We start from the raw sequence: 107,571 nt of genomic DNA on the forward strand, positions 1-107,571 counted from the left end.
CCTGAACATTTAAAACGTTTGACAGAAGTTTAGTTTAGTAGGCTATCTGGCTGTGAGTATGTTTAAGTGAAGCTAGCCTGATTTAGCATGAAGTTAGCATGATTTAGCATAAAGCTAGCATGATGCTAGCATGATTAGCATGAAGCTAGCATGTTGCTAGCATGATTAGCATGAAGCTAGCATGATGTTAGCATGAAGCTAGCATGATGTTAGCATGACTAGCATGAAGCTAGCATTATTAGCATGAAGTTAGCATAATGCTAGCATGATTAGCATGAAGCTAACATAATGCTAGCATGATTAGCATGAAACTAGCGTGATATTAGCATGATTAGCATGAAGCTAGCGTGATGTTAGCATGATTAGCATGAAGCTAGCGTGATGTTAGCATGATTAGCATGAATTTAGCATGTTGTTAACATGATTAGCATGATGCTAACATGATTAGCATGAAGCTATCATGATGCTAGCATGATTAGCATGAAGCTAGCATGTTGTTAGCATGATTAGCATTAAGCTAGCATGAAGCTAGCATGATTAGCATGAAGCTAGCATTATGCTAGCATGATTAGCATGAAGCTAGCATGAAGCTAGCATGATGCTAACATGATTAGCATGAAGCTAACATGATGCTAGCATGATTAGCATGAAGCTAGCATGATGCTAACATGATTAGCATGAAGCTAGCATGATGCTAGCATGATTAGCATGAAGTTAACATGATGTTAACATGATTAGCATGAAGCTAGCATGATGTTAGCATGATTAGCATGAAGCTAGCATGATGTTAATATGATTAGCATGAATCTAGCATAATGCTAGCATGATTAGCATGAAGCTAGCATGATGTTAGCATGATTAGCATGAAGCTAGCATGATGCTAGCATGATTAGCATTAAGCTAGCATGATGTTAGCATGATTAACATGAAGCTAGAATGTTGCTAGCATGATTAACATGAAGTTAGCATGATTTTAGCATGATTAGCATGATGTTAGCATGATTAGCATGAAGCTAGCATGATACTAGCATGATTAGCATGAAGCTAGCATGATGCTAGCATGATTAGCATGAAGCTAGCATGATGCTAGCATGATTAGCATGAAGCTAGCATGATGCTAGCATGATTAGCATGAAGCTAGCATGTTGCTAGCATGATTAGTATGAAGCTAGCATGATGCTAGCATCATTAGCATAAAGCTAGCATGATGGTAGCATGATTAGCATGAAGTTAGCATGAAGCTAGCATGATGCTAGCATGATTAGCATAAAGCTAGCATGATGCTAGCATGATTAGCATCAAGTTAGCATGAAGCTAGCATGATGTTAACATGAATTAGCATGAAGTTAGCATGATGCTAACATGAATTAGCATGAAGCTAGCATGATGCTAACATGAATTAGCATGAAGCTAACATGATGCTAACATGAATTAGCATGAAGCTAGCATGATGTTAGCATGAAGCTAGCATGATTAGCATGAAGCTAGCATGATGCTAGCATGATTAGCATGAAGCTAGCATGATGCTAGCATGATTATCATGAAGCTAGCATGATGCTAGCATGATTAACATGAAGCTAGCATGTTGCTAGCATGATTAGCATGAAGCTAGCATGATGCTAGCATCATTAGCATAAAGCTAGCATGATGGTAGCATGATTAACATGAAGTTAGCATGAAGCTAGCATGAAGCTAGCATGATGCTAGCATGATTAGCATAAAGCTAGCATGATGCTAGCATGATTAGCATGAAGTTAGCATGAATTAGCATGAAGCTAGCATGATGTTAACATGAATTAGCATGAAGCTAGCATGATGCTAACATGAATTAGCATGAAGCTAACATGATGCTAACATGAATTAGCATGAAGCTAGCATGATGTTAGCATGATTAGCATGAAGCTAGCATGAATTAGCATGAAGCTAGTATGACTTAGCATGAAGCTAGCATGAAGCTAACAGGACCCAAAGACCCAACCCCCATGTCTCTATGATGTTCGGATCCAGAGATATAAGGCTTTGTTTATTATGTTGCTAGGGTGCTCATATTTGGTTGCTAGGGGCGTGGCTTAATACCTCAATAAGAATCCAAAGGGACTGATTGGATGTCTGAGTAAAATAAGCCCACCCCCAAGTCTCTGTGACACTGTGATGCAAAGATATCCATCTGGGCATTTTATAATGGCAGTCTATGGGAGATGTTGCTAGGGTGCCCAAAATGGTTGCTAGGGGCGTGGCTTAATAGCTCTGGGGTGATCCTAAGAGACTGATTGGATGACTGAGTAAAATGAGCCCACCCCCATGTCTCTACGACACTCTAAAGTGAAGATATTCCATCTGGGACGCTTTTATTCCCTTATATGGGCATGTTCCCTGCCCCATTATAAGTCAATGGGGAAATTTGGGTGGCCCTTACGCCCCAGGGGTGAAACTTACACCCCAATGTGATGTATGTTCTTACAGAGCCTGCCAGCCTCTTCAAATGTGGTAACCCAGAAGTTTCTACAAATTTCTCGCTCGCAGCAATGACCCGTCAAAGTTTGTCGCAATGTTAAGTCAATGGAAAATTTGGGGTGTTTGAGTGCCCCGTTTAGGAATTCGGTAGGTCCCATCAGTTAGAAAAGATATAGCATAAATCTACGTACCAGTCTTAAAAGTTTTGTAAAATTTTGTGGGTGTAGCTTGAAAGCTCTAGGAGGAGTTACAGTTAGAAAAAGTGTGGACCAGAATAATAATAATAATAATAATAATAATAATAAGCTTAGATCGAAGAACAGTATGTTGGCTTTGTCAAGCCAACATAATAATGGTGCCCCTCAAACAAAGTAAACAATACCAGTATCTTGTCTCTTGTCAGACCTGATTCGTCTCTTTTTTCTTTGCTGGCCTTCCATGAATGATCTTGATGAATCAAGAATTCATGACATAAAAATATATTACTAATACATATTATCAAGATTGACTGCATGCAGGCAAGACAAATAAAAATAAAAACATCACCAATTGTAAATGTCACCATCATTATTTTCAGAAAGGGATGAATACTGGGGGGGGGGGGTAGCATACCTTGGTGGGAACATCTCCAGCAACAGGGCAGACCACCATCTTCTGGTACTTTTTATCAAAACAAATAAAAATGCTAACTTAGTCTTTTAATATGGTTGGTAAATCCACCTCGCAAATGTCAAATGTTCCCTCCATAGTGATATAGAGAGCATACTGCAACATAAATGAAGTATTAATTATTGCACGTGGGCTAAATTCTGACATTACATCTGCAGAAACAAAAGAACCAATTACTCCTACCATTAGTGTGAAGACTCCACAGCTACATGACATTTCTTGTCGAGGAACATTCTAGACATAGGTACAAATGTTTGTACAGTACAATGTATGAATTAAGGATTTGAAACCACACAACCATCTCAAATTAGTGAAGGCTTTAAATTAAAATAAATAAAGACTGGTAAAAACATTTTGTTGTGTAAAATACAACATACCTCAAGATCCTCAGTGAAGAATTCGGTCCATGGCCCAGGACAGAGATTCTGAGCAAATTTTCTGGCAAAACAAGTTCACACAGCTAAACAGGGTTTTGAAGAACTACCCTGCACAACTGCTTTTGACAGACAAGGAAATTTAAAACAAAAATATAAAGGCTGGATTAAGGGGAACTGTCCAACCTTTACTTTTCCAATGACTTTCTTCTCATTGCAAATATGCACAATATTTTGATAAATACATTGTTTTGTTACACGTAAAGTGAAAATTTAGTAAAAATTTTTTTAAACAAAGCACTCGAACCAAAACCTGTATATGGCAATGTAAGTGCCATCACCAAAACCTGGGCTTCTCAGTGAATTGAGAAAATACAATTGACTCAATTTTGGCTTCATGATCTGAAAGATTTTATCATGTGTTAAGTTGTTACAGAATGCAAAATATCAAGAAATAACATGTACAAAGTGAAATAAGCTACATTTTGCAACAACTGGTAGGTTAAAGGAGCATTTCACCCATAGAAACATTAATCTTTTTTGAAAGTGTGTTATATTTGTAGGTGAAATTTGACATTCATTTAGAATTTGGTGCCTATTTGATTGAGAAAATGGGTGTTTGTACTGTAGTCTCACTCCCTCAACAAAGATATTGGACTTCCTGCTTTCAATGATGCAAAATGATGATTTTTACATCATTGAAAGAAGGAAGTGCAACACTTAAATCTGTATTTCTCCTGTCTCTGCGGCAACTGAGAAAAATATGCACAACCATTCAAAAACATGACTGGGGTTCTAACTATGCAAAGCTTAATGCAAATGGGTGAAGTGTCCCTTTAAAGTAATGTAACATCTAAGCAGAGTCACACAGCATCCAGTGTCCTGGCACCCAAGATTGAAAGACCACAGCATCCTTGCTGCATAATTTCAGGCTATATGTATAGTGAAAATATATTACACAAAAAGTCACTTAATGTTTAAGCAGGTCTGGAATGTCTTTCAATGTGTTACATACATTAAGTCATACATACCGGTAAGCTGTCCAGGGGATGTGCACAATTAGGAGGTAACCATGTAACAATGACATGGCTGTTCACTGGATGGATGTCCACATTCTAGAAACAAAAAGGGAAAACGTAAGTTTTGAGTATTTTATCAAAAATGTCTTTATTTCTGCTCTTTAAACCTGTGAGAGTGCAATCTGTTGCAGAACACAGAAGCAGGAATTCAGCACCTGTGGGAAGGGGGTGGAAATGAAATTCTACTTTCATGGTTTTATTGTTTATCGTTTAATATCTTTTATGCCAGCGTTTCTTACATTTCCTTCAACCTCAGAAAGTTCTGTCAGAGTTGTGAAGTCTTTCTGTTTTATTACTGTTGAGCCCACATATGCCACTTCATCATCCTTACTTACTGCAAGAGCTTGAGTCACCTGTCATGAGAATAGAAATGTTCAATTATTGACAATCAACATGTTATTAGTCCTCCTAATCTATCCATCTTTCTTATAGACCTGGCATTGCACACAATGAATATTGCTGGCTCTGTGACAAATTACTTATGTTCCTCTATTGTAAGTTGCTTGAAAGTCTATAAAAGTCTGATCAATTCATAAATGCAAGTTTAAATAAAAATCTAAAATGTAATCATAATGGAGGACTGCAGTTACATTACCAGTTTACGCTGTGATTGAGTCATTGGCTTGCTCCAGCAAGCTTTAGTAGGTCTGATCATGTGTAGTCTGGTCCTTTGAATCTCTACTACATACTGAGGACTAAATCTAATGCTAATTTCTTTAAAGGGACACTTCACCCATTTGCACAAAGCTTTGTATAGTTAGAACCCCAATCATGTTTTTGAACCGTCATGCATAATTTTCTCAGTTGCCGCTGAGACAGGAGAAATACAGATTTCGGTGTTGCACTTCCTTCTTTCAATGATGTAAAAATCATCATTTTGCATCATTGAAAGAAGGAAGTGAAATATGTTTGTTGAGGGGGTGAGACTACAAACATCCCTTTTCTCTGTCAAATAGGCACCAAATTCTGAATGTATGTTACATTTCGACTTCAAATATGACACACTTTCAATTAAGATTAATGTTTCTATGGGTGAAATGCTCCTTTAACCTCAAAGCCCATCGGATGAGTCGGCTTGTGGTTTTGTTAGATGACATTACCCATTGAAGATCAGAGTGATCAGTCACTACGGTGAATAGTCTGTACTCCAGGTAATATTGCAATTCCTTCTCAGTAACAGAAAAATTCATCTCAGCCTTGGTTAGGGTTCTGCTTGCATAAGCGATGACAACTTCTCTGCCTTGCTCTTTTCTTTGCGCTAAAACAGCACCAAGGCCGATGTCACTGGCATCAGTGTAAACCTTGAAGGGAAGCTGCAAATCTGGATGACCAAGTATAGGTGGTGAGACATCTCAAAAAGCTTCTCAAAAGCTTCCTGGCATTGATCTGACCACTGAAATGTATTACCTTTCCTCTTCAGGGCATTCATGGGTTCGGCGATTTGTGAAAAATTCAGAGCAAACCAGTGGTACCATCCGGCCAATCCAAGAAACCGTTGTACTTTTTTGAGGTTGGTGGGTACTGGGTAAGACTGGATGCAACCTAATCAGCACTGAACTGATTTACAAAGTCAGCCCAATTAGCCTTGAAATGAACAAGGGATCAGTCTACTTGCTTTGGTCTTGAACAAGACATGGGTTTCCATTTAATCCATCAATGCTTCCTTAGTATGCTGCAATAAGCTTCCCCTTAACTTGTCAAATGATCAGGTTGTTGAAAACACTATGAGAACACCTGCCAAAGTGCTTAAAACAACTTTAAAGAAAACTTGAAAAACTCATGAAAGAATCAATCTACTTGTTTTGTGAAGATAAGAGAAATTGCATGCAAGACGCCTGCCATGAAAACATTGGAGAACAAAACGAAGGGTAGAAGTTACCATGTTCAACTTGCCCATGCCCACTGAACCTACCGGGATTCGAAGCACGGGTCTACCGCGGCCTAACTTGTTGAACTCTTTGTCAATAAAGTTAATGAAATAACAAAAGAAGAAGAGAAAATCACCCACTGCTCCTGACTAAGTAAATTCTGTAACTTCGTAGAAAAAGATGAATCCATATTTACTTTTAAATGAATTCCTTTTTTTGGTTGCCAAAAATCATTTGTCTTGAGCTCTGCTATTTAAAGTAATTTTAAGGTTTGTCGAGGAGCTTCGATTTTCTGAACAGCTTTAAGAAAGTTAGTGCAGTTAACAATAGATGTTTTGGTTCATTAACAGAAAGTAAATTAGATGTGAGAAATAAACAGGTTTAAAATTCACCCTTACATTATTATTACACCTAGTAATCCATGCAGTCAGGAATATTTATCTAATGTAGGCTAATGTGAGGAAGGCTGTATCAGCGATCATAAGATTCATTCATGTATCGTTTTCTTTCGTTGACTAGCATTGGCCACCCGATTAAAAAAAAGGATTCATGCGCCACTGCCAATGGCATTGCCAAGGGTCTACCATCCAGGTATTAACCAGGCCGAAGCCCACTTAGCATCAGAGATCGGACGTTACCTGCCGTACTCAGGGTGGTTTGGACATAAACAAAGGTCTTTGTGGACACCAGGCCCTTTGACAAATCTTCGTCAGCTGAGCCCAGCCACGTACTGGCCATGGGTGCCCCGCGGGCTTGTGGGCCAGTGGGCATGCTGAAAGTGATTATATCTAAATATAGTGTTGTGTCAGTCGATCTTCATATCTTTGCGTAGTTCACCAGAAAAAATAATCTTATGCAAGCTGACAGCCTGACATGTAAACAAGCGTGTTGATTTCGTGACGTGTGCATGTCACACTGGCCAATCAGAATAAGGGTATTATAGGCAGAATGCGCAGACTTCATGCGCAGATTGTTCGGCGTATGGCGTCATTTCACGGCAAAAACAAAAAAAAAACCTGCAGAGCCAGCGCTGTTCAACAACAATTTATTTAAACCTGCTGACAAAATCTTAAAAAGTCTCTGAACGTTATAAAGCAAGAAATGGAAAAAGGGTAAGCTGGAAGCGTGTACAGTAAATGTCTTTCTGAGGACTGAATAAAGTCTAAGATTTGTATTTCCTTTTCTGTTTGCACTGTTTATTAACACCAAACCCAACATCTTGTTTTTATTCTTGAAGTGATGTAGTAGGCTACTGTATGATTATTAGATGGACTGCACCGCCGCCTTGAACTTGAAATCGCGCTGCGAGTCATACCCACCGATAGCGTCAGTTCACAGCTAGAGCTTAAAGTCCCAACAGAATCATTGAGGCTGAGGAGAGCTAGAATCCTTCAATGCCTTGTTTACTATGAATTTGGCCTTAGCTCTGGTATGGGGTCTCTTGATGGGGCTGACTTGTGCAAAGGAGCAGTGGGATGCACGCAGCCTAGGCTGCTTCAATGGTCTCAGCATCACCAAGCCTTGTGAGGCATGTGAAATGATAGAGAATTTGTTATCCTCTGGCAACATCTTTCCACCCACATTCTTTCTTAGCTTTCTTAGATCGGAACTCTCATGTTGTTCATCTAGAAAGGGAAAGACAAAAACAAAACAGTAAGTGCGATGATAAGATTGGATATGGCATCAGAGATGTATTGAAGAAAAAAAATGCTAAACTTACTCAGAGGTAGAAGCTGATCAGGATGGTGAGGGGGGCTGCTGGGCTCCAGCTGGTCGAAGGACTGCTGTGATGTTGTAGAGGAGTCCTGAGGCATTGGGGACATCGGCGAAGCATTGTCCTCACTGGCCTCAGAAACCTCACTACCACACCGACGTTTTAGGGCACTAAAGCGCTGTGTGACTTTCTGTAGGGATGCTGCAAGGGTGCTCAACTGTTTGTTGAGGTCATCTACCTCTGATTTTAGCTGGAGTTTTTTACGTCGGCAGCTCTCAAGACAGCACAGCTCCTCTTCTGCCATATGAACTTCTGGCAGGTCCTCTGCCTTGACATTATCGTGCTTGGCATTATCGTCCTTGATATTACCGTCCGTGGCATTATCGTCATTGACATTATCGTCCTCCAGATCTAAGGTGGACTTCATTGGGGTCCTGGGATTTGATGCACGGAGGGCAGCTAGCTGAGCCATTATGTTTTTCTTTTTGAACTCCATCACAATGTTTCGCCGAGCCTTCTGTGACAGTTTGCGATGGGTCTTTAAATGACGGTCCAGCCTCGTAGTGTCTTTGCCACACCCAAGGACAGGGCAGCATCCTACACGGAAGCTGACCCTACCAGAGTCAAGGGCCAACAGGAGCCTCCTTTCCTCAACATTGATAATTTGGTGTGTCACCCTCAGATGTTGGCTGAGTCGAGCAAATTCTTCCAGGCAAATCGGGCACTGTTGAAATTCCATCTCAGGACTTGAGTGTAGAAGTGGCCACAAAAGAGGGGATCAGAGAGCACTGGACTAGCTAAAGTCAGATCCTGTAGAAATAACAGCATATTAATACTATATATATATATATATATCTCCAGCTTATTTTTGAACGCAGAAGTGACATATTTTCTTTTCTGTGCAAACTTCTGTTTTAAAGGCCAGACGAATGAAAACAATGTTGTGGGAGCACGCACAAAACATGATTAAAACAGTTATGGTACATATTTAATACAGCTGCCATGTATAATCCATACACCTTATGAAGATATATTTAATTATTTTGTGTTGTTGTGTTGACGGGTCTTCGATATAAATGCAACTATAAATGGCATACCAGTACCAGTTAAGTGGGAAAGTCAGTCAAATGTTTGAACCTAAAAAGTCCAAGAATTCATGTTTTACCTTTTAGTTTTGTTTGGCATGAGCTGATACCTTCATATCCAAACAATAGGTTAATAGAAACCATAGCTGCCAGTGTAACTCTTTTTGCTATAGTACAGTGTTTCTCAACCCTGGTCCTCAAGGACCCCCTTCCAGAATGTTTTAGATGTCTCCTTAATTAACACACCTGATTTAAATTATTAGCTTGATGAGACATTCTGGGAAGAGGCTGATGAGTTGGTTCAGGTGTTTTAAATAAGGAGACATCTAAAACTTTCTGGAAGGGGGTCCTTGAGGACCAGGGTTGAGAAACACTGCTATAGTAGACTTAAGGAATTGTTCCTCCAAAAAATAAAATTCCAATTGACCTCCACAGTAGGAAAAACAAATAAATACTATAAAAGTATACAACTTTAGGATGAGTACATGATGACAGAAGTTTCATTTTTGGGGTTGAACTATCACTTAAAAAGGAGAGGAGAAATATTATTTCATGAAAGAGCCTCATTTGATTATTAAACACTATAAATATCAGATCAAACAAAAGATTAGGATCTTAACAGAACTGTTTATTATATTATTTAATGAACGGAGTAAAACTTGTTTTCTTTGCCAAGATGACAGTAAGAGTGACAGATGATGTCTATGATCGTGTACCTGTACATGCTTAAATTGAATTTGATTAAAAAAATGCTGTTTGTTAACTGTCAATGAACACATTAGATGCATGGGTTGTGTTTACATAAATTGTGTTGAAACAGTGTAATGTTTCATAAAATATAAGTTACTAATTGTCTTTTTTCAATCATTCAATTATCAAAAACACTTAGAAATATGTTGCTCGTAAAGTGTTTGGTTAATCGGTAAACATGCATGTGTGCACATGACCACTCCACCTCATGCTGAACCAGAAAACACAAATTACAAATGTTAAGAGATTAATGTTTTAAGTTAATTGAGCAATACTGTGTCTAAAAATCACAAGAGCACAATTGCTTATGTTAATATTATTAAAACCTAACAAGCAATTTATGGATAATATTGAATTTTGGGTGCATGTTATTATTTTGTAGGCATTTGTAATTTTGTTCAGACACTTTATTTTAATTAATGAATTTAAACATTAGTTTAAACTGGAAATGAAATTGAATAAGTTGCAGTCAAAGCAAAATTTTTGTCCCTTTATGCGTTCCATGGTCAGGTCTAACATTATTGATAGTTTTAACTTAATACAAATTGCATGAGTAATCTAAGTTTGCATCTTATAATGACTTTTACAAGAATAACTTGAGGTTGAATTTTTCGAAATAAACCCCAGATGATGTATTTTGGGGAGGGGGGGGTGTCTGCACAATATAAAACTCACACTCTCTTCTTTTTGTCAACTCACTGTCTTTTTGTGTACAAAGTCTACCAACAAAATCTGTTACTGCACTATGAGTATTCCCAGGAACAAAGACAATAAATGACAGACAAAATATCCTACTAAAAATACAAACCCCTAGATCATGTGGATTGTGCTGCATGTACCTGTGTATGGGACGACGGCTCTATCATTTCCAGAGAGCTCACGTGTAAATACTGTGACGACTTCTTCTTTTAGTTAAATGGTGTTTGGTTAACCAGCTATTGGTGCTTTACCTCCACCTATTGTAATGGAGTATTAAGCGTTGTGGAAGAAACCCATATTTAAATGTATTTGTGCTATTTTACAGAATTGTTCCTTTAAGAAAGCTTAACACAGTTTTATAAACACTCATTTAACATGCTCTCTGTAACGATATTAAGTACATGCATGCAGCATCTTTGAATATGGGTTATGATAACTGCAGTCTTTCTTTTTCATCTGCACAGATAATGTCAGGCAAATGACAATTTAAAACAACAATATATTCAATCAAATTCAAACTGGTGCACAGAAAATATTGTTTACTATGAAAGATTTGTTACTGTCATACTCTCTTTGTTTCACTGACATGGAACTGATACAAAGTATAAGCATTTTTACAAATTTTGATATCTTTTGACCACTAGGTGGCACTGGCCCCAAACTTGACAGGTACTGTACTGGATTGTGGTATTTCTGGATTGTGCTACAAAGGTTTAAAACAGCTGACGTCCAAAATTGCCAAACAACCCTGCTACAAAAACAATAGACCCCATCACAGAAATTCTATTGGTTTTATTGGGAATTTTATTGGTTCTAATGGAATATGGTTTTAATGGTAAAAGCTAATGGTTCCTATTGGTATTTTAATGGAAACCATTAGAATTGTAATGGTTTTATTGTTTTTTTTTCATATTTTAAGGTAAAGTATTCAAACGTTATAAGCCCTCATTACCTTTTTAGGGCCAGTAGGTTGCGCTGTGGCAAAACTCATTTCGATGAATGCCAATTTGTGGTATCTCTGTGACATATGAGCTCTAACTGTCCAGACACTTTTAGGCCAGAAAACTTAGAAAATTCTCCCAAATATAATAGGATTGCAGAACTTTGTACTTGGAGCTCTCATAACAGTCTATTCTATATTTTATAATTTATTCTTGTTTTCCTTTTCCCCTTATTTCCATACTGGTTTTAAAACTGTTGTCAAATGAATTTTCTGTAAAGCTTGTTTGCACAATGCAAGTTTGTAAAATTAGCTATTTAGAATTTTTCAGATCTAAAAGTTGACACTGCAAAAGAATAAATGAACCAATTGTATTTGGTATTTGATAATATAAAGAAAATTAGATCTCAGACACTTTTACAATAGTTTATTTAGCGGAGTACATTGAATGGTCAGATGTAGAAAGATGCTTCACACAGATCTTACCACAAACATACTTGACTTTTAACTCTATAATCCTTATACTTTAAATGTGTGTTCATGCACAAACATTTACCTCTCACATCACTAATACAGCAAAACAATAAAATACAACCACACATATATCAACCACTCAGTACTTAACAAAGACTTAAAAACTTTATTGATATGCTTCCTTATAAGCGGAAAAACTGGTCATTGACAGGGAAGCGTTTTCTTTTAATTGACGAGTTAACTTGTCAATGACAGGGAAAGAGTCTCCATAAACAAGACTGACATTTGCAGAAGTCAAAAAAAGTGAAGAAATCTTGACCATTTTCTATAATATTTAATAAGGAACCAAATTGTTTCATTTATAGATGCATAACATTATTAACAGGGTTCCAGTTATATAAATATTATGGCTATCTAATAATTTAAGGACATTTTAAAACTGTAATTTTTTGACACAGTATAATGTAGTAAATACAGTTATGCTATACTCTAAAATGTCAGCTAGATATTTCGTACTGTCTCTGTTCATTGTTCTAAAACAAAAGTGATCATAAATTGTGTATCATGATTTCATTCTTGTCAAAGGACATGATGGTCCACTGTATAGCTCCTCAATTAATCACGGTTTGGCCACAAGACTTTTACAATTTGTTCAATTTTTTAATACCAATATTTTAAAATGTAACAGTAGTTACAGCAGTAGTTCACTGTTTTGAGAGACTTTTCTATGGTAACATTGTGGCCTGTTGCGCGAACCCAGCACAATAAAGGCCCCATTGCACTTACTCATCACTTTAAACAATATGTCAAATGAATATATTACATGTTAAAAGCACAATATGTCATTTTCGCTGCAGCTTGATGACTTGTGAGGAGCGCTGATTGATGACAGTTGTAGTCTTTGACTTCATTGCAGATTGGAAATCAATCCAAGACTCAAGTCACGTTTATGAATGATGTATTGAATTAGAGATTTATAATTATTTTGTTCATAATCCAACAGAGTGGCTCGATTACTGTTAGACGTGATCAATATTATGATCTCATATGCCAATGGGCTTTATGCACACTCTCTTCTGCATTCAAAGCCAGTCAGCTTTATGGCATTTTCACTTGCTTCAAGATATACCTAGGTTTAAGGTTAACCATTTGAGTTGAATTATTCAAACACTGTGTCATACATCAACAATCAAGAAGGAAAAAGCCTTCAAGCAATATGTTTTAAGCTAAATACACAAGCATGAAGGTAAGATACTGCAGCAATGTAACTTAGGGTGTTTTCACACCTGATTCGTCTGAGCCCTCCAAACAAACCAAGTGATCTCAGACCCCCCTAAAAGGACCCAAAAGCGAACCGAACTCAGACCACGTCTGGAGGTGTTCTGAGTAAGGTTCGCTTTTGGGTTCTTTTGTGGTTCGATTTCTTTTTGATATGTGAAATCAATGAGGTCCCGGCCCGGTTCGCGTATGGTTTTGACATTGTATCAAAATAAACTGCTGCACAGAAAGCTGGGGTCTGAGTTCTTATGAAGTTGTGATGTGAACAAGAAAAGGTCTGAGATCACTTCAGTTCTGAAGAGGACTAAAAAAAGAACTGGGTCCTCTTTTGAGTTCATTATATTGTGAACACCAAAAGGACTGAGGTCACATTCGGCTAGTTCCTTTTCTGTTTCACTTTAAGTCAACTGGGTTTGGTTCTTTTAAAATGAACTATATGTGAAAACACCCTTAGTTTAACGTTAGCATTCTCTCGGCTGTCTATTATTATATGTCAATCGCATACAATTTTCATAATGCTATTGAAATGAACAGAGTCAAAACGTTTTTTAAAACAAATTCAAACATTTTTGAAAACATTTAGGATAATGTAATTATACATGTGAACAAAATATTTAACACTGTGCTAGTAGGTTTTGAATAGTTTTGAATTTCTTCCATATTGTGCCTTTAATTGGCTTCTAAGATCTTTTGGAGACTGAGATGCATCCAAGTATATAAAGAATTAAAGTTATATAAAGTTAAATCTCAATTATCATCTTTTATCAGACATTATTTTTATATATTATGGTTGACTCTTTATAATCTTTTACTTGTCATTATTCCATTTACATATTTGGCAGACGCTTTTAACCAAAAAGACTTAAAGTGCATTACAAGGTAAAGTCTGAAAATCGTATCGGTGGAAAACATTTATATTGGTGCGTTTCTATTTTTTAAATATTTAGGAGTTATGAGATTTTATTTGGTTTTATCCTCTGTTAAATGTTAGTCATTGTGATACTATAAAAATGTACCGTAAAACATAATGTCCTTAATCAAAAAAAAAAAAAAAAGTGTTGCTGTATGCTGTTAATAAAGTTTTTAAGTCCTCATATTTACGTATAATTTATTTTACAGAGAAATTTGCATATCTACTTTTTACCATGTTGAATGTTATTGGATGTTCACACTAAATAAAACACACTAAAACATACACCAAAAAGCCTTTTATGTGCATGTGCATGAAGAGTAACCATTGATTCAGGGTTTAAACTGAGCTGAGAGAGAAAGTTGACCAACATCACACAACAAAACTGGTTGGATTTGTCAACTCAAACCTTACTCTGCAACTCTGAGTTTGTTCAACGCATGCAACAGGCCACAGATGAGAAGGCTTACAGCACACAACACCTCTCAAAAACACACTTAGAGATTTAAAGGTCACGAATGCATTTACAAACACTCTTGGAGAGAAGGGCTGAGACAAGGATCCACGCAGCAGGGTAAATTGATGATATCAAGTGTGGTGAGCTCACTCATCGAATCGACCTTCCAGGATGCTCACAAAGGAAAAGGGGAAAAACTTGAAGCCCAGTCCTGTGTAAAATTTATTCTGGAACTCCACCCTGGATGACAGGAAAACAGGACAAAAGAATGCAACGTCAGAGAAGTGATGAAAGGAACATTTCATTTAAAAAACACCTGTAGGTTACTAGCATGTTTGTTTACTCATTCCTGTATGTGTTGTGCGTAAACAAACTCAGAAAAATCTAACAAATACTGAAGCAGTATTCCCATCAATCAACTTTTGTGCAACTAGTGGCATTCAACAGAATTGCAATAATAAGGATTGTTCCTGACATATACAATCAGTTTTTTTTGTTATTTGCCTCTCTCATAGCTGATGGAGAGTATATAGTGGGGTGAAAATATATTAATTATTTTTACAAGGAGAAACCATATCGGAAGGTTTGCTTTTTTTACAAACAATGTAAAATTGGCAAATGGTTGTTTTCAACCTGTTTGGATTTATTCTACAATAACATTCGGTTAGATGTACTTGATCCCACTTACTAGACTTTTTCCCATTTTATTCTTCACAAAAACAATGCTATTAGACATAAACATATAGGAGTACACTAGCTTAAGATCACTTTAATACATGCATTAATTAAAAAAAGTTTTATTTTGTTTTAAAGTCATGTCAACACTAGATTTTACAGTAATGGTTGCATATAAAGTGTCACGTAAGAATTAGCTTTGCTATGTACCTGTATGTGTGTTATAGCAACTACTATATGCCAGAATAAAGATATCTAGTATTAGAAATCCTCACTAAGACGTGATTATTGTCTTTGTGTGTCTCACCAATGCAGTCGCAGAGCATGCAGAAACGCAGATAATCCTTCCATGATCAGTAAGATGCACACTGTCAATGTGGCAAATGCAGAGAAAATGATTGACAGGCCAAAGAATCCACCCCCACTCCGAGAGGAAAGCCCAAGATGCATCACCATACCCCACAGCACCTCGGACAACTCTGACAGAGAGAAACATAGACAGACATGATTAAAATTAAACAAACCTGTGAGTATTGTGAGGATATTCACAGTACGTGTTTGTGTTTTTACTCACGAGCATGAGCCAAACTAAGAGCCCAGAGCCGCAGGTACGAAGCTGTGTTGGAGATGCAGCCTAAACAGTACTCTATAGTGTGAATGGCCTGATTAACGGCAACGTCTGCAAAGTTAAACTACAGAAAAGAGAAAATAAAGGAAAACACTTAAAGGAACAATCAGAATGTTGAACTATAGGATCCAGTTAAGTGGAACTTCAACTGACTTTCCATCATAATATTTTCATGCTGTTTAAGTCATTAGTGTTGTGAACAATAGAGCTCTCTTCCTGATCAGTCAGGTCATGTGCAGTGCATATTGGTTTTGTAAAGTTTGGCTTGGCAGGACCTCAGTGAATTCTTTTGTTCAGAGTGGTGCTTGACTGAGTTACCATCATGGAAAGCCTGACGTAACGTTCTCATTGTTTTACAGCAGAAGTGTGTTGCAGGATATCATCTAAACCAGAGGGAATATACTGTAGAAAACTTGTGTGTATGGTCATTGTGCGTATTCAATCCTGTTCCCACAAAACTACTAAAAGACTGCAAGATGGTGATAGAGAGGCAAAGGTTACAGATTGCAGCTTTCAACATTGGACAATGAAGGTATCTCAGGAGACAGGAAGTAAACCTAACATTGCCTTGATGCATTCATGTCTTGATGTGCTGCCTTCGAAGGCATTTAAGAGCTTTCAGACGCAGCCAATGATGACTAGATAATCACAGGTAGGTGTGATTGATCAGGGTTGGAGCTAAGCTCTCCAGGGCACTGGCCCACCAGGGTAGGATTTGAGGAATCCTGCTTTATTATGTAAACACATAATAAACTTTTCTGTAAAGAGGACCAAGTAACATTTACGGAAAGCAACAAGAGGCAGAAACAACGCCGTAAGGTGCGTGCCGTAGTGAGGACGCGCGTGTCATCGCAACCAGAAGTTAAGGTTTCGCTCTTTGAAAAAGGGATTTAAATGCAGATTCAACATTTATGTTAAATGGGGATTTTGTTGTAAACAACAAACTAGAGTCTGTATTTGTATGAAAAATAATAATAATAACAACAATAAAAATAATGATGATAAATTAAAATACTTCTCTTACCGGTTCTTCCTCTGAATGCTTGAAAAGTAGAGAGCAGAATTTTATAAATCAGAAGATGAAAACTTTTCTAATTATACAATTTTAAAAATAACTGGCAGAATTTTTAATCCATAAAATGAGAAAAGTCATTATTGATCAGTAAGATAAGTTAAAGAAATGTAAGGTTACATTTAATTGCAGTCTGTTAACAACACAACTATCATCAAAAACAGTATTTTCTAATGGTATAAAATGCTTTAATACATGAAAAAACGCACAAATGTTAGGAAAGTGAAATTGTATCAGTATTTTTTCTGGATGTAAATGATTTGGATATTCTGTCTATGTGCACAATACTTGCTCACAACAAGGAATTGAAGCCATATGTGTGGATTTTACCACAAACTTTCACCTCGGTTATAACTCATCATTTTACACATTCGTAAGCATAAATTGTAGTGTGATTTACTTCATTCTATGTTTTTTCAATGGTAATAAATAATTGCTGTGTCAAACTGAGTTTCAAAACTACATCGCATTCCAAGTGTATTACAGTCAGTCACTTATTTGTTGAATTGTCTGTTTCCATCAAATCTAAAACAGGTACACATCAATAACAGTGAAGCTACAAACATTATTTAAAAAATATATACACCCTAAAAATGACTGGGTTATTTTTGACCCATAATGGGTAAATATTGGACAGAACACATGCTGGGTTTAAAATGACCCAATGATGAGTTGATGTTGTACAACCATGCGGTATAATAACCCAGAAGTTGAATTACTGTAAAACAACCCAGCATTGGGTCAATTTTAACCCAGCGGTGTGTTCTGTCCAATATTAACCCATTATAGGTCAAAAATAACCCAGACATTTTTAGAGGGTAATGATAGAAATGTGTACAGTAAGCCTAAAAAAACAAAATCTATTTGCACCTGCAAAAATGAACAGTTTTTTAAATGCTTTTTAAGATCTAGAAAGCAGGGCCTATTTTTGCCTGATGACAATATTTTACAGTGTACATTGCACAATTTTTCCATCAATGACAAAAGGGGCATAGTGCTTAGTTAAAAAATGAATGTCAGAATGCAAAAAAGTAAATGGTAATACAATTTCTATGAAGTAAACTTAATGACAAATTTTTTAGTTTACTGGGCTAATCTCACAAGAAGTCGTGAGATGATTTGGATATTGAAATATATCATGATTATTTTTTCTCTTTTATCTGCAGAGCAGATGACATTAAACAGACGGTTGAGAGTAATGTCAAAAGTTAAGAGAGAGGATGAAACTATTTAGCACATTCCAGAGATGGGTATGTTTGGAGTGAGTGAGTCAGAGAGCTCACAGGCTCTCACTGAGAGGTTTCTCATATGTTTACATTTCTGAAATCACTGTAGCCTGACAAATCCCTATCGTTTTATTAATCCTAGTCTTCCACAGCAGGAAATACAGTGGCTCACTTTATACCGACTATTTATTTCCCACAAAACACTAATCTAAAAGCACTTGTTTCAATAGATTACAAGTTCAGCTTCATATGAACCTCATTTTTAATTCTGAACTTATTTGCTTATATATGCATTCATGGTGCATTCATGGCAAGAACCGGTTAATCTACTGTACATACAAATTGAAGAATGACAATTTGGCACCCCCTGCTTGCTGTGTTTGGTTGGCCATACTTAGGATTTTAGACTTAAGACATAACTACAGACCAGAATATCGTAGTCTTGAAGGTGGATAAAAGTCATTGTAAAACTTTACAATATTGTGCATGCGTAATGTACCTCATCTCCTTCCTCTGAGTGCTGCGAGAGCTGGTCATGGTCTATGATCTCCGCCTCGTCCTCAGTAGGCCCGTTTCCAACCCGGACGCCACCAAACTTCTGTGTGCCCTGTTGGGTGAGTCCGGTGGGTGAGCTGGTGCCTGTCTGCTCTAAAGTTTCTAGATTCTCAGCAGGTCTTGCTTCCCTCATCTGGGACTAAATACAAACAAGGTCTGTGTGGCTATCAGCACGCCATGAACTGCCTGAATGACGTGAGTGGTTTTGGCTTTTTGGGGCACCTACCAAAGCTGCAGGACAGACGCTAGATATATATATGTGTTCCTCACTGGAATCTGTGTCTGCACAACATCTAATAGTTCAGCACTAAAGGTTACATAATTTTACAAGAATCAACACATCATTCCCAACCATAAGTGGGCTCACAGTACAGGATTTTACCCTCCAGAGAATCCTAGAGAAAATTGGGTCATGGACCTCAAACGGTTCTGATAGTCAGCTCAGATCATAGTGTAATGGGTAACGTTTACAGATCAAATCTTACACATACCGATGTCCTCACAAGCAGAACGATCATATCAAGCATGTTTAATATTTCATATTTTAAATCAGGATAATTTTATCATTACTTTCACAATAGCCAATGAGAGAGGGAGGTAAATGACAGACCTTTAGAAAAAGCAATCACAAAATAAGCTGCTGTACAGGTCTGGTCAGGGGGGGGCATTCGCGGGCAGTGCCCCCCCAAACAGGTTGTTGTGCCCCCCTAAAAAGTTTTTTATTAATTTAATATATATCAAGAATAATTAAAATAAATTAAACATTGAATGTTTCGTGACTTGTAATGTAATCAAATGAGGAAAATATAGTTGATATATGTTTTCTTTAATTAAAATAGACCAGTTTCTCTGATTGGATGTATTGCCGCGTCTCACCCGTCTTACGTCTTTAGCATATTTGTGACTTGATACTAGCAATGTGTTTTTTCGCGGCATTTTATGGATCGTGTAAAATATGGATATTAGAACATTTAGAACGAACCAGCACCGCCTGCTTCATCTTCATGCAAACACAGACTGGCTCAAACTCAGAGATTAGAGGTTGAGGTGGAATTTACAAATCTACAGGATACTGTTTTAAGGAAGTTTAATGTTCGTACACGCCGTCTTCAGCTATTTTAAAGGTAAGTTAGCGTTGTTTTAAATTACGTAAGCTTAAATGTGAAGTGTGGCTATAGACCATTAACAGCATTAAGACGTGATTATGGTAAAGTGGCTTTTTTCAAGCCAGGACGCGGTGTGCGCTGCGCTATGAAACCCATTCATTTCAATGGCTTGCGCCGCGCGAGGGCGGTTTTTTGTTGCGTAGAGCAAAGCGCGAGCGCAGTAGAGCTCAGCTTGCGCTCACGCTGCGGTCGAAGTTCAATAGTTTTGCGCATAGTTTGTGGTCTTTGCACTTTATACGGGAAATGAGCTGACAGTCTGTACCAGTTGTATGAGTGTGTGCTTTCACTGTATTTGTTGTTTAATGTCTTGTTTTTGCAAGTTATTGTTGCTATTGCGTGCCCCCCCCGTTGGAAGCCAAATGCCCCCCTGTTAGTTATGGTCTGGCGCCGGCTCTGGGTCTGGTAGACAGCAGAGATGAAGAAACTGCTTGTGGACGTAAAGAAATAACACAAAATAAGGCGTCCGTGAAAATGTATCATGACTGTTGCCTCAAAAAGAGAAGGAGGAGAAATGGCCTCTATGTATGCACTAGATATGTGTTAAAAATGCTAGTGTACTAGATAAAGAATGTAAACATTAAAAATAATAATGAACATGTCACAATCTCCATTTGTTTACATCCACATTCCTGTGGAGTGCTCGCTCTGGCACTTTATATCTTGTAGCGTGTGATGAGCCATTCTAATCTCGTAAGAATGTTTAAGATTAAAAAAAGAAACGGTCAAGATTCAACAAATGTATCTCTACAGTAAGCACAAAATATGAGAAAACAATGTATAGGTCTAGTCACAAGAACGTACGTTAGCATTGCAATGCAGTGTTTCCCACAGAATTTTGACACAATAGGCTAATTAATAAAGCTGTTTTTGTTGTCAAACTAATTGACAAACAATCAATTGCATTGAACTGGTAAAGATCTGATTTATAACCACAACACTTTTTTGAACTAATCCATTCATAAGTCAGCTGTGTGCTGGTGGGGCAGTACTGGTTTCTACTTTCTACTGATACCAAAGGTGCAGGATAGACTGTATTGAAATACCAAATTGTTGCTAGAGTTGATACTATGTGATTTTTTTAACTAGCAACTGGTTTGTGCCGGCCCACAGGTGTATGTGTGTGTTATTGTTAACTTTATGTCGAATTGAGCTATTTTTTAATTATAAGATCTGTGGCACTATTTATCTGCATAATAATGTTTCAGAGCCGATCCCCTCTATACGCAGGCTAAGCGCGACCCCCTTGTTCTTAACTTCATGCAGCGTTGCACAGACCAGCTGACGAGTGACATCATTGTGTAGCAAGAGCCATTAGAAATTATAACAAGCAGTCTGATCTCACAATACTTTAATTCTAGTTGTCAGTCCATCTAAGCAGCTCCTCATGCCGTTGACGTGCCTATCGACATGCATCTTCATACGGATTTGGTTTAAAGCTATCCGCCCGGAGCAGGAAAGGGAAGCCCCGTGAAGGTGAAGTAAAAGATTTAGAACACATTAATGTTTTAAATTCCTGTTTAGTTATGACTAACCATGCAATGGATTTATAACAAACACTGCAGTCCAAATCCCTAGATTCAGTTTTAGTCCAGTGTGTTTTGTTAGCAACGCTTGTACACATTAATAATCAAAATCTTTCATACGTTTTAAAATTTTTTACATTTATTCATGCAAGATGTTGTCTGACTCTTGTTAGCATTTTAAAACAATGCACATTAGGTCTAATGTCTGCATATTTAGAGAATTATTGATGTATTTTGGTTTGTTTATCTTAGTTTTAAAACAAATCTTTTGAGTTGTTTGTTATAGTTTATCTGACAGCTATTTTGGTTTTATCTTATTTGTTTCCCTGATGTTCTAACTCTCTAATAAATTTGGCAGTAGATCTTGTTTTCTAAGTACTAATGTAACAGATTAAGGGATTTTCAGAAAACATGTTTCAATGTTATAATTAGGAAGTATTCTGTCACGGTACTGTACATGTGGCAAAATGTACAGCTGTTAGATAATATGTGTTTTAGTTAACATTTCATTTATAGCTACATTTAAGCAGAGACAGTGAGTGAGGACGACAGGCCCCCCACACAAAGTTGCTTAGGGCCCCCAGAAGGCCTAGCCTAGTCCGCCCTCCTACATGCTTCCGCTTCATTTACATTTCACTTCAATACTACACAGCTGTGTAGAGTTTCGTTTTCTCCTGCAAAAATCTGCAGGACCAATCAGCGAACAGATGGGGGTGGCTAAGAACGATGACGTTGAGGTCTGGCGTCAGTCTGAGTTGTAGTTCAGTAATGGCAGCGGAGAAAGACGTGAGAAAAGCTATTCGGTCCGTTGTTGCAAAACTGCCGAATATACAGAAGTTAAAGCTGGAGCAAGAACAATGTTTGCTAAGTTTTGTTGGTCTGATTATTCAGACTTGTTGTTTCCGGCCGGTTTCGACGTATGACATACGTCACGACCAAACGTTAGCGATTGGTTATGGCAGATTCAGAGTGACTCTGGGCAGATCCAATAGTTTTAAACTTCAACAGAGGACCCTCCTTAACGGAAGTAACGCTTTGCAATGGAGCGTGGCCAGACTCTCTGTACAAATGAAACAAATGTACGAGAGTCTGGTTGGACTAGGCTACAGAAGGCCAGGATCGGCTCTGAAAGTTTTTGTCTACTATGGAAGTCAATGGTGCCCCAGACTTGCTTGAACAAACATTCTTCAAAATATCTTAATTGTTGTTCAGCAGAACAAAGAAATGTATACAAGTTTGGAACATCTTGAGTGTGATTAGGTGATAACTGAATTTTAAATCTATCCCTAACTATTGAAATACCTCAACAGATTAAATACTCTCAGTACTGAAACTGCCCTAAAAATACAACACAAATGGTCTATTCCTATTACCGTATTTTCCGGACTATAAGTCATACTTTTTTTCATAGTTTGTTTGGTCCTGCGACTTATGGTCAGGTGCGACTTATATGTCAAAATTAATTCATACTGACTAACATGAACCAAAGGAAAACATTACTGTCTACAGCCACGAGAGGGCGCTATATGTTGCTCCTGTAGCTTACCCCTGAAAAAAACTGTTAACTGAAACATTAACTCAGACAACGGAGAAAGACTTAACAAAAAATGCCCCCCAAAAGAATAATAATTTTCTAAATAAAGCGACTTATAGTCCAGTGCGACTTATATATATATTTTTCCTCTTCATGATGCTTTTTTGACTGATACGACTTATAGTCCGGAAAATACAGTAGTTTTCACCTCCTTCAAATTCTTCCAGCATGGTAGGTGCCCCAGTGGGCCAGAGCAAAGCTACTGTAGTACTGTATCTCCCCCTTTACCACGGTTGTACTGTATGCCTACCTAACAGATGAAAAATCACAGCATGCAGTTTTACTGTAAATGTGGGCAAAAAAGAGAAAGGTGTTCTGCTTGGCTTTGTCCCATGGCGTGCTGTTGCACAACATCGATCCCCATCTGGAACACCACATAACTTCAAGGGATACTTCACCGATTTAGCATTCAGCTTTGTATCTGTAGAAACCCGGCAGTATTACTGAATGACCATGTTTCCCTCCCTCATTTCCCCCTGAGAGGAGAGATATCTGCATTTTGGTTCTGCAAAAAAGTCCTCCGATGATGCAAAAATCGTCATATTACATCATCGGAGGACTTTTTTGCAGAACCAAAATGCAGATATCTCTCCTCTCAGGGGGAAATGAGGGAGGGAAACATGGTCATTCAGTAATACTGCCGGGTTTCTACAGATACAAAGCTGAATGCTAAATCGGTGAAGTATCCCTTTCATGACCCAAGTAAATATAGTATTTCTTTTTCATGTCAGATTATTTGTGCAACCTTTTAATGTTGTACTGTATTTGTCATAGATTCAACTTGCCGTTAAAGTAATGTGGCTCACACAAACATGAAAAGATAAGAAAGAAAGAGAGTTGTTAAACATACCAAGTGTTTCTTCCACAGGTGCTGATGGCGCAGGACCATAGTCTTCACCACCAGCATACATGGTACACATGCAAGAGCTATCACCACCAACAGACACTGAATCCCTACCTACAGACAGATAGACAGATGTCATTTATTAAAGACATAATTCAAAGGATATACACTTAAAGCTGTATAATTTATGTATAATGAATCCTATGCGTTGATTTGTTGTAATCTGTTAAACTGACATTTAATAAATGTGTGCGTGTGTGTTACCTGTCCTCTATACAGGGGTTTGTTGGTGGGGTCACTGTAGTTGAATAGACACATATTGATAAATGCAATGAGCAGACTGGGAGCATCCTTGGAAGTCGCTGCATCGTAAGCTGTCCATTTATAAAGGATAAGTAGTATCAAATAACCAAAAAGACTGCTCATGAACACGATCTCTGGAATGAAACCCAGGAAAATGTTCAGAGGCTTCTTAAAGTACCTGTGGGACACAAGGATGAAAATCACTATCGGTGAAAAGTTACAGATTTACAAGCTTTGTAGTTTTTGGGGTTTTATTCTTACACTTACAGGTGATTGAAGAGGGAAAGTGTGACTCCAAACAGCATGTGAATGACACCCAGGATTACAGACATCTTCATTTTAAACGAGTTGAGGAACGTCAGCTTATTTGTGGCAATATTCCAGATCTAGATCAGATGTACAATCATAGGACAGCATTAATGAGTAGTAGTTTTCAACTTTACACCTACATACACAGTGTTGGGGTAGTTGCTCAAAAAATGTAATTAGTTACTAGTTACTAGTTACTTCTTTAAATTGTAATGAGATTACTTTACTAGTTACTGCATTTGAAAAGTAACTTCACTACTTATTACTTTACTTTCCTTTTTCTTAATTTACCACATAGATACATGGACATGGTTTAGGCGGGTCGGCTGATGATGAGTGACTCCTTTAAATCAGGGGTAAAGATAACAACCATGCATTAGGAAAATTAATAATTGCTTTATTTAGGCTATAGTATATTTTCTATAGACATGTAAAACCATATTTTGGCGGATTGTTTTTTACTTTCATTGTTTTTACTAGGTTGCCTGCCCATTTAGTCTTAATAATTAATGGAACCTAAACGAACTTGGCTTGCTGTTCTCGAAGGCAGCTCGAATCTTGGTCGGGTTCGAGACCCAATTCCAAGTAACAGAAGAGAAGAAAAATGCAGTGAAGCAGGAGAGATGCCAGAAGAATTGTGGCTGGGCGCAGAGGCACGGAGACTCACCATGATTAATGATGATTGACAAGTTTAGGTTCCTTTCAAACCTACGTTAAAAGTGTAGCCGTTTAAATATTATTAGCCTAATAGTTTATTTTGATCATGGTGCTACGATCGATGGATAATTCTGAAGTTGTTTAAAGAAGAATAAAATAATTACTTTTCAGTCACTTGCGCTGTCACACATTTGAACGTCTCCGCATATGTACATCATTGCGACGTACATTTGAAAATGATTCATAAAGTCATACCTCCGCAATTCTTTGATCGATTGTGTTTTAGAAGTATTGTATGCTCAAACTCTAATGACAGCAATGTGATCGCTGATGCGCTGGTAGAGAGGCGGAGAAAAAGAGAGAAAGCGCGGCTCTGTTCAAAAGTGGAAATGATTGATGTTATGTGAAGTCGGCTCTTACAGTACAAAATACCCGATTAAGCTATTACGTGGCTATTATACACACTTTTTCGGGACGTTCTTGCGACCCGGTGGCAACAAAGCTCATCGCGTTGTCAGCAGTTGAAAGACACCTGTCGTGTGGGCATAGTGTGCATTTCACACGAATATTTTTGTCCTTTCGAGCAATAAGCTGAAAGTAATGTAAATATCGCCCCAGTGGCCGAAACCCTCCGTCTTCATTTCCCGCTCTCCTTTGCACCAGCAGCTATGTCAAAATCAATCTCTATGGCAACAGCACACGTACAGGCACACGCATGCACGCACCACTTAAACAGACAGAACTTTACACCCAGGCAAACACTGCTTGGGTAACGCAGGAAAGCGCGTTCCTATAGTCTAGTAAAGTAGTGTAGTTACCAATATTATTAGTGTAATGCGTTACTTTACTTCGTCACCCAAAAAAGTAATATAGTTACTGTAATCCGTTACTTTGTAACTCGTTTCCCCCAACACTGTACATACATACTGTTCAATTCACTGAGGTCTTCTCAGGTCCAAAGAAATCTACCACATTACGTTTTACCCAAACCTGATGTGCATAAATAATTTTTTTAAAAGAAAAACCCGACTCGAGACAAACCTGAGAAAATTAGACAAGAGTAGGACCCGACCCAGTGGCAATATTTTCTAACCCGTCTGTACATGAATGTAAAGGCATCTACGTGTGTGCAGTCTGCAGCCTTCATGAAAGATACCCAGAAAAAAACCCTGGTGGCCTCGCAACCAATTAGGCTGCCCCATTTATTTGTATGTGCATTCAGAATTGACTCACAGGTCTGGCTTAATGAAAATTAACCTACCACCAGCCACACGATGTCGCAAGCGCTCTTGGCAAACAGAGGAAGGCTTGGTGCACACATGCAAGATAGTTTGGGTCTTTTAGGGTCCGTTCGGCAAAAACACAGTCATCTTAAATTACCCCGAGTCCCAATGCAGCTAACTTTTTACCCAACCCATGTCCGAGGCACATGTAAAACTTTTAGACCTTAGATTTTCAGATCTAGGTGGACCCGTGAAGACCTCTAAAGCATGCTGTGAAAGTGACAAGCTTGTCAAGTATGCAACACATACTCGAAATGTGACCTCTGCATTTAACCCATCCCAGTGAGTAGTGAACACATGCACTGCAAGTTGTGAACACAAACACACAAACATCCGAGGCAGTGGGCAGCTATCTCAGTTATGCCCGGGGAGCAATTAGGGTAAGGCGCCTTGCTCAAGGGCACCACAGTCACAACCCGTCGACTTGAACCGGCAACTCTCAGGTTATCTAACCACTAGGCTACAACTGCCCATGTGTGGTCATTCTCTAATCGTCTTCATCGTGCTGTGTGTTTTTAGTATTTCTAAAAAAAGAGTGAAAAGTGTGAAAAAGTGTGGCCTAGTTAATTTTCAACTGACTATACTGCATATGCATTTTTAGGAGGAGAATATTTAAATGATTCATGCAATGCAATTTGATTTGCACATGTGAAATTACTGGTATTTGCCCAAAAGCCTGTCTTAGACCGTTTTGCTTTTGAAATGACTGCTGTTGCTGCTAGGGGGGGAGGCATCGGAGAGATCAGAGGGGCGTGGTACAAGGGTTTTCCCCACATATATCAATTTATTTGGGTAACCTATTCCTTTAAAATATTGTTTGCCAAGCCACATTATTTTTTTATTTGCTGGAGGAAATAAAAGAGGAGCCAGTATACCAGGAGTCACACAATACCAGGTCTTTCAACACTTCTATGTAAACTTTTATGCTGATGATCTGAATCAAGTGTGTTAGACAAGTCATACGTGGGATGGTGGATGAGACACTCGCCTTTGGTGTGAGAGACCCGGGTTCGAATTCACTGTGACGCACCATTGTGTCCCTGAGCAAAACACTTAACCCCTAGTTGCTCCAGAGGCGTGCGACCTCTGACATATATAGCAATTCTATGTCGCTTTGGATAAAAGTGTCAGCTAAATGAATAAGTCAACTTAAATTTTTAATTCTTTCAGTTTTTTCAGTGTATTAAGGCTTTGTTAGCTGGGAATGAGCTGTTGCGCCTGTGTTATTTAATCTGTGCTTTTTTAGCCACAGATATTTCCACTCACATCTGAGCTTTTTTAGAATTTCGCGGCAATTTGCCGTGTTTAGTAAAGCTGGCCCTTCTGCAAAATCTGTTACAACATCATATTTGTACAACATATACTGAACCTCTTATAAAGAACAGATTCATGTAGATTCTCTAACCCCTGCTGGATATCATTCTAACCTCTGAAGTTTGTGACACATGAAAAACATGTCATTTCTTATATGAAAATACACTTACAGTAACTGCTTACAGTACATGTGCCAAATGTGCTGTGTCTCAGTTTGTTTTGTAATGTATGTAAGCCATTGGTTTTCAATCTTGTCCCAGGGGGCCCCCTGCTCTGAATAATTTTGTATGTCTCCCTTAAGCACACCAAAAGATTTTTTAAATCTTATCAGATTTTCAAAATGTAAGAGAACACAAACTTATTTCAGCGGCCCCAACGTATTTCAGAGCAGATTCAGACGCTCTTAACACACCTTTGAACCGCAAGAAAATCTAATAAGATAATCGGTTCAAGCACATAGACAATCAGGACATTACCTAGGATTGTCATAATGGGGAAAATCTGTCCAAATTCTGCCAGATTATCTTGTAATGTGTACCTTAACTGACACACCCAGTTCTGTTCATGGATCTCTCCCTTAATGAGCTGATGATCTGAATCAAGTGTGTTAGACAAGTCATACGTGCAAAATGTGGAGAGCAGTGGGTCCCCTGGGAACAGTTTGAAAATGACTGATGTAGACCTTTCTTAACTGTGTGTAAAATATGTGTTGTGACATACAGGGTCAATGCCCAAAGGATAGGGGCCACCAAACACTCCTGGAACTGCAGGATCTAACTGAAGAACAGGGTTTGAATCCAGTGTCTTAAATCTACAAACAAAAGAAAGTAAAAAGTCAAACCATTCAGTTTATATTATGCAGTTTATTTGTAGAGCCTGCTCTTATTTTGGTATTATACTATTTTATTATTTTTATTCTTAAATCATTTGACAATCACAATAAGAATGTTTTTTTTTGGGTACTGCTTGATTGACATTGTAATGGTTTGAACTTACGTCCAATTTGAGCTCGCAGAGGTAAACATGGGCCGCACGCTCCAGCTAGACCCAAACATGTTGAGGGACTTGGAGAAGCAGTCGTTATATATGAGCCCGGTGTAGACAGAGAATATTCCCATCAGAAGGACAATATAACGGCCGGCAAATATCATGTTAAAAATCTACCCAAATTGGAGAAGACAAAAACAGACACTGTATTAGTACAGTAGCATTAAAGGTAACACTATATATACTTTATAACAAATTATAACAAATAGCATTATAAATATTCATACAATTTTACATTTCTGAGCATACTGTATAATATACTTGTAGGTTAAATATCTAATGAATTGATTTGATATATATATATAGGTTGATAATTGCTGACACCTCATTGTCACTCTTCTGAGCAAGCAGGCGACTCTCTCTGATGACAAGATAAAGTGCTGCACATGTCATCAGCAAACCATGACCCATGTCACCAAACATCACAGCAAACAGGAAGGGGAAGGTAATGATGGTGTAGGGCGCTACAGAAATAATGCAAAATCGCACAGGTGTTTCACAATAATGCTGCATGAGATTAAAAACGGTCTTTATATTGTAGAACTAAATGATAAAAGAATGGTTTTACAGTATTAAACATTTTAAACAGACTTTTAAAAATGCAAAATCTTGAATAAAGAAAAAAACTTATTTTTCCTTGTACCTGGGTTGATTTCTCTGTAGGTTCCAATCCCATAGGCATCCACAATATTCTGGAAACCTGATGTGAACTTGTTGGTCTTGTTAAAAGTAGGAGGAGTCTGTTTGGTTTGCATTCGGTTTAAGATGGAGGGAACTGTGGATCCACTCCGTTCCTGCACAAATGAAATGTTGTTTATGTGTGTGACAGTAATTTATTTATAGTACAAGAATGAATCCTGACAAATTTCATTGTCTGAAATCATCTGTAATGATGGATATAACTCACTGTTCCCCTGCGCAGAGCGAATTGAATGGAATCAAGATCAGACACAGGGCACCAGACCTCTGCTATCAAACATTTCTGTGTAACATCAATGTTACAGAGGTTCAGAGTGTGATAAATGGCCTTCATCTTTCTCACTTTAATGAACCACACACGTATGGTTTTAGCAGCTGCCTGCAAAACTCTCTGCCGATGGTCCTCAGTTTGATTCAAAACCTATACAATCAAAAACAAGCAAATAGTGTATAATGAATATTTAAAATAAGTCTGGATGTTAAGGTTTTGTCTCAAAAAGATGTAAGTGATTTTACAACATCAAAGATGCACCAAAACAAGAAAGATGGCCAAGTAGGGTACAAAGTTCAGAATTTACTTAATATTTGGTAACATACTTGGCCTTAAAGCAAAAGGATTTTTTTTCTTTTTTTTAAATAAAGTGTCAGAACCAAACCTCGGTCTAAACCAGTGAAACACTATTTACTTAGACAAAGCATTAGGACATACCATCTGAAGGTCATCAATGCGAGTGTTGACACCCGCTGCCATTTCTTTTCTCTCCTGAGGGGTCTCAGGACAGGGGTACAAAGATGCACGAAACCTGGAGAACAGGCTCAAGTTATAGAGTACCACTGGATGAAATTATAAAAACATTTTAGTTTATAAACTGTGCGGCATACCCTTCACAGATCTTCTTCACTCTGTTTTTTAGCTGGTCCCCTTGGAAGAAGATGATAAATACAGATTTGTGCACCTGATCCCCCTGTTACAAAACAAACAGAACTTCATTAACATCAATATTTAATCAGGTTAGTGAAATCCTTGGTTTATGAATTCTTAACAAATATTTGTACATAAATTACAAAATAGGGACTTGACTTGGTTTGTCTGATATATAATAAAATGATTTTAGACCGCTTTTTATAAAATATTTTAAAATTAATATGCATGCAGCTTTTTTAAATGTTCAAAATGTGACAAACACAAAATAAATTTGTTATATTAAAAATGAATTTGTCAAACCACAGGATTATTAAAAATAAGATGTATCTGTCTTTGGTTGCCAGGGAGTGGCTTGGCAGCTGCCAATGACGATAATCCAAATGCTGCTTGCCACCATAAATAATATAAACCAACCCCCATATCTCCATTTTGTTCAGAGGTAAGAAAAATAAGTAAGGGGAATAACAATAGTGATGCTTTGCATAAATGTAAGCACCACTTATAAACTAGTAAAGGCAAAAACATTGAAAGCGGTGAAATAGAAAAATGTTGACTATTAACAGGAGGACCTGAAATATATCACATTCCCCTAAACAATCAAATAGATTTTATCGCAAAATCTTGATGTTAAAAGCCATGTCACGTTAACAGCCCAAATACAAATATCATCATTATAAGAGAAATATAAAAGAGGGAATCGGCACTGACTGTTGTGGGGTCCTCAAGAGGGTCCTCAATCTCTGCCTGTCGTAAAAAGACATTTCCACGACAGACTCTCCACAGCATCCTCTCAAACGTAGGGATTCTCTCACGGCTTATAACTCCAGCCACAAACCTAGAGAATAAAAACTTATTATTTTTGAATATACAGTATTTATACACATGTGTGTGGCTTTGCCCTCATTCTGCATTACCTGTATTAAATAAATCAGAGAATGAAAACAAGCACTAATTGACTGGATTTGTGATTTTTGTGTATAATAGTTATGATAAAAACAGTATAGCCAAAAATCATTCTCGTTCATAACCTAATCATAATTACAATCATATACATTACTAAGATTTAAAGGAAGAGTTCACCCAAAAATAAAAATATTTGACTTATCCTGAAGCCGAGTGAACTATTCCTTTAGTATGCTGTCTTTACCTTATGATAATGTGCATAATATTTGTAAATGTCTCTGAACAGAACTGCTGATATATTAAGATTAGAAACAGACCCACCCCAGTCGCAGTGGAGCTCCACGGCCCGCCTCACTGGGGTCCAGCAGAGACGATGACTCCTCTAATAGGTTAGGATCCTCCATCTGCAAACAAAGAGATTATGTTTGACTTTGTGCAATAATTATTCACCTGATAAAAGGTGTACATAAAAGGATGTCAAATACACATCACATTATCAGAGAAAACAGAAGTAAACAGAAATCAGATTTTGTATGTAACCATTAAATGTTATTTTAGGAAAGATACATACTGTATCTGAACACTGCAGTAGTAAATAGTAGCAGATATTACTCCAGAGTTACTTGGTGCAGCTATTTTGAATTTAGGTTATGTTTATTATTTACAATATATGAGAACAATAAAAAAATGGCATTAAAAATGTGTTCATTGTAAAAGTATTCAAGTGTTTTGCATGCACATGGCCAGTTGAGGTCCAGACCTCATCAAAGAACTGCTGTGTACGTCTGAGGATGTGCTTCAGTTCAGTCAGCTCCAGAAAGTTCTTCTTTAATGCCTCCTGGTTTGTGTTGATCTCCTTCAATTCATTTTCTAGTTTCTCAAAAGTTGCCTAGCAATTAAAAACAAAAATATAAAATATGTTTATTAAAATATGCAAATATATTAGTACAAATATTTTCACATGCCAGGGTACCAAATGATGACAACCTGTCACTGTCACTATTCATATTTTATTATCTATTCATATTTTATTATTTAGTCTTCCAAAGTGATATATCTATTATAAAGTACAAAGTGATAAAATATATTGTAAATAATTTGACAGACATGGTAATTACAATCTTGAATCGAAACGTTCTGTGTATCTTTTATACACATCTTTTCCTTTAAAAATAACAGTGTACATGTTTAAAACATTGATTTTTTTGTAAATTTTTTATTCACTTTTATGTCATTGTCGCAGCATGGGAAAGTAAAATCACCTCAAGGTCAATCATGTCTCGTGGGAATGGAACCTCAGGATTCTCACCAGTGTCCATAGTTGGAATGTTGGCTTTTTTAATCTCTTTCTCAACAAACCCTGCAGAAAAGAAGGCGAATTGAAAAAAAAATGATTCAGCAATGTTGTCTGCGATGACTTTCTTTTTTTACCAGCTTAAAGGACAAGTTCAGTATTTTACACTTAAAGCCCTGTATTCAGATTGTTTATGATGAAATAGAATGGTTTTGACTGAAATGTCGACATATGCGGCTGCCCCGAGAATTTTCGGGTGTTTGTGTTTCACCTCCCACCTCTACAATGGGTCTATAGGTGCACTGGAACAATCCTTCCTAAAATGCATTAAACTTTCGTTTAAAAAGACGTGAAACTCACCGAGTGGTCAGGGGTGTTCACTGATTGGCTCTCACAAAAATCGCTGCAAAAGATGCTTTCCAATACGTGTTTTAGCATTCTTTGTAAACTTGTGGACCTATTTTTCCAAACGCCTCACACCCGTACATTCTTCCGCTGAGAGCTTGAATAATAAACACTCCAGCCCAGGTGGTGGCGCTAATCCGCCTTTGCCAATCGCAAGAATAAAAACAAAGTTCCCGGCGCCGAGTAATACCGTACCTCACAACACATCTAATATAAGTCAATGGAGTTGGTAAAAACTACGATAAAACCTGTTGGAATGCGTCTTTTGCAGCGATTTTTGTGTGAGCATATCAGTGAACACCCCTGACCACTCGGTGAGTTTCACGTCTTTGTAAATGAAAGTTGAATGCATTTTAGGAAGGATTGTTCCTGTGCACCTATAAAGCCATTATAGAGGTGGGAGGTGATACAAAAAACACAGGAAAATTCTCGGGCCAGCATCATATGTTGAAATTTCAGTAAAAATCGTTCTAATTCATCATAAACAATCTGAAAACAGGGCTTTAAGTGTAAAATACCGAACTTTATCCTTTAAGTTTTAAAATGGGAAAGGCATGAATAATAATAACAAAGTACTCCTAAAACTTTACCCATTAAAATTTTGTTTCACCTCATTACAATTTTTCCCATAACTTTAAATATAATTTTATATAAAGATGAAATGTTACGTGTATAACATTTTGTTCTGTAGACAGGTGAGACCTCAAAAAGCTAAATGATAAAATGCTAATAGTACATCTTTATTAATTCTATGCAAAATGATGGTTACTATAAAGATACTAGAAAGAAACAGTTCTGATTTTGTTCTTGTATTTTTTTATAAACTGCTATGTTTTATTACTGTTGTTGAATAAAATGTACCAATTAAGCCCCCACCAGACTTCGTATTTATTCATAAAATATCTTAATTTTATATTCTAAAAAAATATAATAAATATAAATAAATGAGAAATAAATCTTGCATTTAAAAAAATGTATTCTTATAAACCCTCTCATTATGAAAATAGATTTAGGTGGGCTAAATGGGTACAGTTACCTTATATATTGTGCCAATTAACAACTGTCTTTGTCAAAAGAGACACTCTTTTTGTCAACATTGATATGCTTTATGTCAGATGCTTCAGGACTCGTGCGTGTGTGTGTGTGTGTGCGTGCGTGTGTGCGTTTGTGTGTGTGCTTGAATGCGTGTGTTGATCCACTCACGGAGCTTCCTGTCCATCTCTTCACAGCGTCTCACTTCATTGACAAACTTTCTCTGAAACACGTTCACATCAGGGTTGAGCTGCAAGACAAAAAGATTTTCACCTCAAAGAAACACACAAGTGACATGGACATAATCAGAGAAAGGAAGCAAGAAGATAAGACAAGTATCTGTACTCACATCTCTGAACTGGACCATTCCAAGCTCTCCCAGTTCACTGACACAGCAATAGGCTGCTTCAGACTGAAGGAAGAGCTGGGCCAGAGTCATCTCCTCACTGCGAAATAACTCCCCCATGATGCTGCACGTCTGAAATCAATCCCACACTACTAAAGTGTAATACTACAGATCAGCCTGAAGGGGTGAAAGATGTATGAATGAGTGTTAAATGATCTTTTCAACAGGCTTTTTTAAAAAGCACACAATTATTAAAAATAGATTATCTGGTATTATTGTAATGTCATCAAATGTTTCTGGAATAGATATCAAATATATTGTGTGAATGATAACATGTTAATGTATTAACTATAATAACATTATTTATTAAGTTCCTTTAAATTCAAAGTCATATTACAAATCAACATCCTGTTTGCTACCTGAGTTAGATCATACATTTAAAAGGCATTCTCAGTAAAACACAGCCCTGATATTTCACGATGTACAGACAAGTAGCCTATGCACAGTACGCAAGCACGCACACACGTTCAATAACATGACGAATTGCACATTTGTTGGGATCCATGCGCTAAATCTTTGACGCATCGAAAGCTGACTGGCCAACGACAGGGTGGACTTGCATCCCTCGCATCTCTGTGTGCTAATTGGCTGGTAAGCTCAACATCCATCGCGTTTCTGAAAGCTGATTGGCTGTTGAGCTCAGTATGGACTGCATCTCAGTGTGCTGGTTGGCTGATAACCTCAGCATCCCTGGATCTCTGCCGCACTGTCCTTCATCTGAAGGACGCCATTACGCGCTTCTCTCTGTCTAACCCGCACGAACACTCATTTGATTTGACTTTAATGATATTATATAAACAAACATATTAATTACAGGGCTGTTTATTGTTTCTAATCATAACACAATAGCCTAACGTATAGAAATAAACGAGTAGTAAATGAAATTCTGCTCGTCGTATTTTTAGCAAAACTGAATTATTAATAACTGAATAAATGAATTAATGTGTCAACACATTATACATTTAAAGATAAAGACTCGCAAGTATTTATTCATCTACATACATATATTAATGCAGGAGACAAGACGTCTATCTGAACATCACCGGTATATCAAGTATTCACTACTGAAATCATTCAAACACGCATAATATATCTATAATCACATTGATTTATTAGGGTTTCAAATGTTAAAGGTGAGAACAGCAAAGCGCGATTTGAAAATATTTAATATCCTTACCGTGCTCGGTGTCCTCAGTATTAGCTCGCTTCACCTCTGCTACCGTCAGACCTGCTCCATGACGTCACGACTGATACAGCCTACAAGTCACGTGATGACATTTGCCTTGCGTCAAATAACAAGCAAACTGTTGTTTCTTAACGCTATTTTATATACAGCATTTATTTTTTGTAAATAAAGATGCTGATTTTGGTTTTGGGCTGTTTTCTGCCTAATTTGTAAAGATGCTTTTTGCTACAATTACAATACAGTTGAAAATATGCATATATATTCTAGAAACATATTAACTTGTATGATTCTGTGTGTGTGTTCAGGCTTATAGCTGTTTTGTTAACATGTTTTGATAAAAAATATGTAAAAATTGTATATAATGTTTATCTTTCTATATTATTTGCTTTCTCTGCTGAAATAAAGACAAAAACAGTCCTAGATCACACCTGACCAAGCTGTTTTTTCGGGGGATGCCATGCAAATCAGGTAAACAAGCTGCAGTTAGTTCAAAACGCTTCTGCAAGAGTGCTTACTCGATCTAAGAAGTATGACCACATAAGTCCAATTCTAGCATCTTTACACTGGCTACCAGTTAATTATCGCATACAATTTAAAATATCACTTACCACCTACAAAGCCTTAAATGGCCTAGCACCCTCATATCTTAGAGAATTACTATCAGAATATAATCCATCACGTGCACTGTGTTCGCAAAACTCTGGTCTCTTAGTTATCCCTAAAATATCAAAAGTGTCTAAAGGTGGAAGATCCTTTTCCTACTTAGCCCTAAGCTCTGGAATGACTTACCAACCGTTGTCCGAGAATCAGACACAATAGATACCTTTAAATCTAGACTTAAAACTTTTCTCTTTAACAAGGCATTCACATAATTTGTTTTAGTAATGGTACTCATCTCACAATAGATAGCTTGTACAACCTGATAAATAAATAAACTAAATCCTCATTTTTGTCAACATTTCAAAGCATGGTAAATGCTATTAATAAACTTAAGAAAATGTTTAATCTCTCCTTACTTGTTTACATATGTGCAGCAAACCATGGGCCGAGGCATAAACTTTCAAAAACAAATGTCACGTATAAAATAGAAAAGGCTACATATAAGGAAAAGAAACGCTACTTTGTGCACATACAAACCACAATACAAGGCCAAAACTTTAACACTAGACCAATAAAACCCCGAATCGGGCCATTAATTGCCAAGCGCAGAGGAGTGATTGAAAATTATGTATGGCATTATGTTATCACTTGTTCGGCCCTCCACCTGAGGTTTCTGAGTCGAGTAGGGGAGTACTGTGAAGCCTAGACAGGCATCAGGGAGATGGCTGGCGCAGTCACGTCCCCGTCTCCCCCCTTTACTCCCTTGCTCGTCCGGATTTTAATAAAGCTCGGTGGGTATAGATTTGTGGTGTTAAGCCCACTAGTCGGGGGTACAAATAGGACTTTAGTCCTTAAAAGGGCGTCACTGCATCCATTTCCTAAAACATTCGCCGTCCCCTGCATTTTGTCGTTCTCCCTAAACCGAACTGTGCAGAGTCTGTCACTGGGATGACGTATCTTCAATACGTATATGTATGTTTGTGTGTATGTATGTGTATGTATGTATGTATGTATATGTATATATGTGTATATATATATGTATATATATATATATGTATGTATGTATGTATGTTTGTGTATATGTACATGTGTATACATATGAATGGCCCCTACGCTAATTGGGTTTTGTTTTTCTTTCTTCATGTCTCGTCCTTGTCTCCGAGGACACTTGAGACAAACAGACCCAGTTCCGGTAAATGTGAAAGTCGGCACACCTCTGACTCACCGGCAGACCGTCAACGTGATGCCCAGCTGATGCATGACCAACGACCACCAGCAGAACCCGCTTTACCTCCGCCTAATCTCCTTAATCGTTTCAATGTATATATAAATATATCTCCCAAGGGTTTTTCCCTCCTAAGACTTTTTTTTACTTCCCCTGCTGAGTCTGGGGGTTTTTTTCTCATAGGGGGTTTTTCAACCCGGGGAGGCAGCCTTCTTGGGCTTAACTTAGCACCCTCTTCTTTACGTTACATTAGCAATACGCACGCTTATAATGTTGATTCATAGCCGCAGCAAATTTAGCTGCTTTTGCTATCGTGTATTATGTTGTGCTATCTGTCGTTTTTCTATGCTTTCCACTGCTTCTATTAATGTAAAGCTGCTTTGAAACAATCACAAATTGTGAAAAGCGCTATATAAATAAAATTGAATTGAATTGAATTGAATTGAATTGTTCAGGGGCACGTTCAATCTCACACTGGTACGCAGGGCCGGTTCTAGATATTTGGAGGCCCTAGGCAAAATTTATGTTGGAGGCCCCTCACACCCCTCTAACTTTCAGAATAATGTGAGAACGTGTTTTCTACTGCATAAGAAATCAGATGAGCACTACTAATAAACATGTTTTTCCCCATTACTTTTACTTTTTATTAAGTTTTATCAACAAATTGATTAACTTTATGCTAAAATGTAATTAGAAATTATGCAAAAGCACATGTGTTAAAAATTAGGGCAGTCACATTTATTAAAAACACCACCTTTTTGGGATAACACAGGATAACAGTTTTGCTTTCTCCAAAGAGTAAAATTAAAAAGACAACAGTACATTGCAAAAACCCTAACCGTAAAAAATATACAGGTGAACACCACCTAGAAAACTTTTATTGTTTTTTATTTTAACTTTGTATAAAGAAAAATTTCCCTCTAACTTAACCAATATACAGTATAAAGTTATCTATCAGACTATTGCAATACCTTTTTATAAACTACCTTAAATATCCATACAAATCAGCTGCCACTGGAAGTTAAACAGACAAACTACTTTCATGATTTGAAAACTAAAATAAAGTGTAGAGGACTTACAAGATATACAGACAGTTTACTTTAGGTAACGCCAGTTTTGTTTGCTGTTCGACTTTAAATACAAAATTTTTAAAATACAAACTTAATTCTTGCAGTGCATAAAGTTGAACTCACCTTAAAACTTTATTTAATGCAGTCAGAAGTGATTGTCGGACCAGCGCACATGGACTTAGCAGTTATGGAGGCCCCCCTTCCAAGCTTGAGGCCCTAGGCATTTGCCTATTCTGCCTATAGCTAGCGGCGGCCCTGCTGGTACACAATGTTTTGCTACGGTTTCCGGGTTGAACGATATGTTTCCTGGAAACCGTGTGCAACGGCGTGCAACAGGTTTTAGAAGCGTTTTCTCTTGTTTGGTGGGTGTGTCAGAAATGATGGCCCAATCAGCGGCAAGATGTATAAAACCACGCGGTAGTAAAGAGACAGCTCGCTCAATGGGTTCAAGTTGGAATGTTGTCTTTCATTCTGGACGGCAAGGTCAGTGACTGTAACATCGAGGGTATTTTAAAGTATTAAACACACATTTATAACGATTTCATCAGGCTTCAGAAACATTTAAAAAACACACAAAGAATGGCCTCTCAGCTACCGTAGTTGCAACTCTTGCGACATCACAACAGGGTGTTCAATGCATCACCGTTTAACGTTTTGTTGGGGCTGAACGCTGCCCTGGTCTCTGCCAAACTGGTGTTTAGGTGGTTACCTGGTCTGTCAGCTGCCTGGCAATTCACTAGCAATATGGTTTGGATACTAATAATTCTAGTGTAAATAGCATGTTGCAGTGTTTTTAATTAACTTTAAGCCGGGAATATTATTTTACATGTACGCGAAAGTGCGCGCACGGTCGAACGCAGCCTTTGACACAGTTGTTCGACGCATGTGCATTGCGAAAAAAAAATGTAATGCATCTCGTAGGCTACATAATACATTTTCCTGTAGGCGGATGCGTGACCTACAGTACCCCTACAATCTACACGTGGTTTGAAAAATCCGACGGTATGCATACAGTAGACTACACACGCATTCTTTTGATGAAGAAAATTGCGTCACGCGCACTGTACAAGGACCCTCACGTATGCGTAATAACGGGACTACTTTGGCGTTTATTTTTAAAACATAACTAAACCCCTGGTCAGAGCCTGACTCCACCCACTGGCAATATTTGAAAAATACAAGAAAAGTGGGCAGATCCCAAGGAGATAGAGGGGATGAACTAGGTGTGTGGTGAGATCGTAACAAGGGCGTGGTGAGCTTGTGAACCTGCTTACGTCACGAGTCATTTTTTGGACCCACCATCCAATAGGAAAATTCAACTGCAGTAGCCACCGTCCAACCTGAAGAGGGCAGCACTCAGACGTTTTTACACCATATATTCTAGTATTGAAACACTTTATATCCAAATGTCAAAAAACTTACTAAAATCAATGAACAGCACTAATAAAGCATCATTCTTACAGATCATTAACTAAAAAAAGTTGGTTTAGGGTTTAGTTATGCTTTAAAGTAAAAGCTATTTAAAGGAGTAGTCCACTTTATAGATGGGGCCCATTGACTTACCATAGTATTTTTTCAATGGACCCCATCATTAAAGTGGCCTACTCCTTTTGGAAAAAGGCTACAAATGTTTGATAAAGGCTACACTTTTTAAAATTCTTGTGAATAACTGACATTAAAGTAAAGTATGCCGTAAAATACTGTTTATTTGGAAAGTATCTATTAAAGAGTTGTGTGCTACAGGAGCTGGTGCTATCTTCCCTAAAGTGCTGAGAGTTTATTATCTAAGTCTCTGTAAGGCTCTGATCTGGAAAGCATCATCCGCTCCAAATACCACCAAATTAACTCTCTACCCTCCTTTAATAGCTTTGTAAAACATTGTGACCTTATTAAATGTGGTTCTTTTGGGGTTTACTTTTTTGGTCTTTGCTCCCATTATGCCCTATTACATTACACCATATTACAAGATTTAATCAGTTTAGGTTTGGAAACATGTTAATGTTCAGAAGACTCCTGATATGCGTGTCTCTGAAGATTTAAATAATGCCCATCAATCCATTTTCTTTTTCTGAAAAATGTTTTTGTTTTGTTTTACATCTGTGAACCAATCTGTAAAAATCCAGCTGAAATATTTTTTTTCTGTTTTCTACATAAAATCATAATGTCAAGAATTCATTCTGTGAAGCTATAACCTTAATATCTAATATTGACTGAGTAAGGTCATGTCAAAGATTGAAAACAGTGATTGAAATCAAACTTTGATGCTCCAAATCTTATCATTAGATTATGAGACTTTAGCCTGGATTTGACAGACAGAATCACATTTTGTTTCTTGTAGCATACAAATATTGTTGTGATGTAGTCCCAGAAGAATATACTGTAAGAATAGACCATAAAAGTGGATATTTATGTTTCTTTTTTTTAAACTTTGTGCCTCTAATATTTGTCTCTAGCTATTTTTATTTACTCCTTATTATCACCCCAAATAAAATGTTAAAGGGAGATGATAGACCTTTACTCTGTGTTACAAAACCTTCATAGAAATGATAGTGTTTATATACATTGTGAATAGGTATGCTGCTATAACAGTGTTGAGGTGAGAGGGCAGACTGTATAGGAATGTAACACAGGCCCTGTAATGAACCTGTATATATATTTGGAATCCAGAGGTCAGAAATACACGCCTTTACCAATTCACACTTGTGCAATACACACAACAATTTGGTGGTTAGTTTGGATGTCATTTTCAAAGTCGCACAAATCCACAAAACTTATTTTTTCCGATTTGAAAGCTGTATTCTATCAGTGAGAGATAAATTACAAACTCACACATACATACTCAACACATATGTACACACTCATGGACCACACACATGAAAGTTATTTTTGTACTTTTAATAAAGTGTTGTGTATAAGGGAAATTGAAACCCCTGCAGCTCTGAATCACATTCCACTGCTTGTTTTATGTCTGTGCCTGTCTAGAATGTCTACCCTTACCAGAACCTCATACTTAATTCAGTCCTGTGTATAGAGCTGTACTGTCCCAGAGAAAAATATTATGCCTTAGGTTATCATAGACCACACGTCTCAGATGCCAGCTGTTTCAAAGAATTACAAGCATTTATTCTTATATTGTCAGTGAGGGACAAATTACAATAAAAAAACATTACATTCATGTTCTATTTATTATTACACTATGTAGTTTAAATGACGTGTGCACTGCATTTTATGTCCAACTACTATGGGACAGTGTTGGACTTTATATTTTTTTAAATCGTGTGGCAGGAAAACCACATAGATTTAGAATTAAATGTGAGTGAGTCAATGATAAAAGCATCTTTATTTCTGAGGTAAACAGGTTTTAATGAAAATAATCTGATGAGATTTTTGTTTGGTATGAGGACTCAGTTCAGGCCACCGGGTGGAGCACAGCTCTCTCCCTCTCCCTCTCTCTCTCTCTCTCCCTCTCCCTCTCTCTCTCTCTCTCTCTCTCTCTCTCCTCTAACATACAGTACACACAGGGTGCAGGGGGTGTGTCAGTAGCTGAGAGGAAAGCAGCTGGCAAGCAGCTGATTTGTCAGGAGTGTTTCACAGGAAAGTGTGGCATTCACAACACAACACTCATGCAGTAGAGGTCCTACACAACTGCCTGCCTTCACTGCCCTGACCAGATCCCAAAACTCACTCGAGAGACGGAGAGAGAGAGGCAAATGTGGTGTCTGTAATAGAGGAGGGATCAGTTAGGTGAACTCCAGAGGGAAATCTTGAGAGTAGAAAGGCAAGTAAGGACACACTCAGCACAACTTTCCACTGTACTCTTACATCTATTTCTCTTTACCGCAAACCTGAAGCTGTTAGAAATGGAAGTAGTCGATGATGCCCGTTTGCACCTGGATGTGCCTGAGCTGCACAAATCCCTCACAGAGATCTCAGACGATGAAGTCAACCTCCCAGCTTCTGAGGATGAAGATGAGGCTGCCGTCGACAATAAAGTTAAAGACGGTGCAAAGACAGAAGAGACAGGTGATGGAGAGAAGGGGGAGATGAATGGAGTGATGGTCCTGGCCCTCCTAGATAAAATCATCGGGGCTGTGGACCAGATCCAGCAGACACAGGCCGGGCTAGAAGCCCGTCAAGTGGAAATGGAGAAGTCAGTGACAGGCATCCAAGGAGAACTCACCAAACTCTCCAAAAGTCACACCACCACAGCCAACAGTGTTAACAAGATGCTGGAGAAGGTGCGTAAGGTCAGCGTGAACGTAAAGACGGTGCGAGGAAACATGGAGAAGCAAGCCGGGCAGATCAAACGTCTGGAGAGCAACGAAAACGAACTTCTGAAGAGAAGAAACTTCAAAGTCATGATATATCAGGTGAGGGGTGTGTGTGCACAAGTGCTTCGAGTATGGTTTAAAAACTTGTATGTTGTATGTACTTGACCTACAGTATGAGTATTGAGCATTAAAATAATGTGGATATTTTATAGCGCTATATGGTAAATAATAAGAAATAAAAGTTTATACAGAGATCTCTAGAGGATGCGCACAGTCTATGAAAACAGTGAAATATGACATTTCACACAAGCTAAAGGTGTGCTGCCTTTTCTTTAAGGAGTCTCAGCACCACACCCATTGAACACTATACAGTTAATTTAAGCTTTAGTGTTGGTTTCAACACTAAAGGTTTCCTTCAAATGGTTTCCTTACAAAAGCAATATTATGTTTCATGGTTGCAGAATTTGCACAGTAGTAGAGAGCACAACTCACATCACATCTTTGTTGGTAGGGTGTGGCCTTAGATTAAAATGAACACATATTCCCCTTATTAAAAGTTAACATATACAATGGCCACTGGACACTGAAGTCACATAAATGTCACAGCATTAAACATCAAAATATTCAAAAACATAAGAAATTTGTTGAAATTATATACTGAATACTCAAATGAAGGCAAAATTATGTTTTCTGGTTGATGCACTACACATCTCTGATTATCCTTCTAGGACACCTGAACAAAACAAACTTCACCACTCAAAATAACCATAATGCCAGTTACCACAAAGTCTTTACAAAAATGTCTGAGAAAAGTTCATTTTGATCTAAGAAAGGTGCTGGCACAATCTAATGCAATATGATAGCAGTTTTAATTATGACTTGTAGAATATTGAACAAATAATTTATCATTCATGTAATATTGTAACACAAATTAAAGGTGAGCTGTGTGTTTATAAAAGAATCTCCACATCACACCCATTGAACACTTATATTTCAAGTAATGCTCGTATGGACTTATATTGTGAGGATTTAACTGTAGTTTGTTAATACACTGGGCTCAGACGGTTACCTGCTGCCCTCAAAAGCAAGATTGTGTTTGAAGATTGCAGTATAAATGAATTGATGTGTTTTTACATGTTTGCTCTCTTCAACACAGCAGTCATGCTGGATTTAATGTAGAGAAAGTTTTCTTTTTCCCAGAGATGGAAAATACCACAAGCAAAATCCAGAGACTATTTTAAAATGGTGGGAGTGGTTTGTTAGGGAACGGGGGAATGGAAGAACATGAATAGAGAGTAAGCTAAGAGAAAAGGCAGGGGAAAGCCTGATAAAAGTAGAAAAAGGGTTTGAAGAGTTAGTTGGACAGTTTGTATATAGTTAGAGGTTTTCTGGCTGTATAATATGATGTGTAATAGCTTGCAGCTTTACACAGTGGTGCAAGAACATTCAGAGTTTCCACACAGTGAGTCAGAGAGGGGCGTGCATACACACGTACATACACACGTTCACATATGTGTACACACACACACGCACACACACACAAACAGACACACACACATAGAGAACACAGAGTTCACATAAAAATTCACTAATTACTCTTCCAAATATCCTTCCTGCCCTCATCAGAATGAAAGGGTTGGGTTATGTCCGGAATATCACACTAACATACTAGTTTGTTGTTGCAGTATGTATACAGTGTAGAGCACAATGCATTAAATACTATAACCACAATGCAATGCACAATCCACTTAACTTTCTAATTCCAATGTGAAGAACAATCTGACAGAACTTAAATTCATAGGTGCAGTGTTTTTTATTTAGTCAGAGTGCCTAGAGACACATGTTTACACGCACAACTTAAAATAATCATAAAAGAGTTCATGCTAATTTGTGCCGTGGCACTTGTGGTAACATGTTATGTATTGGTGTAACGCCACATGAAATCATAGCTTGAAGCGTTTGTAGGCACACATTTATGTTTTGGATATACGTGCTATTTTCTGAATACTAAACTCAAAAAAATACAAAAAAATGATTGTCAATGGCATGCAGTTACATAATTCTGCTATTTTTCTGTGCTTTAAGGGTGTGTTGAAAATCTGGAAAAGGCTAAAAAGTAAAGTGTGAACTAATCCTTTTATACTTCAACACAGTAGGCCAACTTTCCATATTTTGTAATTTGTGAAATGACAGAAAGACACTCGTGAGTGAGAGGGTGGTTTTATGTGTGTGGGGGAAATTGTGGGAGATAGAAGACGCCCCTCGACTCCCCCTGCTGTGTACTTTTCCTTCGGGAACAGAATAAGTCACTGCTCCCTTCTTTATGGAAACTGTGTTTTGACACAGGAGGGACTGTCATTAAGTGGTCTGTCACGCAATGTTTTGAAAGTTTTTTTGGCAAGCTACAGTAAGCTAGCTATAATGTAAATTAATAAAATACTCAGGCTATACTTTTGCTTTAGTTTGCTGCACTACATAAGGGATCATGAATAATGTAAAGCTAGCTGGTTGGTTTTGCAAAATAAATCCTGACAGGGTGATCAGGACTGAAGGATTGATTTCCAATAACAACTGGCTGGATGTACATAATCATATTATTAAACAGCTACTGTACTCGTCACATAAGTAAGCATATTGACATAAAATATTGATTTGATTTTTTTTAGCTAATCTGTAAGAAATCAAAACATCTGTGTGGAAAACCATTTCCTAAAGACTATAAGTCAAGACATGTTCAAACTAGTTTAAACAAGACAAACGATAAATAAATTAAATCTCATACATGCAATTATTCATTCACATTTATATTAAATTTATTTAAAAGTTTTAATGGCACCTGTCAAGAATAAGATGCATAATTTGCGTCATGTGCATGATTTTAAACATACAGGAAAATGATTAAATGGTGTTTCTGTGATAGGTGGTAAATGGATCAAAGAGTTAAAAGGCTTGATAAGATAAAAATCACAGAGATAAAAAGTATTGAGAGTTTGTAAAAAATGTTTTTTTAATGTCTACCCTTAAATCATTTAAGACATATATGGCCAGATTTACTAACAGCTTCCGCCCGCACAACAACTTTTGCTTTTAAAAACTATTGTCAGGATTTACTTAAAACATGCAGTGAAATTTGCACTGAAAAGGTGTGGACACAGTTGTTTTTGCGACTGAACTTATTGCATGCCTTTGTTGGAGTTTACCAAAAATGTACAGCTATTTGCGCCATTATTTCTTACTTCTTTGTTGTAATTAAACTTTATTGTCTTGATCGGCTCTCAAAATCTCCAAAATAAAATTCTATAAAATGGACCGTGCTGATTGCCTTCTCTCCAGTTTGCAAAATGGCCGTCGGATTAAGGACAATATGGAGAAGTTAAGCCTGCGGTGCCATTAAACAACGCCTCTCTGAAGCCAATCTTCTAGAGTGTACTGGATAAACAACTGTTCCACAAGGTACCAACGAGCTCTACCACATGTCCCCTTGTGCAATACCTGGACACGGTGCTATTTTTGTTTGGCTCACCATTCTCAATGTCAGAAGCTGAGGACGATGCTGACTCCATTTCCCATTCCCAGTCTGCTCCAGTCCACCTTGGACCAGCGACTGTCATCACTGATCCCACATGTGCCACTGAACTCCTCCCATCTCCATCTCCAGTCCTCCTTGTGGCTCACTCCTGAAACTTGTGAGGTGCAGGCTCACTCTCATGGACTCTGTGGAGTGCCTGCTCAGTCTCCTGAACTTAGCCATAAGCCTGCTCTTCTACCCGGACTTAGCTCCACTCTCATCTCTGTGCTCAGTCCAGCTCCAATATGGTTCAGAAGGTCTTTGTGCCAGCCTTAATGGCACTGGCTATTGGATATGTTTGGGCAGCACACAACTCTATAATCTCTTCCAAGAAAATGTGGGGGCCGTCTGTTTCATGTTTGGTCCAGTCTCCTGCGTCACGTCATGGCAGCCCTCAGTATCCCTTGTGTTCCCATCTCCAGCCTATCGGCTACGGACGTCGTCTGTCCTCCTTGGCTTCCAGTGTGGGCTGCACCTCCTTGGGTCTGGGTGCAGAGATCACCATCGTATTCACTGTTTGTCTCCCTCTACATCAGGGGTGCCCAACCCTGTTCCTGGAGGGCTACCTTCCTGCAGATTTGAGCTCCAACCCCAATCAAACACAGCTGCACCAGTGTTCATTCCGGTCATATTTAGGGTGTGTTTCCATCAAGGGGCAACCTTCTGATCATTCTGATGAAGCCAATACGGAAGTGACTTAAACTGCAATTCATCGACTGGCCGCTAGCGGCTGGCTCCATAAGGGAGTCGATTCCCATAGACCTCCATGTTAAAATGCCCAACTTAACAGTAGAAAATAATGTGTTTACAGCCTGTTACAAAGAGTGTTTTACGTCTATATAGCTAATTTTGCCCTTCATGACAACTGTGAGGGGGTGAATTGTTTTGTAACTCATCCCTTTAAATTATATTAAGCCTTAAGCTTCTGCATAATTAAGAGCGTGGCTTGAGTGACGGTTTAACAGTCACTGCTGTCACAAGAGTCAAGCTGGGGGGGGGGTGTTTCAGCGAGCAACCATCTCAGCTTCACCCACATCCCACCTCTTTACCCATTTTCGGATATCTGCGAGTGATGGAGTGGTGACGCACAGGCAAGATGGCGACGGCAGGCACCGTCTACTTTTAGCTTAAAAAACAATCTTCAGAAACCTATGGATGATGTCACGGACACTACGTCCATCTTTTTTCACAGTCTATGGTTTCCATACCTGTTCACATCTTTGTGTTATTGCAATTAAAGTTTATTGTTTTGATCGTCTCTCCAAATCTCCAGTCTCCTCCCTCCACACGCACCACTGACAGGAAGATTGCATTGATCATTATGAAAATTTGATTAAAATTTGTGTTTGTGTTCTTTAACGTGTGCCCTGTAAGTACGTCACCTCCATAAAATTTCCAATATCATCTGTGCTTTTTTGCAATTACGTTCTCACACAAATTTTCTTAAGGATTTTTAGCAATTCATAGCAGAACTTAAGGTAATACTTTAGCATTTATGGGTAAATACTTATTGACAGTCTAATGAAAACTACCATGCAGGAACATATTTTGTTGTTTCTTGAGCCCTCTGGGCATGGAAATAACACTGTATTATAGAAGTTATTATTTCTTTTAGTGAAAGCAGAATAGAGAGCAAGAGTGGAGGTGGGTGGTTGGGTGTGGTGTCTTAACGAAGTAGAGCACATACTGTAGCTACCATGCTGATTCATAACTTAGGCATCTTCACTCCTTCAACCCCCCTTCATCTCTTATCCAACTCTATACTCCCCGTCCCATCTTCTCTGTTGCAACCACTCTGTAACACTCTCCCAGTATGTCACACATTTATAAACCTGCCAGCACCTTTCACACACTGATACGCCCTGTCTCCAAATCTCTGTCGGCCTGAACTTCACCCCAGACTCTTGATTTCATGTTTGAAGACAATGATGGCTGCTAGTTATTTGTGTTTGTTTCTGCTTATAAAAGGTGTTAATGCTAAATAAACATTATGTTCAGATAATTATTATAATCAATAATTGATGTGCCAACAACTGACTGAAATCCATATCTCTTATAGCAGTTGTTTTCACCTTGGCTTTGTTTCAGGACCCATATTTCACAATGAACATCAAGTGGAAACAAAATGTTATAAAATTTCCTCGAAACCAAACAATGAAATGCATTGTATTTCGTTAATGTATTTTACTCTTATTTTAACCCCTAAACTATAGTCATATTGATCACATTTCACCATTCAGTTTGCTATGTATTAAAGCATGCAGATGTTATGAAGGCACTATTCTTGCTGATTTTATCTAGTATGAAAGTCAATGAGAGATTTTACATTACATTTACAAGTTTCAATATTAATTAGCAATTTATATATATTGGCCTATGTGGGGCTTCAGTGCCGGTCTTTCCTATACGCAAAGTACGCAATTTGCATAGGGCCCCGCACCACTAGAGGGCCCCCTTGATCTCAGAATTATTTAAAACCATTATATCAAAGAAAAATTATTATTATGTTTAATGAAAACAAGACGCTTTAATTTAAATAATTTGCAAACTTCCGAATTTGTGCGGGTTTTTAAAAATACTTAATGATTTCTTAAATCACTGATATGTACTCGGACAACATGCAGGCAGTTTCTCAATCCGAAGGCTGCAGCCTTCAGAGGTCACATTTGTAGGCTGCATCATAAAAACGTATTTTAGAATATTAACAATTATAATGTTGACTATTATTCTTAGTTAATGGTTAATTGTTATATTATGCTTATGACTTGCAAATGAAATGCTTATTTAACTTAAATAAATCAGGCTTGATGACGTATGCAGCGCGCATATGCGACATGATCCGGAGGTTGCAGCCTTCAAATTTAGAAACGGCCGCGTGCATGACGCAGAAGAGTGATTTGGTAACGATGCGCATATTATATGCCCACCATTGATTTAAAACAAAGACAAAGCTATCCGTCTGGAGCAGAATAAAGGGAAAAAAACGTGAAGCAAGGGAACAAGATAAAGGATTTGCGCGAGCAGATTAAGTCAATGTAAAGACACGCGTCCTAGCATGGGGCGATTCAAATGACGCGAATTGGGTGACGCAATTGCCGCGAAAACACGCGCTTTTTGCTTTGAACTTCAAGAACGCGCTCTCGTGCAGGATAATTTGACGAGAGAGAGAGAGAGAGAGAGAGAGAGAGAGAGAGAGAGAGAGAGAGAGAGAGAGAGAGAGAGAGAGAGAGAGAGGTAAGAATGGTGCCCACGTCGAGAAAACTTAATAGAAGACTTGAAATTTGTAAAGGATTAAAGTATATGTCACTCGTTTAATAACAGTATGTTAACTGGATAACACTGGATATAACTCATTGTATAGATAATAAAATAATGTAAATATGGCTAATTTCTAAGACATGTTGCTGATACAGTACTGTGTGTTGTACCTTATCTTGTTAATTGAGTCTTTTTGGGCATCTTATGCCTAGAATTATTCAAGGAGATTGATTCTTTTAACTTCCTTTAAAGTTTGATCAGTTGTGCATAATGACATGTGCAACAAATGGATATAGGGTGTCAAACTCATAGATTTGCAATATTTAAAATCAGACACTATTTTTAAAATATTTGGGGTCAACCTCTGTGACAGCTTTAAAGGGACACTTCACCCATTTGCATTAAGCTTTGTATAGTTAGAACTCCAGTCATGTTTTTGAATGGTCATGCATCATTTCCTCAGTTGCCGCTGAGACTGGAGAAATACAGATTTCAGTGTTGCACATCCTTCTTTCAATGATGTAAAAATCATCATTTTGCATCATTGAAAGAAGGAAGTGCAATGTCTTTGTTGAGGGAATGAGACTACAAACACCCCTTTTCTCTGTAAAATAGGCACCAAATTCTAAATGTATGTTACATTTTGACTACAAATATAACACTTTCAATAAAGATGAATGTTTCTACGGGTGAAATGCTCTTTTAAAGCTGAAACTTATCAAATCCTATCAGAGGTCCAGAATGTCATTGAAACACACCAGTGGCTTTGCTGTCATCAGTATTAAACATGTTACCCCTCGAAGTACCCCTCCCCACAGAGCCCCCCCCCCCCCCCACATAACAAATCCCAATTTAACCCCTGTGTATTAACAGTATGTATTTATATGTAATTTAATTTGATTCATTACATTCATTTAGATCAGGTTAATTTTTTAGTGCTTCTCACAACACATTTTAAATCAAAACAACTTATCAGCAAATACATGTTTCATGTTATAATCAGCAAGTTTATCAGTCAGGGTTTCAAAGTAATGTGCATATGGGAATATTATACAGCTATAAGATAATACACTATGTGGTTAGTTAACAACTAACTAACAGCAACATTGACTGGGTTTTACCCAGATAGCACAGGTACGTCTGTGAGATGTCTGGTAAAGATCTGGAGATCTGGAATACATCTGGTGTGTAAAAACATCTTATAAAGGAAAAGAGCTGCTTTACATACATTCTAAATCAAAAACGTCTTGCAGACATCTTCAATATGTCTATATGACATCTTTTAGGAGACGTCTCACAGACGTATTGCAGATGAGAAAACAATTTAAATAAGACATCTTGCAGATGTAAACGCAGACATCAAATAGACGTCTCCGAGATGTATGTGTGCTATGCTATAAGGGTCTGAATGCACTGACAGAGGGCCCCTCACAAAGCTTTGCTTAGGGCCCCCCAGCATCTAGGACCGGCACTGTGGGGCTTTCCTTATATTCTGCAACCTCTGAGCATTGCAAAAATGTTTGAGCCTAGATATGGAGCAGAGGTTTTAGATGGAGACATTTCTTTGCCCCTAAGATTGGACATTTCAAACAAGAGGGATATATGTGAATTATCCCTAGTCAAGAAAACATCTGGATTATGTCCACCTTTCGAAAGCTTTAATTTATCTTTTGAAACTGTATAACTGTATCACGTATGTAATGAATTTTTCCTACATACATAGTGAAGTAGATAACTAATGGATTTTATCTGTCTTTCACACTGGTAAGCCTTATATGGCAAAGTCACATAAATACTCCAGATGTCTACGTCATTTAGAAAAGCCTATTTGTCTTGCATCCCTTTGGAAGCTATTCCAGAATACAGGCTTTCTCCACTGGCAGAAGAGGAGGAATTACATAAGAGATCAGGAAAATGAAAGAACTAGAAAATAATGTTTGTAAAAAAGACAGCAAGTAGCTTGCAGGGTGAACAAAGAGACATCTGGGCTCTAAACGTCTAACAAACACGCACAAGTGTGTAAGAAAGGAAGGAAAGCGCTGCTTGCTATAAATAGTCCCTGCTGCATAGTTGTTTGGTGATGAAGGCGAGAGGACTCACAGATGAGTTTAGGTTATTTTGTGTAATTGATCTAAACCATACACACACAGACCAGAAAGCCTAATGTTTTTAAGGGAACAGTAGATTGGATGGCTTTATTTATGTCTGGCATGGGCATGTGCTGTGTGTCTTTTTGAGTTGTTTCTGTACAGTTAATCTTCAGGTTGGCATGAGTCATAGCAGATTACCAGCATGACTCCGGTTGGCATGTGCTAAGCACTATCCTTTGGCCCATGTTTCTCTGCAGTTTGGCAGATTCATTATCAGGCTTGTTCTCGATCTGCTACCCTCCAGATGTTTTCCTCCTTATTCTCGACTCCCAGTTATTGGATGGATTTGTGTAAATTGAGACACTTGACATTGGGATGACAGTCAAAAACATTCCCAACTGACCCAAATTCACCTATTTTGGCTAATTAGAAAAGGGAACGTCTCACAATTATTTCTTGTTTCAATAGAAAGACAACTGCACTTGTAGCTACAGCATGAAAGATATTTAAAAGGGCAAATTACTCACTTATTCATTTAACTGACACTTTTATCCAAAGTGTACTTACAATTGCTATATCTGTCAGAGGTCGCACGCCTCTGGAGCAACTATGGGTTAAGTGTTTTGCTCAGGGACACAATGGTGTGTCACAGTGAATTTGAACCCGGGTCTCTCACACCAAAGGCGAGTGTCTTATCCACTGCGCCATCACCACCTCAATTACATCTTAAAAACACAGACATCACCTGTACATACTCTATACATTAACACTAAATAAAACACTAGAAACATTTGTTACTCTGTGCTGCTTTTTACAAAAAATAAGCATGTTACTTGGAAAGCTACACTATTTTTAAAATCTCTGTATTACAATGGTTTCATTTCTAAAATGAAAAATAAACATCATGGTAACAGTGGGCCTAAATAAAGTTAACATTAACCTTCAGAAAATTAACTCCCCTTTTGTATATACAGTACAATAGTAAAAATGAAGAAAGTGACAGAAAGTGGATATTAAAGAGCTCATTATAGTTCTGCGTAACTTCTAGTTTGGCGCCGTAGGCTAGGCGTCAAATTTCCTTCATACTTCTGCATCATCTTCTGCTTTAAACACATGCAGACTGCTAGTAGGCAGTATCCATGCATGTAATCCACAGCAGCAGTAAAACAACCCGAAGAAGAAGGTGCTTGGCCAGCAAACCCTCCAAAGAAGCAGCAGTTTGTTGTGTATGATTTGAGAAGATTAGCTGTGATGGAGGTAAATGGACAGCGACTATTGTAGCAGCTTAAGTTTATCACTCCTCAACCTATATTTGCATGACAATGATGTGGTAAAAAGTTTTTTAAAAATTTCACATTCACATGATAACCAATATCTGTGTTTAGATGGATAGCCAAAAGCAACTACCCTGCTGAAAATACAGCATATCAGCAAGACTAGCATGTTGTGTTTTGGTGCTGGTTTGCTGGTGACCACCAGCATAATTCCCATGCTGGTCCATGCTGGTTTGGTGCTGGTTTAGCTGGTGGTCATCAACATACCATCACAAGGTCATGCTGGTGACCACCAACTAAACCAGCCCCAAACCAGCATGGGAATGATGCTGGTCTATGCTGTTTTTTCAGCAGGGTAAAAATGCATTATAGTATGTGTGCTAGTAGTTGGTAAATTTTACTTTGTAAAGTAGCATTACAAGCCTTTGCACATAAACATTCTCTACAGAGTGATTAATACAAACAATCAAGAAAGCAAAAGCAAAGTTTTATTTAGACCAATGATGAGATTTATTGAGGTTTATTACTACAAGTGACCCTGGACTATAAAGCGGCCAAATGTGTAAACTTTTTTGACGAAGCGTTAATAAACTCAGTATCCTGAGTAGCACAAACACAGTGCTGTGTGTTTTGGTTAAACTCATACATGCCTGTAGACTAAATTAACACCTGCTTGACGTCACTGTTATCATGGATTCACGTTAAGTTGTTTATACAGAGAAAACAAGGCATCATTTGCACTTTGAAACCTATCTTCGAATGTTTGCGTTTGTGTAAACAAGCAGCAAAACCGCATAAAAATGTTCCCATGTATGATTGAAAAATTGTGCATAGCCCTAAGCCTTGGGGTTTAAGTCTTAATTTTGGAAATGTGCACCCTACATGCAAAGTTGTAAAAGTGACAACCACAGACATTGTAGGATTTCATTTTCTACATTATCTTTTTTAGGGTGTATGAAATACAGGAGTCATTCCTGAACTTTGCTGATGTACTGTTATAAACAAGGAACATGGACGTTTGCTTAATCTGCTTGTACGTTTCATAAGTGGTTTGATTGATTTGTGTGATGTGAAGCCACAGTATTTCGTTGTCAAAGTTATATAGAGATTAGTGTGCTCCAACCCTGTGCGTTCTTAAGGAGTTGTGGTGTAAAAAAACAGGAGATCTGAAACCACATCAATCCTAAAGTAGTCCACCCACAGTACATAGTGAATAACAAAAGCACTGTGATCCACTGCAGCTGGTGTACATTTAATGTGCACTATATGTGAAATGCTCTTAAAGATGACAATCATTTTAAGAGGTACACTAACCTATAACATACCTGTGTGTCATGCATACTACATTAAAATAACAGCAGAAGTCTGAATGAGTGTTTTTGTCATGCGAGTACAGGCGTATGGAGAGGATGCGTTGTATTCCACACAGTCATAAATCTCTGTGTAAACATAAACCTCTCTCTCCTTCATTGTTATTGGAAAGAGTAACTCACCAGCACCATGGCAACCATGATTGTGCTGTTGGGCAGCACTCTAAATCAGTGGGCACAGCAGTATGATGGTGGGACGCATGCTCAGAATATCAAACTAAATACTGTGGTGAACGTGTTTACAGCCCACCACAGACTGGCAACGGACAGCTTTGCTGATGAAGCACAATATGGCAACAAATGCATGAATTGTGTACTTGTGCCAAAGCTTTAGGAAACATTTTTGAACAGTGTGCTGATGAATATGGAAATAAAGAACTGCTTTGTGTGTTCCAGATGTTTCATGCCAACTGTTAAAGCAGCATCTTTAGGCAGAAATGTTACATTAAAGTTTACACGTGGACATGAATCTTTAAGGGTTCTTGAAGGAACGAAACTGCTGTGGACACAGTTGTCACAGATGTCTTGGTGGTTACCATGGAAACACAAAGTGGTGTTTTGTGGCATCAAACTGTTTCATTTGATGTTGTAAGAAGTGAATGTGGAACAGACTTTCAGCTTTCAGACATCTCAACAGCAGCTCTGATTCATTAAACATTATTCCCTGAAGGGAAAGCCAGCATACCATCACTTTATATAGTAAAATCTCTCTCTCCCCCTCTCTCCCTCCCTCTCTCTCTCTCTCTCTCTCTCTGAAACATTAAGGCAGAAAATAACTGTGCTAAAGAACAGCTGAAAAGAATAGTCTCATTGTTTGTGTCCACACAAACATTTTCCCTATTTATCTCTCATTCGTTCCTGCATTATAATAAGGGAGGAGTAGCACCACTGTATAAAACATACATATGAAAACCTTTGTAAAATACTTTACCTTCATATCCACTCCACAAAGTTAAAGGGTGGTCAAAGGCTTTTGTAACTAGATAAGCAGTGTTTGAACCTCTGTTCCCATACAGTAGTCATGTTTCTTGGTTCTTTCATTAGATACTATTTTAATGTAATATATTGCTTTTGTGTCTACATGTGTATTTTGAATGTTTATGAGAGAATCTAGTTCATTTATGCAGTACACATACATTCACATGCACACGTCGGCACTCTTAGTCCTGGTATTTCACATTTCCTTTTCCTGCCATGATGAGGTTGTCCTGAGGATTCCCCTCCACACATGCAGTATTCATGGGAAAACACCCCACACCCACTCATTTTCGCTCTGCTTCGACCCTGTGATGATGGGTGGGGTGACTGGGTTTGAACGGAAAGGTGGAGCAGACCGTGTTATGAGGACGGGATTCCCTCATTGCCATGGTGACGAGCCCGGTCAGAGGCAGACAGATGTGAATAAGCTCTTCACATGTGAATGAGAGAGACGCTTCTGTGAGGCAGTGGAAATATCCAACACACACACACACACACACACACACACACACACACACACACACATGTCCACATACTACACCGTTTTCATTTATCACTCTGCTGATGTGGCAAACTGTTTCAGATTCAGCTTTTTTACTTTTTGACGTTAGGTTATGGTATCCAAAGAAAAGCATTCCTATCTATGAAGTGAAGAGAGGAAAACAAGACAGATACTGTAAATAGGTAAAGGAAAGGGAATTTCTGCTGACCAGCGGGGCCACAAGCCAGCTGATTTCAGCATCTGACAGATCAGTCCAAACACCAGAGACACTAAACCAAACAACAAACTGTCTGATAGCCAATTCAACAGAGCTCTTGTTGTTTACAAATTCACATTTATTACTGTGACTGACACAAATACGCAAAATGCGCATTAACTAACACACAACTCTTCTGTTCATGTTCTCAATCTCAATCTCTTTAGCCATCGGCTCTCCTGGTTTCTGTTTGCTAATGGAAAAGTAAAACTCTTTATGATGTGGTCTGTACTCTCTGAAAGCTACTCATTTGAGTGTTGGTGTGTGTGTGCATGTGTTTTAATACATACACACATACAAAAAAAGTTTCAGGGGAAAATGGCATCCCAATAAAGCACATATGAATTCAATTGAATTGTAAATGGGAGGTGGTGGTGGATGAGATTTATTTCTGGTTCAATCTTGTATTTTTCTGGTTTAGTCTTTTCTTATCTCTTCTGTTCTTTATTGTCTATTGTCAGTTCCCTCCTCTTCTTATTTAGTTTAATCTGTTTTAATATTTTATAACTCTTCTCATTTGTTTCACGCCTTTCATCATTTTATGTCTAATGTTTTCTCATTTCCATTCGTCATACTCTACAAACTCTACATACTTTCTCTTTTCTACTTGATCTTGATCTCCTCCTCTTTTCTCTAATGTGTTTATTTCTTGTTCCATCTGATCTCATCTCATCTGATTTTTAAACAACAGATTATTATAGAGAAATAAGGAATGTGTTTTATTAAATTAAGGACTTTGTCATCAAAACACGCTTAGATGTGTTTATGTGCATGTGTATTTCATGTTTTATGGTTTTTCTTAATTTGGCACATAAAATGCATCTTTTGATTGTTTTTAACATCAGTCATTACAGACACATCCATGTATTCAATCTACACTCTTAGAACGGATGTGTTAAAAAGAACACATTAGTGTTGATTCTGGGACAACACACTAAATGCGTTGCCCCAGAATCCACCCATCACTGTGTTATTATTGAAACAACACATTTTGTGTTACTTTTAACACAACTTCTGTTTTATTTTAATACAAAATCAACACAAAATGACACATGATATGTCAAAATTATACATAATGTGTTAAAAGCTAACACAAAAAGATCAAAAATTAACACATCCTTTCTAAAGTGTAGAGTGTAGTTGGAAGAAACTAAATGTAGTTCCCAGTGTGCATACACTTTACATGCATAACACACATTTAACACAAACTTTCAGTGGAAGAGAACTTCAGTAAATACAGGTACCACACAAACAATAATAAGGAGCATATACTGTTTTTCCTATGGCTTTTGGGGTATTGAGACAAAAGAGGACAAGTTCAAAGGAAATTTTTCTTGGGAATATGAAACGTAACTCTTATCGTTCACATTCACACACACACATTTACTCAAATTTTCCAGTCATTCCTTATGGTGGAGTGTGTGTTTGCCTTCCTCTCTCCACAGCAGAACAATACAACATTAACTTGAGAGAGGCACTTTGGGATGTCGGCCCACCAAGGTGACTGCCTGATTTCCTCTAACATGTTTTCCATCTTACGCTTCTTCCATTACAGCTACCTTTAAACATTTTCTTGCCTAAAATCAGCAACCTTTTCACTCCTGAGCCTTAATTGCTTTGATAAATTGAAATACCACCAAAACATTCAAAACTCTATTGCTAGTCTGCTTACAGCATTTTTAAAAGGTATTAGAAATAAGGAATTTGATAAATAAGGTAAAGAAGCATCCCTGCTGAAATAACAACTTTAAGCTATCTACAAACCACCTGGTTTAACAGAATCACAGAAACAGAAGATATAAGATGGCCCGCAAAAACATTGACATTGACAACATTAATAAGGGGTGGCACAGTGGGTAGCAATGTTGCCTCACAGCAAGAAGGGCCCAGGATGGAGCTGTGGCTAGGTCAGGTGGATTTTCTTGTGTGGAGTTTGCATGTTCTCCCTGGGTACGTTCCAATCCACGCGCACTTGCAATCTTCCCTAAGCACTTCCCCTTAGGGGAATCCCTGCCACCAAGTTGAAGTGGACAAGGGAACTTATATGGACAGACCTTCATTCCCTCGATTTTGACTGAGAGGTATTCACTTCAGACTGCTCCATAGACCAGTCCTTCCCAATCCTGGTCCTCAACGCTGCTGAAAAATACAGCATCAAACCAGCATGGGAATTATGCTGGTCTATGCTGGTTTGATGCTGGTTTAGCTGGTGGTCACCAGCATACCAACACCAAAACACAACATATGCTGGTCTTGCTGGTATGCTGTTTTTTTTCAGCAGGTAAGTACCCCCTCCCAGAAAGTTTTAGAAGTCTCCTTATTTAAAACACCTGATTGAACTCATCAGCCTCCTTTCAGAATGGTTAACAGGTCTCCCTAACAAGCTGATGAGTTGAATCTAGGTTTTTAAATAAGGAGTCATCTAAAACTTTCTGGGAGGGGGTACTCAAGGACCAGGATTGGGAAACGCTGCCATAGACTTGGGCTAGGGAAGTTTACTTAACACTTTAAATGATGGAGAGGAAAGTAGTTCACACCTGTAAGTTAGGGCGTTCCATTTGAACTCACTTGAAGTGTTCCACCAGTAGTGGGCACTTGGACGTAAGCAAAGACGTACATCCGAGTGAACAAGGAAAGGTCATAAAAAAACGAACTGGAACGCAGCCCAGAATGCACCTCAATTGTGATGTCACAACATCAATTCGCCTGGTTTGCATAGTTTTTGAATTGATCTTGTGGTTCTTTTATGTTATGAAGCATTCGGCCTGTGTGCAGTACCACATAAATATATTTTGAGAAAATTACAGTGTTTTTTGACCTTGCATGCATTTAAACTTGTTGTCCGTGACTTATAAACAGTGATAGGACAGTAATGGGCATCTTACTGGCTCTTTAATATTTTGTTTCAGCATATAATCTGACTTAAGAGATATACTTCCTTTGGTCTTATCAGTTGTACTGTAACATTCTGATACCTCTCATTTTTAATAACACACACTAAACTCGTGATTTTACATAAATCAGGAGTCATAAAATAACACAAAAAAGGTCTGTGAACAAATGACAGTGTAGGACTACAAACAAGTATGAATCAAAACATTGTCTCTCAGTCTGACACTACTGTTGTTATATAGCTGGGGGTATGAAACATCTAAGTTTCATCACAATTAATGGAGGATCACATGCATAGTGATGTTTGTTGTTTGTTGGTCTCCTAGTGTGAATCATTTGTCCTGCTTGTTACAGTTGATGAAAACAAACCAAGGAAAGACATTCTTGTGTTCGTTAGATTCGTCTGCAAATATTAGTAGACCCCAAATATGGGGTAAACCGCAATGATTCATTATCACAGTAATGGAAAATCCCTCCTCCTCAAACTCTAACAAGTCCAAGCATTGTGCAGTAGGAACAGAGTGAACTGCAGGTCCGGGGGGCTTCCCTGTGTGGAATGTAGAGAATGAGGGTCGGGCAGGACGCTGGGTGGGAAACAGGTTGGAAGGGAAGGGCGATGAAAGAATGGAAAAAACAAAAGAAAGAAAACAAACTGAGTGCTGTTGAGGAACAGAAGAACAGCTCTGACTATCTTGCATGTTCTTCAGGTGGCAAACTCTAAATTAATAGTAATTTATTTTATTTAATGAATAGTATTTTTTATGTTATTAAAAAGCATTCTAAATACATTTAAGATTTTAATTTTATAGTCAAAATATTAATTAATGTAAACTATAATACTGTATATTAAAATATAACAATGCTTTCAGAATATGAGCATATATGATGCTATTATCATCATATATGCTCATATTCTGAGACATCTGGATAACAGTGTGACTACCTTTGTTCTACAGTCCATATTTTTATGTATATTCAAAATAATATTATATCTTTCCTGAAAATAATAAATAAAAGCAAATTATTAGATGATTTTACCTCCAATAGGATGGTAATTTTGAGAAGTATTTTGTGGTATGGTAACAGGTAGCAGGACTAAATATAGCCTCAGGACATAATCTCTGAAACTGTACTGAAATAGAAACCACATAAATCTACATACAATAATAATGAAATGCTTGTTTTGAAATCAAAACAGACCAAAAAAGAATTGGAGTGACACCCTTTTAGTAGAATGACCCGTCTACCTCTATCTACAACGATAGTAGAAATGCTGTTAGTGGCCTTATGTTAAAATTAAAAGCATTCTGTTGTAATGATCATGTTGAAAACTCAGCATGTGGGTGTGCATTTGTTGATGTGTGTAAGGTCACCACCTTCAACGGCACGGATGCTGAACAATAGAGCTATTAAATAAGCTAAATAAAGACAGGACATTAATTGTTTTATATTTTGCCTGCTGGTTTGGAGCTCTGCTACATGCTTGTGGCAAAAGAGCTTTATGAATTTCTCCCTGCCCATGGGAAGATACAATTGTGTGAGTAGTACTTGCCTATTCAAAATTCACCAACACAATGCTAAAGTGTTGTGGATGATTGCTAGAAGTGAAAAGAGGATCAAATTAGCCACTTGGTTTTTAGCTGTCAGCTATGCTCTGTGACATATGATAAGATCTTTTACAACCATTGATTGTATGTGTGTACCTTTATTTCTATGACTTACATGATTATTTTGGTGAATTTCCACAGGATGAGGTGAAAATACCTTCAAAAGTGAATGTAGCCAAGTCTATGAAGTTTCCAGAGCACGTAGAGGGAGAGGGGGAGCTGGAAGGCAAAGCAGCCGCAGAAGAAGCAGGAGAGGACAAAGAGAAAGTCAATTTGGACCTGTCCTCTGATGAAGAAGAGGCAGAGATTGAGGAGACCATTGAGGAGACACGAGCAGAACGCATCAAACGTAGCAGCCTACAACGTGTCCAAACCATCAAAACCGCTTTCTCCAGGGACAAGATGGAGAAAACCAAACAAAAGACCAAGGAGAACTACGAGAAGACCAAGCAGAAGACCAAAGAAAACTTGGAAAAGACCCGTATGAAGACCAAAGAGAATTTGGAAAAAACCAAGCAGAAAACCAAGGAGAACCTGGAGAAGACCAAACAGAAGACCCGAGAGAACCTGGAGAAAACACGTCACAACATAGAGAAAAAGATGGGCAAACTCAGCACTCGCATGGCAGTGAATCCGGAGCGCAAAAAAAAGCTTGAGTCCTCGCAGAAGAGGGTGGTAAAGTCTTTCACTCCAGACCACATCATCTACGCCCGCTCCAAGACGGCCGTCTACAAGGTCCCACCCTTCACCTTTCACGTGAAGAAGATCCGCGAGGGAGAAGTGGAAATCCAAGGAACCGAAATGGTGGAGGTCGGTGGGGATGCAGAGGAGGTGGAGAATGCAGTGATGGAGGGAGAAGATGAAGAGATGGAGATGGAAGGTGGAGAGATGGAGGAGGACGACGACGAGGCAACAGAGGAAAGCCATGAGATGCGGGCACTGCTAAAGAGGGGAGATGACTCTGATCTGGTGTTGGTGGAACAAGACCACGATAGAGACAGTGATTAGAGAAAACATTGTCTGCATGTGTATCTGTGCTTTAGGGTGCTTACACACTAGAGAAAGCTTTGATGGAACATTTTATTTATAAAAGGCATGAGATCTGGTCTGAGGACTTAAAAAAAGGGTTCAGTTTAAAATCAAATAGGATTACAGCGAATTGGATTTCCAAAAACACAACTGAACCTGTCTCTCTGTGACTCAAGTGTTTCATTTTTTAGCTATTATAGTGTCACCAAATGCTATTTTTTTAAATCAGTTTGGTGAAAAAGTTTTTCAAACTCACATCATTGGTTGAGTCAGTGTTGGTGGAGATGGTCAAACAAACAATACACTGTCTTGGGCTAATTCACCCATGAATTGTTGCCTATATAGTCATATTGGCATATTAAGCAGGGATAGGAGAAAATATTTCCACATTGAATAATCACACACTTCATCCTTAACATTTTGTCAACTTTAAATTGCATAATGGTGCCTCACTTTTGCAGTCCCTTGGATTTTTCATGTTTCCATTTCATTCCCACTTTATCATTAGATACTCTAGTGTGTAGGTGCCTTAAATGTGTATACTGAAGATATAAAAGGTTGACATGAACGTGTCGGTTTGTGTGTGACAAAACATGTGTGTGAATTTCCATCTTTTCTGGCAGCAAAGTTTAAGATGATTCCATTCAGTTAACGTCTATTGGATTGAGATTTACCCTACAACACTGTAAAAAAAAAAGAAGTTACCTGGATGCCTTAGTTATTTCAACTCAAAATCACTAGTTTAGTTTCATTTTTACACACATTTTTTTTTGGAGTCAACTAATATTTTAATCAAATCTACCTACAATTTTAAGGCAACCTGGTAAGTTACTTTTTAAGTTGAACCAACAAATATTTTTTTTACAGTGTAGTCCAAGTGACTTACTTATGTTTGTAAATGTTTCCTAGTAGTCATCCCCTATGGTGACAAGTATGTATGTTGACCAATAAGATGAAAAACAGGGCCGATGATCAATGTGATCATTATTGTGCTAGCTGGCCCGAATAAAGAAATGATTTTGCATATATAAATATGAGAAAGCTTGATGAAATTATTTCATAATTTCAGATTGTTCTGTTATGCTAGAAGATTCTTTCTCTTTATTTACATTATAAAGATACACAAGAGTCACATAAAAAGCTAGTAAAAAGTCACTTCACTTAACATAGACAATGGAGATAAAAGAATCTGAAATCTTGCATTTAAGTGATAACTTTTATATATCTTTTATATATCCTATGATTTAATGAATAATGTTGAATTATTTTAAAACAGGCTGTCACTGTCAAACCTTTACACTGAATTCTTTCATTTGTTCTCAATGTAACAAACTACACAAATGGTGAAAAAAATCTAAGGTTTTACATCTGCAAATGAATGTAAAAAAGAAATTTACACTTGATTTATACTCATAATTTGCAAAGAATTATTTGCATTTACAAAGAATATTGATAAGTAAAAGAAAGTATTCTCATAAATTAGGTATAGGAAAGCAATGCAGGCTTGCTTCACTTTGCAAAAGTTCAGCAAAAGGCAACAAAGCTCTTAACCCAACTACTGTTTGTGTAACATTTGTACGTCCCCTAGTGGATGTGTGTTGTAGTGTTGTAATGGACCAATGACTGGTGAGCATTTGCCCTGTCAGTTATAGAATAAAAACACAAAAGAAACAAAATAATTATGAATTGCATGACAGCTATTGCCAAAAGAAACTCCTGATCTTGACTTAAATATATATAATTCACTGCTATTACATACTGTAGAGCACAAACATTCATCAGATGTTTCTGAAATGCTTTCTCTTCATTGCTCAGATTGTATTATTTTAGTCATTGCTTCATAGGCCTGTAAAGGTTCAACTTCACCATAAAAATCTTACATTTGTTATTTTATACTTTTGCTTGTGTAGCTGAAGCATACGAATACTTCTCTTGTAATGTCACATTTCTTAACCACTAATGTGTTAATAAACCATTCTGCTTACACTTAACGAGTGACAACTACATTTTTTGGACACACATGGATATAACTTTTCTTCATATTAAGGTTTTAACAAATGAAGTGAAATCATTTTAACAGGGAAATAATAAACATTTTCATTTTTCTGTTGTACAGTCGAAGAAATATATTTTTTGTTACCTGGGCTAATGTTACAGTACAAATAACAACCTGATATTTAACCTTTCTATAGCATATTGTGTAATAATGAGTCCAGAAGAAAGAAACAATACCAGCATTTGGTTTATATGTGTCGCTACTTCAAACACAGGGTAACTTCGACATTGGAAGAAAAAGTTAAACTAAATTACCTCCAAACATAAAAAACATGCACTTAGAAATACTCAAAGAAATGTTTGTACACATAAACATAAAACTACTTTGAAAGAAGATATAAACTACTAAGATGAAACACAAAGACCATTAATCATGGTAAGTGAGCCGATGTACAGTATACAATGATTATCAGTGCCACTCTTTTAAAGTTAGACAGTGAGTGGATGTTTTATGGTCGGCCCTGAATATAGGGAATATGAGCTACTTGTCATCATGGCAATGGTTAGCGATGTGGTGCCTTTAAAGCAGCATCCACCTCTTCTTCTGGCTGGAGTACGTGCCACTGGGCTACTGGACGCCTGGGATTAGCCAGCATTTCTGACCAGTGGCGTAATCCAACACCTGTTGCACCGTAACCAATTAAGGTTTTGCCAATGGGGTCATTGCTGCCCAGCTTGTCGTAGTCATACACAGTGATGAGAAGTTGGACTTTCTGAATTAGGACAGAAAAAAAATATTTTATTTAATTAATTTTGGTGCTCAATAAATTACTCATTTGTGCATATTGAATTGTTAGAAGCAAGACTGGGTTACACTTTATTTTACAGTGTTTTTTCTACCAAAGTTATTTGCACTTCCTAGTAATAAGAGTAAATCATGCATAACTACATGCATCTACCTTAATGTTGTTGATTAATATTACCCAGTACTTAATGTAAATGTATAGTAGTACACTGTAGAAAGAGCACCTTAAAATAAAGTGTAACCCAAGACAAATTGCATGAATCACCTGAATCTGTTCAAATGGGACCTCAAAGCTAAAGCTCTCATTGAAGTATGGGTTTAATGTGTTCTTCTTAACTGTAGTTTTCTTTTTCTTTAAACGCTTTCCATTATGCTGTAATACAATCTTCACATAGGGATCTGATAGGGGTATCAGAATTATTCAAGAAATAGAAAATTATTACATTGTTACATTATCTGCTACTATAAGCAAGAGTAACTAAATTAATTAACTATACTATCATTGTTAAATTGACACTGTTACTGTTAGTAAACATGATAAATGATTATGCACAAAGGTGCTTGTCTGTTGATTTTTTTCTCATGGATTGTACCTGATAAACCTCCGACATCCATTTTCTTGAGATTTTTGGCCTCCATTATGTTGACTGTGAGTTTGCCAGCAGTGGGCACATAACGCAAAGAAATACACACATCACCAAGTTTCTCCTGGCAAAAAACAAAAACAAAAAGAAGGTTGGGAAGAAATGTGAATGGAAATTTAAATTACAGATGCTGGACAAATAAATATAAGTGAAGTACACAAAATATGTTTAAAAAATATATATAGACGAGACCTCCTCCTTTTCTCCATTTTCGAGATCTCTCCATTCGTGAAGCGGCTGTGCGAGATCGACACTGTTCATGGGGATTTTTATCTGGCCAATCACATCGTGTTTACCAAACCGGTCAAAATCGAACACCTGGAGCACTAGAGTTTTACCACCCAGTTCAGCATAGGGAATCTATTACACCCAACATATAAATGACGAGACAATGGAGTTAAAGATGCCAGATACTGTATAATGCAGTGTTGTACTGACTATAAGCATTGCTCTAAGATGTCTTAAACAGGTTAGGTTGGCAAACCTAACAACAATAAACAAAGCCATTTCAAATACTACATCATACAGGTGCTTAAACAATATTTTTTCAAAAATGTCAGTATTTATTAACCCTCATGTTTTTTTCACCCCCCCCCCCCAAACAAAGAGGAAAAATCGGCTAATCTTGAAACTTGAAAATTGTCAGTAAAACTATCATAAAATTAGTCATATTTAAAATTTTGATCCCATACAAACACTATTATATATGTAAAAATATATGTGATTAAGAAACCTTGAAAATAAAAGTCTCGTTGAACACAGGGCAGAGGTTTTTGCGCTGGACTTTGGTCTCAAACTTCTTCTTCTTGTCAGGGAGCAGATAAACTTTCACATATGGATCAGATGTGCCACCAATGTCCATAGCAGCAAGATCTTGGGCCTGCAGAACTCCAACTATCAGCTGTTAACCAAACAACATACAAAACAGATGTGTTTTATATACTATAAACTATTTGGATACAAATACTAATAAGTAGTCTCAGGGTATGGCTAAATGCAATATTGATATATCATCCCTTAAGAAACAACAACAAAGAAAAAACGTGGTTACTGTAGTAAAACCATGGTTACCACAAAATAACAATGGTTTTGTTTAATGATCTGAAATGGTTTAATTGAGCATTATAACAGGCAACAGATTTGATTTGACCCATTCTCATGAAGTGTGTATAAATAGCATGCGGTGTGAAAAGTGATGCAATACAGTACATAGGCCAAATTCCAATTTTGCATGCATATGATACGCCAGTTCTTTCCCGTTCACTTAATACGGCACATGTTTTTCGTGTCATTTTATGTATTGGTTTTTCAATTTTTTTAAACCATTGTCGCTTGGTTTGGGGTTAGATTTGGGATTTGCTTTAGGATGTTATTTAAAATATAGTCTTCTCCATGTTTTTGTCTATTTTTAAACCATAGTCGCTTGGAGTTGGGTTTCGAATTGAGGTTTGGGTTAGGATGTCATTTTATGTAACAAAAAATTTTTCTAACCCAAACAAATATACTGTATATATAAATACATCATGGACGTGCCTGAGCATCAGTGAAGTTGTAATCCAAAGAAAATTCCAGTTTTCCAAAGTTCTCTTGATGCTCTTTTTCCTCTGATCCCTCTTTTTTCTCTCCTTCCTCCTGCAAAGATACATGTGCTTTAATTACACATATGTAATATATCAATAAACTACTAAATTTGTTATTGTGACCCTCTACCTTTCGTTCTCCTTCAACTTCTCCTATGGTCCCTTCTGTTCTTCTTCGCCCTGCTCTCTTCCTCTCCCGAGCTTTCTTGGATTTCTTCTTCTTGCCAAAGCATTTCCTGAACATGCAGTATGTAAAGCAAACCACGAGGGCTAGAACGACCAGCACTATGGCACTTACAGCCCACACTGGCACTATAGAGAGTAAAGAGCTGGTCATGATCTCCATGTAAACAAATACACAAAACAGAGGCAATACTCACTTAAAGCAACACTATGTAGTTTCCATGTAAAAATGACTTACAGCTCCCCCATGTGGTTGAAAAGCCCAACAGTGCCTGGTATCAGACACTCTTCTGCAGGCAGGGGGAGGGGTGGGGCTGTGTTTCCTACCCTCCACCGCCACTTTCAGAGTGTGCTTGTAGCAGCTAGGAGGCTGCTCAGGTTGCAGCAACAGTACAATTTGTCCAGTTAAAAGTTGTTCTATCACTGAAATAATTTTAGAGACATTATTTAAAGGTAAAAAAAAACTACATAGTGTTGCTTTAAAGAAGATATTTGATAAATGATGGTTACCACACAGTTGACTTCCATAGTATTAAAAACAAATACTATTTGATAGTCGAAGGGTGCTGTTAACCATGTACTTAACATCATTGATCAAAATATTTTATTTTATATTCAACAGATTGAAGAAACTCATACAGAACAACATGAGGTCGAAATAATGATGACAGAATTTTTAATTAGTAATAGAGCGTACATGGCCATAATAAAGGCTAGATGTCTTACGACAGAGCCTCTAACATCGACCTGTATTGGCCAGCAGCGCGGATGAGACATCTAGGCTTTATTATCTATATCTATGATTGTAAATCCCCAAGTACATCGAAGGCAACGGAGTGATGAGGTCACCTACTGGACAACGGACTTATTGCATTTGTATTGTTTTGATCATACTTTTATTTATTCTAATAATAAATAAATAATAAGGTTCAAATTGACCAATGGTTTTGCTTAATATAAATATGCATAAAACAGTGTATAAAATAGTGCTGGTAAAATAAATATACAGTAAACATTTTGTCTGCACATATAGAAATTCATTTTCATACATAAACTGTTCCCGTAATGCAAAAGACATTGCACAGTCTTAACTATGACATAGGATGAGTCTTAACTATAAAATGTATGATTTTACATTGCATGAAAAATTATTAAAATATATAATAAGTTGTTTATTATTAGAGGGACAGTATGTAAGAAATTCATATAATTATTCATAAAATGTCCCTGATATGTCACTAGACATTAACTCTTTCCCCGCCAGCATTTAAAAAAAGTTGCCAGCCAGCGGCAGCATTTTTCACGATTTTCAAGTTTAATGCCTTCCAGAAAATGTTCTTCTTTAAATATATAAACAAACAATATATCAAATGAAAGAACAGACCCTGTTGCTTGTAAGTATAGGATCTATTATTAGCCAAGTGATGTTAATGTCAAACTTAACATATTAGATAGGAAACATAATAATTTTCTTAGAATTGTGTCACTAGGAGCTACTCTTTGCATTAAGATTCTTTATGAATACGAGCCCAGATCTTTAAAACATACACGGACTTCTTTCTCTTTCATGTGAGGCGCTACTTCCAGTTTGTATAAGTTGTGGAATAATAACTGGTGGATAATAGTGGTATTGCGGAAATCTGGAAATTCTTGTCTTTTATTTTCAGTATTGCCGAAAGAGTTTCAGATTGTTTATGATGAAATAGAACGGTTTTGACTGAAATTTCGACATTTGCGGCTGCCCTGAGAATTTTCGCGTGTTTGTGTTTCACCTCCCACCTCTACAATGGGTTTAATGGTGCACTGGAACAATCCTTCCTAAAATGCATTAAACTTTCGTTCACAAAGACGTGAAACTCACCGAGTGGTTAGGGGTGTTCACTGATATGCTTACACAAAAATCGCTGCAAAAGATGCTTTCCAACAGCTGTTTTAGCATTCGTTGTAAACTTGTGGACCTATTTTTCCAAACGCCTCACACCCGTACATTCTTCCGCTGAGAGCTTGAATAATAAACACTCCAGCACAGGTGGTGGCGCTAATCCGCCTTTGCCAATTGCAAGAATAGAAACAACGTTCCCGACGCGGAGTAATACCGTACCTCACAGTACATCTAATACAAGTCAATGGAGTTGGTAAAAACTACGATAAAACCTGTTGGAATGCGTCTTTTGGAGCGATTTTTGTGTGAGCATATCAGTGAACACCCCTGACCACTCGGTGAGTTTCACGTCTTTCTAAACGAAAGTTTAATGCATTTTAGGATGGATTGTTCCAGTGCACCATTAAACCTATTGTACAGGTGGGAGGTGAAACACAAACACCCAAAAATTCTCGTGGCAGTCGCATATGTCGAAATTTCAGTCAAAACCGTTCTATTTCATCATAAACAATCTGAAAACAGGGCTTTAAGTGTAAAATACCCAACTTGTCCTTTAAGAAATAATTTTCATTTCAAATACTTATATCACTGACAACAGTAGTCCGGACAGGATTTTGTCATTTAAAAAGTGGAGCCCTCAACTGATGTTTATGTTGTAATGTTGTGTATTGGCCAACAGTTGTGTGATTGCAGTACCAGCTTTGGCCACAATCCTACATACTGTTCCTTTAATATTACCACCTGCACACCAAGTGAACATAATTACACTAAATGCATGTGCTACAATCACAAGTCATTCTATATAAACTAACTTGTGATCCATGCAGTTAAGTGCATTTTTGGGAAATCTTTGAGGACCTAACTATCTAATAAACCTGTTTATAAAATGCACAGGTCAATACAATATAACTTGGTAACACATTACAAGAGTCGCACACTCCATTAGTTTGCCTTTATTACAGATAATTTATTTCCCACTAACCCCCATGATTTTATGCTAATGTAGAGGTGGCAAGTACTCACTATGAAGATGTTTCAGCTCATTCATAAACTTGTTCTTCATGTTTTCATAATCATGATGGGTTGGTGGATGAGTGGGATGGGACTTATGTTCTGTTTTTGGTTCGGCGGTTTCAGCAGTCCTCCGAACACGGACACCCATACTCACAAACCTCATAACAACTGTGTGTCAAGAATCAAAAGGCATGAACTGGAAATACACACAAAAAAAACTGTTCACTTTAACAAGAAAGTTTCTTCTTTATATTTTCTTTATTGTGATATTTAAACTGTAAATTATTCAAATGCCGTGGTAGTATTTTGCCTTTTCAAGTAGTCTTTTTAAATAATTGCTTAATGAAATTGCTTATGTTTCCAAGGAAACTTTGAATAGTGACAGCTGAAACCACTGACAAAATCACATTTACACATTGCTAATAATTATGTAAGGTACACCTTGGGTCTTTGCACATTCATAAGTCGGAGCTGACCACTGATATTTGGTTTACAGCTTAAACATCCAAATAATACCTTCAGAATCAGATATGAAAATATGTACAGAATATTCCTATTTCTGATAAAAACACTTTCACTGTTATAACCTGTAGATTGATTGAGTCATTTGGAGTAATACAGTAATAAATGATCAATAGATAATATAGATATTACCACATGAAGTAGGCTACATTTAGTGATGGTCAACCCGGATCTTTTTAAGGATTCGGGTTATTCTGAGTCACTCACTAATATGATCCGGGTTGTGCGAGTCACTTGAGTCTCTTCCAATTCCAATCGCTAAATCATACTAATGCCAACCAAGCAACTCAGATCACGCATGCAGCTACGAGTCTACGACTCCTCTGCTGGCAAAAAACGGCTGGGGAACTCGTAAAAAACATGCATGTCCGTGGTAACATTATCAATAACATAATTGTAAAAGTTCGGTGTGTTTAGTTTTATTTCATGATGATAAATATATCAACACCACGTTTAGAAGATGTCAGGCTTTGTTGACTTGGATGTGAGAGGAACGTGTCCTGTTTCAGATTGACTTAAAAGATCCACGATAGGTTTCGGTTAATGCAGCCACACAGTCACTCATCCACGCAAGAACATGATCTTGTGATTGAGTCCCAGACAGAGACGCCCGCTCCTGCACGGGTCCTGTGAGTGAACCACTCGCGTCACTCTGAGCGACTCAGTCAACAAGAGGAGCTGTGTATGTCCGTCGGTGGCGGATCTTTCCAGCAGCACTGCTGCAGCAGTCCTCGGATTTAAAATGTTTAAACATTTGCAGCTTCTACCCAAAACATTGTGCCAGTCAAATATTGCAACAGATTAGCCTACATGAGTCAGTGGGTTAATAACACGAGCAAGGCTCATTTTCCTAGTCCAGGATTCAAGCTCTATGAGTTGAGTCACTCTCTGTGTGAATCCCCGAGCCGCCGACCAACTCATTGTCGCGCGCACGCATCCCTTTGTACTCGGACTCGGAGCTGCAGGAAATTACGATCCGGAATAGCAGCTTTTTGCTCACTCGGTACCCCCAGTTGACATTTGGAGATGTAAATTAACTTGTTGTTGCAAGTTATAGAACCTATGGCAGCTTATGTAGAGTTATTTGTTGTAATTCTGTTGTAAACATTTGAAGAGCTTTGTGTTTTATACAATTTCTCATTCTTAATGCAAAATCTGAGAGGACTCAACTGACTCGGGTTAATGGTCACTAGGACTCATGGTTCTCGAGTCATTTTAGGGATCGGGTTAAATGATCCGAGTTTCGAGTGACTCGCTCATCACTAGCTACATTATGTTAACATTTTTAAATTTAAATTTATGTTGCAAACAAATTTGTATATGTGTTTGTGTGCGGTTGTGCATGTTGCCTGTAGCCTGCTGACAAACATGGCTCTCTGTAATCCATGATGTATTTACCCTTCCTTGCCATACCATTACCCCCCATCCCCAAGATTATAACAAGATTAAAATGAATGGAAAACACCAGAACAAAAGCTTAGGCAAGCAAGACCTATTTAAGCAATGGAGCTTTCTTTCTTTGCATTGATTTATAAAAAAATTATAATCTTCATGTTCAATTTAAAATGTTTTCAAGTTGTAGAGTATACAGTAAGCCTAAACTAGTCAAGACATAACAAAATACCACCTTAGAATTATAAGCTTTTATCCGCAGTTTTGAGATGTTGAGCTTTAACGTTTTTGCATTCCATTCAACTTTTTTAAATAAACTCTTTTTTATTTTTTTAAATAAAAAGTCCTAAAATGTACACCCATAACATAATGTAAATAAGCTGTCACAGAATAAGAATATGTGAATAACTTAATTTTGACAAAAATGTTAGATAGAACCTTATTATTCTGGTGAAATGTACACTACTTGTTAAAGTCCTGATAAAATCTCTGTCAAATTCAGCAAAGATTTACATGGAGGAGACTTGTTTACATAGAAATGGGGACACTTAATCCATCATGCTGAGGAATTTACACATCATTGGCCATGCTATTCAGCAACAGGTGATGTACAAGATTTCTGCATTTACACTGAGTATCTTTACATATTAAACAGAAGTGAAATAATTTGTCTTCAAAATACTGCCATTATCGACTTATTTCAATGCACTCAAAGTGGACTAATCTATGGTATAAGATAAAATCATACTTGTACTCTATGTGGAAAAGATAAAAAACACACCTACCTGGGTTTACGTTATGTTCTGGTTAGGGCTCCAAGTAAACAGTAAGACAATGTCTACGTTTGTTTTCCCCAGTAGTACTCTCACATGTTGACGTGTGTATCTGTGTCTATATTCTGATATGTGTAGTGCTGCTGGTTTAACCCCCTCCCCATCAGCTTTAAGATCAAGTGCTTTCAAATCATTAAAGCACCACTAATCTCTCTCCCCCTCCCCATCACATCTGTTACTGCAGTTATAGAAATGTGTCTCTATAAATTCTGCAGTCATATAAACTAGGTCTGTGTTTGCTTTTTGGACAACATGACCATCTACGTTTGCCCCCTGAATGCTTTAATCTATGAGTTCATTTCCTTTTACGAGCTCATGTACAGACCACAGAGCATCAACAGCCCTCTAATCCACATAAAACATCGTGCTCGACATTACCGTTCCATCTGGGACACGTTGTGGATAAAAATAGCCTTTCTGTCCTGCTAATCTGTTTGATAACGGATTACATTTGCAATTTTTTATCAATAAAATGAAAACAATCAGAGCTAAGCATGTTTGCCCTTATAAAAAGATTACTTTAGAGTGTTTCTTTTTTCTTTATTTAATTATACGTAGTTCACAGGAAATTAAAAATGCAATTATTATAACCCCACGGTTTGGTTTGGGTAGGGTCAGCTTACTTTTGGGAGCTTTTCCATAGGGTGCAGTACCTAGTACCGCATACCTTTTTTTACCACCTCGGTTGGGGTTCCAAGCGATACGAGCTGATACCAAAGCATGAATCAAAAACACTGTAGATCACTGATTGGTCTGAGAGAATCGTCACTACCAGCGTCATCGCTATAATGTAAAAGATTAGCTTTACCTAAGTGCTAGCATGCGTTTTCTCAAGCAAACATGTTGTCATCTGTGCTCTGCTTTAAGTTCCCAAACTCCCCAACCTGACCCAAACCGTGGGGTACTATGCAATGGAAAAGCGCCATTAGTTTACTCACCTTCATGCCATCTCAGGTGTATATGACTTTTCAACTGAACTCAATAAGAGTTATTAATATAATAATATCCTGGCTCCTCATAGCTTTATGTCAATGAATAGGGGATCTGGAAATGCTCATCCAAAGAGCACATCCCTGTATCATAAGTAATCCATACTCTATACAGTCTTGTTCAAAATAATAGCAGTACAATGTGACTAACCAGAATAATCAAGGTTTTTAGTATATTTTTTATTGCTACGTGGCAAACAAGTTACCAGTAGGTTCAGTAGATTCTCAGAAAACAAACAAGACCCAGCATTCATGATATGCACGCTCTTAAGGCTGTGCAATTGGGCAATTAGTTGAAAGGGGTGTGTTCAAAAAAATAGCAGTGTCTACCTTTGACTGTACAAACTCAAAACTATTTTGTACAAATCTGGGATTTAGCAATCCTGTGAATCACTAAACTAATATTTAGTTGTATGACCACAGTTTTTTAAAACTGCTTGACATCTGTGTGGCATGGAGTCAACCAACTTGTGGCACCTCTCAGCTGTTATTCCACTCCATGATTCTTTAACAACATTCCACAATTCATTCACATTTCTTGGTTTTGCTTCAGAAACAGCATTTTTGATATCACCCCACAAGTTCTCAATTGGATTAAGGTCTGGAGATTGGGCTGGCCACTCCATAACATTAATTTTGTTGGTTTGGAACCAAGACTTTGCCCGTTTACTAGTGTGTTTTGGGTCATTGTCTTGTTGAAACAACCATTTCAAGGGCATGTCCTCTTAAGCATAGGGCAACATGACCTCTTCAAGTATTTTAACATATGCAAACTGATCCATGATCCCTGGTATGCGATAAATAGGCCCAACACCATAGTAGGAGAAACATGCCCATATCATGCTCCATGCTTCACTGTCTTCACTGTGTACTGTGGCTTGAATTCAGACTTTGGGGGTCGTCTCACAAACTGCCTGTGGCCCTTGGACCCAAAAAGAACAATTTTACTCTCATCAGTCCACAAAATGTTCCTCCATTTCTCTTTAGGCCAGTTGATGTGTTCTTTGGCAAATTGTAACCTCTTCTGCACATGCCTTTTTTTTAACAGAGGGACTTTGCGGGGGATTCTTGAAAATAGATTAGCTTCACACAGACGTCTTCTAACTGTCACAGTACTTACAGGTAACTCCAGACTGTCTTTGATCATCCTGGAGGTGATCATGGGCTGAGCCTTTGCCATTCTGGTTATTCTTCTATCCATTTTGATGGTTGTCTTCCGTTTTCTTCCACGTCTCTCTGGTTTTGCTCTCCATTTTAAGGCATTGGAGATCATTTTAGCTGAACAGCCTATCATTTTTTGCACCTTTTTATAGGTTTTCCCCTCTCCAATCAACTTTTTAATCAAAGAACGCTGTTCTTCTGAACAATGTCTTGAACGACCCATTTTCCTCAGCTTTCAAATGCATGTTCAACAAGTGTTGGCTTCATCCTTAAGTAGGGGCCACCTGATTCACACTTGTTTCTTCACAAAATTGATGACCTCAGTGATTGAATGCCACACTGCTATTTTTTGAACACACCCCTTTCAACTAATTCAACTAATTGCCCAATTGCACAGCATTAAGAGCGTGCATATCATGAATGCTGGGTCTCATTTGTTTTCTGAGAATCTACTGAACCTACTGGTAACTTGTTTGCCACGTAGCAATAAAAAATATACTAAAAACCTTGATTATTCTGGTTAGTCACATTGTACTGCTATTATTTTGAACAAGACTGTATGTCTTGAGAAATGATTCATTGTAAGAGAATGCTGTAATAAACCCAGTTGAAGTATCATACGCAGCAACCATTTGTTTTAATCAAAGCAAGCCTCTTTATTTCACAAAGTAAATATTTACTAAACATGTGAGAGTACTACTGGGGAAAACAAACGTACCAGCAAGACCAGCATATGTTGTGTTTTGGTGCTGGTATGCTGGTGACCACCAGCTAAACCAGCATCAAACCAGCATAGACCAGCATAATTCCCATGCTGGTCCATGCTGGTTTGATGCTGTTTTTTTCAGCAGGGCGTCAATACCAATAATATTTTAATCCTATTTAATACACAACGCATCAAAGCTAATGTAAACACATTTAAGTAAGTTTAGTATAAGGACATATTTCTGTCTCATAAATAACATATCACTGGTTCTTGAGTGTCTTCTGACTAGTTGTTAAATGTCTGTTTCATCACAGGACATGCAAGAAACAATACAATTTTAAGTTATCAACATTGGGCTAATGTGCAGTGAATGTGCGCCATATTAAATGTACTTTACTCATGTACTGTATGGGATTAGACCAGTCCTAGAGTAAAATAAATGTAAGAGCTGTCCAAACTGAAAACAACTTGCCAGACAAAGAATATACCAGTGCCCTTTGTTTTCCCTCAAGATGCTCACAAGAAATGTTTTTAGTAAGGCATATTTGTTAAACTAGTTATATTTTCTGATTAAACTAAGGCCTAGACCTGGTTAAAGCTGATCCCTGTACCAGAAACCACCCCTATATTTTTATAATACACAACATATCTCCTGTTTTCATATAGCTAAAATAACTGGAAGTGGCTGATACCAGAAATCTTGCAAATTCATGTTTAAAGCTGCAATCCATACCCTTTACCTCTCTATCACTATCTCTGTTTAAAATTTGACTTTGCAGTTAATATACTGACATGATAACATCACGCAGTTGCTGCAGATTTGTTGGCTGCACATCCATGATGCAAATCTCCTGTTCCGCAACAACCCAAAGATGCTCTATTGGATTGAGATCTGATGACTGTTAAAGCCATTGGAGTACAGTGAACTCATTGTCATGTTCAAGAAACCAGTTTGAGATGATTTGAGCTTTGTGACATGGTGCATTATCTTGCTGGAGGTAGCCATCAGAGGATGGGTTCACTGTGTTCATAACGGGAGGGACATGGTCAGCAACAATGCTCAGGTAGGCCGAGGAATTTAAACAATGCTCAGTTGGTACTAGGGGGTCCAATGTGTGCCAACAAAACACCCCCCACACCATTACACCACCACCAGCCTAAAATGTTGATACAAGGCAGAATGGATCCATGCTTTGATGTTGTTTGTGCCAAATTCTGACCTTACAATCTGAATGTCGAAATTGAGACTCATCACATCAGGTAACCAGGCAACGTTTTCCAATCTCCTGAGCCTGTGTAAATTGTAGCCTCAGTTTCCTTTTCTAAGCTAAAAGGATTGTCACCCGATGTGGTCTTCTCCTGCTGTAGCCCATCTGCCTTATGGTTAGACACTTTTCAGAGATGCTATTTTGCATAACTTGGTTATTGAGTTACAGTTGCCTTTCTTTCATCTCTAACCAGTCTACTCATTTTCCTCTGACCTCTTGACAGGACATTTTCACCCACACAACTGCCGCTCACTTGATATTTTCTCTTTTTGGACCATTCTTTGTAAACCCTAGAAATGGTTGTTTGGTGAAAATCCCAGTAGATCAGCAGTTTTTAAATACTCAGACCATCCCATCTGGCACCAAAAACCTTATAACAAAGAATCATTTTCTAATGCTCAGTTTGAATAGCAGGTTGTCTTTACCACGCTAGATTTACAAACAGCTTGCGCCAGCGCAAACCATCATGCATTTCTAGGAGTTTCTCTTTCAGACACAACATTTTTGGGAGGAGATATATATTATTAAAAAACAAATTGTTTGCCAAACCATGTTATTTATTCTTTGCTGAAGGAAATAAAATAGGAGGAACTAGGACACAATTTCAAAACTTTTTGTAAACCTTTTTTTGTCCTCCAGTTGTTTTTAGTGTCCTATGACTTTGTTAGCTGGGATTAAACGCACCAAATTTTACGCTGTGATTTCCAGGGTGCTGAACTCAAGCTCAGCTTAATCTAATGATGCAAGAGTTGCAACTACAGTAGCTGAGAAGGCCCTTTTATGTGTTCTTTTTAAATGTTTCCGGAGCCTGAAGAAATACTTAAAATACCCTTTATGTTACAGTCATTGCACTTGCTGTCCAGAATGAAAGACCAAATTACATCTTAAACCCATTGTGTGAGCTGTCTCTTTAGTACCGTGTGGTTTATTTACCGGTTGCTGCTGATTGGACTGCAGTTCTGACACACCCACCAAACAAAAGAACCTCAAACCCCGTTGCACACCATTTCCAGGAAACATGTTGTCACAGGTCGGAGTGGACCACCCCTAATGTGAGTCACGCTCCTCCCTCAGTTTCCACCCCGGGAAGGTCCCAAAATGCCCCAATGACCAAGCAGACGAGAAAGAGATAAAAATATGACAAAGTTTATTTTATTTAAAAGAGGGGAAGGGGGGAAGAGGAGGGATTCTTAAAAGGGTAGGGTTCTGGAACTTTGGATCGGGCTCTGAGTCGCTTCTGACTCTTATGGGGACCACAGGTAAGTCTTCCTAGCTTTCGTCGTCCACACGTGAATTGGGGTTGAATATCCTTGACTTTTTCTCCCTCTTCGTGATCCTTAGGTGCCCTGCAGGCGGATACTCACAGCCTCTCTGTCAAGGCTCAGAGGAACAGACACAGGTAAGTGAGACAGGTATGTACCTTAGGTTTAAAACTGCAGGCGTCCCGAAGGGCTTCTGCTGCGTACACTGAACTTAGAGCATTAGGCGTCCAAATGGTCCACAGATGGGTACACTGGGCTCCTGGCATGGGGCGTACAGGTGAGTATACAGGTAGGTACACTGGGCTCTTGGCTTGGGGCGTACAGGTGAGTATACGGGTAAGTACACTGGACTCTAGGCTTTCGGCATACAAGTGAGTATTCAGGAAGGTACACTGGGCTCTTGGCTTTGGGTGTACGGGTGAGTATATAGGGAGGTACACTGGGCTCTTGGCTTTGGGCGTACAGGTGAGTATACAGGTAGGTACACTGGGCTCCTGGCTTGGGGCGTACAGGTGAGTATACAGGGAGGTACACTGGGCTCTAGGCTTGGGGCGTACAGGTGAGTATACGGGTAAGTACACTGGACTCTAGGCTTTGGGTATACAAGTGAGTATTCAGGAAGGTACACTGGGCTTTTGGGTTTGGGTGTACGGTGAGTATATAGAGAGGTAGACTGAGCTCTAGGCTTTGGGCGTACAGGTGAGTATACAGGTAGGTACACTGGGCTCTTGGCTTTGGGTGTACGGGTGAGTATAAAGGGAGGTAGACTGAGCTCTAGGCTTTGGGCGTACAGGTGAGTATACGGGTAAGTACACTGGACTCTAGGCTTTGGGTATACAAGTGAGTATTCAGGAAGGTACACTGGGCTTTTGGGTTTGGGTGTACGGGTGAGTATATAGAGAGGTAGACTGAGCTCTAGGCTTTGGGCGTACAGGTGAGTATACAGGTAGGTACACTGGGCTCTTGGCTTTGGGTGTACGGGTGAGTATATAGGGAGGTAGACTGAGCTCTAAGCTTTGGGCGTACAGGTGAGTATACAGGTAGGTACACTGGGCTCTTGGCTTTGGGTGTACGGGTGAGTATATAGGGAGGTAGACTGAGCTCTAGGCTTTGGGCGTACAGGTGAGTATACAGGTAGGTACACTGGGCTCTTGGCTTTGGGTGTACAGGTGAGTATACATGTAGTACACAGGGCTCTGGCCTTTGGGCATAGAGGGAGATATTCAGATGAGTACACTAGGCTCTGAGCTCTGGGCGTACAGGTGAGTATATAGGAAGGTACACTGGGCTCTAGGCTTTGGGCGTACAGGTGAGTATACAGGTAGGTACACTGGGCTCTTGGCTTGGGGCGTACAGGCGAGTATACTGGTAGGTACACTGGGCTCCTGGCTTGGGGCGTACAGGTGAGTATACAGGGTGGTACACTGGGCTCTAGGCTTGGGGCGTACAGATAAGTATACGGGTAAGTACACTGGACTCTAGGCTTTGGGCATACAAGTGAGTATTCAGGAAGGTACACTGGGCTTTTGGGTTTGGGTGTACGGGTGAGTATATAGGGAGGTAGACTGAGCTCTAGGCTTTGGGCGTACAGGTGAGTATACAGGTAGGTACAATGGGCTCTTGGCTTTGGGTGTACAGGTGAGTATACATGTAGTACACAGGGCTCTGGGCTTTGGGCATACAGGGAGATATTCAGATGAGTACACTAGGCTCTGAGTTGTGGGCATGCAGGTGAGTATACAGGAAGGTACACTGGGCTCTTGGCTTTGGGCGTACAGGTGGGTATACAGGGAGGTACACTGGGCTCTAGGCTTTAGGCATATAGGTGAGTATACAGGGAGGTACACGGGGCTCTAGGCTTTGGGCGTACAGGTGAGTATATAGGAAGGTACACTGGGCTCTTGGTTGGGGCGTACAGGTGAGTATACAGGTAGGTACACTGGGCTCTTGGCTTTGGGGGTACAGGTGGGTATACAGGGAGGTACACTGGGCTCTAGGCTTTGGGCGTACAGGTGAGTATACAGGTAGTTCACAGGGCTCTGGGCATACAGGTAGATATTCTGATGAATACACTAGGCTCTGAATGGGTTCGACTTACGGGCAAGTGAACCGGCACAGATATTGGGCTTTAGCCCTTCTAGGCGCAGAAAGTTTGAGAAGACGTGTGGATATACAGCAACTTCTAGTCTTCCTCACTAGGACAGACGTCTGATGCACATTTACCTGTTGACTTTCCAGCAGGCAAAGGTCCCACAGCGACACAAAGCCCTTGGCTCATATCTGCAGACTGACAGCAAAGAACACACAAATTTCCTTCAACAAGGATATCCTTCTTGTGAACAGGCAGGGAGGAATACAACACATCTGTTGTTTCCAGCCGAAGAAGGCAGATGAAGGCACGGGCTACTGCTGCTGTAGTACCTGCACTAACACGTCCACTGATGGTAACTCACAGGTAAGTAGGCCAAGGTACAGGGTCGGGTCGTACAGCATGCCGCCAGAGTAACACTGGCTACTTCAAGCCTCCTTTCCTTCAGACAGCAGGGCGAGAGATTCGTACGTGGGCTGACATCTGTAAACACTCACAAGTGCATCGTTACACACACAGACAGCAGGTATACTTTTCCTACACAGCAAACAATCACAGATTCATTCTTCCTTTGGTGTTTACCACAATGTTCACAACAAATCCTTACTTGTTACAATCGAAGAGCGCCACCACCAGGCGAGGAGGGAGGTCAACAGGTCTCAGTCGTTTAAGTATAATAAAACAGCCGCCCAGGGTCACCACTTCACTCTTCTATTACAGGGCTCGTTCGTCAGCCAGAGAAGTGACCACTGACAACACAGATATCAGCACAGCACTACAACTGCCCAAGTGTACACACTTCAGAAAGACTCACCCGCAGCACTCCACACACTCATGGTGATTAATGGTCAGCCTCACAACGTTTTGGCGAGCCTGTAGTCCTGAGATAGACAGACGACTGGGACAGAGAACAGCTAGAATGTAACGTGGATGTCACGATCCTTGAGCTCCTCCTTCCTCTTCCCACCAGGTTCCAACACTTTGCAATGGCAGAGATTAACTAAAGTGACAGTATTAACACACAAGCAGTATAGCAGGACAACCACATATCAAATTCCAAACACAGCGCACTGTTCCTTTAAACAGTGATTACTTCCCTCTTTCTTGCAGGTGTCTCTTGCATCCGAGAGTTCACATACACCATGTGCGTCGGTGGTAAGTTCGCCCCGTCACTGCGTTTCCGGTGTTCTTCCAATACACAGTCACAACGATAACAAACACTTCAGAGATGCATGGATGATTTCACTTAGCTTTGCTATATTGCAGTCCAATTCCTCCATCTTGCGTTTCATGCCCAGCCTACTAATCTACATCAACACGTCTCTCCAAACGCACCGACCACTTCCTTCTTGCCCAAAATGTTTACCGGAAATCATCTTCGCCTTCCGATCTTCCTGAAGCCATATTTATGTGCCCCTGCTCCTTCACAATTCCCAATCACCGATCGCCATGCTTACTAAGCATACCTGATCCCAGTATCGCTTGATTTGGGTTGCCCGGAGTCGGCAGGAACCGGCCAGGTGTTTCAGGGAATTTGGTCCGGGCGAAACTATTTCTGCCATTTTGGTTCCGCCAGTTTAAAGTCACTCCGTTACAATGCCGTTCAACCCAGAAAGCGTAGCAAAATGTTGCACACAGTTTTGAACTTGAACGTGCCACATACGTATGGTCACCCTCCCTGCTGAAAAAGACAGCATACCAGCAAGACCAGCATATGTTGTGTTTTGGTGCTGGTTTGCTACTAAACATCAGCTAAACCAGCATCAGCACCAGCATTAGCACCAGCTAAACCAGCACCAAACCAGCATTAGCACCAGCATGCTGGTCATACCAGCATGGGCCAGCAAGACCGGCATATGTTGTGTTTTGGTGCTGGTATGCTGGTTTGATGCCGTTATTTTTCAGCAGGGCTAGCGTAGCGTCTACGTCAGGGCTCTCAGCCCACCCTCTGTTCGTTGATTGGGCCAGCTGTTTTGGAGCCAGAGGAATACGGTTATAATAGGAGATATCTTAGACTGAGTACAGAAGTGAAATTAAATTCAGAGGAAGTATGAAGTCTGACATAGTCGGGGCTACTTGAATTCTTACTGCCAAACCTCCCACACAGTTGAGGCATTCTTGTCGTCGGCCCTCGTTTTTAGCAAACCAAAACATTTTATTTTCGACAAGATATTTGTTTCAGAGATCAGTTTAGCCACTAGGCAGACCGAATAAATAAATACACATAAGTTCACTTCGGTTTAGAAGCATAACCGGGACAACATGCATGTGTCTGATGAAACCACCTATATCCTGATTCTTTGGTTTATATCAATATTTTTAATCAGACAGACACGTGGCAGCAGTGGAGAGCATAAAATCATGCAAATCTGGGTAAGGAGCTTCAGTTAATATTGGAATTAGCCATTCATAATGCTCAGCTCCCGAAAGATAAAGTACATGACCTGCCTGCTGCCATATTCTGTGAGAACCAGAGAAGTTTAGGGTTAGTGTTTACCTGCGCCTCCACCTTAATCTAGTAAGACAAATAAATACCTCTTTCTGCAATTACAAAAAATGAAACTACTGTAACCACTAGACTAGACTTGTTGCTGAAAGGGTTAACTCAGGAGTTATATCCCATCCCTGCTAAAAGAGGTGGGACTGAATGTCAAACCCATTTACAATTGTCCTTCAGCTGCTGGTGAGCACTTTGCTTTAGTTCCTCCTGACTGATACACACCTCTCTTTCATACAGGTAAGTTGAACAACATACAAAGTATTAGACTTATAGACACATGCAAGTACAGATATTGTAGATATTATATGAGAGATGAAATTGTGCTCATTATTTAGTTATGTGTACTCACTGAAATAAATTTGTATTTCTTAGAGCAAACCAGAGTGTAGTATACTATAAATCTGACTCTAGTGGACTTTGAACTCTCAGTGAATGTTTAGCGATAAGGCAACAAGATGAAGCTGTGAACATAACACTAATGAAAACATGATTAGTCACAAGAAACTTTAGTCATATTCTAAGATTTTCCATTTCTAAAAAGTGCAATAGAATGTAGGCACAAAACAAACAGTAGAAAGAAAACACACCCATACCATGAATCAGACACAAAGGCTGTTTAATGTATTGTATTGTATTGTATTGTTGAGTGCATTCATGCCTACATTGCTTTGTGCTTGTACTGTCCTTTGATTACTAGGTAAATAAAGTAAAAACTACTGAACAGCCCTACAATGCTAAATTTCAGCTTGAATGCATTGATTTAAAGTTTAAAACCACATTATTTCCCTCTAACTGTACATTAATGCAGCACACATTTCACCCTCTGACTGAAATGCTCTGTTGGAGCTCCTGTCTCTTTAAAGCCTCTGCACCTTTTGAAATGCTTTGTCTTCTCTGATTGGTTAGCTGGCCTGGTTTGTTTTGTTATCTGCTGCCATTGTGTATTTACAAATGACATATGTTATTAGATGTTAGGTTTGTGTATATTGTGTAATATAACCAAATAAATACCAGAATAGAGTTCGGACATGTACACTTTTGGTTGTTATAGCAAACCTTCAAGTAAAACACACATACATTGTAAAAAATGCAGCATGCAACAAGTTAAAACAACTTGGTTTTGCAAGTCACTTCAACCCACTATTTTAAGTTTTGAACTGTGATAATTTGACATAACTTTAACATAAACAAGTTGAACTTTTTGAAGTTAAAGTTACATAAAAATATATGTTGATTTGACAAAAATGCTGCATTTTTTCAGTCATATTTTGGTAAAATGAGTATTAAACACCATTTTTCTCAGCTACAGTAATGTATTCCTAAAGGTGCAATTGACATGACATTTTCACCAGATGTTGGTAACAACCCATGCAATTCACACATTCAAAAAAATGTAAGTATAATTATTAGGGCTGTCAAAATTAACGTTAATAACGGGTTAATAACGCGTTAACGCAAATTCATTTTAACACCACTAATTTTATTAACGCACGATTAACGCAACATGCAATTTCTGTTTGACTCTTGGTTAAGCCCACAGCTGGATGAACTGAGACGCGCAAGTGACCCGCGCTGTGTAGATGAGTCAGACGTTTTCAGAAAAATAAGAACATTAAGCTCTCGTCTAGCGAATCCAATGATCTAAATCAGGGGTGTCAAACATGCCGGATACGGCCCGCAAAGGTGTCCAATCCGGCCCGCATGATGATTTATACAGTTTTATTAAATATTAAATACATATTTTAAAAACCCTTTTAGGCGGGTGTCTAGTTTGTTTTTAATATGAGAGACTTGCAGAAAGCAGCAAAACGCGGAACATAGAGTAAACACGGTGCCCAAAAATCTTGCCGTTTTATTGTTACCGCTCCGCTAAGATGTAAATTTGGGTGTATGAGTGTGACCTTATGAAATGTAGTTTTCACAGAGCTGTGTGTTTCTCTGGTTTTCTTGCTAAACTAATTAATTGGTTTGTTTAGTTAATTTTAACACAATTACCAGCACACTAAGGTTAAAAAAAATTATCCGGCCCGCACTTAATGGCGTTATTTACCATCCGGCCCTCAGCCTAAAATGAGTTTGACACCCCTGATCTAAATGGTCATTAAACATCTAAAATGATCTTTATCTGTATGTTTCCTGAAATGTGTACCCTCTCAAATCCATAATCTAAATCAAAAGATGCGTCGCCTTTCACTTTTTGGTTTCATTTTTAAAGCATGCAGAAATTATAGAAAATAGACTGCAGGACTTGCTTGATGTTAAAATAATTATTAAGACAGATAAAGTTTGGGACCTGATTGATGTTAAACGAGTTATTAAGAGTGACAAGGCTCAAAAACAATCTTCCTGACACTGACGTCTGAAGCGCATACACACAAACGCGTGAGTGCGCGACCTGATATATACCTATAGACATCTACACAAAATTATAGTTTTAAAAATATCTGTTTTGACAAGAATTCACACAGATATGACCTATAATCTGTTACTGTATATCTGAAGTGAAAGTTTGTTTAACTGTTGAGGAAAAGTATCTTTTGTGTATCATTATATTAAACTCTTGCATTAGCCTACAGTATCTTAAAGTAGTCTGTCTCAATGTTAAAATTAAACAATAAAAGAAAAACATATACATTTTATTCATATTGTTTTTGCTTTGCGTAAACAGGTGTAGTTTTGTCATGCTTTGTCAGTTTTCAACAAATCATGTATTGTTTTGAAGTTTTTAATAGAGAATGTTAAAATATAAATAACTAATTTTTTAAAATTTCCTCATCCCAACTCAATTTGCCAGCACAGGTCACAAATGATGCAGCAGCAAACAGAAATGGAGAAAGAAGAAGGTCTTCTAAAGGGAAAGTCATATATAAAGCTATGGCTGATGGTTCTGTTGAAAATGTAAACAGGCTGTTGTAAACATACATTTGCATATAGCATATATATATTTGTCCAAATCCAGGTTGATTAGAGCATTAAAAACGTGAAAAGTGTTAAAGTTAGATAAATTTAGAACAGATAAAATGTGAGATTAATTTGCGATGATGACAGGTTAAAATTCCAAGGTATGTTTTGAACCTTGGACTAACTGTACTGATGCATCCCTAGTGCTTACATAGCAACTTAGGTATGTGTTAGGTTCCATTGGTGGACCCATTAAATCATATTTGGATATATGTCCTAAAACACACTATAAAAAGTAATTTTATTGTGGTTTTAATAGTTAAAGCTATTTGTTCCTAATGGTATTTTAATGGAAACAGTAGAATTGTTTTTATTGAGTTATTAATGTGTTTCCCTGTTTACAGTAAGCAACTGTATGTGTAATCATTACTGTTTGGATGTTTAGTTCGATTTGACAGCATCAGAACCATATACTGTAACTGTACTTCACACTTCTGTATATTTGTGTTAGTTGATGTCATCCACTAAAATGATGTCAATATGTTTTTCTTCAGTGATGTCATCTTCTACCTCCCTGCTGTCAGATGAGTTGTTCCAGTGCTCTGTGTGTCTGGATGTATTTACCCAACCTGTTTCTCTTCCATGTGGTCATACGTTTTGCCAGTCATGCGTTCTGGCACAGTGGACGGCATCTGGTGCCTCCCATTGCCCCAAATGCTCAACAGTTTTCCAAAAAACACCAGCATTTTGTGAAAATTCTTTCGCTCGTGAGATGGCTGAACAAATCCGTAAGCAGAGGGGTCAGAGGTCGTTGGAGCAACTTCCAGTAACCTCAGACAACATTTTATGTGACATGTGCCCATTGCAAAAGGCATCACATGCCATAAAATCATGTCTGGAGTGTGTGGCTTCATACTGTGAGGTCCATGTGACTTCACACAACTCCAGGTTCACAAAACACACACTGGTGGAGCCGCAGAGGAGAATGGACAAACGAATTTGCAGGATACATGAAAGACCCTTGGAGCTTTACTGCAGATATGACCAAACCGTTGTGTGCGTGCTGTGCACAAATACAGAGCACAACACACATCACACTATACCACTGGAGACAGAATGGGCAGAGAGAAAGGTACTGTATGGCCTTTATATTATAACATGATTTCTAATTGTAATGATTGCATCACATTCAGGTATCTCATGCAGCTAGAATGAATGCCATGCTGTAAATCTTTAGATTAATGTCTGCGAGCGCGGGTGTCTCGTGTCAAATATCTTTTACATTCATATCAATATACACGGGCAGACTGCGGATCTAAAGACCAAAGATCATTTTGACTCAATTCTGTACACACTGATAGCCAGTTTGGATGTCTTGTGTCAAAGATCCTTTATTCATACAGCTATAACGTTATATACCTATCTGCAATTGTGGGTATCTCTTGCAAAATCCCCTTATGTGTAAAATACACTTTATATTCATACTGTTTAGAAGATAAGATACTTTTGGCTGGTAGTGTATGTTTTAACAACCCAGTCTCACCCCATGTCGTCAATATTTGACGACACTTGACCATTCGTCATATGTTGACGCGAAGGGTATACCTTTCGCGTCATTTTTTGACGAAGTGGGGACTTCAATACTATTACGTCCGTTGCATTCTCTTTCCTATTTTCTTACCATTTTCGCGTCGGTTTAGGGTTAGATTTACATAATGACATCCCTACCCAAACCTAACTCTAACCCCAACGCCAGGTGACAACTGTTTAATTTCGCGTAGTACACTGTTTAATTTTGCGTAATCTAACCCTAAACGGACGCGAAAATGGTAAGAAAATAGGAAAGAGAATGCAACGGACGTAATAGTATTGAAGTCCCCAGTTCGTCAAAAAATGACGCGAAAGGTATACCCTTCGCGTCAACATATGACGAATGGTCAAGTGTCGTCAAATATTGACGACATGGGGTGAGACTGTGTTAGTTTTAACACTTACTGAAATGGACTTTGGTGTACCCTCTTTTCCATTCAATCAAAGGATGAAAAAGTGTTGACGTTATTGTACATCTGCTAGATCGCCCTGGAGCCGCCAAACTGAAATCTGATTGGTTAAAGGAACACGCCCACATTTTGGGAATTTAGCTTATGCACCGTATCCCCCAGAGTTAGATAAGTCCATACATACCTCTTTCATCTGACACAGCTCCCGCTAGTTTAGCTTAGCACAAAGACTGGAAGTGAATGGCTCCAGCTAGCAAACTGCTCCCAATAAGTAGCAAAATAACGCGAACATTTTCCTATTTATGTGTTGTGACTTGTATAGTCACACTGTGTACAAATAACAAGGTCATATGCACGGAGATAAAAGAGGTATGGACTTATCTAACTCTGGGGGATACGGTGAATAAGCTAAATTCCCAAAATGTGTGCATGTTCCTTTAAAGCAACAGCCTCATTGTCATTCATTTGAAGCTACATGCACCAGCACTGATGATTTTGAAGGCTTCAACAAGGCAAATTTCCTTGATATATATATATTCCCTGAGTGTGCCATCTTATGCCATACCGTCACAGATTTATGACTGGAAAAGCTGCCACCACAGTAGATGGCCACACACACATTCAGCTGTTTGTGTCACATTCACATTGAGAGTTTATTCATGTTACAGACTTGAAAAAGCATAAGTACTACAAATAAATTTGATTATTACAGAATTATTAATGAGAACATCAAACAAATTAGTCATCAGTGATTGCCAACATCGTTTTCCTCTATGGTTTCATTTTAGGCCCGTTTAACAGGGGTCTGCACCCAAATAGTGTATTTCCACAAACCATTAGAACAGACTTAAATCACTATACCATCTTGTTGGAAACAAAAGGTTACCTGTCATCTTGGGCTTCATATCCGCAGCAGAAGGAATTAATTCCACACAATAGAGGCTTTTAAAGACTCCGTCTTTCGGATGAGACGTTAAACCGAGGTCCTGACTCTCTGTGGTCATTAAAAATCCAAGGATGTCCTTCGAAAAAGAGTAGGGGTGTGCTACGGCATCTTGGCCAAAACTTGCCCATTGGCCTACTAATCATCCCTCATACTAATTGGCTATATCACTCTATCTCCTCTCCACTAATAAGCTGGTGTGTGGTGGGCGTTCTGGCGCAATATGGCGGCCGTCGCATCATCCAGGTGGATGCTGCACATTGGTGGTGGTTGAGGAGATTCCCCCGTTCATATGTAAAGCGCTTTGAGTACTGAGAAAAGCGCTATATAAATGTAAGGAATTATTATTCTTATTATTAAGACACACTGTTGTTGTTTTTTATTTATCTACACACTTGTGCCATCAAACAGTTTTGTACAAACACAACATTACTCTCGTAGTCTTGTGCTATGGCTCTAGATCAGCATGCTGTGATCGTCTATTGCAGTGGTCACCAATCCTGGTCCTGGAGGGCCGGTGTCTCTGCAGAGTTTAGCTCCAACCCTAATCAAACACACCTGAAGCACCTTAATTAGCTGCTTCAGGTGTGTTTGATTAGGGTTGGAGCTAAACTCTGCAGAGACACCGGCCCTCCAGGACCAGGATTGGTTACCACTCTATTGTACTCCGCCTGCAGCCTCGTGCCTCTGGTCTAAACACATATAGGTGAATATCACACTCATACTTGAGCGATATTGATTTACTATAAACAAGCACGAGTATAACCAATAGCGTCCAGAAACAACAGCGGCTATAGGACTGTGTATAATACTGAGCATGGTTTTCGAAAGCTATGTAAATATGTAATGGGCTTAATGCCCAGCTGCACTACTTCCTGAACTTCAGCCAGCTCCTTGTTTCCTGTCTGCCATTATTGGCAGTATGTCTCTGTGTGCCTCATTAAGCGCATGTAAGACAGAGAGGATCCTGATTGGCCTGTTTTGGTAAATCAACCAATCAATTGACAGTGTGGGCGGGCTTTTATCTCTTCTCCCGAACCTAATTATCTAGAAACAGGAGCGCCCCAAATCGAAAATATAAGACACATTCTACGCCAGACTACGTGAAAGTGTACCCCGTCTTATAAAAATATTGAAAATCTTGCATGCTGTACAGTTTGTAACAGTGACTTCAGCATTGCCCATGTGGGGTTAAAATGATTGTAAAATACATGTTGAGGTGAGTTGAACAAGTTACCTTTTATTTTTCAGGCTGGCTAGTTGCTATTTAGACCTGTTTACATAAATAGTATAAGGAGCTTATATAAATTGTAAACGTGATTTACATATTTTAATTAGGGCCGGGACTCGATTAAAAAAATTAATCTAATTAATTAGAGGCTTTGTAATTAATTAATTGAAATTAATCACATTTTAATCACATATGAATATTTGACCTGAGAAGATTGAGAAGTTATTTTTTCACATGGATTTTTAGTATACCATGAATAATGACTGAATACATAAGCTTAAGCAACAAAATATTGTTTATTTTTGTTCAACCAAGCCGTTGTACTCGGAGTCGGGCTAATGTCCACGCTAGCTGCTATATGTTTTGCATTGAGATGATACTTGAGACTCAATGTGCTGCGGTGATATGTGAATTCCTTGTTGCATAGCTTACACACAACCATGCTCTTATCGACGCTTCCATCCGTTTGTTTTTATAAAAGAATTTCCCATCCACGGGGCCTGTTAGATGGCTTGTGAGCAAACCAATTGGTCGGGTCATCCACATGTCCCGTTTTTTTTATTAGACAAGGGTGGCAACCCTAGTAAGATAGGTAAAAATAAATAGTCAGAAAATCTTGGGATCCTGAAATATCAACTTCTGTGTTTCACTACACTTTAAAAAATGTTATCTTTCTTTTATATAGACTCAGTTACTGAAGACACAGTTGGACCTTAAGATGATGATTAAGGAGAGACGAAATAAAGCTGAGGAACTCAAGCACTCTCTAAAACTAAGCAAAGTAAGAGAGAATAAACAACAAACAATCCATTCACATTTGAGCATGACAACGTTGAACCAAAAGACAAAACACATTAAGTTTAATTTCTATTATTTATTTGACATTTTTTTTATATGATAATATGATGATATTGCAAAGGTATCTGCAAAAGGAAGGTCTACTTATATATTAAATTTGCTCAAATGCAAAGAGCTGCAACCTATGGTGTTAGTAAGTAAAGCTAATACTGTCAGGATCCTGTCAGAATCATGTCTTGTATTATAGTCTTTCTGGCAGGGTTCTGACAGTACCATGTTTTGTGTGGGAACACGTGGCATGAAGTGTTTTTACCCAGCCACGTGTTTCCCTTGTCTTGTCACTTTTTACCGCTCCCTTACTCGTCATTGTTTTCAGCTGTGCTCCTCATTATTTCTCCCTATTTATTGTCTTTGTGTTTGCTGTTCTGTACGTTCATCTTGTCGCATATCCTGTTTGCTTACCTGTGAGTATTTAGTGTAACCTTAGTCTTAGTCGGTTTATTGTTTTGAAAAGTTTATTGTTGGTTTTGTTAAGTTTAGTGTTAGTTTAGTGTCGTGATTTTCTTATCCTGTTTTGCCCCCTATTGGGTTTTGTTTTCCTGTTTTACCCTGTTTTGTTTAATAAATTCCTTTTGTCACCTACGTCTGCATTTGGGTTCGTGTCTTGTTATAAACCCTGATTAATACAACTAGATGTTTCAATCCCTTATGCTGCATTTACACCAACCGCGGAAGAGGCGTGAAGCGTGAGTGATTTCAATGTTAAGTCAATGTGAAGACGCGTTGACGCGCATCAGGAGGTCCCGCGGCGCGGAAGAGGCGTTCAGCGCGGCGCGGAAGACATGTTTCCGCCTCACGCGCGAAAGGCCCGAATTGAGCGTTGTGCACGGTACACACGAATGGTGCTTTTTGTGCATTTTGCGGTTCACGCAATTTGCGGCTGACACCCGAGTTGAAAAATTTGAACTTTGGCGGAATTTTGCGCCGCGTTAACCAATCAGGAACCTGCTTGCTGCTGTGGTGGCAGCCCCGCCCGGAGTCACTCATTCAACCAACACTTGATATTGTCCATAAGCAGTCACCTGGAGCTATATGACAGTAGTTATTTCTATAGAGGAGACAGGAATAAAAAGGACCTCGATTGGAAGAGTGTCAGTGAGGACATTGGGCAACCTGGTAAGTGGTAATACACACTTCACTTTTGAATCATGTGACGTTTATCGACCCGCGTAGTTTATTTTCCCCCTATAGTAAGTTACCAAATACAAACTGGTGACTCTCTCGATAAATGCACAATCAACATTAATCATCTTGCAAACAGACAACCGCATGGCACTTGCCCCTCCAACAAGAAGCGGAGTTTGCCTCTGACGCCCATCAAATGCTTGCTTTTTCCGTGCGTTTACTCCGCTGTACACGCGCGAATGCATCCAAATTGTTCAAGCGGCAAACCACTCGCGGTAGACACGATTTTGACGCCTGAACCGCGGTTGGTGTAAACTCAGCATTAGTAGGAAAGTAGCAGTTGGTATGGAGTGGAAAAGGAGGTGGTAAGGTATGTTATTGGAGTCATCGGGTGGGCACCCTGCTACATCAACGTTTCATTGATTAAAGCCCACGTCTCCAGAGGGCTCAACAATGTATCAAACATCCCAGGTACACCCCTCTCCATGCCGTACCCTCTATTTCCCTAATGGGCTCTGCATAGCAGTGGCATCCTTCTCCCTGAGTCTGGCCTAATCCTGACGCAATACCATCTACCTCGCTGCCCAGATAGGGTCCTTACGCTTGATCCAGAGCCAGTTACAGCTTTTTTCTGCAGCACTTGATATGGATTTAATGGCCTGTATGGATTAAATCGCCTGGTCAAGAGCGACCCTTCAACCGACCCTATTTTTCATCATTCAAAATATGAATGTTTAAGATTCTTGTTTGATTGTGAGTACTGAACATTTGTATTTTTTTATTGTTAGGAGAACACAGATAAAGAAATGGCATACACCATTGATGTCTTCACTTCACTGCTGCAGTTTATTGAGAGACGCCAAAATGAACTGCTCCAAAACATGAAACAAAAGCAGAAAACAGCAGAGACACAGCTGGAGAAACTCATTAAAGAGCTGGAGATGGAGATCACTCAGCTAAACAGTAAACGCTCAGAGCTGATAAAGCTCTTATCTTCTGAAGACCATCTTCAACTCATACAGGTTATACATCTGTGCTTTAACATCTTTATTTAAAGATGCATTAAGAATGTGTTGTCAACCTACATTAATAACCTGTAAGGATTTCATACTACGAACAAGTCCCACACAGGTTTCTCTATAACTTTATTGAAGACATTATTTTTACACATTCAGTGACATTCAGACTACAGTGTGATGACCACTATTTTGTATATATTTTTCCTTAGTCATTCCCTAACCCAAGTATGGTGCCAGAGTGTAAAAGCTGGTCTGAGATCAGTGCATATACATCTCAAGGATTGGGTTCACTGAGAGAAGCCCTGACTGATATAGAAGAGCTGCTCATGACTCAAATACACACCGCTACACAGAGAGGTTTTTACTATTCTGCTTAAAATTAACTAAGATGTATTTTGATATTAATATTAAAAGCATAAACAGACATTAAAATCTTGAGCTTAAAATTACATTTACACCTAAGTGAAATGTACAATGTTACAATGAAAAATATGTATAACTCTACCAGAGCTTATAATTGTGAAATATTTTGTTAGACGCTTGATATTGTTAATAATATGGTAATGCACTAAAACCTTAATTAATACAGAATAGCAATGGCAAAGGAAAAACTAAATATATTCATTGTTTTTTCTTCACAGAACTTGAGGCAATATCCCAATATGCAGGTACTGTTACATAATTTTATCAGAAATATCCTTCTATAAAAGACTTTTACCGTATTGCAACCATATACAGTAGTATAATTAATATTTAACAATCTATACTGTTTTTGTGAGTTTTGCAGTATGATAAAGTTTTTTGGTAAAGCTTGCTTAACTGTGTAAAAGCATGTGAATATAATGAAAGAACAAATTCTTAACAGATCTCTAACAGTTTTAAGGAAATCTTATAAAAATAGTACAAAATGAACAGAACACTTACTCGCCTAATACTCTTTGTTCAGTGGACATGACCCTTGACCCAGATACAGCAAATCCCTGGTTGCTGGTGTCTGCGGACAGGAAAAGTGTGTGTGATGGCAATGTGGAGTGCAATGTTGAAAGCAATGTTCAGCGTTTTGACACAGCACCATGTGTCTTGTCGAAAGAGCACATCACAGCAGGAAGGAGTTACTGGGAAATAAGCGTCTCTAATAAAACAGCATGGGATTTGGGAGTGGCCAAACAATCAGTCAGCAGGAAGGGTTTGGTGACACTGAGCCCAGACAACGGATATTGGGCAGTTTGTCTAAGAGACGGCAATGAATACAGAGCCTGTGATCATGAATCAGTTTTACTTTCAATGAGGACTCAACCACAAATATTAGGCATATTTGTAGATTTTGAAGAAGGACGAGTGTCATTTTATGATACGACTGCAAAGGTTCATATTTATTCTTTCTGCGGACACCGCTTTTCTGAGAACTTGCTGGCCTACTTTAACCCAGACATGAATGATGCAGAAAATAACAAAGGTCCATTGGTTATACAACCTGTCAATCTTGCCAATGGGGCAACATATGATATTGTCACAATATGAAGACATGGACAGGAAAACAGCACCATTTTTTCAATATTTTACTATTTGCTTACCTCAACTTAGACAAATTAATACATACCTATCTTTTTTTCAATGAGTGCACTTTTAATCTTTGTACATCACCTCATTAATGTGTTAGCATTTAGCCTAGCGCCATTCATTCCTATGGCTCCAAACAGGGATGAATTTAGACGCCACCAAACACTTCTATGTTTTCCCTATTTAAATGCTGTTACATGAGTAGTTACACGAGTATGGTGGCACAAAATAAACTTTTATTTGGAGCCAAATGCTAACACATTCAAGGGTGCTGTACAATGATTAAAAATGCACAGATTGAAAATAGATAGGTATGTATAAATTAATCTAAACGGTAGTGTTTTCCTTTAAGAGCAATAAAGACATACTTGACTGAGAAAATTGTATAAGACTTATTAAAATGATACAAATTATGTTATGATCAATTATCATTTTAATGAATAAGATGTACTGTACATATAACGTGTTACATAATCCATACATTATTATGCATTTGTAGTAATGTAATATACATTTGTGATGTAAATAAATAAAGTCTCCAAACGATTAAATGTATATTATTTTTCTAGGCGCACACTTAGACCTGTCATACATACATGTACGCAGAAATAAATAATCTTAAGTAATGATGGGTCACCAATACCCAATTATACTTCATGAACACTTTTACAGTATGTTTTGTGACCTACTAATAATATACAGATTACACTGAAAATGTTAAACAATTGTTTTCCTTTCTTCCATGTAAAGTTAACTTACATTCTCCTAAATTGATTGAAAAAAAACATTCTTTATAAACAAATTTTACATATGATAAACGTGCTAGTAGTGAAGTTCAGTGCCACAAATTTCAAAGGGGTGTGGGTGGGGAATCCTGGTCCTGGAGGGCCACTGTCCTGCAGAGTTTAGTTCCACCCCTTATTAAACACAGCTGAAAAATCTCATTAAAGTCTTCAGAATAACTTGGAAATTAAATGCAGGTGTGTTTGATTAGGGTTGAAACTAAACTCTGGCTCAATTTCAAGAAAGGTGGAGATCGGTCTTGCCAGGTGACCTTGGAAGAATAGACTTAGAAGGTCAAGAGAACACAGAACGCACCTGTGAGAATTGAGATGTGTAGGATCTTCCTATTGGTCACCTGACCTCCGCCATTGTTTTGCCGCAATGACTTTATTACCAATAAAGAACCTATTATCAATGAAATAATTACTGACCAAAACTTATATGCACTCTGTTTAACAGAGACCTGGCTTAAAGCAGACGATTACACCAGTTTAAACGAATCCACCCCACAAGACTATTATTATAAACACGTTCCTCGTCTAAAAGGATTTAATTCGTTTGAAATAATACTGTTAAACATGGAAATAACTGATCGTAACAACAAACAGCTTTCGTTCATTTTAGCCACCACACAGATTTTCTTAAAGAAATAGCAGACTTCCTATCTGAGCTTACAGTCACTGTAGATAAAGCTCTTATCGTTGGTGATTTTAATATCCATGTGGATAACTCAAAAGATGCATTAGGACGTGCGTTTATGGATGTTCTAAATTCTCTCTGTATTAAACAAAACGTGTCAGGACCCACGCATACTCGTAAGCACACATTAGACTTAATTCTGTCACTCGGACTCAATATTAATGACATCGAAATATCACCCCAGAGCGATGCCGTTTCAGACCATTGCCTTGTGTCATACACAATACTTCTAGATAGGACCGCTCAGTCTACAACATGCTACAGATTAGCCAGAACAATAATTTCCACCACTAAAGATAGCTTTATTAGCACTCTTCCAGACTTGTCTCAAATGAAACATGTAGCAGATAACCGTGAAGATCTGGATATTATAATAGAAAACCTGAACAACGTTTGCTCTAGCACGATGGATGCCGTTGCTCCCATACGAAAAAAGAGAATCAAAGAAAAAACGCCAGCTCCATGGTATGACCATCATACTGCAGCCCTTAAAAAAGTAGCTAGAAAATGGAAAGAAACTACCGAAACACAAAGTTAGAGGTATGGCGTTCAGCATGGAAAGAGAGTGTTCAACACTACAGACAGGCTATAAAAACCACCAGATCTACCTATCTCAGTACGCTTATTAAAGAAAATCATAACAACCCTCGTTTCCTCTTTAGCACAGTTGCGAAACTGAATAGAAACAAAGAACAAACAGAAACCAATAGTAAACTCCAACACAATAGTAACGACTTCATGAACTTCTTTACTAACAAAATTATTTTTATTAGGGAAAACATAGAAACTACGCAAGCAGCCACCACTCTACCCAATAGTACATTTACCACTAGATTTTCATACGAACATCTTGAGTCATTTAAACCTACTACAATAGAAGAGCTCTCTAAATTAGTAACGTCATCAAAATCATCGTCCTGTATATTAGACCCCATTCCCACAAAATTACTAAAAGAGGTATTTCATGTAGTGTCAGACACGGTACTAAATATCTTTAACTCATCGCTAGAATTAGGATATGTTCCAACAGCTTTCAAACTAGCAATTATTAGACCGCTCATTAAAAAACCAAACATTGACAAGGGAGATCTTAATAACTTTAGACCAATCTCAAATCTACCTTTTCTTTCTAAAATATTAGAAAAAATAGTGGCAAGCCAGCTACGCACATTCATAGCGAATAATAATACATATGAAAAGTTCCAATCAGGATTCAGGCCCCACCATAGCACAGAGACAGCGCTGCTTAGAGTTACAAATGACCTCCTATTAACATCCGATCGTGGTGAAATCTCAATCCTTATATTACTAGACCTTAATGCAGCCTTCGACACAATAGATCACAGAATCCTACTCAATAGACTAGAAAACTATGTGGGCATCAGTGGTCAGGCGTTAGCCTGGTTTAGATCGTATCTAACCAATCGATATCACTTTGTTTATGTAAATGAGGAAGAGTCCTATCACTCCCTCGTTAAATACGGCGTACCTCAGGGATCAGTTCTAGGCCCTATCCTATTAACGTTATATATGTTACCTCTAGGAGACATTATCAGGAAACATAACATTAGTTTTCACTGCTATGCGGATGATACCCAGCTTTACATCTCGTCACATCCTAGCGAAACCCACCAGTTTGCTAAGCTAACAGACTGCATTAGTGATATTAGGGACTGGATGGCACATAACTTTCTTATGCTAAACTCCAATAAGACTGAGATACTTATTATTATTATTATTAACCAAATCGCTACTAACATAATATGTCAGATTACAAGTTGCCCATAGATGGCTGCACGGTGGTGCCATCTTCCACGGTTAAAAATTTAGGCGTAATGTTTGACAGCAGTCTATCTTTCGATAGTCATATCTCCAACGTCTGCCGCACAGCATTCTTCCATCTTAGAAATATTTCAAAAATACGCCATATGCTGTCTGCATCAGATGCATAAAAGCTTATCCAAGCTACAGCTGGTTTAAAACGCCGCCGCAAGAGTGCTTACTCGATCTAAAAAGTATGACCACATTAGTCTAATTCTGGCATCTTTACACTGGCTACCAGTTAAATAGAATTTAAAATATTACTAATCACCTACAAAGCCTTAAATGGCCTAGCACCCTCGTATATTAAAGAACTACTATCAGAATACAATCCACCACGTAAACTGCGATCACAAAATTCTGGTTATTTAATCATCCCTAGAATATCAAAAGTGTCTAAAGGTGGTAGATCCTTTTCCTACTTGGCCCCTAAGCTCTGGAATGATTTACCAAATAATGTTTGAGTATCAGACACAGTCGAGCAATTTAAATCTAAACTTAAGATATTCTTCTTTAACAAAGCATTCATATAGAATGTTCAGTAAATGTACTTTTCCCGCAGTAGTTATTTTGTCTAGAACAAAGCTCTCACATACCTCATATGGGTAATTTACTCTTTTAATAATTATTTTTTTGGGCCATTTTGCCTTTTATTGATAGACAGTAGATTTTAGAGATGACAGGAAAGTAGAGGGTGGAGAGAGGGGTATGGGATCGGCAAAGGACCTCGAGCCGGGATTCGAACTCGGGTCGCCGGAAGTGCGTTTGCACCATATGTCGGAGCGCTGCCCACTACACCATCCGCTCCGACATGGGTAATTTACTCTTGCCGCAATAGTTAGCCTGTCTGGAACCGAGCTGAATTAAACCACTATAATATATGACACTTGCATTACATGCGAACGGCCCCTACGCTAATAGAATTCTGTTTTTGTCTCCCTGTCTCGTCCTCGACCCCGAGGACAATGAAACAAACAGACCCAGTTCCTGCTGCTGTGAAGGTCATCGCACCACTGATCTACTAGCTGTCCTTCAACGTGATGCCCAACCGGATCGTGACCAACGACCACCGGCTGAACCAGTTTAATTCGCTTACCCGCTTCCTATCCCTACCGTGTCTATATAAATATAAATATTAATTTCTCCCTAGGGATTTTTTCTCCCTGTCCTTCTAGGATTTTTTCCCATTGGGTTTTCTCCTAGGGGGTTTTTTAGTCCCAGGGAGAGTCAGCCAACTTTGGCTTAACTTAGCACTTTACTGTATACGTTACATTATTAATACGCTCGCTTACACGGTTTATCCTTAGCCGCTATATTCTACTTCTTATACTATCTATTGATTTTCAGTGTTCTCCTCTACATCTACTCATGTAAAGCTGCTTTGCAACAATTAACAATTGTGAAAAGCGCTATATAAATAAAATTGAATTGAAAATTGAATTGAAATGGTCAATGACATAAGCAGTCATAAACATAAGCACAAGCAATGGTCGAGGCAGGTAGAGAACAATAAATAACAAACCAGTCAGGAGGTTGGGGCAGGCAACAAACAATCAGAGTAAAAGTTCATATTGATCACCATGATATTGCTGATCTTCTCATAGAAAAGGTGGCAAACTCCTTGCATTTATTCTAGGAACTTGATTTGTGTTTTTTGAGTTTACAGTAGCAAAAAGGGTGTGAGTCTTGTTTATGTTGTTGATTATAATGTTTGAGAAGTAGGTCTGTGTAATGAAGGTGATAGAGGCAGCGGATCCATGTGCAGATATTTATTCATTCAAAACAAAACAAGGAAGACAAACAGAAGCAAAGTAATCCTTAAGTGATATCACATAACACAAACACATTCAACGACTGACGCAAGATGACTGAAGCTGGGGTGATTTACACATGGGTTAGCAAGATAACATGACACATCTGGGAAACAATCAACACAAGGACCAAAAGAACTAAAGACTGCAGCACATGGCAGACAAAGACAAATCTTTAAATTAAGAGACATAGACAGGGAAGACACAGAGAGAGTTCATTACACTGTGTCCATAGACTTACCAATCTCTGTAGATAAATAAATAAAATAATAATGATGCCATTATAAGTCATATTAACTGGCTCCAAAATGTAAGTAGAAATTATCATTTTGACCCCCCTTTACATATTAGTGGATTATTTGGTAAATACTCATCTATTGAGTTTAATATTTGGCTTTCTTTATTATACTATAACTTTATTCAGAAAAAGAGTCATCAAAATAAAAAAACTGAGCAAGGGAAATTTCCAAATTTGACATGGTTAATATGACAAGGAATGGTAACGCTTACAACAATTTACTGATGATTCTAACCTACGAAACTTAATTTTTTGTATTCTTTTTTGTAGGTTAAAGAGTTAAAGAGGTAAATTAACTATATTTTTAAGTATAGGTGCAAAACATAAAATATTAAGTGACTTGATTGTTTAGACAACATACCGTAAAGACAGCGTTTGTCTGTAATCTGATTTTCTCTATTGGCCTTCTGTTCTTTACTACAAGCATGTAATCCAATCAGATTAGATTATTTGTCCAGTTACTATAACTACAACCAATCAAATTAGATGTGAATTTTTTTCAGAGCCATACCATATGCTGCTTATTATTAGTTTCTTGGTGAATTTAACAGTAATCAATCCATGTTTGAAGTATTCAATCAAAATAAATGAATATTATTTTAACTCGTTTTAATAGTCGTCTAATACATTGTCTTTGTTATAGAGAAATGTTGAGAGCTGTGTGGCATGACTGAGGAACAGCAGAGAGGAGGAGGTGCACAGAGAGATTAGAGCAGATTAGAGCTGCATTCATAAACTTTGTCTTTGAAAGAAAGAGAAATTAACAATCTAAAGGAACAGACTAATGATGAGAGGACTGAGAGTAAAACAAGAGTTCAGGAAGATCACGCAAAAGGACAAACCTGTTGAGGAGACACAATAAGAGTGAGACTCACATATGGTCACAGGATTAATGTTCACTAAAGCTCTATGAGGAACACGGATGGACAGACAGACAGACAGACAGACCGTATGTGAGTAAAACAATGAGCATCTATACAGATAATATGTCAGCGTGTCTCTGTCCCTTTCTATCGGCATCATCACCCTTCAGGTTCTGCTTGCAAGTTGCAACTAAAGTAAGTCTTAACTGTATTCTAATATTTCACAAATAATTGTTTCCTTATGTATAGTTTGAAATCTGTATAGTTTTTCTTATTATCTTTTTTAAATGGTTGAAAGAAATAAGTAATAATATACATGTTATGATTTTTAAAAACAAATATTTTAAGGAGTTACATTACATCATTCTTAAAAAAAAAACTTTATCAGTGTTATATGAAACCAGTACGAATAAAATGTATGCATGGAAAAGTCTAAGCCTCTAGAATACATGTTCCATCAGCGTTTTATAAAATAAATTATGTAGGGAGAGTAATTGATTCATTTATGAAATTAAAGTGTGCCTCAAAACATTTATTTTCAGCTAAATGTCACTGTCCCGCCAGCGGGATGCCTACATTTCCCTTAGTGTTTTGCATGTGAATTCTTATCATTCATGACAAACTATATATCATTCGAAAACACTAAGAGTGTTGATTTCATTTATCATCAGCATTTTGGGAAAGGAATGACATAGTGAGAATCATTTTTAAAATGGTACGGGTCCACAGGTGGGCTGATGTTGTTAATATATATTTTACCACTGGTGGCACACTTACCCAGTTAAAATGTTGATTTACTCATTTTAAACTCTGTGTATGTTATGATAATCATTCTGAATCTGATCTCTAACAAAATCCCTCTAACAAAATGCAATTATTTGAGCTTTTTGCTAAAATAATATTTTTAAAGAAAAAGAGTTTATAAGCAGAGAAAAAAAATATAGATAGGATGAAACGTTTTTTTTTCCCCCGTTTTGTTTGTTTGTTTATTGTTTGTTTAAAAGCAGAGGGTCTGTTCTTTCATTTGATATATTTGTATGTTTATATCTTTTTTGAAGAAAATTTTCCTGGAAGGCATTTTGTGAAACTTTTGTGAAGTAGTTATTTTTGCAACTGAACTTATTGCATGCATTTCTAGGAGTTTCCCTTTCAGAAGCAAAAATTATGGGGGAGATTATTTAAATGAATCACGCAATGCGATTTACTAATGTTTGCACATGGGATATAGCTGGTATTTGAGCCATTATTTAAGGCCCAAAAAAGTCATTTTGAGTTTGAAATGTCTATAATTGTTGCTGATAAGAGAGACATTAGAGAATGCGTGGTACAAGGCAGAGGATTGTGTTGGTGTTTCAAAACTTCTTGTAACCCGTCATTTTTTGTCTTTTATCATATATTTTTGTCACTCATATATTTTAAATCTTGAAAGAATTTACTTGTTTGTGCATGTGGGTGTGTGTGAACATTTAGTGTGATGAATGTAAACTTAGCTGACATAGCTTTTACCATTCTTATCAAAAAATATAAATTAACATACGTAGGGCAAATCCTAAACACTGGTCTATAAATAAGACTTTATTGTGGTACATAGGCAGTCATTTAGGCACAACAATAGTTTTCTGGTTTAATGTTCCGCTCAAGTCTAGAAGGCCTAACAAGTCATGATGCCAAACATGAATCAGAATAAGTTCAGGTATTACACATCTTTAGCAGACCACCCAAAAATCCACTAGAATGCAAGAAATTACATCCACTTAATTCAAAATTTCTTTGGGGTGGACCTTCGGTTATGTCTGTCTCACAGAATGTAACCAGTATTGTCCATCTCCAGTAGCCTTCCCCTCCGGTGTCGAAGTTGAGGGAGATAATCCAAATGTAGTAAACACATGACTTAGCATCCAGCGAGTGGACGGAGTCTAATATGTCAAGGATGCAGAAGATAATATGAGTCACCAAGGAGCAATTTGCAGTCATAGACATTACTCTAGTTTCATCCATTGAGAAACAAGTATGTAGTGGGCCGTTTACCACCCATCATCCTACCACAGTTTTTACCGCATATGGTCCATTACCTTGACTGTTCACTTTACAAGTCATTCTCTTTTTGCAATCTTTGCTCATGTGACCCTTGTTTAAACATTCAAAACAGTGACCATTCTTTTTGAGATATTCAAACTTTTTGTTCTGTGACTCTAATTTTACTTTCATGCAGTCAGTTGCATACTTACCTTGGCAAAAAGTACACACGGTCAAAACAACATCATTGATGTTTGCTTGCTGCTGCACTTTATATGTCTCTCTGCTTATCAGCTTGTGTCACCATAGTAGCAAAGCTGCTGCCCCTTTTAGGTATCCTCATGCTGGTTGTTTTGAGTTTTGAAACTGTATCTTTACAGGGGTAGGATCTTTAATATCTCCAAAGACTGGATGAAGTAAAATCTCTGACTGAGTGATACAAAGGTAAAAAAGAAATCACCACGCTTGAATCTGCAGAACGATGCAACTTCCAGAGTAAGTGAGTATTATTCTTCATGGATGAAACTATTGAGAGCTATTGTATGGTGGCTGAAGCTCAAAAGACTACTGATGCTTTGAAATAAAAAAAGACAAATCTCTTATTTTAGATTCCAACATTGAACAAAAGGGATTAACACCAGAAAACTTGGACGAAGCTGAGAAGTCAATTATTCGCTATGAACAACAGCGCTGCTTTGACCTGGAACAAACACTTTTGAGAGAAGGCAAACCCATCAAGTCAGGTACTCTTGCAGTAAGCACATAATGTAAACACCTAGCGAGTGGACGGCGTCTGGCGCTATGGTATTCACAAAATGGCGACATGGTAGCACCGCCCCCCCACATGAACTGATAGGAACCCACAGGTATGTCAGGCACTAAAGGTAGAGGGTGTACACACTGAAAGCACTCAGGAAGTCAGAGAGAAGACATCCAGATTATAAAACCTAGCAAAGGTGTTCTGAGGCGAATCTTGGATGGATGCGCCTTTAGACCAACACCATGAAGAAGCGATCGCTCTTGTAGAATGGGCTCTAATGTCCAGAGGGCATTCCACTCCATGGCTAGTGTATGCCAGCAAAATAGCATCAACCACCCAATGTTAGAGCCTTTGTTTGGAAACAGAAGGTCCTTTGGCGCTGCCTCCGTAACAAATAAACAGCTGTTTCGCTGTCCGGAATAGTGCTGAGTGGTCAATATAAGTCTTAAGCGCTCTCACAGGGCAAAGCTCACACTGAACGTGTGCATCTGCAAACGCTGTGCTGTCCAAAGAAAAGGCAGATATAGCGATAACTTGTACCCCTTAATGGTGTATATAGCGATTTAGGCACATATCCTGCTCTGGGTTTCAGCGTGACATGACAGTCTCCAGGTCCAACCTGTAAGCAGAGAGCGCATGCAGAGCGCATGCAGATCTCCTATGCGCTTAGCCGAAGCCAACAGCAATAGAAGTACTGTCTTTAGAGAGAGCTCTCTCAAAACCACGGTTAGTATAGGCTCAAACGGGGGAAAGCTAAAATAAATTTCAGAACCAAAGCCAAATCCCAAGATGGGCAAGAAGGTCTGAGGTGCCGTGCATCCGGTAAGAACTACGTTACCAGCTTATGTCTCCTCACAGAGTGTTCTCCAATATCAGTGTGACAAGCTGCGATGGCGGCAACATACACTTTAAGGGTTGAGGGCATGCTTTCCGTATCTATTCTGTACTGTAGAAAAGATAAAATGGCTGACACGGGGCAATTCACTGGGTCAAATCTATTTTCTCCACACCATGTAGTGAACAATGACCACTTAAGCGCATACAACCATCTCGTAGCGGGGAAGTGTGCCTTTGTCAGCATATCGAGCACACTTTGCGGCAGCCCTGTGGCCGTCAGCGGCTCCTGCACACACTCCACACGTGAAGTTTCCACTTCTCAGGGCTGGGGTGCCAGATTGAGCTTTCGCTTAAGAAAGGAGGTCTCGTCTCAGCAAGATAGGCCATGGAGTAGCCGTTGACAGCTCCAATAGCTCGGGGAACTACAGCTGGTTCGGCCAGATTGGAGCGTTCAGTGTCACTGTTGCTTTTTCCTCTCTGATTTTCGCAGTATTGACAGCAGCTGTTTCACAGGCGGAAACATGTAATTGTTGGGTCTTGGCCACAGCAAAGACAGCGTGTTCTCACCAAGAGGGGAGATTGTCAACAAGAAGAACAACAGGCAGCATACAGATCCACTTCTGCTTTCCTGAACTGACTCTAGATCAGCTCAAAAGACAAGGGGATTCAACCTCAATTACCTCTGGGGAATAAGAGAGACTCGACAGCATGTCCACTCCGCAGTTCATCCTGCCAGGGACATGAGTCTCTCTTATCGAGAGGAGATGACAATCCATCCACAGCAGCATCATCTCTGCCTATCTGAACAAAGGGTTGGAGTGCACCCCTCCCTGGCGATTGATATATGAACCTGTCACGGAGTGACTAGATAGGGCGGAACCAAAAGCGGAGTTAAGAGGTTCCGCCCGGGCCGGTTTGCACGGACACCGGCACTTCCGGGTTTCCCGGGGATCCCCCGAAATCACCATAATACGGCGCAGCTGCGTGAGCGACATGGCGAATGACGATTGGACGAGCCACGCTGAAGAGAGGGATATAAACGGAGAGAATAGGAGTCACTTGTTGAAGTTTGATCGCGTTGGATGTGTGCTGCGGATACCGGTTGGGTTGTGAGTCGTTCTGGTGCTGAAACACGTTGCTGTGATACGTCTTGGATCTGTAGAAGAACACCGTTCAAAGTCAAGTAAGAGTATCTTGTAATTAAAACGTACCCATCGGCACCTTGTGTTGTTGTTGTCTACACCAAGGATTGGGAGCTCTGCATCAACGGCATAGTTTATATTGGAGACGTCTTGAGGAAGGAGAAATAAAGAGAGAGAGAGAGATCGATTAGAGACCCGCCAACTGTGAGTAACAGCAATTCAGTGACTAATATTTGAATGCTTACATGTTAAAGGAGAGTGTAAACCATTTCTAAACGGCCCCACTAGATGTATGTAGTAGGTGGGCGAGCCGAGGGGTGTGTGTATTGAGTAATACTGGACCGTGAGAGTTTGCCATCAGGTTGAGGCGCTGTACCATGGGCCAGTACCATAGCAGGGTAGCTGCTATTCAGGCACAGTCCCACCAGGAGAGGAGTACGGACCCTAACCTATCCACTTGAGTGTGTGGTGTGCAACGAGTGAGTGATTTAATTTGACGTGAGTACACAAAGCTTTTTGAATTGTTGTGCTGTGTCCTTGTTGTTCGTACTCACCTTAGGAGGGATTGAACCCTTGTGGATGCCATTAGGGGCCGCCACGACGGTGTGTGCCCAACCAACTCATTTACGCTCTGTAGTGGTGTCCAGCAGGAGTTACGTGGAAACACCGAGTGAGGTACGGTGAGGAGTTTGATAGCTACATCAGCCGCCGAGCAGCAGAGGGGTAGTTGAGGAGGGACCAAGGGAACCTGGGCGTTCTTACGTACGTTCCATATAAAAAATAATGTGTGATAACTCCTGTCTTTCGTCTTGATCTTCGCCTGCCTAGGGAAGAGGACGTGTGGTCATTGGCCGTTTGGAGTTCATTCAGTGGGACGTAACGTGTCGGCCTTGGCCGTGAGTCCGTCAAAGCCCCTCGCCTCCTGCTGCATTGGACGGTTGCGGTGATGTATGGATTTCAATTCTGAACTTACCTTCCCACGAGCTAAAGCTAACTTACCCAGCAACGACCCACAGCCTTAGAAAACCTGTAAAGTAAAGAAGATACTTACCTTTCCACGAGCTAAAGCTAACTAACCCAGCAACGACCCACAGCCTTAGAAAACCTGTAAAGTAAAGAAGATACTTACCTTCCCACGAGCTAAAGCTTACTTACCCAGCAACAACCCACAGCCTTAGAAAACCTGTAAAGTAAAGAAGATACTTACCTTCCCACGAGCTAAAGCTAACTTACCCAGCAACGACCCACAGCCTTAGAAAACCTGTAAAGTAAAGAAGATACTTAACTTCCCACGAGCTAAAGCTAACTTACCCAGCAAACGACCCACAGCCCTAGAGAACCTGTAAAGCAAGGAAGATACTTACCTTCGCACGAGCTAAAGCTAACGTACCTAGCAACGACCCACAGCCCTAGAGAACCTGTAGAGTAAAGAAGATACTTACCTTCTCACGAGCTGAAGCTAACTTACCCAGCAAACGACCCACAGCCCTAGAGAACCTGTAAAGCAAGGAAGATACTTACCTTTGCTCGAGATAAAGCTAACTTACCCAGCAACGACCCACAGCCCTAGAGAATCGTAGAGTAAAGAAGATACTTTCCTTCTCACGAGCTGAAGCTAACTTACCCAGCGACGACCCCTCGCCCTAGGAAACCTGCGAAGAAAGGAAGATACTTACCTTATCACTGGTACAGGCACCCAGAAAGGAGGCATAGTGTGAGCGATCCAACGAAGAACTTACTTGTTGTTTATTCTGCCCTCAGGAGGAACGAGGCGCGCCACGGAAAGTCCTTATACGCAGGAGGTGGGCCGTGGATGAAGGAGCTCCGCCCGGCCCTTGCCCTGTTGTCCCCTGGTCCTGCAGAGAAGGCTTCTCCCCTCCAACGTCCCCGGCCCCGTAGTATTCCCTCTGAGGGCGAGAAGCGAGACTTTTTTTACATTCCCTTTACCCATTCCCTACCAGCTTTTAAATAATTTAAATAAAGTTTACTGTTTTAATCTACTAAACTCTCGTTGTTTGGTCATTGGGGTGCTTTTGGGACCTCCTCTAGGTGGAACTTGGGAAGGAGCGAGACGCACACAGTCTGTGGTCCGCTCCGACCTGTGACAAAACCTTGTAGTGTTTTCTGCCCTAATGAGAAAATGATGGCTCCTGATCAGCATCGTAACGCTCTGCAGTGCTAGATAGACGGCTTTGAGCTCTAGGTTTATATACAACGACCGCTTTGTCTCCGACCCGGGGGTTTGCGCTGCCGGCTGACGTGGCGCAGATTCGGATCGATGTCTCGAAAACG

The 107,571-nt window shown here is 38.6% G+C and overlaps 5 protein-coding genes across 7 annotated transcripts; 2 read left to right on the top strand and 3 right to left on the bottom strand.

The window, feature by feature from the left end:
* Positions 1-7,504: 7,504 nt before the first annotated feature.
* On the bottom strand, positions 7,505-9,431 carry LOC135777799 (uncharacterized). The gene is made up of 3 exons (XM_065288018.2): positions 9,324-9,431; positions 8,165-8,968; positions 7,505-8,069 (listed from the first exon to the last, which is right to left on the bottom strand). Exons 2-3 carry the CDS (start codon positions 8,895-8,897, stop codon positions 7,807-7,809), a joined length of 996 nt encoding a protein of 331 aa, XP_065144090.1. The 5' UTR covers positions 8,898-8,968; positions 9,324-9,431; the 3' UTR covers positions 7,505-7,806.
* Positions 9,432-12,044: 2,613 nt separating this feature from the next.
* atp6v0a1b (ATPase H+ transporting V0 subunit a1b) lies at positions 12,045-35,894 on the bottom strand. Of its 2 annotated transcripts, none has more exons than XM_065287964.1 (22): positions 35,789-35,894; positions 34,555-34,728; positions 34,377-34,455; positions 32,737-32,834; positions 32,235-32,363; positions 31,796-31,878; positions 31,280-31,406; positions 30,529-30,611; positions 30,356-30,449; positions 29,855-30,067; positions 29,591-29,741; positions 29,272-29,411; positions 28,897-29,060; positions 28,621-28,711; positions 24,605-24,723; positions 24,299-24,515; positions 24,041-24,148; positions 18,852-18,959; positions 17,079-17,096; positions 16,001-16,118; positions 15,734-15,905; positions 12,045-14,991 (listed from the first exon to the last, which is right to left on the bottom strand). In XM_065287964.1, the coding sequence occupies exons 2-22, from the start codon at positions 34,669-34,671 to the stop codon at positions 14,898-14,900; spliced, it is 2,523 nt and encodes an 840-aa protein (XP_065144036.1). In that variant the 5' UTR covers positions 34,672-34,728; positions 35,789-35,894; the 3' UTR covers positions 12,045-14,897. The 2 variants fall into 2 exon arrangements, with proteins under 2 accessions (XP_065144036.1, XP_065144035.1); XM_065287963.1 differs by having other exon boundaries at positions 18,852-19,046.
* A 6,380-nt stretch (positions 35,895-42,274) lies between these two features.
* cavin1b (caveolae associated protein 1b) lies at positions 42,275-63,770 on the top strand. Its single transcript, XM_065287965.2, has 2 exons — positions 42,275-43,062; positions 60,900-63,770. The coding sequence occupies exons 1-2, from the start codon at positions 42,553-42,555 to the stop codon at positions 61,764-61,766; spliced, it is 1,377 nt and encodes a 458-aa protein (XP_065144037.1). The 5' UTR covers positions 42,275-42,552; the 3' UTR covers positions 61,767-63,770.
* On the bottom strand, positions 62,016-70,077 carry syt5b (synaptotagmin Vb). The gene is made up of 8 exons (XM_065287966.2): positions 69,900-70,077; positions 66,942-67,123; positions 66,765-66,863; positions 65,965-66,132; positions 65,424-65,591; positions 65,181-65,295; positions 64,853-64,986; positions 62,016-64,555 (listed from the first exon to the last, which is right to left on the bottom strand). The coding sequence occupies exons 1-8, from the start codon at positions 70,051-70,053 to the stop codon at positions 64,346-64,348; spliced, it is 1,230 nt and encodes a 409-aa protein (XP_065144038.1). The 5' UTR covers positions 70,054-70,077; the 3' UTR covers positions 62,016-64,345.
* A 12,741-nt stretch (positions 70,078-82,818) lies between these two features.
* Positions 82,819-94,704, top strand: btr33 (bloodthirsty-related gene family, member 33). 2 transcript variants are annotated; one of them, XM_065287968.2, is made up of 7 exons: positions 82,819-82,849; positions 86,068-86,645; positions 90,373-90,468; positions 92,459-92,692; positions 92,899-93,046; positions 93,331-93,357; positions 93,636-94,704. In XM_065287968.2, exons 2-7 carry the CDS (start codon positions 86,070-86,072, stop codon positions 94,208-94,210), a joined length of 1,656 nt encoding a protein of 551 aa, XP_065144040.1. In that variant the 5' UTR covers positions 82,819-82,849; positions 86,068-86,069; the 3' UTR covers positions 94,211-94,704. The 2 variants fall into 2 exon arrangements, with proteins under 2 accessions (XP_065144040.1, XP_065144039.1); XM_065287967.2 differs by lacking the exon at positions 82,819-82,849 and having other exon boundaries at positions 85,418-86,645.
* Positions 94,705-107,571: the final 12,867 nt, after the last annotated feature.

Source organism: Paramisgurnus dabryanus, chromosome 22 (genome assembly GCF_030506205.2).
Source record: "Paramisgurnus dabryanus chromosome 22, PD_genome_1.1, whole genome shotgun sequence".
Taxonomy (NCBI): domain Eukaryota; kingdom Metazoa; phylum Chordata; class Actinopteri; order Cypriniformes; family Cobitidae; genus Paramisgurnus; species Paramisgurnus dabryanus.

Bases quoted from the DNA above. Each gene is read 5' to 3' on its own strand.
- syt5b (XM_065287966.2), bottom strand. From the start codon at position 70,053: ATGAGGTTTGTGAGTATGGGTGTCCGTGTTCGGAGGACTGCTGAAACC. The intron at 66,864-66,941 runs GTAGAGGGTCAC...GTATCTTTGCAG, and splicing joins AAGTTGAAGGAGAACGAAAG to GAGGAAGGAGAGAAAAAAGA. The intron at 64,556-64,852 runs GTGATTCATGCA...GTCCTAATTCAG, and splicing joins TCCCATTTGAACAGATTCAG to AAAGTCCAACTTCTCATCAC.
- btr33 (XM_065287967.2), top strand. From the start codon at position 86,028: ATGTCATCCACTAAAATGATGTCAATATGTTTTTCTTCAGTGATGTCA. The intron at 86,646-90,372 runs GTACTGTATGGC...TCTTTTATATAG, and splicing joins CAGAATGGGCAGAGAGAAAG to ACTCAGTTACTGAAGACACA. The intron at 93,047-93,330 runs GTTTTTACTATT...TTTTCTTCACAG, and splicing joins ACACACCGCTACACAGAGAG to AACTTGAGGCAATATCCCAA.
- LOC135777799 (XM_065288018.2), bottom strand. From the start codon at position 8,897: ATGGAATTTCAACAGTGCCCGATTTGCCTGGAAGAATTTGCTCGACTC. The intron at 8,070-8,164 runs GTAAGTTTAGCA...TTCCCTTTCTAG, and splicing joins TGATCAGCTTCTACCTCTGA to ATGAACAACATGAGAGTTCC.
- cavin1b (XM_065287965.2), top strand. From the start codon at position 42,553: ATGGAAGTAGTCGATGATGCCCGTTTGCACCTGGATGTGCCTGAGCTG. The intron at 43,063-60,899 runs GTGAGGGGTGTG...GAATTTCCACAG, and splicing joins TCAAAGTCATGATATATCAG to GATGAGGTGAAAATACCTTC.
- atp6v0a1b (XM_065287963.1), bottom strand. From the start codon at position 34,671: ATGGGGGAGTTATTTCGCAGTGAGGAGATGACTCTGGCCCAGCTCTTC. The intron at 24,516-24,604 runs GTAAGTGTAAGA...TGTGTCCCACAG, and splicing joins CTTTCCCTCTTCAATCACCT to GTACTTTAAGAAGCCTCTGA. The intron at 19,047-24,040 runs GTATGTTTAACA...GTTTGTATTTAG, and splicing joins ACCTGTGGAAGAAACACTTG to TCCCAGATGAGGGAAGCAAG.